Raw genomic sequence first — 143,598 nt, 5'->3', positions numbered from 1 at the left:
ACTGTAAAAGAACACAATCATTTTCCCTAAAAAAAAGAAAGAAAAAAAACTCAATAATTTATGTGTACGATTCATTTATCACATTATAGTTTGGTACTACGTCAGTAAACTATCCCTAGAGGAAAGTTCTATGTTTTTTTGTCAACTCTAAATTTTGAACCAGTGACTAAAGTTCAATGATTGTTCTATTTGTAATGGCCAAGCTAAGCTGCCAAGTCACTATCTTTGCTTCTTTTAGCTTTGTCACCTTGCATGATTTAAAGAACACCAATTTTTTGGTACGTAATTTAATTATTGCAATTATGATTAAGCCATGCACTGTATGCACGTAAGCTATTCGTCACATTTACGTAAAAAAAAAAAAAATTGTTTGACTTTGCACATAACAATATTGTGTGTATGAATGAAAACGCAGTTTTTGTTACAAAAAAGGTTTACTGTGGACGTATTAGAGCTAAGTCGTATTTGACTTGCATCTATGTGACAATTTCGCTTTCTGTCTCTCAACCGACCAAAGAAAAAAACTGTTTCCAAAAGTTCAAAGTTTTTGAATTAGTAAACACAATAACACATGATAAAGTTGGTTCATGTCTCATTTGTCTTCGCTACACTTTGAGTTCACTTTTCATTCGTCCATTAGACTCTCTATAGTTACTATCAATATTTTGTTTCTTTATTGTGAAGCTCTTTGAGTTAGACTTTGCGGGCCAATTGACTTCTGTAATAGTATTGCGGCCAGATATTGAATAATTATAAATATGGTTAAGATTTTCGCACATTTGAATCTTTGTAATTATTTTTTACAAAAAAATTGTACAAAATTTATGGGATACTACAACTTAAACGATGAATGTTGCTTTCACTCTAAGTTTGGAGCTATGATATTTAGACACACAAATCCAACATCATATAAAATATATCAAGATTGTTTGTGGGTTGATTTTAAGACGAGATAAAAAGAAACGGAAACGTTATAATGTACTCCCTCCATTCAAAAATGAGTCAATATAATTTAATATATTTGATATAAATTTTGAACCAAATACATTAATTTTTGTTGACAAATTTTTACTTATATTTTAGGACGGATGGAGTATGGTGTAACGTGTCAAATTTTAATGTCTAAAAAATATTTACCCAAATTTAATCGGACCTACATGTTAAAAATACACAATGTTTATTTTAATGGTGAGATTATTATTAATATAATCTTCTAAGAGCATCTTTAATGGATGATGTTTTTTCTAATATCCTATGTAGAGTTTATTAGTTACTTCTATTTGAGAAGAAATAAGAGGGATTTGTATTAGGATGTAATGCTTCTATAAACATTATATCTCTCTCTTGCATACTTTATTAAGAAATTTGAAATAAAATGTTGTGTAAGCAAATTAATTATGTTTGAAGTGTAATAAGTGTTTATTAAACATTAAAAATGAAGTAAATAAATTATGTTGTGTAAACAAAATTTTTATGAGTTGTTGGGTTGAGGTGAATAAGTGTTTATTAAACATTAAAAATTAAGTAAATAAATTATGTGTACACCTATGTACTTAAAAAAAATGATGTGTAAGTGAAAGGTCACTTAAGTTACCTTTTAGTAAGACCGCTTAATTAAGAAGAATCGTTCATAAATTAAATAGCACTTAACTATGTGTGAAGAATAGTTCATAACTTAAATTATGTATGAAGAATAGTTTAACATGAGAGGATATAACTTCAATTATGTATGAAGAAGTAGTTCATAACTTAAATACCACTTAATTAAGAGCCGACATATACGCTTACTTTACATAGGGTTACTTTGTGTGAAATAGGTGAATTTTATATCAATGAGTTAGAGATCTTCATTCTCTCATGTCATATACCACTAATTTAAACTACATTTGCAAAAAAAAAAAAAAAAAAAAAAAAAAAAACTCCCTCTATTTCAAATTATAAGTCGTTTTAGAAGAGAAAAATTATCCTAAATTATAAGTCGTTTTATAATATTAACAAAACATTAATGACTTTTTACCTATTAATACCCTTGATTATTTAATACTACTTCTTCTTCAATTCGTTAAATTTATCTTCCCTGTACCGTTAATGAAAAAAAAAATTGTGAAGTTACTTATAATTTCATTTTCTCATACAACATTGATTACATTTCTTAATTTGTGTGAAATAGTTAAAACAATTTATAATTTGAGACGGAAAGAAAATTATATTAGACGATGGTGTAAAATTGACCTACGCTTACGATGCATATCATTTGAATCCATTTCTTAATTTTTGTAAAAAGGCAGATAAGAAAAAGAAAAAAATAATTTTTTTGAAGGGGTATATATTTAAAGAATGCTTACATTTCATATATGGGCCGCGTATGTACCATGGGCCGTCTGTGCTCACTGCTTTGGGTTGGTGACTTCTTTTTGAATGAATATGTATCTAGAGAATTCTATTTGGTATCCCCACCTACAGTGTATACCCCCAAACCTAATAAAACCAAGCTGTGGTTCTCTCTATTAAACTAAAGTTTCAACTCATTTTCATTATTTATGTTATAGGTCCAATAAAAGTGTGTTTTATTTCACTCATATTAATTCAAGACATTTGTATGACAAAATGATCCGTACACAAAACAAGTTTCGAACATTTATTTAAAAAATCTTTGATATTCCAAACATTTTACAAATGAAATGTTCGAAATCCGTTTTGTATTTCAAACAAGAGAACTAATCTCTCAAACTCACAAAGAGTATAATAAAAATTAAATTAATTAAAAGAGTGAAATAAGAAAGCAAGACTATTGCCTCTTCAAAAAAAAAAGCAAGATTATTTATAGGCATAATGATCGTTGATTCTCACTTCTCTTGTGATGGGGGACAGGACGGAGGCCAACCCTATCTCCCACAAGGAGCAAAAGTGGAACCTAATCAAGTTTCACCCCCTCTTTGTACAAGTCTCACTCCTCTTCAAGTGTGATTTGCATCTATTAGCACAAGCAAACCGACCTTTATTACAAGATTAAACCAACTTAAAATGAAACTAAATTCTTGATCAAATAAAATGCCAAAATCACATAATTTATAGCTCTTCAACAACTCTGAGAATTTGGATCCATTTAGTGTTTGGTTCTTCATGGTTGAGCTTAAGTGCAAGAGTTCATTTGTTTGATGTTTCTTTATACTCCTTCCTTCCCGAATTAACTGAGTTATTTGCTCATTTCATGTATATTAAGAAAAAATGTATAAATGAAAGAGATAGAAAAATGATTTTAAGTGCTCTTGTTAAGTATTGGTGCATTCTCCACTATCATAAATGCAAAGTGAAATATATTGTATTGAGAGGAGTGAAAATAGTATTCATTTGAGTTATAAAGGGAAAAAAATAATTAATACTAGTATAGTGACCCGTGCTAAGCACGGGAAATAAAATACTTTTTTGATCAAAGATTTTATATTGTGTTATCTTAAAGTTATAAGTGTGGTTATAATTTAAATTTGATATGGAAAAAAATATCATCTTAATTTTGTTAATTTTGTATATATTTTGAAATATCTAAACATTGCACATAACAATTAAAGTATTTGAATTTATACTTATACTAATTATTTGTAGTATAAAATGTACTCATTGTTAAACTTAGCATATGTAATATTTTTGCAAAAATACTCCGACATACTGTATATTATTATTTGTTGACATAATGTATTTTATTAATCATAAAAACTAAAAAATTTGTATTTTTTCATATAATAGTAAGTGTCAGATGTATACACCTAGTCTGTGAATGCAAACGTTAAATTTTTTACGGGTGTGTATAAATATAGTTTGGGCTACAGAAACGTCGATTGTTATTTGTTTTTATTTTTTACAAAACCAATGGTCTAATGTAAATATTGTATTTTGGGGTAACAATGATGTAAAAAAAAAAGTTTCGCTTACTGTTATACCTAAAAAGTGCATCAATTAAAAGTCAATGGCAGGAGGATCTGCTTATATAGAAATTGCATGTCTTGTAATGACCAATAAGTAGACATGGCAACGGGGCGGACCGGGGGCAGGTTTGAGTATCCCCGTCCCCGTCTCCGCTTCCATGCACCCGCCCCCGTCCCCAAACCACATCGGGGGTAAAAATTGAACATCCAACCCCGCCCTCAATGGGGACGGGTCTCCCGGCTCCACCACCACCCCCACCCGCGAAAACATTATTTTTTATAAAATATTTAAAAAATGCATATTTTTTCTTTTTTTCATAAAATTTAAGAAAGAACGTTTTCATTTTTTCTAATATATTAAAATAGGTTGGTGCTTATGGAAATAAGATTATAAAACTTAAAAAAGAAAGTTTTAAAAAGCGGGTGCGGGGCGGGGGTAAGCATCCCCCACACCCGCCCCCTGTACTAAAACTCCAAATTTCCCCCGCACCGTACCAATGATCATACTTTTTGAAAAACTTCAGGATACACAACATTTATGGTCTACTTGCAAACATTATTATTATCTTCATCCAAGATGAGCAGCTTCAAACCTTTTCTAGAAGTAACTCGAGAGACAGCGACATAGAGTTGTCCATGCGTGAACACGGGCTTAGGAAGATAAACTCCCACTTGAGATAAAGATTGACCCGAACTTTTTTTTATTGTCATTGCAAAACAAAGCGTCAATGGAAATTGACCCTAAATATCCTTCTTTGATTCCGTATTCACTATGATGTCTACCTCATTTCTCATTCTAACTTTGTTAGTGTACCAATTCTTAAACCTTGAACTATCTAATTCTTTCGCCCTTTCATCCACCCACTTAATTTCATGATATTAAAGATGTATTGTTCCACTACAATTTTTAGGAATATGATTGATCTCCTATCCTTTTCACATCTATAATATCCTTATTTCATTCCTCATCAACAATAATGTCTACCCTATTTGTCTGTCTAACTTATAACACTAAAGACGTATTGTTACACTATAAATTGTATAGATATGATATGATGTCCTATCCTTTTTACATATACAATATCCTTCTTTGATTTCGTATTCACTATAATGTCTACCTCATTTCTCAATCTAACTTTGTTAGTTTACCAATTCTTAAACCTTGAACTATCTAATTCTTTCACCCTTTAATCCACCCACTTAATTTCCTATAGGCACCTACAATAATCTTCCTTCTAGTATATCAACTATTTCAATATATTTTTCTATAAGAGTGCCTATATTCCATGATCCAAAATGGATCATACTCTCTTGTACTAACTTCTTTATCCACACATTATTTTTAGAGGTCCATATTACATCTCAAAATGAAGATGATACAAATAACATACATTTTGCCCAAACCAAGGGTCGTTTATGCGTATGATGGTTTACCGAAAATTATCATTGATAGTTGGAAGACCAATTTTAAACGGCTATATTGTGGTAGCAAAATATTTGCATTGATTTTGCTAGGCTGTATTTTTTTATACATTGTTTGAAAAATGAAATATGTTATTTAGTATATCAAGAATATTAATGGGATTTATACCGTCTTCAATAATTTTTATTTTTAAACCAAAAGTGGGCAATTAGAGTATCACCTCACCAAAATATATTAAATAAAAAATATATACAATAGAAAAAGAGGAGAGACCAAACCAAAACTCTCTCAGAAATTTAAGAATCTAAAGTTTGATAAACCAAACTTGTTTCCAACAAAATACTCACTAATTTGGGCAGAGATGCTATTGCAGTTAGTATAATCATTAAGAGTCAGACCTAAATTTGCTAAAGCATATAAGCAAAAATTTAATTCTCTATAAATATAAGAAACTATAACTTTCATAAGCATATATGTTCCAAATTTGATAAACACTCATACAAATTTCTATAAGTAGCTAGCAGTTCTCTTTATATATATATTCTAAAACTTTTTTATATATGTTTAAAATTATATTTGTATAAAATTTGTTAAACACTCGTACGAACTTCTTATGGATGTCAAATATCTCAAAATTAAATAATTTTTTATATACACTTAAAATTATATTGTATAAAATTTATTTAATAAAACACTAATAAAAATGTCTCAAGTAAGTCGATTATCCGTAAAGATTAAAACCAATTTATATGTGATTAATGCATTAAAATCACGTGATTCTCCTTTATTTCTCCATTAAATATCTAAGATATTTTATTTATGATATTAAATCAATTTAAACGAAATTAAATCATTTAAATAATGTGATTCTCATTACTTTATAGGAGTAAAGTATATATATATATATAGTATATATTATCTTGCAACACAGCCCTCTCATTAAGAAGAACATCTTCATTAAAACTAACATTCATTTAAAATATTAAAATGTGATTAATGATTTAGAAATTTTTTATTACATTAATATCATTAGTTTTTTTCATGGTCCTTTTGAATATTTGTATTTCTTCATCAGTTTGAAAACAAATCATTATTGTTTGATGGTGAACAACGAAGACCATATATAGAACTTGAGATTCTTAAAATGCTTTTCCAAAGAATAAATATTTACACCAACAACACAACACGATAAGAATGGTATACACCATATTATTGTGGCCAATATACATATGATTTACTAATAAATCCTTGAATGTCTACGCATGACAATTGTCCACAAGTTCATTATGAATATTTCTAAAAAAAAATAAAATCATTATGAGCAGTGGTAGATGTGAATCATTCTCAATAATTGGCGTAGATGATGGATGTGCAAGGTAACTTCTTACTGATCAAGTAGTATTGGAAAAGAAATGGACCTTTCAATGTTTCATGAATAATGACACCAAACAATAGCATAAAATTAGCATATATTTTGTTCCATGAATCCTAACTTTATCCCCTCAAATTAACTTACATGGGAATCTCTGAAAACCAAAGAAGCAAGAATAGAAATGAATGTACACATCGAAAATAAAACCAGCAATTGTTCTTATTCAAATTAAAAATTAAAAATCAGGGCCAACAATATGCTTTGAATGTATATCAACCTGACATTCAAATGATGAATTACACTAAAACATCAAGCCTTTATATAGGATGTTGGTCTATAAAATATGGTTCATAATGCAAGTACACTTGATCTGTATTTTAAATTGACTTGTTTAGTACGACGGAACAAATGAAGTACAGTTTGATTGCATTTTAAATAGATTGATCATGTTAATGATTTGCCTTTAAAACATGATTTGAACCCAACAAATATAATTAATGTGATACATGTGCTGTTTTGTAGAAATTGAATAAAGCATTGAAGTTAGTTAACCAAATTGAGAGAAGTTTTTGACAAAATTTTAAAATTATAAAATAGCATTTAGGAAACGGTGCTTTTTTCAAAAAAAGAAAAAAGAGAAGAAATGTGTATAAGAGTAATATATAGGGATGCTATGAACTGTGTATAAAATTGAAAATAAATTAAATATGTGTATGCTTTAGTTATTTCTGTTTTTTTATTAAAAAAATTGATAAAATTTGTCATTTATTATTCTTAATGATAAATGGAATCAAACAACCTTATTGTCCATTAAAACCATTTCCAAGGAGTAAGGAAGTTGATCCTTTTTCATATCCCTCACAAACCAAATGCGAACGACTCGAACCCTGATATTTCAATTTTCTTTGGAAGGGGATATATCAGAAATCAAGTCAATCTTTGGTGCCATTTCAGCTTAATCGAGAGATACGAAAATTACGCAAAGAAAAAGAAAGGAATATGAAAGACAACTGCAAAACAGAGTTGTGGTGTGAAGAAAGTGTTGGCCAATAGATCTACTTTATAATAGATTTTAGAGGACAATTAAGTAAAAATTTATTATCAATATGTTCGTAGCCTTTTTTTAAAAAAAAAATGTTTGTAGTCGAAAATAGAAAATCAATAGGTCATAAGGTTGTTTTTTTTTTTTGTTCGGATTGCAAAGAAAGTTGCTCAATAGGTTGTTTAGTTTAGAAAATTTTAATCTGATTTTAATACCAATAAATTTCAATAACCCGTATTTATTTGGGTCAAATTAAAAAGCTACAAATCAAGAGCAAATAATATCTCTTGCAATGTTTATTTGAGAAAGTTTCAATTTGATTTATAACTAACAACAAATTCCAAAACCTATTTATTTTCGGTCAAACAAAAAGAGGAACACATCTATGATAAACTAAAAAATCAACCTATTTATTTGGGTCAAATAAAAAAGCTGCACATCTATGACAAAAATATACAATTTGATAGGGTATCAATCGGTCAATGTTACAATAAAATTTTGTATTAGATAAACTATTATTAAATTTATAAAATATAGATTTTACTACTTAATAAAAAAAAAATCACGGATTGGCAAAAAAAAATCAATTTGGTAGGGTATCAATATGTCAATGTTGCAATAATATTTTGTATTAGAAAAACTATTATTAAATTTATAGATTTCATTGGTTCACAAAAAAAATCATCGATTGGCCAAAAAAATAACTTGTATAACATTATTTTTATTTTGTTTTGAATAAACACTATTATACGGTATTATTTTGAATAATAAGTGTTTTTTTTTCTAACATTATTAATAAAAAACAAATATTAAATTTTATATTAAAAGTGTAACTTTTGCAACTTTTAAGAGATTAAATGCACAATTTTTTTTAAATTAAATTTTATATTAAAAGTATAACTTTTCCATATTTGTTTTGCAATCATTAAAATTAAAAATATTATAATAGCTCACATTATTATTGTGAATATAAAAATGAAACAATTTTACATTTCATTAAATTCTTTCAATATCAATACTTTTAATCAAATCGTATTTTTATTATTTGACATATATCAATGATTTGATCTCTTTGACATTAAAATATTTAAATTTTATTATTTGTTTTATTATAATACCTGAAATTAAATATTTAAATTTAAATTGTTTGATTTAAATCCGTATTATTTGAATTCAAAATGTTGATTTTTAATTTGATATGAAATATTTGAATTAGAATTGAATTTGAATTTGAAAAACTTCCTTTTATTCATAAGCATTAAATACAAATTTGTGAGGTTGAATGTGGTGAGAGTATTTGTGAGGATGAATGTGGTGAGAGTATTTGTAAAAACTCATGAAAATGAATAGGTTGAGAGTGCCACATGTCATATGAATAGGTTGAGAAAAATATTTCCATAAAAAGCTATGAAATAGGTCCTAAATTTATATTATATAGATTGTATTGAAAAGTGAAATGGTTGAGTCATTATGGGACGGATGGAGTATTGATTTAGGTTGTTTTCTTGTATTTGTTTTCATTATTTTTGGCCCTTGGTATTAATTTTTTTTCCTCTTGGTATTAGCTACATTTTTTGCTATAAATGATTTTGATATAATTAGGGTTAAATACAACTTTGTCCTCCAAAGTTTCACAATTGCTTGATTTTGACCCCAAGTTTCAATTGCTCAAGTTTACCCTCTTTTGTATTTGTTAGTCCTTCATGTATATTTTAACTTTTTTGACAAATAATATTTTATAAAAATTATAACAATTATAAAAATAAAAAGTATGCAAAAATTGATTTAAAAAAAATCAAATAGTGTCATGTGGCTTATATTTCTTTATGTCATCTTCTTTATATCATATGTTTTTCTAAGTCGCGAAAAACATACGAAAACATTAAACCTTATTACTTTGGATTGGTTCAGATCGGTTTTTCAAAATTAATCATCCAACCAAACTAAATCGCATATAAGTTTATCTTTGGATTGGGTGAATTTTTGCCTCAAAATCGATCCAAACCGAACTGCAAACACCCCTATATATGGCCACCTCATGAAAATTTTGGTAGCTTCGCCGCTGTCCATGAGTATCTCTAATTGTTGTGAATTCGGACAAAAAAAATATACAAATAAAACTACTATGTTTGGAGCAAAGGAAGTAGTGATCAATGAGTAAAGTAGCATCAAACAACAACAACAACAACAAATAGACCTAAATCTAAGTGTAGAGCAACACCATAAGCATATTCAAAGCAACAAAGATAAGCAAATAAAGGAAGAGAACAAACACACCAATATTGTTTACCCAGTTCGGTCCAATATGACCTACTCTAGGGGAGAGAGTAGCTCTCCAATCCACTAAGATGAAAGTGATACAAAGGAGTTACAAGAAATTAGCTTAAAAGCTCACAAAGAACAAAAACCTAATTTCTACCCATTTTTCAAGTCACCCACACTCTCAATGAATCCTAAGAGAAAACACTAACGGAAGCTTTTTGATTCTTCCAATGGCGAAATCTCACTACCCAATGTGTTTACAATGTTTTCCAACTCAAGAGAACCTCACTACAAAGACACTCAACCGTAAAGTTATCTCCTTTGTATTTTCAAGTTTCTTTCTTTAAGCCACACATAACACATGAAGAATGAAACCTTGTATAGAGTCCAGAACCCGAGAAAATCGGGCCCCGATTATGTCAACAATACAATACTATCTGAACGTTATCCAAAAATCATGTCCCAATTTTTCCTCATTGTGCCCCGAAAATTGTCGAAACAAAAGCTCCAACACCCCGCCAATATCGTATCGTAATTTTACCAAATTGGACCATGATTTTGACACCACTTTATCCATAAAATTTTGAGTCAATTTCCAACACTGACAATGCTTTTGTTGACCTAAAAGCCATCTAACATATGGACTTTCCATTGCACGGCCAACCCTAGGTCATGAAGGAGCAAAAGTGCCATCCAATTAGGTTTGCAACCAGTGGCGTTGCCAGGAACCTGTGTCAGGGGTTCAAATTTTTTGAACTTTAATTAATAATTATATATATATATATATTAATAAATTGAAACATATTAAAAAATTAAATACATACTTTATAATTGTTTTTGTGGTTATATATATATATATATATATGTGTGTGTGTGTTTTGGTCAAGTGGTTTTATATTTTATATTTTGGAATCGTTGAATAATAAATTCATTATTAATTTTTTTTATTATTAAAGTTGTTGAATACATCTTTCTCAATACAAGTCATGAGACGATTGTCTATCCATTCATTTTATATTTGATTACACAATCTAATCTTCAAATATTATATATATATATATATATATATATATATATATATATATATATATATATGGGATAGGATCAAATGACACCATGGTGTCAAAATTAGTTTGACACTAAATCTTATCCATTCATTTCATTTAATCCAAAGGTTTAAAACTATCACCAAATTAATTAATATACACCAAATACTCTCTATCACCTAATTAAGAAACATATCTATCATTATTAATTTATAATCAAACATTCCATTTTTATTTCCCCAAATTTATTTGTTCATCTTTTTTATTTCCCCAAATTTATAAATTTTCCCAGATTTCTATAATCATACTCAAACTTTTTTTCTAAACTTTTTTATAAAATGAATGGTTGAACTCATATACCTATGGTTGTTTGAGTCATCATCACCATCAATGATATTTCTTTGTCTTTATCTCATATACTCATATTTTTTTAATAATTAATTAAATTGTATTAAAAAAAACCAACAAGCTCGACAAATGATTCTTGAATTGTTCATGCTAATTAGATTATTTTGTCACTCACAGGTCTAATGTTTTTTTAGAGGACTCGTTGTGTCTCATGTTTAACTGAATTAAGATTTATCATGATTTTATAAAAATTATAAAGTTTGAGTTTGTGCTTATGGCCAAAAGAAAAAAATTAGGGGAAAATAAAAAGGGTTTGAATCTACCAAAAACAAGAAGGTATTGTTTGATTATGAATTAATGATGATATATATGTTTCTTAATTAGGTGATAGAGAGTATTTGATGTATGTTAATTAATTTGGTGATAGTTTTAAGCCTTTGGATTAAATGAAATGAATGGATAAGATTTGGTGTCAAACTAATTTTGACACCATGGTGTCATTTGATCCTATCCCTATATATATATATATATATATATATATATATATATATATAAATAATTGAATAATCATGCAATATAGATATTAATTGTGCAAGAAATTTACATGACCATCACTTTGGCTTAGTGGTAGATAATTCTTATCTAACGTAAATATCAAAGAAAATAAAACGACACTTATCTAAAGAAAGGTTACATGAAATAGTTTTAAATTAAAGATGATGATGACAAAAAGATATAAGAAAGTACATAAAGTGGACATGTAAGAAAGAAAACGTAACAAGTGAAGGAAAGGAAAGGGCAAAACATGGGCTAATAAGCGCTGGCAAATGTTTGGTGGTTGAGTGGAGGGTGCAACATTAAATGGTCAGGGGTTCATACATAGGCAGTTTTCAAAGGATTTTTAGTATGATTTTTAAAATATACAAGCTGCACTGCACCCTCATAACATGTTATTTGAATCTACCAGCCAAGTATATTGACTCTTGTTACAAAATTGAACCAACTAAATATTAATATGAAGTCTTAAGCAAATAAAATGATAAGATTTAAAAGTTTATGCTCACAATGTACTCTTCAATAACTTCGAAGATTTATATCTGTTTAGAGGTTAGTTCTTCTTGGTTAAACTTGAGTCGATATATTTCTTTGTCCATATATTTTTAACCAATTTATTTATGCAATTATAAAAGAGACACGTTGTCTGATACACAACCATAGGTAGCTTTCATGAAACGGTGCCAAAGTGTGGCTATGAATTGTTCTTATTTGTGCACTCATTAATTGAATGATTCATAGAAACATCAAAGCTTTTTTCTACCAACAAATTAAAAGGGAAGCTATGCAGTGATTCACGTTTGTATATTTCTTTTGTACGTTTTGAGCTAGTAACTAGTAAATTGGTTAAATACTACAATTCAAAACAAAAAGCTTAAGCTTGCATGTTTATTTCAACTACATTGTTTTATAATTCTCTTAAAAATTATTTTTTAAACAAAATAAACTTGATTTTGATCGGTCCTCTATTTTTTTTAATTGCCTAATTTTGGTCCCTCACTTTTTTTTTATTAATCTAGTATTTTTATTAGACAAATATATCGAAAAATTTGAGTGTACCGGTACACAAAATCATCAAATTAACAATTAAATGAGTTGTTTTTTGAAAAAAAAATAATTATTTTCTATCATTAATAATTATAATAATTAAATCTTATTTACCAAAAACTTCGACGAAGTAAAATTTACTTTTTTTGAAATTTATTACTCATAATAAAGAATATTGATTATTTTTTATAAGAAAATGTTAAAAAATTTAATATGATTCTTACAAACAACGAAATGATGTTTTCTAAAACATAAATATTGACAAATAGCTTTTTATTTCATAAAATGACGTTAATTTATAAATTTATAGAACAAGAGTACCGGTACACCTCAATTTATGAGATGTACCGTAGAAGTTCCCTTTTTATTATCCAATTTGATGATGTGTTGATAAATTGTTCATCCTCAATCCCCTAATATCATTTCAATTGACCTTCTTTTAGTTTCATATGTTTTTTCTAATAAACTTTGTTTGCTGTTACTACTCAATTTAACACCATGTTTTCTTAGGGAATTAACACCATGTTTTTTTTAAGACTCTCATCAATTAGGCCTGTCAAAATAATAGTGAAAAAAAATTGTGGTTTTACTTAAATAGAGGATTAAAATTGTATGAGTCAATATTTTTTAAGTTTTTTGCAGTTTGGCCCACTAGTTTTAGAAATTAAAAGTTGTGTAAAGTTGATTTTATAACAATGCTTTTAATTTAAGAAAATTAATTAACATGCCGAGCTTGGTAACACAAACTTGTGATCTAAGTAGGGATATTGAGATGTTGGAAGGTATGTGACGTGTGCCAAAAAAAGAAAGAAAATTAATTAACATGCGCAATGACTTTTTTACCCCGTTGGTGAATTAAAATTTAAAATTAATCTCTAATTATAAGCTATGTATATTTAAAAATTTAATCAATTTTGTTTGAATTTAAGTTATAAGGTATGATTTCAGGTATAAATTGCATTGGTTAACTTGTACCAAAAGTTTTAGGTTAATGATTATTCCTTATTGATTTTTTCTGGTTAAAGGTAATATACTATATTTATGAAAGTATAAATCAGTTCATAAGTCTTAACTTACCGGACAATACCGATATTGGTAAATCGAAAACTTTCACCTAATTCACATTTGAGATCTCATAATATAGGAAAAAGTTTCAACATAAATTAAAAAGTCTAAAAGAATTAATACATTCTTTTTAATTATTTTTCTTTGAAACAGTCGTTCAAAATATATTATACATGCTTGACCCAAAAAATAAATATATATTATACACAATTTTGATTTATAGAATTGAAAAATTATACAAGTTTTTTTTTTTTGAAAGAGAAAAATAAATTAAACAAGTTATAGTTTTTTTTTTTTGACAAGAAGTTGTAGTTGACATACGTCTAAAAAAATGTTTTAGTTGACATATATGATTAAGACTTTCGTTCCAAGGAATTTAATTTTAAATCCGAAGTTTCTTCATAGTAAGAAGTTTCTTCATAATTTTTTGTTAAAATTTATAGTCATTTCATCTTGCATAAAAGCCTACCTCCTCTAATCTTTTAAAAAAAAAGTCTACCTCCTCTAATGTAACTTTTTATTTTAATCAATAAATAAATGAGATAAATTTCTATGCACTAACGACATAAAATTTTTCTATACATACATCTAACCAAATTACATTATATATATTTATACAGATAAATTGAATGCATGTTTTAAAAAAAATATTGTTGATTTATATGAATTAAGCTAAAAAGTATTATAATTTATTGATATTGATACAAAGAGATGACTTTTTTGTGTGACACCATAAACATGACATTTTTTTTTGAAAGGACCATAGGCATGACATATTATTACTAATGCAATATATATTTTTGTATTTATTTGACCATAGTTTTTATTTTTGTTTAATAGTAATAAATGAATTTCTTGAGCCTTAGGGTTTCTTATATGATTTATGACCGCCTCTAGAAGAACACAACAATCACAATATTCATTCATACATTCACCAATCGCACAAAACTGAGGCTCAGCTTCTTAATCGCTTCTTCCAAATTCTTCATCAAACTAGCATGTTCTCTTACTCCAAAGGTGAAATCTCTCCCCTTTCCCTTCCCTTCTCTTCTCTATTTTCATTTACGTTTTTTTGGGGGTAATTATGATTTTTTTGATTTTTTTTTTTTGATTTTTTTGCTTTTGTATTAGATTTTTATTATGGCTATTGAATATATTCGCTTATTTGATCATAGGAAGATAAAAATTTAGTCTTTTCTTTCTGGGGTTGAGTTTTAGTTTGATGTGTCTGTAGAAAAATGCATCATGAGTTAAATGCTTTGAATCGTTAAATTTACATGCTTTTTTTATTTATTTTTTTGGTACAAAAGAGGGCCAAAGGCCCAATTTACATGCTTTTTTAATTCTATGGTACAAAGAAATAGGTTTAATTGGTGATTCTTCAATGATTCATGTCACGTACATTTATTCAGAGTAATAAAAATGTTGTCTTTGACCTACTTTTTTGTGTGTGATGTTTGAATTGGTTATCGTTTTTACATTGGAGAGGTAGAGATCTGACATATTCTACAAAAAAAGTGCTATAGATACAATGTTTCTTAGCTTGTTGTAGCTGAAATATCTAACCTCATTAGTTTCTATGAATGGGGGTGAAGACTCCAAGATATTAGGAACAAATAGTTGAGGGATTTATTTATTTTTTGGTGAACTAAAGTTTAGGTGAGTTGGGTCCGGGGATTTATGAGGGTCAGAGAACACCTCAAGAGTTCGAGCATTGCCAGAAGAATTAGGCATTTATACTGCATCAACTTATTTTTCAACCCCCGAACTTAGTTTTCAACCTCCTGTCGCCTATTGGAGGATTGGACAATGTATCTAGTATACTCATCTACTATTTAGGCTGTGTTTGGGTAATTTGATAAAATTAAGGACTTATCAGTGCTTATTGAATAGAAGTTATTTCTACTATCAAAGAGGAAATATGGTTAAGTTGTTTATGTGTAAGCTGTCAGTTGTTTTTATGTTATCTTGGGGAGCTTATTGAGATAAGCTGGAGCAACATATGTAGGTGTTATAAGCTATTTTCATAAGCTTTAAATACGATATCCCATACACACCCTTGATGCAAATCTAATTTTATGCTTTTTGTGGTTCTGGTTTAAGTGATTGGAAATATAGCCGAATTATGTTATTAAAACATTCTTGATGTTGACATGATTATCCGTTTGCAGATTTTTGATGCTTAGAGCGATAAAGAGAGCTGCCCAGTCCGTTCATAAAATAAATAGAGGCAGATACGTGGAAGTGAGTAGAAATGGGCCAATTGTCCCGGTTGGACCAAATACCCATCACTGCCGGTTCTACATGCCGTATAAGCTTCATAGTGAAGCACATAGTTCATTTTGGGGGCTTGCGACAAGGGAAAGCTTTAACAAATGCGGTTCTTTTAGAAAATTTTCTGTAAGCTCAGCAAGTAATGAATTTACACACCATTCTCAGATTGCTTGGAAAAGGCTGTACAGAAAGTACTGTTCCAGTGGTGATAGTAGTAGATTTTCTCCCACCATAAATATGATTGCTCAGGCAGTGAGCTTGGCTTTGACTCGCTCTTATTTGCTGGTACCTGGTATTTTTGCATTTACATGTGGAGAGCTTGCATTGTCCCAGCGAAGTTGGGGAGATGCAGAACGTTACCAACCACAGGAAGGATTGTATATGCGTGCACAAGATGGGTATAATTACATGTTTACATTTACGTTCATGATAGTTGAAGGTTTTGTCTTATTAGCGAGGGCTCTATATCTAGCAATATTATTCACTCCAACCATTGTGATGGGACCGTTTGCAGATTATTTTGGACCAAATTTTAGGAAACTGTGGCTCCGCGTTGTTCATCGAACTCTAGAAAAAGCAGGTCCTGCTTTCATAAAATGGGGTCAGTGGGCAGCTACGCGACCTGATCTTTTTCCTCGAGATCTATGCACTCAGCTTTCTGAACTTCATAGTAAAGCTCCTGAGCATAGTTTCAGTTACACAAAGAAAACCATTGAAAAAGCATTTAACCGAAAACTTCCCGAAATTTTTGACAATTTTGAAGAGATTCCTGTTGCATCTGGAAGCATTGCCCAAGTGCACCGTGCTACATTAAAATATCGTTATCCTGGTAAACAAGCAAAACCGCTGGTGGTTGCCGTGAAGGTTAGACATCCCGGTGTGGGAGAATCAATCAGAAGGGATTTTGCTATTATCAATACGGCAGCAAAAATTTCCATGTTCATTCCCGCTCTTAAGTGGTTAAGATTAGATGAGAGTGTACAACAGTTTGCAGTTTTTATGATGTCCCAAGTTGACCTTGCTAGGGAAGCTGCTCATTTGAACCGCTTCATTTATAATTTCCGCAGCTGGAAGGACGTTTCTTTCCCTAAGCCTGTCTATCCACTTGTGCACCCTGCTGTATTGGTAGAAACATATGAAAAAGGAGAAAGTGTCTCACGTTATGTTGATGGTTTTCAAGGACAAGAACATTTTAAATCTGCTCTTGCTCATATCGGGACTCATGCACTTTTGAAGATGCTTCTGGTAAAATATCTTTCATTTGCAAATTTTGATAACATTGCTATCATATGGTTTTGGATAGAGTCCTTTTGGACATTGTTGATATGTTATGATATATAAAAGACGAAGTGTTATAAAGGACGGCCTCACAATGTAATTTTTTTTTTTGACAAAAGCTCACATTATCATTATACAGTCAGAATATTGATCTCAAGTAATTAGACAGAATATTAGAGAAATTGTTAGTCCATTTGGAAAAATGACAAGTGCGATATGAGATTGTTTAACTAACATGGATTGTTGAATCAATTTTTTGGAAAGAAAGATACGACAGATACATATGCATGATCGGGATCAATGTTAGATATACCAAAATAACTTGTTTATCTAATAAGCAAGTGTGAATCGGAAGTTTGACAAAATAGAGTGTATTACTTTAGAGTTTTCTAATTTCCCTTTTCTTTGTCAAGAAAAAGTGCAACAGAAATCCTTTTTAAAACAGACTCTGGCTGTTACTCTTTATTGGGATTAGAAAGGTCTCTGTATGCAACTGAAATAATAGGGTATAGGAAGTTCTAAAAACATTGTGTGTGATCATTAACAAAGACCTTAGTATGAGTAGTTTTACTGAAAAATTGGTTTTTATAAACATGGGTCTTGCTAACAAGTGCCCTAAGGGCATCGTTTAAGGAATCCACATAAAGAAATTTTGTCTTGAAAATACAAGTTAAACATATCTAAAAGTCATAACTACACAATTTCCAGATTTTAGAGAGTGAAATTTAAGTTGCAACTGCTAATGGGAATTTTTTTTATTCAAGCGGATTCTCCCAGATATCTGTTATTTGTTACAGTGCTAATATTTTTCCTCTAAATCTAAAACTTTTTTTTTTTTATCTACGGTTTATCAACCCTTTGTAAGCAGTAATTTTAAATTTGGATCATCATAAAGTTCTAGCTTAACCATGCAATGTTTTCTTTCAGGTGGACAACTTCATTCATGCAGATATGCATCCTGGGAATATCCTTGTTCGGGGCAAGTCTAGCAAACGACTTTTCAGATCAAAGCCTCATGTAATTTTCTTAGACGTAGGCATGACTGCTGAACTCTCTGGTAGTGATAGGGTAAATTTACTGGAATTTTTCAAATCTGTTGCCCGCCGGGATGGCCGTACCGCTGCAGAATGCGCACTCAGTTTATCAAAGAAACAGAATTGTCCTAATCCAAAGGCTTTCATTGAGGTAATTTTGTTTTTCCAATTTAGATTATCAATTTTTTTTTCCTGTAGGCTCACTGCTCATATTCATTACAGAATGTAATTCAGTGATTGTGGATGCTACATTTCGATACCCTTCTTCCCTCTGTTCCTCTGTTCACCTTGTTTCCTCGCTGAACCTTTTTGTGTGTTCCTCTCAAGTCAACAACTAGCATAATTAGGGTATTCTAACTGGGCCAACCAGGCCCAATTCCTCCTTTTTTTCCTTTTTTGTGAAAGGGGTTTACTGCTTCAACCCGCAGTTGAACTTTAGTTTTTTGACCTGTACCACAATCTCTTTTTATATATATGATTTATATATCTTGCGTCAACTCTCGATTTTTCGAACATTGATTGTGATTGCTGCGTTTAAATGTTAGTTTGGTACCTTGGAGGCTTCAGACTGATTCCTATATTTGACGCAGATTTAAACACAGATTTATATGCCTTATCGCAGATAAATGTGCAAATAAATCTGTCTCACATGGTTTTGTTTGATGGGACTGATTCCTATATTTATATGTGAAGAATTACTGTAATAGGTTTGATCTTCCTAATTGTAGATTTAAATGATTTATTGTGCATGGCTGTGGTTTTAATATTCATACCATTATTTCTTATTTTATATTCATATCATTTTGCTTAAATATTTTTTTTTTGTTTGTTATTCAATCAAGTAATGTTGGATTCCCTTCAGCAAACTTATTATGGTCTTTTTTGTGATATCTATTGTCAATACAGTATATGCACATGATGAATAAATCATATATGGACTAATTGGCATAGATTATTGAAACTGAATGTCAAATATCATTTTATTTTTCCGACGAATTTGCATCTGCTTGATGAACTCCTTGACTATTGTCTTGCACGATTTCATTCATTATTTCCTCTTGTTTTCTAACAGGAAGTGGAAGAGGCGTTTACTTTTTGGGGCACCCCAGAAGGTGACATAGTTCATCCTGCAGAGTGCATGGAGCAATTACTTGAGAAAGTCAGGCGTCATAGAGTTAATATTGATGGTAATGTTTGTACTGTCATGGTGACGACCTTGGTTCTTGAGGTAATTATTTTTCTTCTTTTTGCCATGTTCCTTAATATCATGTGACCACACCTACCAGTTACAAGTATTGGCTGACTGAAAACTGGGGAAACACTATAAACTTGATCGATGAAATCATATTAGAATTAGAAAATTTTGAACTTCTCTAAAACAATGATTTGTGCCAACATAGAAAAATTGGAACGTCTCTTACTGCATGCTCCCAATGATTAACTTTCCGTTGTACTAACCTAATATTTGTAACTTTATAATTTGTAGGGTTGGCAGCGAAAGCTTGATCCTGGGTACGATGTGATGCAGACGCTGCAGACTTTGCTGCTTAGAGCTGATTGGGCAAAGGACCTTTCTTACACAATTGATGGACTCATGGCTCCTTGATTAGAGGAGGTTTTTTTTATTCGTTGTTAAGGCTCTTGAGAAACAATTTTGACAACATAACCCCCAAAACATCTCAGTGTCCTAAGGGCTCCCTCAAGACTGCCGTTTCTTTGTTTTTTTTTTAAATATTCTTTGAAAAATCTATCCCTGTATTTGTTTAATTTCCAACAGAAATTTTATGAGAATCACAGTTTACGAGTAAAATAGATGTAGAAAGAATAAAGCAGCGACTAGTTCTCTCCCTCCTTTATCCCCTACTTTGTAGTTGTAGCTCCACGATGAACCAAGAAAGGTATTGGGAATTTGCCTATAAAACTGCTATATTATTGTTGGTGTCATGCAAAAAAAAACTTATATTATATTCTCTATATTTTTGATGTCATATGGTTTGTTAAAATTTGAAGGTCACATACATATATACTTACTAAAAATACCATTCATAATCTATATGCATTGGTGCAACAAAAAAGTTTAAGCCAAGGAAAAAAAAGAGGTAAAGTTAAAACTGAAAGCAAATATGCTGGAACTGAAACAAGCATTGGTATCTCCAACAATATTCCAATCCTTGTTTAAAACATGTTGGAACTGGAAGCAAATCTTGTGCTGATTAAAACACTAACAATGTTCAACGTTCTGCCTCGGTTAAACCTTATTCCAATAAGTGGGATCATCAAACGAATCTTTTGTTATTGTTGATAAAGCATCGGTATCAGTAAAATAATGCTTCACGCAAGCTATAAGCCCTTCTAAAGCACGCTAGAAGTGATGGAGAGAGGGTTTAAAAGCTAAAATGGATCCTCTACAACATTTGCAGCAGATGTTATTAAATCTTATAGTTGCATTATCAATTACACGTCATTTTAGCTGTAGCTCAAGCCTCAAAGAGCTAACACAATATAGTTAAACGTAAATGGATAACATAGTCTACTTCAGGGTCATTTAACACCTGTAGCTGCATTCCCATTTCCAGCAAGAGACAGATATATAGACCATGAAATTATTTATTTATTTCAGATTTAGGTAAGGCATAAATGTCACCGCAAAAAAAAAAGAATAGAATCTGAAAGTAACCAATTGAAGTATCTACAGTAAAAAAATCAATTGAAGTACCTTGCTAGATCTTTACGAGTTTTGATAATAATTCTATAAAAAAAAAAAAAAAAAAAGGAATACATGTTCTGGAGGTATCTAAGAATCTATTTTAGCTAAATCATGTTTTGGATTGGAAGTGAGCTCGCGTATTTCTTTTATCGCCATATCCATGCTATGAAGAGCCATTTTCTTCACCTGTTTTCATGTGCACGAAAGAAGTAAAAGAGTCATGTCAATTCATGCCTGTATTTCATAGAAGAATGCAGGAATTGGAAAATAATAATAATAAAAACATTATTATGCAGTTCACCTCAATCTTGTCTACTTTTGCTTTGTGGTTTTCTGGAAGCAGATGGATCTCATCAGTCAATTGGATACACTCAGCAACACTCTCAGAAGACATAAATTCCAATACCACTTGAACACAATACTGCAGGTCAAGAATGAATTACTTGTCATATATCCATTCAATTTAAAACTTAATATGAAGTTATGTGTTATCTAAATCAAATTGAGATAATATTTTTCTGTCTAAATTGACCAGAAGTCTATAATTTCGAAGTGTATATTCAAGAACAGTTGGAATATTTTGCTGTCTTAATTGACTAGAAGAGACAGATCAGGTGGGAAAATGTTAAATACTAAAGTTAGTTGAGACCTTAGAATTCCTAATCTGGTATGGACATCCAGCAGGAATGATGATAGCTTCTCCAACATTTTGCTCAAACGTCCATGGTTCAATTTCTGGAAACAATGAAAGGTGAGTCAATCTATTTATATTGTAGGAATATGATAGGTGATACAAACACATGGGTTATTGTGGATATACTTACCGAATTCCTCCTTCAGTCTCATTTTGTGAGTATTGTCTAGAAAGATTCTCTGATCTAGAATTGGGTGAACTATCTACATAAGAGATATAAAATCAATTATTTATAAACTCAAACAAGATCATGTTAAGGAATTGTCTTCTTTAATAATTTATAACTTGCCTTATTGCTGTCATATTCATTGGTATCACAAAATTCATCCCTGTGTCTTTTGACGTATTCTAAAAGCTTCGGTACATCCTGTCTCCGGAAGACATCCCACTGAGCAACAGAATACATTTCAGTGCTTTGATCTGTCTTGTGGAAGGGTAAAGAGCTTTCTGTTTTTTCAGCATCAGAACCAGAACCACATTCTCCATTGCTGGAAGTATTGTTCTCTAAACTTTGACTAGCTATTGCTTTCACTTCAGTAGAGATGTAAGATGTTCTATTGACTCTCCTGTAAAAGTCGGTTCCTTCGTTTACAATACTCTCTGGTTCCTTTTGTTCCGCGTCTTCTGCGTTTTCAGTAGTAATCTTCGGTGACCCCCTTTGACACAGAGTTCTGTGCTTCTTCAATAACTTAGTTATTTTAGTAAGATGTTCTGTAGAGACAGGAACATCTGTGGTATAAACCATAATATTAACCTGGAATCACAAATCATACATAGTAAATGACATTTGTTATCTGCATAAAATTATCTGACGAAGTACAATGGAGGCATGGAGTACTATTTGACAGGAAGCTGTTGCAATGATTCAACCATTGAATAATAGTACACGCCAGTTTGACAAAAAGAGACAAAACAATTAAGTTTTTATTGCACATATAATTTGTTGTGCAACTAAGTTTCAGTTGAAATATCAAGCTTTTGACACGGTTGATCACTTTTCACTGTAACTCTAAACCACATGGCTATGAAGACCAAAAACAAATGTTTTGAACAATGATAAGAATATAAGATGCAGCGGGCCTCATAAGTTATAATAAGGAAGCTTCGGATGTTTTTTCACAGAGCTTGCCAAAAATATGTACAAGGAACAGGGTTTACGCATTTATCCTGAGTAAGAAGCATTCCAAGAGGATGCTTTTTATTCCAAAAGATGAGATACCGAGTTATCACAAGATAAATGCGTAAAATATGATCATGGGAATTCGGTACACAAAGCAAATATCAGAAGAAGTGTATTCTGTTATATTTGAAATCACTATTCAATTCAAAGTTTCAACCAAGTAAAAAAAATTAAGGTTTAGGAAATTTGTATTCCAAAGCAGATATATTCAAGAAATAAAATACAACATAGAAAGTGAATGTACCACATCATATGAGTCATAAGAGAGATTTAGCACGGAATAAGCTTTGTCGTCAGCACAGCCATAAGAAATGTGCACATATGGGCCTTTATCATGTATTGCTCTCCCCTCTGGAATATTTGCAGCTAAATTCAGAAGACCGAACCTCGGATTCATGTATTCTTGAAGTGGAAGAGCACCAATAACTTCAGCAAAATGAGCTGGAAACTGTTCTTTGAATAGTTGGGAAGATAACCATCCATTCAGTTTCAGTGTCTCATGCCAATCATTTTTCCGAGGTTGATATTTAAGAGAGCCAGTAAAATGCTGTCTAATGTTAATTTCAACCTGCCAGAGTAAGTTCCAAAATAATATACTTTTAGCAATGGTTTTTTTGGTTCATGGATAGCTCCATTATAATTATTAAGAACATAAATAATAGAATTGAACAAACAAGGTCTATATATGCACCAAAGCATTCCAGTTATCAACAGCAATAACTATGGACATTCTACTCAAAAACAAAAAACTATGAACATTATAATGTAGTATATACTATAAAATAGTTTTCTAACTTATATAGTATCAATTTAAACTACACAATTAGTTTATACTGACCTCCCACCAATCCAAACAAGCTTCAAGTAAGTCTTTATTATTCTCGTATCTTGCAATGCTACTTTCAAGATAAGCACAGAACAAGACCAGAGGATCCCAACTTAGTTTTTTCGTACTTCGGAGCACGTCGTGGACTACTACAGGATGGCCTTTTCCCCAGTGTTTCTGAAAGTGTTCAAAATGATCGCAATTGATGTTGAAAACTGTAGGATAAAATAAGCAATTATCATTAGAATCTTCTCTTCGAGCAGCTTCTTCAAATTGCTTATGTCTGTTAGTTTTATGATCTGTGTCAATACAAAGTGAGCAACTTGAGTTTTTATCCAAAATTTCAGGAACGTCATAGCTGCAAACTATCTCTTCTGCCTTAGCTTCCATGTCTTCAATCCAGCTTATGGGAAAAACACATCTCAAATCAAGGTTGTCATTACCACAACCACCTAGCTCTGAAGGAGGGCATGATATACTGTCAGTTGTACCATTAAAACCAGTCGAATCCAGTAACATTGACGTATCAGTTTCATCGTCGCTAGAAATGCTCTTGTCTTCGAAAAGGCAACTTTCATCAGCAATGCAAGTGTCCATTTTGTCAGGTAACTCGGTCAATGGAGAATTTATATGCTCAAAGGGGCTTCCTTGACTTAATGTCTGACAACATCTTAAGCAAAGACTGTAGGAACAGTTAAGGCAGCTTCTGTGAAGATTCAGAATAGGTGTTTTGCAGTAGTTGCTGATACAAGTGTTGCATAAATACTTATTATGTTAGTAAGGAGCACAAGAAAAAAAATTCAAACTTCATACCAGTAGCAGAAAAAAGATTACCAGTCAATTATCTCATTGCAGTCAAATTCGATTTGCTTGATGATAATATCAGAAATACTTTCCCCTGTCAGACATAAAATCATATAAGATATCTGTAATAAACAAAATTTACTCAGAAACCGTCAAATCAGAAGAACGATAATTACTACCTTTATTTTTCGCTTCTGTTTCTAGCTCTGCATGCTGGTCTTCACTTATTTGTTTTATTACCGGAAGGAGCATACAGACCAAATAATGAAAATGCAATATCCTATCAACTCTGCTTGTACCAGCCAAACAATCCTGTTACAAAACAAGATAAAATTGAAGTGTCAATAAGTGCCGCTAAAGAAAAAAAAACTATCCTAACATAAGAGTTTCGATCTTTGATATCAGACCTTACTTTCACGGTCTTTACACTGACTTGCTCGGCAATCTTTACATGAACAAGTTCCTCGACAAACTGGACACGCCTTCTTAACCTCATTTTGAGTGTCGAAATACCTAAATTTGTTTCAACAACAAATTGGCAAGTGTTCAATATTTTGATTATCAGCATACAAGTACAGATGATAGAAATCATACTGTTCAAATATCAAACAGTACGGTACTACCATTCCCAAAACTAGTATAAAAGTTATCATGGAGTTTGGATGTACAAAACACATGGATAAAATATAAGCAGGACACAGACACAGGACAACACACGGACACGTCGACACAGATAATAATTTTTTCTGAAGTATAATGAATAAATATAAGCAGGACACAGACACGGACACAGATAATAATTTGTCTGTGTCTCTTTATTGTTATTAAGTATAATGAATAAATATAAGCAGGACACAGACACAGACACAGGACAACGCACGGACAAGTCGACACAGATAATAATTGGAGACAATGACATAATTCAATGTAATCATATGTACCGGTGTTGGACACCGACGCGTGTCCAACATCGGGGACACGCCTAATCCGAGAAGTTTCCGTGCATACAAATCAAAATACACTTAATAAATATTCAAGCATCACAGTTTTCCAAAATATACTATAGTCTAAACTCTACAATGTTGATAATAAAGCAACATGTACTCTTAAGCACAAAATCAAACAACCAATTAACCATATATGCACAACAGACACTAATGTCACAGAAAATCTAATTCATACTCAAAATTAAGAGTAAATAAACACAGCAAATTAAGTTCAAACCGTTGTTTAATGCAATCCATGCAGAAAAACTCTTTCTGGCAGTTGTTACACTTTATCAAATTCAAAGAATCACTACTCTGACACCAATGACACTTCTTCCTCCTACACTTCTTCAAAACCTTAAAAAAACACAAAAAAAAAAAAAACAACATAAGTACAGAACATCAAATTCAAAAAAGTCAAAATTGAAAGTAAAAGAAAAAAAACCCACTTGAAAATTATCAGAAAGGACCCTTCTATCAACATTCTTGGACCTGAAGTAAGGTGGTGTAACAACAGCTTTACCATTACAGTGAAAATCAACAACATCATCATCATCATCACGACGATGTGAAGTTGAAACAGGAGCAATTTCCATAACCCCATTAGGTAATTCTTTCCTCAATTCACCTTCACTATAATTCACTTTCACCAATTCCAATTCTTCATCAACATTCTTCACATTCTTCTTATTCGGATTCTTCTTCTTCTCAACCTCTCTCTGTAACACCATTCTTATCAAATCCAATTGCACATCAACAACATCGTTTTTCTTACTTTTCTTCTTTTTCTTGTTTGACCTAATTTCAACTTCAACGACGTCGTTTTGCTTCTTCTTCTTCTTCATCTTCATATTTCTCTGAAGCTTCAACGATTCTGGAACCTTCACTTTCTTCTGTCGATGTTGAAGTTGAAGATGATGAACTTCGCATAACTTCACGTTTTCCATCGCTCGACGTTTGCACCGCCATTGTCGGCCGTCGGTACGGCTGCACCGGAGATTGTCCGGTGGACATTCTTCCTTCGTTGAATTTTTCACCATGAGAAAAAAATTGAATTTTTATCAAATTTTCAGATGGGAATTAGGGTTTTTTTTTTCTGGGTAAATTATGCAGAGGAAAGTGAAGAGGAACTCTGAGATATAGAAAAGAAAAGGTTTTATTTTTTTAGGGCTAAAAGATGGGTTTTTGATATATATTTATATCGGATTTGGATCCTCTACGACTGTGGTATGCGATGAGATAATTTTATCGGATTTGGATCCTTTGCGACTGGGCTAAAGTTTTTGATATATTTATATCGGATTTAGATTATCTGCGACGACCACAATATATGATGATAGAATTATATCGGGTTTAGGTTATCTCTAAAGTAGTTTACGATGGATTTATATCAAATTTGGATTCTCTGCGGCTGCTGAACCCTAAAGGTCAATGTGGGAATAGAATGGGAAATTGTTGCAGTTATTATAGGGAGTTAGAGAGTCCTGTTTAGTCTCGTAATCCTCAATCCTCAATTTAGAAACAAATGTGATCATAATTTGATTAAGACTTCAAAATCTTTTCCATATCTTTTGGCTAGTAGTTAGCTGACATAGTGTAAAAGTTTTTCTGATAAAAAAAAATGCTATGGAATTGGATTTCAGTTTTTTTTTCTTCCTTTCCTTCTTCTTTTTATTGTTGATTTTAATTTGTTTTCTTTATGTATTGGATTTGGGCTTTGTTTGCAACTAATTATATAACCACTGCTAAATTCAGGTTGTTATAGTGTCGAAATTCAGGATTGTTTGAACAAGTTGCTATTCATATATAGTTTAGTTTTTGGCTTAAATCAATTTTGTCACTTAGAATTTTCAGCGTTTGACTTAACAATTGAGTTAGATAATTAAATAAATGAGATTCATGAATGAAGACTGATGTAGTACTAGTATGTCATGCTTAGGTAGCTAATCTAGATGTATATAATATTAGTAGTGTAAACTTTTCTTCTTTGCGTCTCAATTCTAAAGTGAATGTTTTTTATAGTGCAATCTCATGTCAAAACTGATGTAGTATAACAGTATACCAATGAATGAGTGATCTTTCGGTTTTTTAGATATTTGTTTAAAAATGAGCAGTTGCACCTAACACACTTCCACAAGAATTTTCAGCCGCAGTTCCAAGCACACACTCTTGGGATTTATGAGAAATGTTTGTGGAAGTGTATTAGGTGCAACTGCTGAATTGCAAACCGAAAGATCTATACCAATCTAATGCCTTTGGAAGCCTTTTGAGGAATCTTTGAAGTTGTTCTGCAGTTGCTGCAAAAATTAATTTAAACACTAGCAATTATTTTGTTATCTTTCACTTTTATTTTATTTTGTTGAATTTCACCTTTACTTTTAACACATCTACTAAAAGGCTCTCTAGCCTTGTCTAGTTTATTTTTTAAATAAATTATTTCCCCTCTAAGCCAAGGGACAGTTGATCCAATGGTGTCTAGTTGCACTTTTCATTTTATGTTCAATAATTGTATGAATCAAATAACCTACTCTTTACTATAGCCGTTTTTAGTTATGATTCTCAACATGATATTACCAAGTGGAAAAAGAGAGAAATTTTACCTAATGAGGAGGAACATAGTTCATACAAATCAAGTTTCTCTTTCTTTCTTTTTTTGCAAAAAGAATCATATAACCAAGTTGAAAATAAACATGCTGACAAATTTCCCCAAGAAGATACTAGACAAAAGAGAAAATTTAGATTAACGGTTGCAAATTCCTTGAGAGACTAAATTGAAGTGTACTTAGATATTACACCCAATACCTATGTATTTCATGTTTCAATGAATATTTATGTGGGTCATGCTAACTTGTGCTTCGAGCACTTGTTAAAAAAAATATATTGAAAAAACATTGTTTACACTTTTTTTTTGGTCAACATTATTTACACTTTTAAGAGGTTGATTACATAAATTTCAAGATAATTTAACCGTAGTTGATTCCTTATCGAGTGCCTTCGCGAACATTTGCTAACAATTTGCTATTTCCTACAATGGTTTGGCCTTTGGGCATGATTTGCCTTTTTTTAGGTTCCATCAGAAGAAAAATCTAAAATAAGTCGCATGGTTTGTTTCTTGATTGATCAATAAACATGTTGTCATGATGCTTTGGTTCTTGAATTTCTGGAACAACATCTTTCCCCTGAAATCATAAAATTGTACAATTTTTACACAAAACAATGAAGGAAAAGAGAGTGAGAGAGAAGATATACCTGCAACATTCATATGCAAATAATTAACTGCCAAAAATGAAAATGCAATTTCTTGATAGTAGAAGAAATTGAGAAGCATAAGCCATGACCATATTTTAAAAAAACATAATTGAGTGTAGCGTAGATGAAATTAAGCATGCAATATTTGATATCTATAAGATAGCTAGATGCTACATAAGATTTCATCAACGCTGCACTCAATGATGTTTCTCCAATATGGGGAATTAATTCACAATGTAAACATGTACAACTTTATAATGAGATCCACATTTCCTTCTAAAACTATTACATCTGGCTCTGCTATTATATGTATAAGAATGAAATTACTTGTAAAAGCAATGCAGTACATCAACTTCCATTGATTTTGTACTACATTTCAATTTCTGTACTTGACAAGTTTCTTTGCTTTGAGAAGCTGTACTTTTGTTAACGTTACTAGACTCTTCCTATATATACTTTTCAACTTCAAAACTGTACTTGTCAATTTAATTGTACTGGAATGAAATCTTGTTTGTACTACTACTATTCCTTTCTCATCTTTTCAAAGACACTTAAAGAAAAAATTGTATTTACTTTCTCAATTATAGATCATATCATATATTCCTATCATATTTGGAGTTGTTTATGTCGACATCCTTGAACATCATTCTGCATATGTATTTAATCTAAAGAGAAAAAATATTTGTACAACCATTTTGTAATAATTTTGGTGACAACTTTCTCTCTCATACTCACATATATTTTTATTTTATCTCTCTATTGCAATGATTTTTGTGCCAAAACCTACATTTTCTTTTTATTAAATTTATGGTTGTTAAATAAGTTGTCTATCAAATGGTTATTCAAATAACAAATCTCTAATCTAAAATACATTTTTTTAAGGAAAAAAAATAATATGTATTTTAGATTAGAGGTTTGTTAATGTTATTTTAATCCCCTCATTTTACCTAATACATGAAATTTAGGTCCTAGCTTGGATTTTTAATCCTAAAAATGATGAACTTTGGTCCCAAAATTGGTGATTTTTTTAGCATAAATAATAACTCTTATATTTTCTCTTCTAATTTAAAATTGAGGTTAAAATTCACCATTTTTAAGGTAAAAATCTGGGTTGAGAAAAAATCTCCAAAAATATTTAAAATTTGTTGTAAAAAAACTTGGATTTTCATTAACAATATTAATAATCCAAAAAGAGTTAAATAGAGATATATTTTATTGAATGTTATTTTTTTGACAAAAAAAGATACCCATTCATTAAAATTGATAAAAATTACATCGATTAAGAACTTCATAAATCTCAATGTCGCTAAATATCATAAAACGGTTTTTTTTTTTACCTAAAATGTAACAAAATAAATGTTTCCGGAGTACATATGTCTCTGAGTTGGTAATGTTGAAGACGCTAAAATCAATGTCGAACATGTAATGAACACTAAACAAAGAGATTTTTTTTTTGTATGGATCGAACGAACATACCAATAAGATGAAAAATTAAATAACCGCTCACCAAGACGATGAACAAAACAACACATTTGCACTTAGACGACGAAACCACGAAGAAAACACAAGAAAATCTAAAACTTTGTACAAATCACTTATTAAAATGAGGAGTGTTATTTGAACATCCTTTAATTGACAACTTATGGGAACAACCATAATTTATAAAGAAAGAATAGATATTTGCACGAAAATCAAAGCAACAGAGAGATAAAGTAAAAAATAATGTGAGTATGAGAAAGAAAGTTGTAACAAAAGTTGTCACAAAATGGATGATCAAATATCATTTCTCTTTTCATATTGACAATATACTTGCTCAATCCACAACTTCACTATCAAACAACTTAAATTGGTTGGCATCAAGAATTAATTTCCTTATGCACGAGAATGCAGCCACGATTCCAGCACCAATGAATACCACTATAATTGAGATGTTGATCCAATAAGTCAATGATGATTTTGGAGGCTTGTATGTTTTGTTGTATAAAATCATAGGCAGAACAAAATCCAGAGGAATGAAACCAACAGCACCAACCATGCCATTGATGTCTCCAAAAAAACGGCAACATGGCTGCCAGAAATCCACAGAAAAACATGTAAATTGTTCGAAGAGTCAAGCGAGGAAGAAGATTTCTTTTGGAAAACATCTCTGGCTTCACATCTGCCGATCTCTTCTTCTTACCTCACTCTCCTAATCAGAGCTGCACAAGCACAAGAGTTTGCAATATGGCTATTATTACCATGTTATTCTATTGTGTCCTTCCTTTCCATTCACTTTCCTTCATCCAGCGATTAAATGTATTGTTGGAATCAGATTTGTCCTTGTTGGAAGCTCAAATCACGCATCCTTTGCTTGGAAATTGGTCTTTGTTGGCCATGCCATGCGTACAAGAACAGGCGAGTCCCAAGTTATTGTTTAAGTTTAGTCCCACATCGGTTGTTGAAGAAAGCAAGTGAGTGGATGTGAGATATAAAAGCAGACGCGAGCCCCTTTTTAACTCTCATACCTTTCTCGGCCTTTTGGCTAAGATCAAGTGTAGTATCTGTTCTTATCAGTTTAATATCTGATATGTGGTTCAATGGATCACACGATATTAAATTACTTTTTTGAGGGGGAGGAGCCACCTCTGTAAATTGCTATTGAGTGGCTTCTTAAGTGTCGTTTATGCGTTGCACTATTGCATGGGCTGGTGCATCCCACAAATCAAGTTTAATTTTCCCACAAATCAAGTTTAATTTTATTTAATGTAAAGGTTGTTTGGGTTGATAATTCTTTATAAAACAAATACCTATTCTATCTTTTGCTCAATTATTCAATCATCTGGTTTAAGAGAAATCATATTTGAATAACTAATTTTTTAACAATTTTTGTGACAAATATTTAATTTAATTCTCTAAACCTATATAGAGTATTGAATATCATTTTAAACATGGCTTAACTGAAAATGAATATCCTTTAAACCTATCCAAAAAAAAAAATTATTAATATGAATCCTCTAAATTAATGTGAGTGAATGTCGTTTAAAAAAAAGGAAAAAAAAATAATGCAAGTGAATATGTACAATTAGATTTAATTTAGTGGTCAGACTAGTGCTCCCTTTAGCATGTCTAACAAATAATTTCGTTTATATATTCCAATATACATGTAAATATGAACAGACATAATGTTGCCAGAAAGCCTTTTCAAAAATATAATTGGTCAAAGAATCTAGAGAATTTGTATTTCCTATATATACACACAAACAAAAAATAAATTAAATAATAATGATAAATTATCCTTTCCTTCGAAGAACAATTTTACCTTGAGCATCTTCAAGCACAATAGCTAAGACTTCATCAGGAGGAACATCCCTCCAAATTCTAGGCTCATCTAAGAGATGCCCCATTTGAGCAAATTTATCAGCTGCCCTATTCCCTTCCCTATATATATGACTCACAAAGCAATTCTTAAATTCAGGTAGAAGAATTGAATTTATGTGACTCATATGTCTTTGTACTTCCATGCATCTAACTTTTTTCCTTTTCATAATAATTTCAACTAATGTTTTTGCATCCCCTTCAAGCCAAATATCATTCCAACCATTTTCAAGCACTAATTCAAGGCCTCTCCTAAGTGCAAGAAGTTCAGCAATTGTACTATTGGCTTGTCCAATTGATTCAGCATAACCAAGCAAAAATTCTGCATTGTGATTTCTAACAACACCTCCAATGCTTGCTTTTCCACTTATACCCTTGCATGACCCATCAAAATTTAATTTGGTACATCCAATTTTTGGTTTTTTCCACAAAACTGGAATTGGTTCCTTATGAAAATATCTATTAATCAACTTACAAACTGGATTTTGCACCAGTTTTTGGCACCTCAAAATATTTATAACATCTAACATTTTTATATACACTCCTAATTAATATATATTCTTTTTCTTGCAATTAACCACTCAAAAGTTGGAAAAGTGATAGGGATTATTAGAAAATCAGCTCACTAATTAATTTGTGGAAATAAAAGCTAACATTAAAAGACTATCTCAATTAATTTCTTATATTACATAAGAATAAGAAAAGATTTTGTGCAACTAAGGTTTTGATGTAATTTTTTCCACCAAAAACATAAATAAAGAAGGTAAAATACATACCAATTTTGACAACAAATTTTGAAAATGAAAACAATGTAGACCTATAAGGTTGGTACCAGAAACATAAACCTTCGAACTTGAATGAAATTAAGGAATGTTATGAAGAAATGTTGATCAATAGAGGGGTGACCTAGTACTTATTATGGAAGCAATGGAACATGCTTCACGGAAGTTCAAATTTAATTTATGTAGTTGGAGTGAAAGAAAAGCAATAAAGATTCAGAATTCTACTCAACATTTTTGATATGCCGGAATAATGGAAAATGGCCAGAGAGGTTTTCTTCGGAAACTATCAACTTAAGCATATTCTTTAAACGTTCCCTAACTTTACGTGCATCATTAACATGAACTCTACTCCATTAAAAATAAAAAATAGCATGAACTCTACCATATAAAGGCTGCACGAGAATAAAAATGACATTGTTAATTGTTTCTACAAACGTTATCCAATGAAAATTGCATAGTTATTTAGTAATAACTTAAAAACGTACTTATCCAAAAATAAGGGAATCAAAATATGGCTATATTTATATGCTGCACACCATCGACCATACAACAACGTGTGCATGTTATAAATAACTTTGAAATAATTTTAGCTTATTAAAATTTAAAGATGGACTATTCTTACTTGACTATTTTAAAAAATATACTTTTTTAGGAATTGAAATTATGTGATTTTTTTTAATAAAATGGATTAATTAAAGTAAAATATATTCTTATTATCCAAAAACACGCTTAAATGAAATGACATGAGAGTCTTTTATAACTTAATCAAAGTTTTATGTTCGAATCCGAAGTTTTACCGTTCATTTGGATTCTACAAACTTTAAACGATTATTTTTCGCAATTGCACATGAAAGATGTCGAACTTAGACCAAAAGGTAGATTCTTATTTTTCACCATGTCGATTATTATTTTAGTGATTGTTTGTTTTGGTCATTCCCTTGTGTTGACTTGACAATAATTGTAACTTGTTTGGCAACTAAAATTTTGGCTTAGGCTAATAAACAAATTGGACTATCTGAAAGGAAAAGCGTGCTGGGGACAAACGTTAGTTCAACTGTTTCGTAATCTTGTTTATGTAAGAAAATATATTGTTTATGTAAGAAAATAACAGCATGCAACAACAAGTCTACCAAATGATACTATTCATAATCTTGTTTATGCAAGAAAATATATTGTTGTGAGTTCGGACACAAAACTCACACCAATAATACTTTGATGTGTGGAGTAAAGGAAAGTAGTAACCACTATCAAAGTAAACACAAACAACAACAACAATAACAACACCTAGATATAATCTAGGAATCAAAGTGAAAAGCTCAAAACCACAAGCAAAAGATAAAGTGAGAAGAGAAACACCAAGAAATTGTTGACCCAGTTCGGTCCAATATGACCTACTCTGGGGGAGAGAGCACATCTCCAATCCACTAAAATGAAAGTGATACAAATGAGTTACAAGAAATTAGTACAAGAGCTCACAAAGAACACAACCTAATTTTTGCCCATTTTTCATGTCACCCACCTTCTCAATGAATCCTAAGAGAAAACACTAAAGGAATATTTTTTATCCTTCCAATGGTGAAATTCTCACTATCCAAGGTGTTTACAATGTTTCCCAACCCTCAAGAGAACCTCACTACAAAGACACTCAACCCTAAAGTTACCTCCTTTGTATTCTTAGGTTTCTCTCTTAAAGCCAATCCCAAAAACTTGAAGAATGAAGCCTTAAATAGTGTTCGGGATTTCGCAGCACCGTACTACGATGGAGCAGGTAACAGTACAGTACTATGCCTAATCCAACAACATCGTACTACGATTTTTCCAGTACCTACACAAACTTGAACCATCCAAAATCGTACTACGATGTCTTCCATCGTACTACGATTTTTCCATAACTTCAACATCCAAATTTTAAGTCAATTTTCAACACACACACACACATATATATATATATATATATATATATGATTCAAATTTCATAAAGTTTTAGTTGATTTATATCCATCTTGCAATCTGATTCATCAATTACTGCACAAGACCCATCAAAGTTGTTGTTTATGTCTTCAAATTGCAAAGTTGGGAAAACTTTGAATCGTGACACGATTTGCGATTTGTGAAGCGTGTCACGATTTTGCAATGTCAAGAGCGGTTTTGCAGGGTGTCCAATCGTGACACGATTTTGGGAAAACGTGACACGATTTTCACCTTGCTGGGTAAGTTTTCAGGATAAGGTTGGTCGTACCTTGGGTCGTACGCACCAAACGTGTCATGATTTGGGAAAACGTAACACGATTTTGACAGCTGAAGACTGCTATATAAGTGTTCTTTGTAAATTTTGAAGGAGAGTTTGAAGAGAGAGAAACTTGGGAAATCAAAGGAGGTAATTTTAAGGTTGAGGATCTTTAAGAGAGAGAAACTTGAAGAAAGATAAAAAATATTATTAGTAGCATAAAACGGAGAATACTTGAACAACAATAAATATTCTATGTGTAGCAAAAATAGGAAATAAATATTCTATGTGTAGCAAAAATAGGAAAATCAATTTATGCAGATAAAACTACTCCTGAAGTTGAGGATGAAGAGAGAAAAACGAAAACTGAGAAAAATAAACAATACTAGTACTCATGAAAAGTGAAAACAGAGGAGAGAGATAAGGATTTGGAAGAAAAAGGTAACAAAAATTGAACATATATCCGATGATTCTTGCACATCAAGAGAGAATGAGTTCTTTTAAGTGAAATTCTTTTAATTTTTGTCAGTTGTGGAGAGAAAAAGAGATATAAAATTATAAAGAAAGATATTGAGTATGTGGTTGAAATATAAAGGACAAACAAATTTAAAAATGAAAAGGCCACAATTTCACACAAGAATCCCTCAAGATACCGAATCCCCATTTTAAGTCTTTTAGCAATGAATGAATTCTACAATTACAAAGTATTTGAGCTCAGATTTTGTGTAGACGAATCACCTTTTGATCTATGAAACTGTTCAATCATATGGACGAAAATAGTTGCTTACCTTGCACAATCTACATGGTTTGTACACATTAGAACTAGCCTTGTTTAATACCATAAAAAATCTTTACAGGAAAAGTTTGTACTAATTAATTCTAGAGATTGTAATCATTCATACAAGTAAAAGTGTAGGGAACAAATGTTTAAAATTGTTCAATCGCAAAGGTCACTAATTGAACCAGTTTTAAACATTTCAGTTTCTCTTCTCTGACCTGTATGATCGAACAATTTAGAATGGATATTGGTGTATGTTTAGAATGAATCTTTGCCTATGATCCACAACCAGTCAAGAACAGCCCCAGTAAATATACCCGTCAAAAGACAAAGGACAAGAACATTTCCCAAAGCATTCTGCTCAGGACCCTGCAACAATACAAACTCCGAAATTAGTACAGAACTTAGAACCAATGCAACATTCACACATATCGTTAAATTCAATCACTTCAAAAAAAAAAAAAAAATTATTATCGGTGTCTATTTCTAGTGATAGTGTCATATTCGGTGATAGTGTCTGCTTTCGTGTTTCATAGGTTTATATCAACATTTTATGAGTTGTGGAAAGTATAAACTTGCCTTGTAACCTCTTGGTGCCACTGTCATAACACACACAGTGAGGTATCCATTGGTGAGTCCCAAGAATGAGGTGAGAAAGATCATCCATCCTTGGTCACCATATTTTGCAGTAAAGTAGAATGCTGGAACCAACAAGAATCTAGAAAGAGTTGCTATCATTAGACCCTTCCTTGATTCCAACTTCAACCATGGAACAAGTGGAATATATCTTGCTATGAAATCCACCACATTATACATAGCAATCAAAACAATTGGATACCTACAAAGATCACCGTTGCCAACATAAAAACTTGGTATCAAAATCAATTTCACTGTCGTATAAAGGATAAAATGACAAAACAAAATAGGTACATACCATGTGCCTAATTGATGTGTTCCGGTATTTTCATACAAAAATCCAGGGAAGATCGATAGTGTTACTACGTATATCAGAACTAAATCAGCTGCATAATCGATGTTATCAAGAAACAATTGTTTGGTGCTTAGCCGCTCCATTTGTTTGTTATCATATTCGGCCTACAAAAGTTTCAAAACCTTTCAGGACATAATCGAAAAACTAATTCTGCAAGATTAATGCACTATTATTTTAGCATAGTTATGTTACTTGATCATTAATAGTCTTTGTTTGGATGCCAGCAGCAGCTAGGTCAGCTGCAACAGTTTTCGATCCCTCTGAGGCTGCTTTCGAACGGTAGTATTTCACTATGGGCAATTTGGTGAAGTAGATTGCATATAGAAAAATACAAAGAAACTCGATGAATGCAGAGATCGCAAAGAATAGTACTGCAGAAAAAATACCAAATTAATACCAACTTCTAGAGCACTAGAAACCAATGTACTAACTAATAGCAGTGACTTAAAAGGATTAACAAAATCGATTGATCAAGTGAATGCGTGAGAGGATTATACAATAAGAATAACATACGTGCTCCCTTGCGAAGTCCATTGTGAGATTTTTCGAAAGCAAACTTGGTCAGCATTCTGAGTAATGAAATTAAAGCACCTGATGCTGACAAACCAGCAAGGTAAGACTGCAAAATGTTAACAATATTATTATGCATTATGTATAAGTTTTAATCAAACAAAAAAGAGACTATGTAATTTTAAAAAGTAACTTCAAAGTTTAAAAAGGAAAAAAGTAGTTGTGTGGAAGATCAACCTGCACAAACTCCGGGCACATAAAATACAAATCACCAACCATGCCACCTTCAATGTGTGCATCGGCAATTCCAAAACAAGCAACTAGCACGCATATACCAATGTAAGGTCCAATTCCACCTCGCCCTGATGTTGCTAAATCCAACTGTCACAACACAAAAAGATTGCGAAAGCTACTTAATAAGCTAAGGGAAATCGGTTATATGCATAAAAATCAGATACTGCAAATTAGATTATAGGATTGGAAAATGATTTGCTTACAATAAGAACCAAGAAAGTGGCAGCAAAGAAAAGTGTGAATCCAGCCAAATTTCGCAGTCTAGTATTGATCTTTGACTCATAGTATGTGAGTATTACTATTGTTCCAATTGCAACTGGTTGATAAACCAATGTAAGTACCCTTGAAGGATGATATTTCTTCAGAGTGAAACAAAGCATATAATCAATAATTCATCTCATATTTCATGAAGTCTCAAATAATTTAATCAGAAACAGAAACTTTCCAGTTGACATTCTTTGTAAGACGAGCATTTAACTATTGTTCTTAAGAAAAATTTGGTACAACCATGTTAAGCTGAGACGCTAGTTACTTACCGGGAACAAATTGTAATAGTAATCTCCTATGGTCAACATGCTGTTCCATGCAACAAGGGAACCTAGTCCGAGAAAAAAACAGACCGCCATTGCTTTGTATTTTCCCTGTTTGCATTAGTTAATACATTCAAATTCAAATCACAATAAATGGAAGATCGATACGTTAAGCTCTTTGTCGGAAATATTTACATCATATACTATACTATAGTAAGCTGTTTTGTTTTCATCGGAAAGAAAAAAAAGATGGAGCCCTTACCCCTGGCTTTCTTGGTTCTCCAGTGCCATTGCTAGTAGTTATTATAGTGTCCATGACCACTCCACCCCAGTTGTTCAGTTTATAGCCAAATTCAAGCTGGATAATGCAACAGACAAATTTCACTAGAGTTTTTTCAAGAGAAAAAAAAGAACTAAAGAGTTCAGATTTTTGCAGTCAAAATCCAAACCTCAAATACATCCAAAATATCTCACACAAAGATGTATACATTGTTACAAGAAGCTCATAGCTTACACTTGAAGCAGAGCTACTCTCTGCTCTACACCTCACTACAACTTCATTTGGTTACATAATATGGTAAAAAAAAATGCATCAATCCTCTAATTATATGGTTGCCGCCTCTCTTAGGGAGAAAAATTACATCCACATTTAATTTTCATGACCCCTAAGTCAGCCAAATATGTCCACAAGGATTTGGACAAACCCCGTTTGTTGATCAAAAACCACATCATTGACTTTTTTAATATTAAATAAAGAAGTTTAGATGAGTTGGATTTCGGAGCTCACTAGGGTTAGAGCAGACTTTACATAACATTCACTAAAGAAGTATCAAGACTTATTTTTTTAATAAAAATAAAATACAAAAAATGAATAAGATCAAGAAAATACTAGTAAGATTTGCAAAATGAAATAAGAATCATAGTATGATACCAAGAATATAGAAGAACAATGGAAACAAATAAAGGGTAGAAGAGAAGTATTGATATATTCACCTAAATAGAGTTAGAGAGAATGAAAGGCAAGTCTGGTTTGAAGAATTAATCATTTGATGTCGTTTCATATGAAAATGAGTGTTTATTTTATAGTATTGTTGATGATGTCGGTTATGTATGTAGTATATGTATGTATTTTATTGCTACTTCTGGTAAAATACTAACAACATAGTGAGGCAACAGATCTGGTTTCTGGAATATACATCTTCCTATCATTATCTATCAATCAATAATAAAATAACGTAACATCTTTGTTATCATAACCCTGACTGACATACGTGCATTTTCTTCTGTTTCCATTCACATTGGCGGCTCAATCATTTTGCTTTTGTTTTTATTTATTTATTTATTTATTATATACTTAAATTAAATGTTACATAAAATGGGGTGAGTTGACCGATTAAATAATTTGTTACCTACCCAATGATGTATTTGTTTTCTTGATAAAAATAAGATGCAACAACTTGTTTTTTTCCTAAAGAAGCCAAAATTCAACAACTTTTTTCTGAAGAAGCCTATTCATTCAGCCCTAAAACAATTCAATTAATTAACGAAATATAAATATAACCAGAACGCTACAACATAGAATCAGAGTTTGGCAAAGGTTGTTTGAAGAAAGTGGAGATTTTTCATGTTATAGACAAAATAAAAGAAAAAAAATATTATGTGAAAAGTAACAATTATATTAACCACGTACAAAAACGTATATTAAGCAACCCTTAGATTGATAATAATTATGTAGCAAAGAATACTAACCAGCTTTTGTTTTCTTGTAACTGAGCAGATTTTAGTCCACCTTCTAAGTGCTCATGTGTTTCCTTGCAAAGAGAGAATTGGTTGAAAACATAACGTAGACGATCTTTATCTTAATAAATTATTCACTTCCAAAATCCCAATATTATTTGTCAAAAACAAAATCCCAATATTTATACCAAATCAATTGTGATTTGATTCTCAATAATACACTTATTAAATAAATCAATTTTCCTTCTTGTAAAAAACTAATAATCAATTTTCCTTTTATAAATAAATATTCCATCACGTGGAATATTTTTTATTTAATGGATCCATTACCTTTTTTTCTTATATTTTTTTTGAATGGACCTTTCTTTCTTATATACTTTCCAATTTTGTTTCCTCTTTTACATGTGTTGAAACAAGTCTTTCAAACTTCCACACCTCGTTTTTTTATAGTATTCTCTCCGTCCCATAATACTTGACACAGTTGACCTTATTACGCATGTTAATGCATAATTTTGAGCTTAAATATCTTGAATAATATATTAGAAATTTTTTATAAAAATGTGATATTTTGAAAATACTCATCTGGACAAATCTAACGACATCTTACATGATATTATTTATATTTGTATATTAGTAGAAAAATATGGTCAAAGTAAGTTAGGTCAAAATTACACATTTTTAAATGGATCATTTATCGCGGTACGGTGGGAGTAGCGTGTTTGGATTTGCATTTCAAATTCACTTGGTTATATTAGTGTTTACAATGAATGAGTTAGATTGAGTGGTGTGTCTTTTAGCCGGTCTAAACATCAGACCGGACCAAAAGTTTAGGAATTCAGCTCTTTACCCAAAATAAATTTCTCGCTCCCGAGTGAAATTCCAAAACTGCCCCTGCTTAAGTTAACTTACGCAACTTATGTTTCTGCGTGATTTAAATCACGTTGAAAAAATCACATTGAATCCCAACGTGAGTTAACTCACGTTGATTTTGGCTTGAATTTTGTCATGTTTTGTTTCAATTGGCACTTTAATTTTTGTCAGATCGCTGGTCCATATCTTTTCACATTTTACTATTCCCCTAGCTACGTTCGGCACTTCTTCCCATAAGTTTGTAAGGCTTCATGAAAACAATTTGATTGTGCTGATTTTTTTTTTTTTTTTTGTGGTGATTGAAGTTTGAACCTCGAACCTTGCATATATTATGCTGATTAATTCCCCTTGATTATTTTTATTACGATTTATATATTAAACCAGTTCAATTGTGTTGCCAAGGGTTTATTACCAAGGGGAATTATAAAAATGTGATGATAAGTGCCAAAGCATAGCAATTGTTTTCTGACAAAAATTAAAGTGCCACAACTTTTGTATGATATTAAAACAACATGACAAAATGCAAGCTAAAACCAACGTGATTTTTTCAGCGTGACTTAAGTCACACGACGTGAGTTAAGTCCCGCTGCGTGAGTTAAATTGCGCAAATTTAAAATTAGCGTGACTTAACTTATAAAGGGGTATTTTGGTATTTTAAGTTGATAATGAGCAAAAAATGTTGGGTAAAGAGCAGAAGTCAAAGTTTAGACCCAAATCCAATTTTTGATTCGATTAAATTGGATAAGATACGTCTTCACGAGATAATACAAAGATAAAACTGAGTTGGTCTCAAGACAAGTCATCAATATATATTCATTGTTTATGGGTTGGTTCTATCCGTAAATAATCCGTTTTTTTATTCTTATTTGATTATAATCCTAAAAAGAGATTTCGGTGCATTTTGGCACCTTCTTTTTTCTTTCTATAAATTTCTTGTGCGCTCTAGGCAGTTTGTATTATATAATTTGAACAATATAAACACCATTTAAAATCATCCAAAATACGTTAAACATTTCAGATTTTAGAATGTGAATAGATTGCACGAGAATAAAATAGGGTGGGAAAATGAATTCCTTTATTTTTTTGGTCATAGTATACAGTCATTGTTTATGTTACCCTTTTTAGATAATAAATTTAACACATTTTCTCGTAAGATTTTATGTAAATATAATACAAGTAATTGAGTCTGTCAAAGTCTGAGGTTCGATTTTCGCTGGTGTCAATTTTAGTGGACTAATTTAACTTATTAGAAAAAATGATCAAGTGATTGAGATCAAGTAGTTAATGAGCTCCACCAAATAATGAATTTGGAGAGTTTGATTTCTGGTAGGAACAATTTTTGGTCAGACCATATTTACCTCAAAATCGAATTTCAAATTATCACGGTCCATTCCCTTAAAAACCGAAGAATTAACATAAAAAACAAAAAAAAAGTTTATGCAAATACTCATTATCAAATGTTGCACTTTAAGTGTGTTCATTGTTTGGGTTGAGTCGGTTTTGGCCAAACCTGCTACTCGACCCAACCAAATTTTATCGGTTTAGGTCAAAACTTGTATTTTTATTGTACAGGTCGAGTTGCGGGTTCACAAATTTGAAACTATAAATCGGCTACCCAAATCAAACCACTTTGGATTTGTAATGTAACGATTGGTTTGGATTGAACCCAAACTTGAATATAAGGCGGGTTTGGATCATGAGAATGATAATCCAAACACCAAACTCCCTTACTTCACTTTAACCTAGCCTCCATCTCAAGCTTATACCAATTTGAGTGTCTTTTGCCTCTCACATTGATCCCCTTTTTCACTACGTTTTCTATTCAGAACAATGAATTTGTTGGGTCTGCTCGGAATTCATGTTGAAAGAGGAGTCAATCTTGCTATCAGGGATGTAATTAGCAGTGATCCTTATGTTATCATCAAAATGGGAAAACAGAAGCTGAAAACTAGGGTAGTGAAGAAGAATCTAAATCCTAAGTGGAATGACGACTTGACATTAACCATTTCAGATCCTCATACTCCAATTCATCTACATGTGTACGATAAGGACAGATTTAGCATGGATGACAAAATGGGGGATGCTGAGTTTGACATCAGTCCATTTGTGGAAGCAGTAAAGATGCGGTTGCAAGGTCTCCCAAATGATACTATAATTACAAGGGTGCAACCTAGCAGACAAAATTGTTTAGCAGGAGAGAGTCACATTGTTTTGAAAAATGGTAAAGTTGTCCAAAAGTTGGTTCTTAGATTAAGAAATGTTGAATGTGGGGAAGTGGAGATTCAATTGCATTGGATTGACATTCCTGGTTCAAAGGCTCTTTAGGTTACAAAATATTTCTTCTTGGCATTTATGTTGTCATTAGCGCGCTATAGCGGTGCTATGGTGGAATGGCATAGAGGTGGTCGGATTGATGACGCGATACTTTTGGCCTGCGAGCCACCGCCAACAATAGTGGTTGTTGTGGAGAATTTGTGTCTTCAGACCCCTATCCACTATTAGGGTTTCACGGTAAAATTCCTCGAATCCATTTTTTTTAAACAATTGTTTTTTAAGAGTATAAATGTCAATTCGAACCAGTTTAAGGGTGATGTTCTGTTCTTCATTATGTTATGTTATTGCTCACAAACAATTGTTATGTCAATCCTCATACTTTTAGTTCAGTTCTATTTTTGTTTTCTACTTTTTTTAAGTTTTATTGCTTTGTACTCTAGGTTCTTTAGTTATTAAGTAGGATGGTCTCTTTAATGTTATGTATTTTTCTATTTTTGAGTATTTATGTTTACTCGGTACACCGGTTTTTAGTCATTGCAATAGCGGCTATCCCGCTATCTGCTAGTGTGACAGAGTTGGGTGACATTGGCCAATCACAATGTCACAATGCTTCTGAAAGAGAGAGAAACACAAGCATTTTGACATTGTGATTGGCCAATGTCACCCAACTCTATGTCACAGAAGTGCTACCCGCATTTTAGAGGGTCGGTGCTACGCAACGCTATCTCAGATTAACAACATGGCTTGGCATGTTGTAGTATGAGAGTTACAACCTCTTTCTACTTTGATCATTTAGTTTTTCACATAACTTACAAATAGTTCCTGTTGAGATGTCCTTTACTAAAAAAAAATTGATTTAGGAGACTCTTAAGCCGTTTAAGCCGTTATCCCATATGCTGCAACATGTATTTCATATAGATTTAAGTTCCAAATTTTCAAACGGTTACATACTTTTCTTATGATATCTCTATTTATAGTTAGATAGAAATATTGGAAGCACAGAATTATTCCGATACATGCTTAAATTAAAATCTTACATTTACATACACCGATTATTTGTTTCATTTCAGAATCCTTGTGATTTTCCTATGAGCCACAACCAGTCAAGAGCATCCCCAACAAATATGCCACACATAAGAAACAACACAAGAATATTACCTAGTGCATTCTGTTCAGGAGCCTACAAAAGTAACAAAAGCATAATAAACCTTTGACTAATAATCAAACATTAAAACCAATTGATGTACACAGTTTATACTACACAAATAATTCATGAATATATAGATTAAAAATGATTGATAACATGTTTTACCTTGTAACCTTTTGGTGCAACTGTTAGCACACAAACAGTGAGATAGCCATTTGTTAGTCCTAAGAAAGAAACAAGCATAATCATCCATCCTTGGTCACCATATTTTGCTGTGAAGTAAAATGCAGGGATCAATAGTAATCTAGAAAGAATTGCAGCGAGTAAGCACTTTCTTGACTCCAACTTCAGGAATTTGAGGAGGGGAATATATCTGGATATTAAATCCGAGACATTAAACACCGCGATCAAAACCAGCGCGTACCTAAAAAGAACTACCAAATGTGTCATCATGTAATAAAACCACATGGATTATTAAAACAAAAGATTAGGGAAATGATAATGAATTAACCATTTTCCTAGCTGATGTGATCCAGTATTTTCATACAAGAATCCGGGGACAATTGACAGGGTTAGCATGTATATCAGAAATAATCCGGTTGAATAATCAATGTTCTGAAGTAATAGTTGCTTATTGTTTATCCGTTCGTGTTGTTTATGATCGAATCCAACCTGAAATAGTTCCAAAATCTTTTAGGTTATTGGCAAGTACTTCATGAAGTTTACTAAGCGTATAATAAGTTTGGCACAAGTTACATTACTTGTTGGCTTATCTCATTTTGAATCCCAGCAGCTGTCAAATCAGCTGAAACGGTTTTCGATCCTTCTGAGGCTGCCTTTGAACGATAATATTTTACAATGGTCAACTTAGGGAAGTAGATTGCATAGAGAATAATGCACAAAAACTCAAAGAAGGTAGATATTCCAAAGAATAGCACTGCAAAAAAAAAATTATTAGTGAATATTAAGTCTATGATATATTCAGCATAGAACTTTTAGAATGGAAAATATGTTTTTGTGACTAAAACTGATTTTGATTTATATGTTCGCAAGTGCAAAAGGGTAGCATACATGCCCCTCTTCGAAGTCCGTCCTCCGATTTCTCAAAAACCACTTTGGTGAGAAATCTCAAACAAGATGTTAGAACTCCTGAGGCGGCTAAACCGGCTAGGAATGACTGCAAAAAATAAAAATGGCATGATATTGTCAACAATACTATTATTTCAAGGAAAAAAATGAAATAAAAAGAACTACAGTAAGATGTTTCACACTTTATTATTGAGACAATATAAAAAGTTAGGGGAAGACCAACCTGCATGAACTCAGGACACATGAGAGACATGTCTCCAACCATGCCTCCTTGGACAAGAGCATCTGCAACTCCAAAACTAGCAGAAATTGAACATAAACCAATATAGTGTCTGATTCCCCCTTTGCCAGATGTTGCTAGGTCTAACTGTCACACAAAATTTATGTTAATAACTATTTTAGCAATAGAAATAAATTACTGAATTGAAGAATTTGTACTTACAACAAGAACCAACAAAGTGCAAACAAAGAAAAGAGTGTATCCAACTAAGATTCGCATCCTAGTGTTGATCCTTGACTCATTGTGCGTCAATATTATCAAAGTCACAAGTGTGAATGGTAGATAAATGATGGTGAGCACTCGCGAAGGATGGTATCTCTATATGAAAAACATGTTAGACCAACATCTTCATAATGAATCTTGCAATTAAAAAGTAAATGAGATTCATAATAAATCTCAATGAAGAATGCTTAGAGGTTCTAAAATCATATTTGGTTTCTCTTAAAACTGAACAAGTTGTGATATACTTACAGGAAACAGTTTGTAGTAGTAATCTCCAGTTGTTAACATACTATTCCAAGCTATAAGGGACCCGAGTCCAAGAATGAAACAAACTACTCCTGCATGGAATTTTCCCTGCTCGTGCTCGGAATAAATTCGTTTGAATTATAGATCAGTAGGCAGAACAACATTGAGTAAATGAAAAATAAAATAATATAGTTAAGGGTCTTGTTAACGAGTGTCCCTGTGGTACTCTTTAAGCATACTAAAATAAGAAATTATTTTTTAAAAAAGTAAAATATTTCGATTTCCAATGCATTGATTACACACATTTTTATAAATACTTACTACTTATAGCTCTTAAAGAGTACCCCGGGGGCACTCGTTAACATTTCCTTATAGTTAATAGTAATATTGAAATAATAATTATATACCTTCAAACTTCTTGGTGCTCCATTTTGGTCTAAAGTAATAGTCATGACTAATTCTCTGTAAGAAGCAATTGATTATAGTAAGGACTAATCAATGTTGAGTAACAAGTTTATAGTTTTTATGAAATGTGGAGTCCTTCATAAACAATTTTCAATGTCGAGGACATGCTTCAAACAACATATGGAATTGAACAAAAATAAAGAAAAAAGAAGCAACATACATGAAATTGAAGGAATGCAAATTAAACCAGATGTGCCTGTTAAACTCAACTATTAATGTTACTCTTGAAAAAGGATCTATAAAGCAATTTTCTAAACCCAAGTAGACTCATCATATGTTTGCTTCATGATATTAGTGCACTAATGAAGAAATGTAATTATTGTATTTAAATGATAGACGTGACATACAACCATAGTGGGGCTATTGGCTTTGACTCCACTCTCATCTTTATAGCAATGCCGGCCAAAAACATTGCCTTATATGTCTTGATTATCTAATAATATATAGATAAAGTTGCATGTGCATGTTTGCATGTTCTGTTTGGCCCTTTCATTTATTTAAACTGAAGCATCTAATATGAAGTATAAAAGAACAGTTCCTATTTAGAGGTCAAGTTGAATAAGAAACAAAGAAGAAAACGTAATTTGTGTATATATACATATCGATTATAAAACCTTTGTTTCCTATCTCTTTTTTATTTCCATATTTTGGATGTATAATGATAAAAAAGTATTATCTAAGCTAGGAAGTGTAGATTCAAGTTGATTTGTGAATCGTAATGAGAATAGTACTAGCTGTACAAGTCAAACAAAGATAGTTTGTCCAATTTTTTTTTTTTTTTTTACATAAACGAAATAACAAATAATTATTGAAGGACTTGCAATTGTGGTATTTTTACCGGTTGAAGGATTTATAGATATCGAATGATAGTAAGAGATCTTTAGTTTCATCTGTCATAAAAAAATATATTAAAAAAGTTAAATATATTGTCAGTCCCCTATTTTATATAAAACTGAATTATTTTCCATTTTAAAATTTAATTTTTTGGTTCCAAATTTCACACATTATTGCAATTTTAATAATAGCTCATATTTTTGACCAAAAACATGTGATTTTCAGGCCAAAAAGTGGTGATTTTTTTATCCCAAAGTGATAAGTTTTAGAATTTTCCATTCAAATTCAAAATAAGGGCAAAAAATATACCATTTCTGAAGAAAAAACCCAATTTTGGGTAAAATAACTAGATTAGGACCAAATTGCAATAATGTATAAAACAGAAAGACAAAAATTAAATTTAGAAGAAGAGGGACAAAAATTATGTTTCAATTAAATAGGAAGATAAAAAAATGCATTTAAACAAAAATAAATACCCAATTTGGGTAAAATAACTAGATTAGGACCAAATTGCGATAATGTATAAAACAGAAAGATAAAAATTAAATTTAGAAGAAGAGGGACTAAAATTATGTTTCAATTAAATAGGAAGATAAAAAATGCATCTAAACAAAAATAAATAAATCATATATATAAGAGAGGTTTGCCCTTGTACCAAAAAAATAAAAATAAAAGAAGAGAGAGGCTCTTTTAATTTTTTTATTTTTTATGAATCCTTATTCTTCTATTGACTTTGCTGAAGATTGACTGAGAAAACTGATCAGTCATCACAGCCTCTCTTCTTCTTTTTTGAATAATAACCTCCTCATTTAATTCTTCCTATGCATTAAACTGGTATGATTAGGTTTACAATACTATTATTTCAAGACAATATATAATTATGTAAGTAAAACAATTTTCACACTTTTTTATTATGATAATATAAAAATTTTGGGGAAGAGAAACCAACCTGAATGAACTCACGCCACATAAGAGACATGTCTTCAACCATACCGTATTGGACAAGAGCATCTACAACTCCAAAACTAGCAAAAAGTACGCATATACCAATATATTTTCCAATTCCCAGGTTGCTAAATCCACATGTCACACAAAAGAAAGTTGTACTTACAACAATTCCTTTAGCGTTGACCCGTGACTCATTGTGCGTAAATATTATCAATGTCACGTGCGAAAATGGTAGATAATCGATGGTGAGTAATCGTTGATGAGGTATCTCTCTATAGAAAAAACATGTTAGACCGATATCTCCGTTTATGTTTCATAATCAATTTCAAATTACAATACATAAGTATGTATGATATTTCTATTAAGTATGCAAAAGGGTAACATACATGCCTCTTTTCGAAGTCCGTCATCCGATTCCTCAAAAGCCACTTTGGTGAGAAATCTCAAACAAGACGTTAGAACTCCTGAGGCGACTAAACCAGCTAGGAATGACTGCAGAAAATAAAAATGGCATGATATTGTCAACAATACTATTATTTCAAGAGAGAAAAAAAATGAAACAAAAAGAACTACAGTAGGATGTTTCACATATTATTATTGAGACAATATAAAAAGTTAGGGGAAGACCAACCTGGATGAACTCAGGACACATGAGAGACATGTCTCAGACCATGCCTCTTTGGACAAGATCATCTGCAACTCCAAAACTAGCAGAAATTGCGCATAAACCAATATAGTGTTAAGAAGTAGTGATAAGGTGGTGCTTAAGAGTGGACCAAATGATATTATTTTCATTTACTATGCAAACCATGGTTCTGAAGGCACTGTTGATTAGTAACACATTAAGTTGTTCTTTTTTCGAGATTTATTGTTCATTAGATTTTTTTATTTAATTCCAAACACAATAGATTTATTAATATATATATATATATATATATATATATATAGACAAGCGCTCGTGCACGCGCACGCTCTCGCAGCTTATTTTAATAACACACTCCCACACTTTTTAATGACGCTAAAAAAAGCCAATGGTACACAAGTTTGCACTTGTCCTTTTTTGTTAGTTCCATATTGAAACATCTAGTTGTTTTTAAAGTGCATCAATTCCCAGTCCTCCTTGTAGTTATGAGGAAGACATAAATTATGGGGATGTCACCGAGATAGACCGCAAATGCACGGTTTCTACTGCGTAATAAAAAGAATCAATCCAACATAGATTTTTGTTGATTACGAAATCCTTTTTCTAAATTCATTAGCTAAAAAGAATAGGTTTTTGATTGGTTGATTTTGGTAGAGATTTTCTAAATGCTTTTTTGGTCCCTTAACTATTTAATTGGTATCGCTTTGGTCCCTTAACTAAAAAAAAGATTGTTTGAGGATTTTAAGTTTTTTTTTAGTCTCGTTTTGGTCCCTTCGGTTAGGTTTCCGTTAGTTTTAATAAAAAAACGTTAAGTGTGGACACGTGTCACCTTGTCATTGGCTCTGAGATTTTTTTTTATACAAAAAAAATTAAAAAATAATAATTTTTTTGTAAAAAAAAAAAAAAAAAAACTCAGAGCCAATGGCAAGGTGACACGTGTCCAGAAGTTAACTTTTTTTTAAAACCCTAACGGAAACCTGGGACCAAAATGAGACTAAAAAAAAACTTAAAATCCTCAAACAATCTTTTTTTTAGTTAAGGGACCAAAGCGATACCAATTAAATAGTTAAGGGACCAAAAAAACATTTAAGCCTAAAAACATCTAGGATTGTGACTTCCAACACAATGGTAGAAGCTCCCATCCCAATTATCTTTGTTTGCTATGAAAATCATAGTTCTAAAGACGAGGCAAACTAATGTGATTATTTGCTCATATTTTGATTGTATCAAATGTCACATTTTAATAACTAAGATCAAATGATCATATCTACAATTCTTACTTAAAACGATAGGATAAAAATATGAATTGTTTGAAGATCATAGCAACAAGAAAGAATTAGGATTTATGAAAAGTCTAACATTGTGATTCTTTCCACAACGCCAGGATAAAGGATGCCTACTCACAAGAGGTCATTGTAGACAAAGCAACATAAAACTAAATAATAGGAGAAAATATTACTTTATTGATGAAAAACAAGGTCCAAGAACATAAAAACTCTAACTCTGCTTGAAGAGAGAGGTATATATAATTCATAGGTAGACAATAGTGTTATACAATTGAGGTGATTTTGATTCCACTAAATTTTCATAAAAGATCGTGTTCTATTATAAGCTTAACTATAGACCAATACCTCTACTGCATTTCTTGTGAAAACAAGCATGACTCAAAAGACACTTTTTTCAAGGGTTGTAACCGAACCATGGGAATTTTTTGCAAGGTAGGATAAGTCAAACAAATCATAATTTTTCATAAAAAGTGTAGGCCAAAGAGCAACTAATGTGTGTTATCCCACCTTAACATTCACAACAAAAAGTGTAGTACACAGCATTTTTTTTTTTTGCCTATAAAAGGATATAGAATATCTAATTAGCTTAGCTTATTATTTCTAGTACATAACCAAACATGGCCTATATATTTTCTCTACCTAGTTCAGATTCTTCTTGGATATTTTCTTCATTCTTTATCTCATCCTCGATCATTTTCTTTGATGTTTTCTTCATTCTTTATCTCTTCCTTCATCGTTTCTTGGCTTGGAGGAATTTGATAAGGTCTTGTAGGCATTTTGTAGCATCACAATCCTTTGTTAGCTCTTCTGCAATTTCAGCTGGAGTAACTTGAACTTCTCCTAGAAGAACTTCAATCTTTTCAAAGAGTTCATGTTGAGTAATGCAAAGGTAGTTAATAACCAATTGCTTAAAAGCAGAAAAGTTGCAATATGACAAGTGAATTTGCTTGTCCAATAAGACCAATCGTTTTTGGCAAAATATTATGCCCCCGTGTGGGGTATAAGTCTCATTCTTAACAACAGAACCAAAATTCGTCAGCTAAATCATCCATACAATTATATATATCTAAACTAGATTCATGTATATCAAATTATTCTAAATCATTTCTAGTTTTATGCATACCTTTGGCATTTTGGTATGAAAGAAAATCAAACAAGATTCGTAATTTTGTAAGAGAGAAAATCAAACATGAATCATAGTTTCATAGAGAAATACATACCTTATTGTATGAAGATACTGGACTACACAAGCTAGGAACATGGTAAGTACTTATCAATTCCATATCTTTTGATGCATCCAACTTCCAAAATGGATTTTGACAAAAACATTTGGTGAATATGTTTAGGTATCCACTTGTTTTGATGACAGTGTACAATGTTATGGATCTAATAGCATCATATATTCTGCTCATCAAATTCCTGAAGTTGGAATCCAGAAAGGGCTTATTGGTTGCCACTCTTTCTAGATTCTTGTTGATCCCAACATTACTTCACAGCAAAATATGGTGACCAAGGTTGGAAGATCCATTTGTTAGTCCTAAGAACGAAACGAGCATGATCATCCATCCTTGGTCACCATATTTTGCTGTGAAGTAAAATGCTGGGATCAGTAGTAATCTAGAAAGAATTGCTGCGAGTAAGCACTTTCTTGATTCCAACTTCAGGAATTTGAGGAGGGGAATATGATCTGGATATTAAATCCGAGACATTAAACACTGCGATCAAAACCAGCGTGTACCTAAAAAGAACTACCAAATGTGTCATCATTCAATAAAACCACATGGATTATCAAAACAAAAGATTAGGGGAATGATAATGAATTAACCATTTTCTTAGCTGATGTGATCCACTATTTTCATACAAGAATCTGGGGATGACAGGGTTAGCAATAAGTTTAGCACAAGTTACATTACTTGTTGGCTTATCTCATCTTGAATCCCATCAACGGTCAAATCAGCTGAAACGGTTTTCAATCCCTCCGGGGCTGCCTTTGAACAATAATACTCTACAATGGACAACTTAGGAAAGTAGATTGCATAGAGAATAATGCACAACAACTCAAAGAAGATAGAGATTCCAAAGAATAGCACTGCAGTTAAGCCAACAAGAATACAAAAGCAGCTTAAATATTTCTCCAAAACAAATTATTTATTAACATTTTGTGAAGAATAGGCATGGGTATAAGTTATATTATGAAATTGAAATAAAAACTTACGATGTGAAATTGAAGTATAGATAAGGAAGACAGAGAAACATGTTGACAATTTGACTTACCTTGACTTAGAGTGAGAACTGAGAGAAATACTAGGTTTGAAGAAGAAGTGGAAGAGAGAGTCATTGACTGAGTTTGTTTGTTTGTTGTGAGAAGAGGAGAGCATAAGCTTGCAATTTGACTGAGTTTATTTGTTTCTTCATATACGTTATGCGTGAAAGATAAATATTAGGTTGTAATCTGCATGGTGTGGCAGCTGCAATCCTATGAAATCATTGTCTAAAAAGACTGAAATTTTCCATATATCAAAAACATGTTGATCACCAAAACTTAAAGAAGGCACATAAAACATCTTTAACATGACCATCTATTATTATATCAAATCGTATAAGAACCTAAAAATGACCTTGAGGTACTTTACTGTGAACACTCGGTAATAGTAATCTGTTATGGTCAACAATATGCATGCAATGCAAGTCCAAGAATGAAACAAACTACTATTGCTTTGCGTTTTCCCTTCTTCTGCTTGTATTAATACACTGAGATGGTGAGATTAAATTACAATTACAATTACATCAGCGGAAAACACAAAGCAATATGATGTTTTCTGATTGGTCTTTTAATAAGTTTTTTTTTTTATTTTTAGAATTGGTTTTTAAGTTACTTTCGTCCTTAATTAAATATCATTTGCAAACAAAGGTTTTATACCTAAATATATACAAGATACTTCGCAAATTTCTAAATGCATCTCTCCGATCCTTTTTATAAGAAACAAAAGTGGTAATTTTTTTGTCCTTTTTATAAGAAATATTGACAAAAAAAATTGAATTAAGATTATATATCATCATATCGATTATTATTTGGTTTAGTTTTGCCTGTAAATTAAACAAATAGATAGATAGATAAAATTATTTCACTGCTCCAAATCAAATGAAAGATCAAAGTAGTGTATTTCTTCTAGTTAACAATTTTATGCTTAGTTCAAGATATCCAACCAAATCAAAAGAAAAAATATGTATTATAGTTAAATAAATTATAGTAAATTCATGGTTAGAAAATTGGAGAAAACTTAGGTACAATTCTTTAGGTGTTTTTCGTATGGTTCTTAACTAAATTCACCATGATTTCCTCAAATCCATAATTTTCTCAAAGTTTGATATATCCAAAAAATATGTATTTTTAGTTAAGAATCATACGAAAAGCACCTAAGGAATTGTACCTAAGTTTCTTAATCTAAAAGTAATTAAAAGTATAAAGGAATAACTAAATATACCTTATCAAAAATTTGAAATAATACATAAAAACAACAAAATCAAATAATTTTCAAAACAATAAAAAACAATTTTTTATTTAAACAACATATGATAAGCTTCGCCTCTCAAATAGATGAAAAAATATTTTGAAATCATAAATGATACACACACATATATACGTATGAATTAAAGAAACTTAAAAAAAAAAAAAAAAATGTAATACATTCAAATGCGTCAAAGTTTTTCATGCAATACATTGTGAATAGATCAAAGTCGAAATTCATGGATGAATTAAGCAATACCTAATCAACATAAAGTATATAAATCCCAACACATTGATTCTATCAAACACAAATTTTTCCCCGACTCTAAAACTATATTGCTAAAATGGAAACCTTGAACTGAAGTCATAGAACACATGCTCTCCAATGGAACTTTAAGAAAGTAGCTTCAAAAGTTAGATACAAATAAAAAAAATAAAATAAAAAATAAAAAAAAATCATCTTCATACTCCACCATCAAAGGATTAAACTGTCATGCTTTTAAAAACACACAAATACATTTTTTTATAAGAGGAAGAGGAAGATGAATATGATGAAAAACTAATTGTCTATATATAGGAAATAAAAATCTTACATTAATTAACAAATGAGTTATGATCATTTTTTGATTGGTAGAGTATATGATGATCTTTATAAATCATTTCCAAGATCCCAATATTTATTGGTTTGACCAACTTGTAAAAACTATTAATGTTCTGATAAGTTATTTAGTAACGGTTCCCTTTATTTATGCAACGAGTTTGATTGCATCTCCTTTCACTTCGGTATAGTCGGATAACAACCTCCATAGTACTGACTTTCCCTACTCTGAGGTCTGAAAAGATAGAAGGAATATCTAACCTAATTTTTGATCCATTACCATCAACACAGAATCATCCCACAAGTCTCTCTATCCCTTCACTACTTCTTACGGTTCAAGCCTTTTCTCCATTGTTATTTTTTATTATCATCATTTCTTTCTTGCTTTTACTAATTTCATGTTCATGGATTCTACATTTTTGTATACAATTTCACACACACACATATAGTGTGGCGACGAGCCGAATTGATAGAGTTTTCCTATCGGAAGAGTGGGTGAATATGTGGGGAAGTCTGTCTCTTTGGATACTTCCCAGAGATGTTACGGACCACTGCCCTTTGATCCTAAAGGTTGGCGAAGCGGATTGGAGTCCTAAACATTTTTGCTTCAACAATCATTGGATTGAATTGAAAATTGGAAATCTAAAAAGGTGGTGTAGGATGTTTGATGTTTATTAAATCTTGCTGGTGCTTTTCTTTTTCCATCTTATGAGATAATTGATATGGAATAGTAGGTTTAAGTTTATATGCATTGTTTCCTTGCTTGTTCAATGACAATCCTTATGTTTTGTTTTGTTCTAATTATTTCCTCCAATCTTTTCTATTTATATACAATTTGTTAGTTCTCCCACCCTTCTAAAATAAAACATTATGGCTTTATTTTTTAATTCATTCTTGTTGTGACAGGTCATTAATGAAAGTGTGGCACCAGAAAAAATAGAGGTATAGTATGAATCATTTTCCTTTTCATCATTAGATTTTCTTTTGCATAAAATAACTGCAAGCATTTTGCTACTAGCAGGGGAAATTCCGAGCAAAGTTTATATGTTTCATTCTTGGAGTTGGATCCCTCATTGCCCTAAACAACATGTGGACAATATATGGGAGATTACTACTACCTAGTGTTCCCTGTAAGAATCTCTTGATTTCAAAAACTATGAACCATCTTTCATTCATCTACTTCTCATTTGTGAAAACAAAATTTACGTTTTGTATGATTTAGAGTTAATTGTGTTCAGAAATTTATTTAGCAATAAATACGATCACAATATCTTTGAAAGAGAGTGTCATCCAAGTAGTTAAATCATACACTTTTGCTTCCAGAGGATTTGAATTGTTGCTATGAATTCTTCTTCACTGTATGAGCATTACAATAATTAGAATCTCAAGTATTGAATATGCAAAACTTGGACCAACAAAGATCAAAGCTCCATTTTTGTACATATGAAATTAAATTATATATCATGTGATTATGTATGAGGTTATTTTTCTAATAAAATACTCCATTTTTGAAGAAATACCATCCTATATATGCGAGCATTCACAATCAGTTATCAGCCATTTGCACTTATAACAACATTGATATTGGCTCACTATGAGTCATGGATCGATACAAGGTTGCGGAACTTATGGGGATATACACTTTTCTTTGCTTTCTCTTTGTCGGTCATTGTTTTGGATCTAGCAACATCAGGGAAAGGGGGGATTGGAACTTTCATTGGATTATGCACAATTTTTGCTTGTTTTGGAATCGCGCATGTTGTTGTTCAAGGTGGCGTTTTTGGAGAACTTGCTTTTTTATGTGTCCTGAGTTCATTCAGGTTGGTCATCCTAATAAAGTATATATTTTTTCTCGTTTCTATTGTTGAAATTATTTTATAAGGTAAGCGAAACCTCCACAAAATATTGATCTAATGAGTTGAAATACCACTTGTTTCCCTTTTTTAAAATTTTGCATATGAAAAACTTCACATATTTGTTTTTCACCATTGGAGTCGAGGGAATACTAATAGTCTTCTTTTTTATTTTGATAATAATTGTGAAGTAATAAAGAAAAGAAAAAATGATGTTGTGCAGGCCTTTATTGGTGGTATCACTGCCTCTGGAGTTGTAGCTTGTGGATTGAGACTTTTCACAAAATATTATTTTGAGAAATCTGGCAACGCCCTTCGCAAAAGGGGCTTGTATGTTATTCTTTATTTACTCACTTATGCGCAAATATTTGTTTAATCACAGTAAAGCATACACCAATTTTTGAGTTTTGTAAAGTTTTTGACTTATGAAATATAAACTTTATTGCCTCATTTTACTTTGCAGTGTTAAGCTTAGGCATCTCTACACTCTTTGAGCTATTGAGCATTAACTTGTACGCAATTTACTTTTCAAAGTTGTCCATTGTAAAATACTACCGTTCATAGGCAGCATTAGAAGGAGCAAAAACAATTTCAGATGGTCCTATTGCAACCAACATATTTCAAAATGTTGAGACAAACCAGGAAGTAATTTATTGTAACTTTAACTTACGTTAAATTTATTATATACATTAATGGATATAATTGAGACGCGTCGATTTAAATATTATTTACACGATCAAGTATTCATATTTTGACAAATATTTATTTGACTGCAATCATAACTACCCTAAAAGTTGATCACACATAATAAAATGATTATCAATGTTTAGTTGATAATATGAATTTTTTTATGCTCATATGTTAATCCAAATATGTACTTTTAATATGCTAAAAGCTTCTAGACTGTTGAATATATAGGTTGGAGTTGTTGCTAACCAACGAGAATTGTTAAGCCATAGAATACTATTTCTTCAGAACATTGATTATGTTTTTGACGTAGTTATGATATATGTATTAACCCTATCTATAATGCCTGGATTCTTGTATGAAGATACTGGACAACACAAGCTAGGAACATGGTAAGTATTTATCAATTCCATATACTTTTAATGCATACAACTTCAAAGTGGATTTTGACAAAAACATTTGGTGAATATGTTTAGGTATCCACTTGTTTTGATGACAGTGTACAATAATGTTATGGATCTAATAGCATCATATATTCTGCTCATAACATTCCTGAAGTTGGAATCTAGAAAGGGATTATTGGTTGCTACTCTTTCTAGATTCTTGTTGATCCCAGCATTTTACTTTGCAGCAAAATATGGTGACCAAGGTTGGATGATCCTACTTTTATCTTACTTGGGACTAAGCAATGGTTATCTTGCTGTTTGAGTATACACACTAGTAGTACCTAAAGGATACAAGGTTAATGTATTTTTTAACACTCATATTCAATATAGAGGCTCAAGTACATTATTTGGGCTAGATAAATATTTTCAAAAAATATATGCATTTTTCCGTTAGATTCGGTTTGTAGGACTAGGGGAGGAATTGGATGGATGTTAATTTTGTCTTAATTGATACTCGATATAATAAAACTAATATGTTGTTAAATTTTCAAAGAAACAATAATGGAAAATGTTACATAACTAAATAATGTAGTTTTTTTTTCTTTCAAAAAAAAAAAGTGATTTTTTTGTAAGGACTAAAAAATGAATTCTAGTTTAACCCTTTAATTAATTTACACTAACATTCAGTTAAAATTCTTTAATTTGTCACATCGCATTATACATTTTTAAAATAAAAATAGAAAAAGTTTTTACCCACCAATTGTTTAATGTCTTTGATAAGTTGTTATTGCTTTAGGAATGGTGTTCGGTTTTGGGACTACGGTGGAAATATGTTGGATCATCCGACAAAAGTCTATGGTCTGATCTACATAAAGTCTAACTTTTGGTCCAACTAATTTAATAAAAAGACTATGCTCAAGTCTATAAAAACGATATTTATTTAAATAGTTCAGGCTCAAGCTTTCTAAAAATAAGATCATTTTATTAAGAATCTCATATTACCCTGAGCAATTCATGATTAGTTTAGGTAAGTAACTGCAGAGCCCTCCTGCTTACTTGGGTAACTGAAATTTTTCGTTTTCTAAATCGGTCACTAAAAGAACAGTGCCTAATTATAGGTCAAGTTGAACAAGAAACAAAGAAGACATCGCATGGTTAATACTTTTTTCGTTATCATGCAACCTTTGTTTCCCATATCTTTCTGGTTTTCATATTTTGATGTTATTGATTAATATGATACATAAATATACAACAGTAATAATTATACTTAAACTTTATATTGCTTGCGTATATATGGTTTATTAATTATATCACTACTGTAAATAAATTATATACATAGCACAAATGACCACTATAATATATGATTTGAAATTTAAAATAATCATGGATATATTATGTTCCTGTTATTACAAACTGCAAAATAATAAAACGTTTTGCAGATGTAAGACTACTATGAAAATATAACTAAATAATCAAAATAATATTATAAAAATATTTAATAATATAAGAACTACTAGTTTATAAAAATTCGGATGAATAAGTATCTGTCTCCATTGGCATTGCTGCATATCTTCCCCTATGTTTTTGTCTCAAGGAATTAAAATTATCACTTGATTGCCAAGGTCTTTCACATACAAAAAGATCCTCTCCTTCTGGACCTTGTCCAACATATTGATGCATAACAAGCACTGAAGCACTTGTTTCAAAGTCTGAAGAAGCTAACAAATCTCCAATGGCTCCTAACTCGGGACATTCACTCCAATCCGTCAAACCTTCCGTTAGTGGCGAAGAATCTCCCTGACCTCTCCCAACTATGAATAAGTCATTAGCATTGTTTGTTTCTCTTATCGCCGAAACTGTTTGCTCTCCATTACTCACAATTTTCTCTATGTATTTAATTGATACATCACATGTAGCTAGCATCTTTATCTCATTTATACATTCCTCATCTATTTTGTTTGAAATTGTACTTCTTTGGTTGTCTAGTAGTTCATCGTCGATTAACGATTCAGTTACATCTTTTCCTGAAATGAAATGCATCACAGTGAGATGAACTCTTGGATGCCTTGACATTCTCCATCCATAGGATAATGCTTCCCTATCATCCGGTCCACCGAAGAATAGCACAGCCACCTGATGAGATGCTTGACTTGCAGTTAACCGGCTGGATCCGTTTAGGCCTCTATCGACTAGAATCCCAACCGAACAAGGAGAGCTTTGTAATAAGTTGTGGTTCACCATTCTCAATGCAGGGTTTGTTTCTTGCATTTCTCCATCAACTGTTTGTTGCTTATGGAAGGGAATGATGATGGTGGATACCCTCTTTTCCTCTGCCAAATTGCATATGTCTTCATGCATGGTAGAGTAAGGGGAAACAGCCGTCAAAGGTTGAGTCGAGACGTAACCAACGTGATCCTCTAAATTCTGAAATGCGGTGATGATGTGTTCGGTTTGTGCTTGTGTTTTGTTGAGTGCTGGACCTCCTGATTGTCCACTGGCATGGACAACAAGCATGGCCGAAGCTCTACCGGTGAGTTCGACTAAGTGGAGAACATAAGCACATATTGGAGACCTTTTATTTGGGTGTGTTGCTTCAAGAAGATTGACTATTGTAGGGACATTTCTAGGGGCATGAATGCAAACCAGCACCCTTAACTCAGCATCAACTCTTGAACTTTGCACTGTTCTTTTTCTGTAGGGTATGAGTCTTTTCCTTGGCCTATAGATTAATGCCACAATCGGTGAAATTATTGCTGTCATTATAAGCGTTACAATAACCATAATTGAGAATATTTCATCCCCCAAGACCTGCAAGCATATCAAAATCAGAATATGTGATACACCAACTTCATACAAGGAAAAAGGAAACATATTGATTAAATTCATATGCACCACTGCATAAAGATTTTTTACACTTTCAATCAATCATAACTGTTCAATGATTAAAAAGGTTTGAATTTAATCATATCTAGTTTAAAAGTCGTACAAATGATGAATTGTGGTCGATTGACAGTATAAAAAGTTTTACACTGATAGTGTTCACTGAAATTATTCTCAATATATATATTGTGATACTAAAAGTGAGTTTGTGTACCTTTTGTTCCCTCCCAATATTGAGCACAATCATTTCAATAAGACCTTTGGTGTTCATAAGTAAACCAAGAACAATACCATCGCGAGCTGGTAAGTCGAAAAGGATTGATACAATAACAGTCCCGATGATCTTGCCCAAACAAGTTAAAGGAACGATTGTCAATACAAATGCCCACGAACCACCTTTATTGAATAAGTTAATATTAGTCTTAAGTCCACTAATAGCATAAAAAAGAGGGAGTAAAAGCCCCGAAACAAAGTCTTCTAGCTTTTCAATTATTGCAGCTCCAAGTGGTCCATTTGGAATCACTAATCCATAAACAAAAGCACCAAAAATAGAATGTGTTCCAATAACATCTGTAATGAGAGCTGAGATCATAACACCGACAAGTACAGCGCATATTTGGAAATCACTAAAGGGTTTTCCTTCTGGAGTTTTCTTGATCAACCAAGTTATTGCTGGCCTAACAACAAGAAAACAGAAACCAACAAAGAAAAGGTTTGATATTACAACATAAACAGAAGCCCAAGTTGTTGAATTATTCTCTGATAAAGCAATAGCTAGAGCTAATAAAAGCCAAGCACACACATCATTGATGAGGGAAGTTGAAAGTGAAAGCTTTCCTAGTTCTGTGTTGATGAGTTTGAGCTCGGCAAGCATTCGAGCGAGCACAGGAAATGAGGTGACAGATAGAACAATACCAAGATAGAGAACAAAGCTGAAGTCATTTACACTTTCATCTCTACCAGTGAAAGCAAAGGAGACTCCCAAACCAACAATAAAGGGCAATATCATACCAGCAACTGCAATGGACACCGCCTTTGCACCGGTGCGTTTCACAATAGATATGTCCATCTCTAAACCAATTAGGAACAGAAAGTATATCAGACCTATGTTTGCCATTGTTTCTAAAACCATTGCACTTTTTAGTGGAAATACAATATTTGCAAAATTTTCATGTCTACCAAGCACTGATGGCCCCAAGAACAATCCACCCTGCAAATATCATCCAACCATTCTAGTCAATTACCAAATTATAACAAAATATTTGAAATAAACAAGTCAAATAGTACATGCAGTACTTTTGTGACCAATTGATCATATTTTTGTTCTACTTCTACATGGTATCACAATAAAAAAAGAACCTAACGCAGCAGACAGCTTGGTCGGTGAGTTAAGGGACACCAAAATGAGTACGGAGGTTCAAAGTTCAAACCCTGAAAATTAACATAATCCACTAATTTTCTAACATACTAACTAACATTTTCTTATCAAAAACAAAAACCTAATGCATATAAATATATTTAGTACTTTATGATAATATGTAATAATAATAATAAAATAAATTAAAAATCATATGTAATAATTGGAATAAGAGAAAAACAGGTTGAAGAGGAAAGAAATTACCATGATTTCAGCAATGACACGAGGTTGGTGAAAGGGTTTGAGGATGAAAACAAAGAAACGTGTGGTAAAAACAACTAAGGTTATTTGCAAAATGAAGAGAGGTATAGAATAGTTTAAAGGGTTTTCTCCTGCCCATACACCATTTGTTGTTGTCATTGTTGGTGTATAACATATTAACGATACGTCTGAAACATTAGACGGTGCTAACATTGTTGTGTTTTCCATTTTGCACCAAATTAATAAATTAACTACAATAATAATATCAAATTAAGAACACAAGCATTAAAGGTTGTCACAAAACTTTTTGTTATGATGATCAAGGGGTATTATTTGATTAATTTGTTTCCTTCCCTTCCTTTATAAATATGTTTTATGAAAAAACTAGGTACAAATTAAAGGAAGGTGAAGGGTACCCCTTGCTTGTGTTCTTAATTCTGAAAAAAGATGAACAAAATCAAAGGGAAGAAGGCAGGTTAACTTTGATGCCCAGAAATCCCAAATGAATGAGATAATATTCTAATGTCACAATGCCTTATTTGTATCTTTCTATTTTTGGAAATTCAATCTACCTCGTTACATGGGTAAAAAAATATTGCTTTTCTTTAATATTATGATGCTTTTTGGATCAAGTTTTTTTTTTAGGGAATGGATCAAGTTTCTATATTTTTTGAAGGGTTAATAGGTCTTTAACTCCATGTAATATAGGTCATTTTCAATTTTTTCCCTTGTAATTTTATTTATTTATTTACCACCCTATAAAAAAAAATTGTTTTGTTTCCCCTAATAGGCCAAATAAAAACGAAAATTTTTTGAAAAAAATAAAATAAAATTAGTTTTTGTTTTGCCTATTAAGGGGTAAATCAAAAAAAAAATACAGGGTAAATCAAAAAAAAAAAATTACAGGAAGGAAAACCGGAAATGACATATATTACAGAGGGTAAAGACCTATTAACTTTTTTTTAACTCATTAAAGTTTTTTCCATAATGCATATTTTAAAGGTTTCAGACTCCGATGCTCAAGTTTATGTTCGACTGAAGAAAATAGTATTGCATAGAAGTTTTTGATTAGTATATTGCATAAAATTAATTAAATTAATTTAGCTCTAATTGAAGATATAATTGGGACTAGGGTGGAAAGATGTTAGATGGTCTGACAAAAGTTTATGGTTTTTTTTGAAGGAAAAAGTTTAAGGTTTTCTCTAAGTCTAGCTCTTGGTCCGACTAGTTTAATAAAAAGACTATGCTCAGGTTTATAAAAACGATATTTATTTATTTAAATAGTTCAGGATTAAACTCTCTAAAAAAACCTAGTATGCGCGTCAGACTTTGGTTCATGCCTTACTTGGTTTTATGTACGATATTTATTTATTTAAGTAGTTCAGGATTAAACTCTCTAAAAAAAATCTAATATGCGCTTCAGACTTTGGTCCATGCCGTACTTGGTTTTATGTTTTGTATGCTTTGGTTTGACAAAAATAAGATAATTTTCTCAAAAATTTCATATTACCCCGAGTAATTCATGATTAGTTTAGGTAATTAAGTGGATGTTATTCATACTCAACTTTGCAGTGCCCTCCTGCTTACTTGAGTGACACTCAAATTGAAATTCTCATCAAGTGGAAACCTCCTAAGTTATTTCAAAATTAATATTGATGGATCCAATTACATTTCTTTCGGTAACTCCTATTGTGGTGACCTTTTTCGCGACTTAATAGTATGTTTATTACATATGTGTTTTCTCCCTCTCCATCAAGTCGGCCCTAATTTTCTTTTTCTAGGTTTTTTCTTTCATTTTCTTCATTGAGGGGTGGTTTTGGGTCAATTCTTGACCTGAAATCACCCCTCTTCATCTATTTCTCTCTATTTCAGTCTAAATAAGTGATTTTCACATAGATCTAGGTTTTTCTTTGTGATTTCATCATCTAAGTGTGGTGGTTTGTTGTTCGTCGTCTTGTGCGGCGTTGTTTGATTTTCCGTATTCTTGCGATGTTCATCTGATTCATATTGAAAGATCGATTATTCAATCAAAGATTTTGGCGTCAACGTTGCAGATCCGGAAGCCATGGATATTCCGATCACTTTAATTTTATCATATATTTTTGTAGGCATTATGCCGTTATATGCTATTAACTTGGATGATGTGAGTTGTTCACAGATTCATCCTTTACGTTTTTAGCGATGTTGAATGATACAATCTCTCGATTTGAATGAATGAATATCATTTTGTTTTTGTCAAAAAACAAATGTTTATTGCATGTTTCCTGTGTAACCTTGGTAGTGGAACTTCTGTTTTGGCTGAACTCTTGTGGTCTCTTCCTTCTGTGACAGTGGAACTTGATTCCTTGGTGGTAGTGAACAAGGTGAAAATGCATTATTACTTTGAAGTTATGTCTAAAGTTCTTCCTTAATGCAGCCTTGCTCCATCAATCATATAATTTATAGAGAAGTCAATTGCAGCAGTGATTGCCTAGCAAACCTTTATCATAAATTATTTTCTTAGTTATTCCAAAGATATACATAATGAGATTTCTTTGTCTCCAATCTTTGAGAAAAAGACTATTTCAACCAAAATTTAAATTTCGAGTTCTTTCAAACGACATGTCTTCATCAATCATTTGATTATATTTAGGGGTTAAATAAGTTTTTACCTCTTATAAAAATTTTAATTTGTTTTTAGTCCATCTAAAAAATTTCAATAAGTTTTGATCCCTCAAATATTTATGGTCACTATCTTTGGTTAAGTCAACTCATTTATACAAAAACAATCAAATTTTATCGAACTAAGTGGCTCTGGTTACATAAATCAAACGATGTCATAGTGTTCTATCAAATCATGTATTTCTCGAATTCATTAATCTCTGGATCCTTCTTGATAATTTCTCTTATAATTTTTCTAGATCTTTCTCTATCTCTAGTTGCTGCCCATACTCAACACAACCCTCTCCTTTTATATCATGTGCTTGGGATCGGCCATGCATAGCAAAGCTGATCAACTTATGTGTATCATTCATATTTTTTAAAGAGTTTATACAAAGATGTTTAGAAGACTATAACAATCTTTCCCCAAAAGGTTAGATTTTTTTATCAAAATATTGATTAAAGATGAATTTTTAAACACTAAAAGTAAAAACTTGAAAATTCATAAATAGCTCATACCTTGTTAAAAAAAAAAAATTAACTTTTGCAAGAGATGTTTCTATAAAGTATTAAACGTGAGTGCAAAAAATAATTTAAATTTCAAAAGATAACATAAGTTTGCTTAAAAGTATAGATCAAGAGTTGTAACGAAAAACAATTGGAGGACCAAAATTTGCTGAAAATTTTTTAAAGGGATTAAAAATAAAATATAAGATATTTGTAGGGAAGAAAAAATATATTTAACACTTATTTTCATGATGAATTAAGATCATTCAAATACAACACCACATGAATACTAAATGGTCTATCAACCAATATATATAACTAGAAGGGTCTCGGATTGTTTTTTTTTTTTTTTTTTAAGAAATCAGGGTCTCGGATTGTTATCGGTGGGTATGTGATCATCAGTTAGGTAACGTGGATTTTGAAATGAACTCTAAGGTGATGGTAGATAGTATATACAATCGTGCTTTCGAAGTTTTGGATTTTACGTCAATTATTAATGATTGTCGGCGCTTACTTTCTTCTGATTTAGCAACTTATAATGTAAGGTTTATTAAGAAACAAACTAATAAAGTTGTTCATAGTTACTAAGGAAACTTCATGTTATGCTAATAACCGTATTTTCATTTAAATTTCATTTTATATCTCTATAATTTTAAATAAAATGCAATAAATTTTCTCTTGTGAAAAAAACTACTAGGGTATTTTTACTTACATCCATCGTTCTATATGTTTTATCTATAATAATAATAATTCGTGACATTTATTCCCGTGAGCTTAGCTCAGTTGGTAGGGATATTGTATATTATATGTAGGGGTCGGGTTCGAACCCCAGACACCCCGATTTTCCACAATTAAATTGTGTGAGCTCTAACCACGGCTACTTGACAAAAAAAAAAAAATTTGTGACATTTTCACAATATTTGACAGTGAGCAAGAAGCACCAAGTTAGATCATTGTCTCACGAGTCACATGTAATGAATATGGGATTCCTTGTTGGTAAAGACAATTGAATGTCCCTCAGGCCCCCCAATCACCTAAACGTTGCAGATCGATCATAGTCAATTCTAAGTAGGGCAATTCTGCACATAGTCTTAATCTTCATCATCATGTGAATGTGAACAACTCTACATAAATGTCTTGAATACATATGCCGAATCAATGACGGTCGGCCCAACACATCTTGAGGCTTAAGACGAAATCTAAAATGAGGTCTTTTAAGTTATTATTAGTTTTTTCTCAAAAAAAAAGAAGTTATTATTAGTTTGTGCAACAAAAAAAAAGTTATTATATTAATAGTATTTGTTTTACGAAAGTAATATTTTTATTCAAAATTTCATTTTTCAAACTTTTTTGGATGCAAAATCATTCATTAAAATTATTGTCAATGGTTTCGTTTAACAACATTTTTTCAATCGACGATAAAATAAATCTATTTAATCTTTGTTGACGCATTGTTGATCTTAAATAGGATATTATTAACTTTAATTTTGAATTTTTTTTACAGACGCGACAGTTATATGAATTGTTAACATTATTTTATAAGTAATATACGCATTTGGAAAAAGTTAAGTCTTTTTATGTAATTAAGTCATTTTTCACTTGTAATATTTCTCTTAAAAAATTTAGCTCCATAAATAAATATGAGGTATTGAGTATAATAGATTAAAAAAATTAAAAAATCTAAGGCCTTAGGCAAATATCGAAATTCAAACATTGGTGTGTGATGAAACTTACATTATGAAACACACACCAATGTTTGAATTTTGATATTATGCGATATGAGAAAGGTAGTAGCAACATTATTCATCATTATTATTATTAGGGAAATGTTAAAGAGTGTCCTGAAGACATTGGTTAAGAGGATAAAAATATAAGTATTGTATTGAAAAATAATTAAAAGTGATGAATTTAACTTTTTTTAAAAGTCAAAATATTGTTGAATCTAATACAAACATACTACTTTTTTTAGAGTCAAAATCTTCTCCATTTATTAGTCTCTCCATTTCTTCCATTTAAAGAAATAAAGACACAAAGAAATTAAAAATAATTAATAGTAGTAGAACCCACTTAATGGTAGAACTCACTACATACTTTTTTGTATCTATCTAAATGGCATTGTCCACTTATTTTCAGCAAATGAAGAAAATCTTAACTCTTTTCTAAGGGTCTGTAAGTGTCCTTAACCCTTATTATTATTATTATTATCTCAAGGTGGGGGCGAGTGACCCGGATGAAAATTATTATCATTGTCACTCAAACAATAATACTAGTAAGAAACATCAAAACTACTCAAAGTTAAAATTAAGCTTAATGTTCTTTTGGTCCTTTAACTATTTAATTGGTATCGCTTTGATCCTTTAACTAAAAAAGATTCTTTGAGTACTTTAAGTTTTTTTTAGTCTCGTTTTGGTCCCTTCTGTTAGATTTTCGTTAGGGTTAAGAAAAAAAAGTTAACTCCTGGACGGTGTCACCTTGTCATTGGCTTTGAGTTTTTTTTTTCAGAAAAAAAAAATCCCAAAGCCAATGACAAAGTGACACGTGTCACATTGTCATTGGTTCTGAGATTTTTTTACAAAAAAATAAAATATATATATTATTATTTTTTTTAAAAAAATTAATAAAAAAATAATATATGTTTTTTTGTAAAAAAAATTCTCAGAGCAATGACAAGGTTCACGTGTCCACACTTAACGTTTTTTATTAAACCTGACAGAAGAGACCAAAACGAGACTAAAAAAAAACTTAAATACTCAAACAATCTTTTTTTTTAGTTAAGGATTAAAGCGATACCAATTAAATACTTAAGGGATCAAAAGAGCATTTAAGCCTTAAAATTATTGAGGATGTTATAGTAAAAGTGGATTCCTTTTTGCTCTTGTTGGGATTCATATAGTAGACGGGTCAAAGGGAATAAGGTAAAGATAATTTCATAGCTATCATTGAAGGGAATATAAGGGGGTTTCTTGCTTTTTCCTTTTCTTTTTCAACCAAAAGGGATGTGCTTAATATCAAAAGCTGATAGTAGAAAAAGGGTTAGCATAACAACAAAATTAGAATGTCTTAAAACAATGTGATCATATACATAAAAAATCTTATATTGTTTGAAATTGAAACTAGAACTATTTTATAAATATAACCCTCTTCAACCAAGATAAAACTCTGAGAATTCACACATAATGTATAACGAAAGGTCATTAAAGCTTCAATCTTAAGCCCCATAAATTTGCAATTTTTTTTATAACTACTAGGTTTAATTACAAGTTTTGAACCTCTATTTTGACAATATTTGATTTTAGTCCCTACATTTTTAATTTGGCAACTTTGGTCCTCCTAAATTTAAAATTTCTAAAATTAGACTCAACACTAAAAGATTTGATGATATGACAATATATAATTTTACATGTAGAAGCAACTCATTATACTAATAAAATATATTGAATTCTTTATTTTTAAGACTTAATTGATTTGAGGTTGGAACATGAACGTTAGAATGAAAGTCTAAGTCATGCACAAAAATTGACAAAGACAGACGATTTAACTCTTTAGCGTTGATGAGAGACTGCTGTTCCGGTACATCAAAAAGCCAGAGCCATGAATTCCTAATGCATAGTTAAGCTGACAATTAGCTAAAAAAAATCACCAAAATACATATAGAAGGAGCTGGTTAATTTTATCAAAATATTAATGTTTATGTTAATGTTAATGTTAATGTTAAAGAGGTTCAATAGGACAAGCTGGTTTTCGAGATGCTACTTGATTGTACTTTGTGATGGATTCAACATCATGCCTCAATGTTTAGCAGCGGTTTTCTCGGTAAAGAGGATGAATACATACCACAACTGTCACTGCCATGCTCTGATTACACATTCAAAGCAAAGGACCACCCCCACTCGGTTACTTACTATAGTGTTGATATTCATATTGGACATGTTTTTCAAATAAGAAATAACCCTTAAATATACTTTGTTTCTTACCTAAGGCAATGAAAAAATGTGATACCAACACCAACGGCAACAATTGTAGGTTAAAAGTCTCACATTGTTTAAAGAAGTGGAGGTTGAACATTCTATAAAAGAGATGACCCATAAACTTAATGTCTTAACGTTTTGGGTAAAAGTGTGATGTCCAACTCACTTGTCTTGTGGCTCTGGGCCAAATGTGGGTGAATGGTGATCCCCCGGGCTCTCCTCGTGGCCCAACAGTGGTATCAGAGTCGTGGTTCGACGAAGAGTTCAAGGGTGATCCTGACCAAAGGTTTTGGATTAAAGTTTGGTGTTCAACTCACTTATATGGTTGTTCTGGGACCAATGTGGATGATTGACTTCCCTCGTGATCCAACAGGTAGAAATGTGTCGAAAAGATTTAAGTTAATTACGATTTATTATTTGTCACACTCTATACTATATCATTTATATAACATGTATACTTTCTAAATTTAGTCCAAATCTTGTTGAAATCTTTAGACTCTCCTTTTCTCAAATCTCTTGTGCTTTCCTTTACTCTTCAATATGCCAATAGCTGAGGAAAAGAATCCAAAATATGTACTGTGAATAGTTATTTCTTCCAGCACAATTCAAATCACTTTATCAGCACAGAAAGCGAGGCTTATCTTTCTTTTTTCATCATTACAGTTACCATCTTGAGACTTTTTGTCTCCATGTCTTTCTCACACTATTCTTGAACCATCAAACTAAATATAACAATTACAATACAAAGTAGAACACACAAGTCTAGGGAGAGAAAAGGGAAAATGGACTTTGATCTTGACAACCCTTTAGCCAGCTTCAAAGAACAGCAAAACTGTACTATAACAGAACTCTTTGCCTCAGAAACTGATCATATGCCCTCACCAAACTGCTTGAACTCAATACATTGTGAAGCCATTTCTCTCATACTTCAGGTAAAAATTAGGCCTACATAATACATTTTTTCAATTCCTCTTCTTTCATTTCACATATGCTACGTTTTATCATGTTTCTTCAGGTCCAGCATTCTTGCAATTTGGATCCATTTATAGCTTATCTTGCTATAAATTACTTGCACCGTTTCATGTCGAAACAAGAATTTCCGGTAAGCACATATCTAATGATTCCACTATATGCTTATTTCTACTTCATAGCAAAATGATGAAAACTTTGAACAATTGCACATTAATAGGATTCAAAGATTTCTAGTTTTTGTTCTACTAAGTTATTCCTCTCAATCTGCAGCAGGGAAAGCCCTGGTTAATCAGGCTCATTGTCATATCATGTCTTTCTCTAGCTTCAAAAATGAAGAACACACATTTACCATTTTCTAAGTTGCAGGTAAATCTTCAAATACATTTACATCTACTTAAAATCATGGTTCTAAATTGCAGTTGCAGTCGCAGTTGCTATTACACTGCAAACCTTTATACTAGGGTAAAATGCAGACAGATACGTCCGCAATTTCAATTGCGGAGACCTCAAAACCTTTATATTGCAGCCGCAATTCCGATTGTTGACTGCAATTTAGAACTATGCTTAAAATCACTAGTAATGGAAAGAGAACATGTACAATGTGGCATAGTAGTTTGAAAAACTGATGTTTATGAAATTACAATTACCAATGAAATAGAAAGAGGGTTGTAATTTCAATGGTGAAACTATACAAAAAATGGAACTAGTTATTCTTGGAGCTCTGGATTGGCGTATGAGGTCAATTACACCGTTTCCTTTCTTGAATTTCTTCATCTCCTTAGCTCAAATTAAGGATCGATCACTTAAAGATAGAGCTGCAGAGATAATCTTCAATGTTCATAATGGTACTTCTTAATCATAACTCCATTTTAATCTTCAGTTCCAATCCTCACAAACTGAATTACATTTTATCTTATATTTTATGAATGCAGACATTAAGTTTTTAGAGTATAAACCCTCAACTGTTGCAGCAGCTTCCCTTATCTACGCATCTTATGAACTATTTCCACAGCAATATTATATTCTGAGAGCTACAATTACAACTTCTGAGTATATAGACCAGGTGAGTTTATACTTTATACTTATACTAAACCACTACTTAATATTTATTTATTATTTTTTGGTGTTGGCATTAAATATTGGTGGTAATTGTTTTAGGATACATTGGCCAAGTGCATTGATATGATGCAGGATATATGGAGAAATGAAGTAAAAGGGTCAATGAAAGATACAAGCTTTTTAAGCACTGAAACTCCAGTGAGTGTGCTGGAAAGAAGCACCAAAAGGCAGAGAATTTGATCAGCTGAGGGAAATAGTCATATTCACTACATATGTTATGTCACTGTTTCCACTCAATCCTAAAAGTAGAGGACACAACCACACCACAAGACCTTGATTTGGTGGAATATGGAGTTGAACTATTCATTCACCTATGTGTCCTTTGTCAATAGTTATAAAAAGAAAAAGTGCATGTGATATGGCATCAAATGACATTCATAAATTAATAGAACAAATACCACATATGGTGTGGGCAGGGATTGAAGTGGAAGATGTAATGTAGGGGCTTAATTTGACTATGATGCAAAATAAATAAATTTTAATATAAATCTGGAGTCATTGTCACATTAACTAATTTATTCCAACTCACAATTTGTCGCATCAACAACTTTTAATTATTAAGTTTATTAATAACTTGACTTCTCAACTTTCCTGACTTCAAATTTCTTTTATGTGGAAACAACAACAACTTGAAACCAAATACTTAAGCAACTAGGAGAGGAAATTCCATTTTAAGGACATTACCCAAAGTTTAGATGTGACAACAACTTCCTCAAGGTAGAAACTATAATATTAGATTTTAGTGGAAACTAACATCATTCATAAATTCATAGTTCTATTTTAGAATTCCTAACCATCTTCAAGTGGAAACTAATATTCTCTTGTTAATACAAGTGCAAAGGAAATAGGTTGTATTTCCAATAATAGAGCCAAGCATGATTCATCTTAACTCTCTTGTAGGCCTACTTGAGAATACAAGGATTAATACAACACTTGTAATTTTTGTTACAATCATTAAGAAGGGATTCTTTCAACACTATGACACTAATCAAACTATATACTACAGGGGCTGGTAAAAATAATACCCCATTAGTTTAGAATGACATCACTCTATATGCACATTTTGCAAACTAACATCATGGGGTAATTTTAAAAGTAACATTTTTTCTCCATCCAAAAATTAAGCTATCCCATAGTGAGAATAAGTCTGCTTGGAACAAAGAAAACCAAAGTGTATGTAAGTTTGGAATACTTGAGTCTTAAATTGTCTACACACTTTGAACTAAAACATTCTCAACGTATAAACATTTTGATTCTCTTTGTTCCAAACAATGTAGACTTATTTTCCAACACAAACATTAGTTGTTTCCCGTGATTTCCACTACCTCTTAGTCCCGGTGCAATCGGTGTTGTTAGAGCCTTCATTACATTCTCTTTTGAAATCAAATATACCGGGCAGACACCAGGGATACAATCCAGATGAAAAACCATTGTTTTAAAACTTCCTCACAACCTTGATTCAAGATTCATTGATGATACTATGTTCTAATTCTTCTATAAGGTGTAATTTTCATCCGTAAGCTTGATCGACTCGATAGGAGGAGGAATCATCTCAGGGAGTGCTTTACTCCCATTCCTAATGCCACCTATGCATATGGTGTCACCCCGACCGTGCCAAGTGCCGTCTTGAACGTTGTTAATCTCCAATGTTCTCGACTCCTGCATCATGATACAAAGATACAAAATTCAATACAATAAAGTCGGCATTGATAAATATGTTCTCACTCTGGTTATAGTCACCACTAAATTTGAAAGATGTTCTGTCATCAATAGTTTTATCTCACATAATACGGTGTACAACAAGTCAAGAAAGGAGAGAATTTTGAATTACCTGACACAATGTACAACAAGGACAGACAAAATGGTAAACGCAATCGTCCACCATACTATCGCTACCCTGAAAAAGGATACCAACAAATACTGCATTAGATATACGAATGCTGCCAAAATCAACATCAAAGTTAGTCAGCATGTATCAAACAAAAAAATACAAGCAGTCAATAGTAACCAACCATACTCCAAAACATACGCATGCAAGCAAAAATGCTAAGAAAATGACACCCATCCTCCATCATGTTAGTCCAAAGTGCGACTTGCGACTTTGGACTAATCCTTTAAAATCCTCTGAAGTGAGATTATCTCTAACGCGAGCAAGTTAGGATTGTCGAAAATTAAATTCTAGTTGCTAAGATCATAATGTGCTTTAAATTAAACCAAGGGTGGACAGACCCTAATATGCTCTCTTTAGGCTAGCTTTGTCTGAACAAGACAAGTTATTTTCAGAGAACAAACCATGTGCATACAGCATACCTCAGTGAAAACCTGTCTATCAGTAACTAAGTGTCAATAAACAATATAAAAGCAAACACGCCCACCTTGATGTTGAATTTCTTTCGCATACGAGTTCGGTAGAATCCTAAATATGCTCCACCAGTAATGATGAAGGTGACTGTCAGGTATAGAAAGTAGTGATGTCTCGTGACAATAAAGGCTATGAAGTTGAAAAGAGCACAGATGGCAAGAAGAAAATATACAAATGCCTGCAATATAAAACAAGGACATTCAAGCTTCAAAGAATTATATTACGAAAAATCAGAGAAGTTGAACATGGAAATTGTCAATTTGAAGTAGGATTCCTTTTGTTAAAGTTTTAAGTTAGTATTAGATCATTTTAAAACAGCAAAGAAGCTCTAAAAAAATTCAAACAATGTGAATATACCTGAATATAGCAAGAACCAAGACCAGCTCGTTTCATGTTCTTCCCAAATCGGTAGCAGGGACAACTGCAATCAAATGAGCTACTTTTAACATACAAGATAAATCATATAAAACCCTTGTAAGTAACAGCAAACCACAGTGTGTTTTTATGCCATTTTAGACTTTCATTGGCCAGAAAGAAAGGTCATTGCAATCACGTGTATGATTAAGAAATACGTTAAACTGAATAAGCTTCATCATTCAAAACCATACCAGGCATCTTGGTAACTCAAATAAATCTCAATGTCACAAACCCCTCGCACCACGATGAGAAAATAAACATATTGTTTCCCTTGGGGTTGTATACAATAAACTAATAGTGAAAACAGAAAGTCAGGAACAGAACCGGTCACCACAAAACACATTCCTCATAGATTCAGGGCATGTGACGTATATCAGGATGGAGAGTTTCAAAGTAAAGAAAAGGAAGGTAAACATTTCAATTTTAAATTCAGAGTTATAATTTTTAAAAACAATCAAGATATATTAGGACATTAATTTAAGGATTGGTTTGATTTGAGAGAATATTTGATTTGTAAAAATAATTTTCAAAGTCTCTCGTACAAATATTTAAAAGCTGGAATAGTTTTGAAACTAAAATTAAAAACATAAAAAGTTGTCCTAAGTTTGATGATGATAGGTCATTTTTCCATTCATTCTAAAACTTATTAAATTAGAAAATCTATTTTTGAGATAGAATTTTGGCTTATCCTCCATAGCCCCCATCCAAAGTCTAAACATAGGATTAAGGATCTAATGATCAGAAAAGAATATCTTAAAGATAAAATCTTCTTCTCTGCAAACTGAAACCATAAGCTGAAAGGGATTTGTCAATCCAGAAATGAAACATAACAAGCAAACAATTTGAAAAAATAAACAAGATCAACCAATCATCACCAATTCCTTACAAAATCAGCTAAACATCTCACAACAACTAATGTTATTATAAAAACAAAAACAAAACAAAAAACCTCAAAATGAACAAAAACAAAACTTCAAAACATACAGAATATCAAACAAACAAAATCAACAATCACAAAACAAAAAACATATGTTTAAAAAAAGCAAAAAAGGCACATGAAAAAGAAATTCACCATGAAGATTCAAGAGCAATTCGACGATGCTCGAAACAATCAAGAACTTCACCTTCCCACATCCTCAAAACACCACCAAACTCCTCACCACGCTGTTCATCATCTCCACCTCCTCCAAGCTTCCCCCAAGTTCCATTTGCAGTTTGCAAAGCAACAGATGAACAAAGCATATCAAAATCCAAAACAGCCATACCCTCCAAAAGCCTCTCATTTTCTTCACCTTCTCTTCCTTCTCCTTCATCCATCACCATCACCTTCTCTTGCTGCTTCTCCAAATCACCCATTACCTCAAAACAAAAAACCTCAAAACCCAACAAAAAAAATTACCAACTTTTTTTTCTCTTTCTCAAAAATTCTGCTTTTTTCTTTGACCCTTTTGAAATCTAAGACAACCCTTTTGGTTTTGCTTAATGGGTTTCAGAAAATAGAAGAAAGATGGTTTTTTTACGTTGTTGTTGTTGTTGGTGGGGTGTAGGTTATCTATTGAAAGCAAGCACAAGTGGGAAGATGTTGGTTTTGGTTTTGGTTACATTATTTAAATTATAAATTATTATTAGCACTAATTAGTGATTAATTCTTATGTTGGTGGGTAATGATGGTGTGTGGGACCCACATAGGTTTATGTTTGGTTTTTGGATGGTGTTTCTGTTACCACATGGTCACTAGAATATAGCAAAATGATTTTGTTGTTTTAATTATCAACCAATGGCATAGTACTAATTTGGATTTTATGTTTTTATGAAATGGAAGAGATTTTTACTATTAATAACAAGGATCTTGTTAACGAGTACTCCAGATGCTCTTTAAGCATACTAAATAAAGTAATTATTTTTTAAAATTTTCAATTTTCAATATACTGATTACACAAACTTTTATAAAAAATTACTATTTTATATCCTTAATTAGTGCCTCGAGAATGATAGTTAATATTTCCCAAATAATAAATGTGATTAATTTCTCTATATTGATAAGTTGAGAATGGGAAAATTAGTTTAATAAGATGTTAAACTTGCCTCTAAAAATAACACACCCTTCTTAACTGTTGCATGTTTGTTTTTTTACTCTTCATTTTGTTTTGATAACAAGATGATTGGTTGAAACATGAAAAATAAGAGATTTTAATAAATTATTATTATTATTATTATTATTATTATTATTATTATTATTATTATTATTATTATTATTATTATATTAGTTGTGACATTATAGAAATATATGTTTTTGTCCAACACCAATCAATGGTTTTAATGTGGAGCCAAATTTAATGTCAATGTATCAAGTTGCGTTTTCTTTTCTTCTTTGAATATAAAAGCTACGTTTTTTAATATGTGACTTTTATGGGTTTGAATTGGTTGTTGGAAATATAGTAATGTTGGAGATCTGTTTCTTTACTAAGTTGAAATCTTTTATTATAAAGATTTAGGTGAAGTTAATAAAATAAAAAAAAGTGATGCAATCCTCTAACTTGGCAATCATATTCTACAAAAAGTTTATAGAACTAGTGAAGAAGTATGAGTGTTTTTATTTTTTGTGGTGATGAAGTATTAGTGAAGAAGTATTAGTGTTTAACATTAGTCTCAAATCATGAGTATTTATGACTATAACTATAGGTATTATTGGGAGTATTATGGTAGGGTAAGTGTTGTCATTATAAAGTGGTCCTACTAAGAGTGTAGCTCCCTCCCTTATCATATTATGGGAAGTAGAAGAAAATATTTGGAATAACACCTTCATATTTTGGATAAAGTCAAATCATGTTTTATGTACATTTAAAAAAGGGGAAAATGTTGTACCAAAAAAAAAAAAAAAAAAAAAAAGGGGGAAATGTGTACCCAAAGAAAGGGGGTCAAACTAACTTTGATCCCGATCAGTCAAATAAATAAGCTGGTAAATACTACATTTATTATGTATTTATGGATAAATGAATTTTCAATTTGTTTTAGTAAACTTGGGTATTTTTTAAGAGATATTCTCTCCGTTTTAAAATATAAGCAAATTTTACTTTTTAGGTTCATTCAATTAATGATGTATGTGGTCCATAATATGAACCACATACATCATTAATTAAATGAATTTAAAAAGTCATATTTACTTATATTTAGAAATGGAGGGAGTACAATATTGCACACATTATTGATTTTCAAATATAGTTAATATGGTCGTTATGTTGGTTAAATGTGACTAATGTTACTCACTATGTTTCCTAGAAAATGTTACTTATTGGTCAAAAAAAAATTAAACGGAACAAATTTTAGTAGTAGTACTTATAATCATGTTTGAAAGTTTTTTTTAGAGGGTGTTTGAATGAAATGTTTTTGGCAAATGTTTGAATGAATTAATCTTTAAAAAAAATGTTTTCAGTGAATTAAGAACTTCTAATTACATCATCTGAGCTTAACTAAATTAATAAAAAATGAAAGCTCTAATTACAAATATGGTAATGCTAAATAATTGAATTATCATGGTTTGTATTCCGTGGGGAAAAGTAGCTACATACTACATGGACTCAACGCTTCGAAGCAAAGAAATTTTGTTTCCCTTACCTATAAATAAAGTTTTCATAACACAGTTAATTTTGATTTTCGAAAAATTGGACACTGACCAATGGATAAGTTATTTTGGTTGAATTAAAACATGGAAAGTAGGAAACTTGTCCCCATATCCGTATCATCCTAATCTGCATATAAAAGAAAGGGATAGAACCACAATATAAAAATGGGTGATAAATGTATACGTGAGCTTATATCAGTTGATAAGGACAATGCATAATATATGCATAATAAAAGGATGATAAATATATGTGGATATGGATTAAAATTAAATAAAAACCCTGTCACCATGCACCATTGGATGGCCAACCACTCGGGCAAATCTTGAGCCGTATTTTATGTGATTTAATTTTTCAAAAATTTATTAATTTCTTTAAACTTTCCTCTAAAAAAATCTTTAAAATATAAATAGATTTATTTTATATTCTTGACTTTGCATTAACCTAGCCTCCTTTATTCTTTATCTTCTATCTTATGTTGTATTGTATGAATTCATTCATTCGTAATAGAGGACAGCTCTGATAAGAAGTAGGAAGGAGCAAGTAGAACTTTCGGTTGAAAATGAAAGAATCCCGCTGTCTATAGGAGTTGTCTTTTAGTTGAATTCGTGGATATTGGATAAGTGCTTAAACCCGTGTATCCTGAAGCAGCCCACGTGCATACAGTTATCCACATGGAATATTTGACCACAAAAACATCTTTCATAGAATAATAGAAACATCATAATTCACTAGAGCCAGATCATTATATGCAATCACACATAATAAAATGGTACATTTACTATTCACTTAGTATTGGGACCATTTATCCTCGCATGATCATCAGCATACCACCAAGATGTCAATTATCCTCAGATGGGGAAAAAAACATTTATGTATGTAACTCTGTTTCAATAAAAATTATTTTATGTAGCCGAACAAAGATTCATTCTACATTTTTTATAGCTGTCAATATACATAACCAGAAACACCATCCAAACATAAACTTATAGTATAGCTGAAATTGCATACACTACATTTAAAATTATCGAACTGACTTTTCAAATTATCAAGGTGTGATTTAGCTAGACAGAAAGAGATAATCAAATTTAAAATACATTATTAGACAAAACAGATGATGAGGGTAACAAGATAACTTCATAATCAAGAGAAGTTTATTGCACATTTTTTCTTCTTCTGAATCAAGTCTTCATCGCAGGTCTAACCAGCCCCAAACCAGAACCACTTCCCAAATGCTTGAAATCTTTGGCTTCAAGATTATCATCATGACCAGCAAAACCTGTCCCTCCCTTCTTCAAATTAACCAAATGTCTCTCTTTACATGCCTTGTTACAAACAAGACAAACCTTATCCACAGCCATAAACCTGTCCGAACATTTTTTGCAAAATACATGCCCACATGAACTGAGGGCCACAAGTGACATTGTGTTGGTGAGAGTGGTTTTGCAGCTAGGACAAATGTAGCTCCGATCAAGAGCATTCGATTTTTTCTGCTCACTAGTATCTTCAGTGAACTGGACAGGAAAAAGTGTCTTTAACTTTAGATTCTCCTTGCCTTCCGGACAGATAGTACTTGTAGAAGGAGCTTCTACTTTAACAGAAGCTTCTGGTGTAGCAGAAGGCAGCCAAAAGGCCTTCATTGTCCTAAGGGCTTCTTCCTCATAGGAAGTGACCTTCACACTGTTTGCCCCATGGAAACCATTCTTGTCACGGTTATAATTTCTATCACTGTATTGTGGTACAGCACCATGATTTTGCTGATCAAACGCATCAAGCTCTTTAGCCTTCTGCAACATTAATTTTTCTTCTTCCTCTTCTTTTTCTTGCTTCTGCTGAGCAGAATGTGCAACAAGCCTCCTATTTTATTGAAAATGGTAATATCACAAACAACATTGTTAATATTCACAACTTAACACTGGTTGTATTTTATTTTATTTGAGAGGGACTTAACACTGGTTGTATTCATAGCAATGAAAATGTAACATACATAAAGGCGACATATACTTGAAGGGGATTGCTATAATCCACCCACTACAATTTGTGAAGGAGTGCTTTAGAATTGTACACCATGGACCCCCCCCCCCCCCCCCCCCCCAATGTAAAGCGAAGGGTAATCATGTAACTTTAAAATTAATTTTTTTTTTATGTTCATGTATGTCTCCCTATTCAAGCTAATAGTGATCCAAGCCGCAACTGGGTTGACCATGCTCTCTATTTAAGAAATCTGAGTGAAAGTAGATAGTGTCAACTGTCGAGCAAACTATTGACACTAACTTTGAACTCATCAAACTCACAAATCGCCTGTCTACAATCCTTGACAAAGTTTAGCTGCACTGTGTTTTTGCAGGATCTCTTTGCTATGTTTCCAATTCCAACATAAGGGAACCCATACATCAGCAAAGCTGGAAGCTTTAGACATTGCCTCAATAGTTAGAAGTGCCCCTCTACTCCGCTCCTGACTTCTCTGATACCAATTGATGGAAATTTAACAGAGATAGCCCAAAATCATAGATACAAAATTATGACATATTATCAAATATGTAAACGTGTACCATCTGATCAAGGTACACATTTACATATTTTATAATATGTCATAATTTTGTATCTATGATTTTGGGCTATCTCTGTTAAATTTCCTTCAATTCCATCATCATAAACATAGCATGAGCGCCTTCCAATGTGACTAGTAGCTAAAATAGACAAAATACTGTTTGCAGCGTAAAGAGGTGGTTCTTTCATAGGATCAGCAGTGGAGACAAATATATCTATGCTTGACTTCCCAATAGCATTATATTCAGTTGGAGTTTCAAATTTCTCTTTAAGAACATTAAGAATCGTGGAACAATTTACTGGACACAGTTGGCGCAACTGGTCCAACAAACAAGAGAAAGCAAAACATATCTCCCATACATCAAAATACTGATGCAGTTTGGCTATGGGGCATTCGGCATTTTTGTAGTTTGTGAGATAGTTTGCTTTTTCTTGATTGTTCAAACAGTTTCCCAAATTATGTGCACTAAACCATTCCACTTTAATGTTCTTAAAAGAAAAATTTGAAACTCAAACTCAATATAAGGCTACTCGGAAGTCTAATATTCCATGCATAGATATATCTGTCTCCACCACTGACCCTAAGAAGGAATCACCTTTTTATGTTAGCTATTGATTAACCCTTTGAAAAGCATTAATGTTGTTTTTTGATGATGGTGGGGCACTGACTTCTAACATTTGAGGAAAAGTCTAATATTCCATGCATAGATATATTTGTCTCCACCACTGACCCTAAGAAGGAATCACCTTTTTATGTTAGCTATTGATTAACCCTTTGAAAAGCATTAATGTTATTTTTTTATGATGGTGGGGCACTGTCTTCTATTTAACATTTGAGGAAATGTCTAAAGTTGCCAGCTTTGTTGATGTATAGGTTCCCTTCTACCGGAAACATGGTCTAGAGCCCTGGAATCCTGAATCATACTTCAACTTAAAAAGAGACCAATGCAAAGACAGTGTGGCCAAACTTTGTCAAGGATCGCAGACAGGTGAAGCGTGACATATGATATGAGTTCAGAGTGAGGACCAGCAGTGATCCAATCCAAATCAAAGGTGGGTTGACCATGCTCCCACTGGATGCTAACCCACATGCGGTTGATGTGGTCACATTACTAGCAGAGCAACTCTTTAGCAAGTGGGCTCAATCAGGTACCGTTACCAATCCACCGCCACCCCCAAAGCCACCACGTGTTAAAATGGCCAATCCTAGATTAAAATGAAATCAAGAGGTAGAAATTTCTTCATTCAAGCCAGAAATATTCTTGGACAATAGTTTGAGAGTATCAGCCAACAGCCCAGCACTCTTTGAGAATCTTCCTTTTATGGTTTCCATGTTCTGGTTTCGGAGTTTGAGGAAGGCTCTATTTCTATGAACAGTCATTCTATTTTCGTTGTTCTAGTTTCTAGTTTACAAGTCAGGGACACCTTTTCTAATTCAATAGAGTTTATGTTTTGTGACAATGTATTGACCATGCAAACAATGGAGATTTGAGCTCCAACAGATTGATTGTCTCAAACCAAGATTCATTTCAGGATTTCAAATTAATTAATCTGATGTTTCGACTTTCGAGATGGAGAAACTATTGGGTGGATAATACAGGTCTGTTTGGATTCGCTTATTTGAACTTATCTGCTAGCATAAGTACTTGTGACCCTGTTCGAGAGAAGGGTATTTATATTATCATTTTTCTATTTTCCTTCTAGTTCTAGATACTAAGCCTGCTGCCAGCTTTTCCAATTCATCATCATTTTATGTTTTGTCAGAGCAAAGTATTGCTCATGCCAATTATTGAGATTGGAGCTCCAACGGATAGACTGTCACAGACTCATTTCGAAATTTCAAATCAATGAATTTCATGTTTCTGGGTGGAGAAACTATTGGAGGAATACTAAGGGCCTGTTTGGATTGGCTTATTTGAACTTATCTACTAGTATAAGTACTTGTCAGACTCTTCAAGAGATCTTACAGAAACAACAAATGACATGTCCATAAGTTGTTTTCACTTTTCAGCTTTTCAATCATCTCTCCAACTTATAGCTTATCTGAAACATGTTGACTATATACATAAGCAGTTTTGTTATAAGTACTTGGGGTCTGTTTGGGTTGGCTTATTTTTGAGCTTATGCAAAACAGCTTATGCAAATAAATAAAGCTTTTATGCATTATTGATAAGCTTGTCAAGGTATTTTATGAATAAACAGCTTATGAAGATACAATTTCCAGTAGTGGGTACTGTGTACTTATGAATTAACATAAAGCTAAAAAACAAGCCAAATCAAACAGGCCCTTAATTAAATTGAATGTCCAAACAAGCCCTAAGTAACAAACAAAACATTGATTCATCTTCAAATAATAGTCTTTTGCATCTAGTAGCCAACAAGTTAAAAAATTGAATCCCAACAAAACAAGTTATAATATAAATTATAAACAGAATACACAGATTTATGAAACAAATTAAACAACCCATGTCATAATTTCAATTAAACAGTGTCAAGTTCAAAACTCTTCATCTTAACTCTTTCGTTGATTATAATTAGCATTGAAATTAAGAGAGTACCTTTGAATGTCTTTCTTCTGAGACAAGAGACACTCGAGAATGCACTCTTTGCAGAAAAGGTGACCTTTTTGGCAGCTCATAGGATCGATTAACGATTTGAGACAGAGAGAACAAGCATCGAAGGGTTTGATAGAATCTTTCCCCAACCTCTCCTTCTGCGTTCCATAACCGAGTTTACGCTTCTCGTCGTATGTGAAGAACGCGAGATCGTTGTTGTTCTTCGAATGTCTCTGAGGCATTTCTGTGACAAATCGGTGATTTTGCAGAAAGAGGGGTTAGGGTTTTGAATCTTCGAAGATTTTCGATTTTGATTGATGATTGATTTGAGTTCTAGGTCTTCGCGGTAAACCGCTACAGAGGATGACTTGGTTTGGTGTTTATGGGCTTTTTACAGCTATAGGTCATGCCTCTAAAATAAATCAATTTTTTTGAGTTACTTTTCCCACCCTATGATTCAATATATTTTAACGTGTTTTGGAAGATTTTATTGGATGTTGTTTATGTCTTTCAAATTTTATAATCTAAATTGTGTTAAGTGTGCGAGAAACTCAATAGAGTTAAAAAAGAAGGTGCCTTAATTTTAATGACAAAGTTAGTATCTATGAAGTTCGGATATGTGATACATGAGCGAGTACAATACGATACGGATATACGGATATGCAAAATTTTATAATTTAGGATATGAAATTGAATCATATACATGGAGTATAATTTTAAATGGTTTTTCCAGAAACAATTTTACTAATGCATATTTAAAATTGAATGATATACATTTCCATTAAACTTTCACAATATTGTCTCACTTTTTTAACATTCATCTTTTCTATGATATGTATGTGTGAAGTATCATATAAGTATAATTTCGTAAGTACGTATTCGCGAGTATCCATAGAGTATCGGTATCTAATACATATTCGTGTTTAAAGTATGTGAACATCATAGTATATTAAGTGTGTGTTATTTACTTTCGTAAGTACTTAAATTGTATTTATAAGACAACATTTCGTTTTATAAATTCATTCAATAATGTTCTTAAGGACCTAGATCTGGATGCATTATATGATGTCATTGTATATATGCCTTTATTTCTCTCATCATCTTCCTCTCTCGACATTCCTCTTCATTTTTTATTTTTTATTGGATCATACTAACTTGTGTCTTAAGGGCATATGTTAAGCTGTCTAAAAGTAGAAACATTCTATTAAAGTTTGTGCATTCAATTAATTAAAAATAAAAATATTAAATTTAAATGCATTAGTTACAATAAAATATTTTCACTTTTGACTCACATTAACTTGTGTCTTAAAGACACATGTTAGCATCTTCCTTTTTATTTTATTTTTCTCCACTTAGACTTATTACCTCGTCCATAATTATAAAACTCTTTTGAAAAAATAATTTGTCCCTTTTTATAAGACCACTTTGGTATTTCCAAGTACATTACTTATTTCTTTGCCAACATACCCTTATTTATTTTACATTTTTTCCTCAATCAACAATAAATATTATATTGAAAACATAAATTAACTCTCTCTCTTAAGGATAAAATTGTAAAAACAATAGTAATTATATACAAATTTAATACTACAACCAACTTTTTTAATCTCTGCAATTTTGACAAAAGGTTTCTATATTTAAGAACGGAGTAGTATAAAACACACAATAACAGTCTACCAAAAAAACACACACACAATATCAGTCATGTTGAGTAGCATGTGATCCAAATCCTGCTGTTAAGGAACTTATTAGTTATTACCATGATTTATTATTTATTTATGATAATTTTGGAAGCTCATTCCATAGGAAATAAATGTGTATTCTTGTATGGGAGAGGATTGTATCATCAGGTTAGAATGTTGGCTTCTTAGCGACCAAAAAAAAGAAGAATGTTGGCTTCCAAAAAAAAGTAGGATCCAATTTTTAAGAGAGACAAATTTAATTTTTTTTCTTTAAATTTTATCTTCTTCATTCATAAAAAATAGGGTGGTTTTTGGTCTTTCTTTTGATCTAAACAACTCGGGTGTATGTATGTGTTTTTCTTTCTTTCAAGAAAAATGATAACTTGTTCATAAGGCCAAAAAATCAAATATAAAAAATATAATTTTGAAACTGTATATTCAATACCTTAAATTTAAACCTTTATCTTTTCAATACAAAATTTATCCTTTAATTCATTTTTAAGCAATTTAATTTGTACTTAAAAGATGAGCAAAGTGTGCAATTGTGTTTTATTTCTAGAAATATAAAATTCTTACTCTCTAAACAAAATCAGGCTTTGATACCACTTGATGTGAATCTAGTAAGGATTCACCACACAATAATCTTTAACCTAAGTGTAAATTGCTTAAATTGAGATAGAAAATGAAGGAAAATCTAAAAAAAATGGCCAAACTAAGAATAGAAAGAAAACATACAAAATGGAATTAGATGACAAGTGGGAAGAACGATCGCCACATTCAAGATGAACAATAAGATCGAATCGCAGATCCGTCACAAGAATAAGATGCTCTTGATAAGGATCTAGATTTGGTTCATCCAAGAACCTAGAAGAGCAATTCTAACTCTCCCTTTAATCAAAGATTTAAAATATCAAATTGTATTAACCTTTTAGAGTACTTAACAACATTACATAGAACCCACTCAGATTATGTTGTGAAGTACTCAAATCATGCAGTATGTCCTTACAGAAAAGTAACCGAAGGGAACAGTACAAGGCAAGCCTCTTAACAAATGAACTTATAAACCCCAGCAAAATAGAATATAAACATAACCTAACAAAGTGAAGGAAATGATTTGCAAGAGAAAAATTAGAGAGTTGCAAACAGAGAGTTAAACAAGAGATTTGCTTTGAAAATCACTTTTTTGCATGTCAGGAAATGCTAAGGGGGCTTCATTGTGTACAATATCACATAACTCCAAATGAGGCTCCATTTACCCTAAACATCTTGTAGAAGGAAACACCATCTACAAATTCATTGAAGAGACAAACAATAGAACTAGGCAAAACATTAGATTCAATAGTCACACGCAAATCATCAGAAGAAACATATGGAGATTTACCAATAAATAATGTTTTCCTAACCAAATGATCTCTAATAAACAAGCTTTCAACTCTAGGTATGGAGTCATGGCTACTTGATTCATTAGAATGCATGATGGATTTGCATCTTTGTTCTTTAGTCTTTTTTTCCCTTTTTAGTTTCAAAGCCATTTAATCATGACAAATTTCTTTCGAACTAGAGGTAAAAGAGTTACTTTATGCTTTTCATGTACAAAAGTGAAAGTGTTGGCTTTTCTATCATGAAAAACATTTTTATCAAATTGCCAAGGCCGCCCCCAACAAGATGTGGCCGACTTTCATAGGCACTACATCACATAATATTTGCCAATATAATGCTAAAACTTGTTTATCTACTAAAAGTTCCACATTTTCCTTTAACCATTGAAGCTAATAAGGTTGTGGATGTGGGGTTGTTTTCAAACCAAGTTTTATGACTAATCTAGTGCTAGTCACATTTGTACAACTACCACTATCAATTATCAAACATCAGACTTTTTCACTAACTAGGCATCTAGTATGAAAAATATTTTCCCTTTGAGAATTATCATTATCTTTAATCTGGACTCCAATGAGTCTTCTAACCATAAGAAGATACCCTTCAACAGGAGTTACTTCCCATTCAATTTCATTGTCACTTGAAGATGAATGTGAAGAAGAATGAGATGAAGAGGAAACAGTTTCATACAAATCTTTGCCTAATGAAATCATAGACCTTTTATTAGGGCAATTTGATGTTATGTGACCTCTTCCTAAACATTTGAAATATTTAATTGAGGAATGAGAATAACTAGGAGGGGGGTCCTTATATTTAGAAGACTTAACATTTTGGCATTCCTATTTGAGTGTGCTTTTTCTTATTCTTTTTTTGTTTCTTGTTTGTCTTTAAATTTCCATTGGTTTTGTCTTAAAGTTTCTTGAGCTCATTTTTGGCCTCTTGAATGATACTTTCTTATTATTGCTCTTCCACACTTGAAAGAACAATTTTTTATAACTTTTTTTAAGGAACATTTTTTTTAAAAATTTTATTGAACATAAGAAAATAACTAAGCTCACTTTCCCAGAAATGATTGTAGTAACTTTAAAACAAGCACACCCTAAACATTATCTTTTCTCAACGTGAGGACGTTGATTTAATGTCTCAGGTGTTTATGGTTAATTGTTTTCATATCAAATCCTCTTTATCTTTTGTAATTCCACACCTTTTTTTGGTTGATAAAAGTAAATCCACTCTTTTGTCATGTTTCCTTCATCTCTTTATTATTCGTACACATTTCTTATTAGTTTTTTACATTTTGTTTTTGTTTTCAATTTAGATTCATGTCTTTGCCCAATACTCCAATGCGCACATGTGAAATAGTCTTGCACCATAGTCTATAAACAAGTTTATTTTCTAGCATTAGATTAATAATAATCACATTATATTTCATTTGATCTAATAATGTAATTTGCTGATTCAATGATATAAACAAATTTATCTATGATACAAGATTTATCCCACTTGACACTTGTACATCATAAAATGATGTTATATCTCATAAAAGATTTATCCCACATTATATTTCATTTGATTGTTATATTTTTGATGTAATTTACTATTATTTGTTTACATTTTGTTTTTATTATTTTTAGTTTTCGCACCGGTTTCCGACTCATCAATGATGGACGACTAATCTGACTCATGCGTAGAGGCATGCGCACTGACCAAATCTTGTTTCCCTGAAAATCGAACTCGGTATTCCTCGGATACGTCCTTGAAAGGAGCTCATTGCAATGCCATCGGAGCCCAAGCAACTTGATTTGTATTTAATTACTTTATTGTTTTCTTTATCTTCGTTGCAGAGTTATTTTTCTATCAATTCACTTGATGACGGCATTATTTTCTTTTCCACTTTATATTGTAGTACTTGCTAATTTATATTTCATCTTAATTTCTTGTCAACCTTGTGAACTTATAGTTTACCTAATGAAAGACTTTAACTCAATATTTCATATGATTAAACTCAAACTTGATAAATATCATCACGCTCGTAGTAGTTTGTCCCTATCAAATTTAATTTAATTTAGGAGTACAATTTAATCAAATTCTATCACCTACGTTGAGTGCAGCCAATGATTACCATCTTTGAAACTATATACGTGGTTGAAAATATCTAAAGAAGCACCTAAAGTAAATAATGAGATAGCCAAGCAATGTAACGTCATATATATTTATTCGTTTTTGAATTTTTGGTCTACACAAAGAACTTTATTCGTTGCTTCTTTCTTCTTCTTCCATGAATCTAAAAAATGTGTTGAATTTGATAGAGACTCCATATGATTTACATCGTTGCTTAAAGCATGCATGCACTTGTATTATCATCTTTGATGAGAAATGACTTTGACATGTCACGTGTCCATGCCAAAGAGAATGTAATGGCTATAATTTCAACAAGCAGAATATTTTTTTTCTTTTGTGGTTCACACATTGAGATAGTAAAGTACAATCACGGACAAATTAGATAAACCAATGGATTTGGAGCAGATCAAAATCCAAGGAATAAGAACATACTTCTCAAAAAGTATCTCTTGTATCCGTGGTGGTAAATTTTGGCAAAAGGATACATACATACACTTACAGCCACATGTATATCCTTCGTACTCTCATAGCATTAAATCACCAATAAATGTACATTTTTCCTACCTTAATTTTGCGTAAAAAAATAAAAATTTCCCACCTTTTAAGTTATAATGTGATAAGAAAAAACAAATATGAAATGTGCATTTTTATTTTTTCATGTCTTTAGCTAAATTGATACCGATTATGCCACCTTCTTCGACAATGCAATAAAAACGACCATAAATTTGTAGTTGTATAGATGTGACAATGACGGTCATCATTGAAGTTTTAGACAATTTATAAATGATGAATCAATTATCAAGATGGTTTCTTGTAGAAGTATGATCTCCAAATAAATCATACCACATAGTTATTGCAAATTTAATTTCCACCCCCACCCTCTTGATTCCTTCAAATCTCGATAACAAATTTGATACTAATTAAGTTTAACATATGCTTATGGAAGGCACGTGGTGCTGTCTAATTTGTTGGCCCTACCTCCCCATTCTCAGGTTCAAAAGCTTATTCTATAATTGGTGAATCACATTAACTAAGAAGTGTTTGTCCTTTAATCTATTATTATATAATATTCCTACCAATCTACTATGTGATATGATCAATTTTATATGTTACCAGGTGATTATCGACTACATACTATAAACTTAGGCAATATCTAAGATCAGACAAAATCCTCAATCAGTGTAAAGAGGCCATGTTATCATCACATCAAATAGAAATTTAACACATGGTGTCAATTTAAGTACTATAATTAATGCAAGTGGGGCAATCTTCAATTTAGAACCGCAAGATTATATGTTCTACTATAATAGTTGTGGCCCTTCATAATTTACAAATCAAGTAGTAAATCAAAATCATCAATAGTAGAGTCTGTTTGTCATTGAGAAAACACAAACTGTGTTAGGATTTAACTTTTTCTCAAATCAAGCAGTCATATAAAACATGCAGTGCCATATGAAAAGGACTTGATTTTTTTTTTGTGGTCGAGGATTAAACTTCAGATCTTGCATATATTATACATTATCTCTACCAACTGAACTAAGCTCACGAGGACAAAATGACTTGATTTGGTAATACTTTAATAGTCCCTAGCTTTTGTTATGCAATTAGCATTATACTTTTGATAAGCATGTGATTGCTAAGGTGCATGTAACAAAGCACATACATATTAACTAGATTATTTCACATGAAGAAGGAAATGAAAAACACCAATGTATGAATGAAAGCATTTACTACAAGAGAGAGTGGATATATTGATTATTACATCACATAAACTAGAAACTAATTTTGTTACTTACCAATCTATGAATCTAAAACAAAAATCCTCAAATTAATTTAGCACACAAGAAAAATGAAGAGAGGAAGAAAAATTACAGGAAATATATTTATACTAGTTGGTAGCATTAGTTTGCACTATTTGAAGAACAAGAAGAAACTGGTGGTGGAGTTGTAGATTTCCATGGAACCACTTGATTTTCTTCATCATCATCCTCAGTATCATCATCATCATCATCTTGATCATTATCTTCATCATTGTTGTTGGTAACAGCAACACAGTGGTTACAAAGGGAGATAGTGGGTACAAACTTGGGTCCAGTGCCATGCCAAGGTGTTAAAGATTGACAAATATGGCAGAGAAGAAACCTGTGATGCTTTGTGACTATGAAGTTTGCAGTGTGAACCTTAGCATCACATTCCCAACAAAGGCTTGCTTGATCTGATTCACAGAACAACTTTGCTGGACTTTTGCACAACTCACATTTCTTCTTCATCTCATCAACCTTGAAAATGTTATGTTTTATATTGTCTTACACAAAGGCTCGCAATTATTTATATAACCAAATTTTGAGGCCAAAATAAAAAGAAATGAAATATAGTGGGGCAACTTGCTACTATTGAAACCACCTGTTTTTCTTTTTTAATCAATGGATTTGTTTTCTCACTCCTACGTGGATAAAGTTGACCAAGTGAGGGAAGAAAACTACGTAGTTGTTTATGACTTGGAGTCAAACAAGTTGGTTACTATGTCTTGGTTTGTTTGATGACCGTCATTTCCTGATCATGAGTTAAATAGGATATAAGTTTTTATAACTAATTGTAGTAGTGATAATTACAGCTAGACCAAAACTAGTGACAAATGATTATGACATCAACTAGGTTGCAGTTTAGTAAAAGTGGAAGTGTGTTGGGGAGGCCGTGGGAGAGTCAAGAGCAACAACGAGTTTTGTTGGGGTATGATCAAGTGTCAAGAATAATAATAAATCAATGCTTCAAAAGATAGAGAGGGACATTACATATCTACCGAAAATATTAAGATATTTAGTATAAGCCGCTTATATATTCAACATTTTATTCATTTATAATTGATGTGAAACTCAATCACTCAAACTTATATCCACATTTAATGTCTGAATATTTTAAATATGATTAACTCCGATATCCGATAAAAGAAACACGTTAAAAATAATATAATTATGTCATCATAAATTTGGTACCAAGCTTTAATTTTGAGATTTTCCTTCTAGATTGAGAATTGGGTGTAGAGGATAATTGTTGAAGTGGCTTGCTTGCTAAGCACACAGAGCTTATCACATCAAATAAGACTATACTATATTTTTTGAATATATTATCCTCTTTGCTGACATTCTAAAGGTTAGGCGTTACCCTTTCTCATGCACTTAATTCTCTCACTATGCATTTGAAAAGAAAAATTAGTACATTCACCAAAATTTGCTAAATATTGGACTTGAATTTTATTTATGGAAAATGTCAATGAGTGTTTGATAGCATCTAAAATAGTAAGATTTTATTAAAATATGTGTATTTATAGTATTAAAAATCAAAATATTTAACTTTTTAAAATAATAATTTTATCATTAGAAATTTATGTTTGAAGACATTTGTTAACAAGACTCATCTTTAATGGAAGCAATTTGGTAAAGGGTAGCTAGCCTCACATAAGGACACGCGTTCACAAAGCCAGTGATCAATGAATTCTGTGGGTACGTAATTGTGGCTCTTGAGGTTTGCTCGATTTACTCTCTCTGACTAAGTAGGTGGATTTATTTTAGAGGTTGGTATTTTCTCCTTGGGGCATTGAACAGTGAAAGACAAAATTTGTGAGCTTTTTATATTTCTTTTGTATTCTTTTTGCTACTTGTGGTCTTGTGGACCCGTCGATACATCAATGTGGAAAGATCAAGCAAATTGGACCATCCAATGATTTTCTCTTTCAACGCCCTTCTACGTCCACTTTTTCAATTCCTAACATTCTACATCATTTTCTCTCTCTTATTCAACACCTATTTAACTTTTACTCTCTCTAATAATTTTTCATTCAACCCCACCACTTTTTATTTCTTATTCTTATTTAATTTTTGTTTTTATAATTACATAAAATTATCGATTATAATTAAATTAAAATAATACAATTAACTATTTATTTTTTAGTATTTTTGGAAAAACAAAATTTTATAAAATAATTTATTTTTATTTTCTTAACTTAAAATGCAATACAACAAACTAAGCATACAACACACAAGTAATTTATTTAGTACGATACAAATCATCTTCAATCACGATACATTTCAAACTTTGTCCATATGTGTTTCACTAGATCTACTTGCAATTCGTGATGAACATCTGGATCACGCAACTCAAATCTAGCACGCACATGATTTGCAAAAGCTGGTAACACCTCGGTCGAGTATGGTTGCATTGTACTAGATCCAATTCCCCTAGGTTGCTCAAAATCGGTCCAACGTTGAGCATATGTATCTCGTTCATCCTCAACAATCATATTTTGTAATATGATGCATGACCTCATGATGATACCCAAATCGGCTATGTCCCACAAGCGAGCCGGTTCACAGATGATTTTAAATCGAGCTTGAAGCACTCCAAAAGCATGTTCGATGTCCTTCCGACATCCCTCCTGATGTTTTGTAAATAACTTATCGAGTTCACTTTGAGGAAGTCTAATTGATTTGACGAAAGTTGGATAAGAATGGTAGATACCATCAGCTAGATAGTATGTCATATTATAGGGACGTTGATTCACAAAGTAATTCACTCTTGGAGCCTTTCCCTGTTCCACATCATCAAACACTGGTGGCCGGTCTAGAACGTTTATATCGTTCAACGTTCCCGGGCATCTAAGAAAGACATGCCAGATCCATAAATCATGAGATGCAACTGCTTCAAGAATAACTGTGGTGGTTCCCTTATCCCCCTTGGTAAATTGACCTTCCCATGCTTTAGGACAATTTTTCCACTTCCAGTGCATGCAGTCAATACTCCTGATCATCCCTAGGAATCCCCGCATTTCACTAACATGTAGTATTATTTGCAGGTCATCTTGGATTAGTGCTCTCAAGTACACTTGCTCATACAATCGTATGTCTCCTTTGCATAATCTAAGTGAGCACTCCAATGTTGTACTACTTCCTATTTTGATGTATTCATCAACCGTATCTGCTGCCACACCATATGCTAACATTCGCATTGTTGTGGTACATTTTGCTAACGGTGATATACCTTCTTTATCTATTTATTTATTACTTTGCTCATATAATTAAAACGGTTTCGGCATGCAACTAGATCGCGGGGAGAATCGAATGAGCAATACTCAGCAATTTACCCCAATATGTTTCTTCTCTCTGGTTTCTCCCGACAACACTGCTTGTTCCATATTTAATCCATGCACTAATTAGCACCAAATTTTGTTGAGTGTTCCATGCAGGTTCCTTACTTTTCTTACTCTTAGGAGTTGAATCTTCTAGATTTGGAGTGATTTCATTAGCAACTGCCATGCCACCAGGAGTTATTTGTGTTGAAAATTCAGGATATTGAGATGCACCAACACTGGGAAAATTTTCATTCTCCATTGGCATATAACCATTAAACGGAGGTGTTTGAGATGGATATCTCATCATAGATCCATAATATGCATGAAAGTTTGGAACAGAGGATGGCTGGTTGAAATTTGGTGTAAAATCAAAATTAGGTATGTTTTGAAGACGTTGGTTGAAAAATTGATTTCGATTTGGATAATTGTTGGGATTTTCGTAGTTAAATGGATAATTAGAATAATTTTGGGTGTTGAAATGATTATTATTGAGATCCATTTCACTAAAAATAAGATTAAAACTTCACTTAGTTTGGTAATAGAAAAATAATAATAAGATGGAGATAGTGAAAAACTTTTTTTTTTTTTTTTCCGTGTCCAAATCAAATAAACCAAGTCTCTATTTATAGAGAAAAAAAATCATGAATTTTGGTAAAAAAATAAAAATAAAAATTTCGAGTATAATTGAGTTGAAATTATTAAGATGATAAAAATCCAGACAACCAATCAAAATCAGCCACGTGTCATCCATTATCCACAAAGAATTTTCTCTCTCCGCCTCTCCTGCAGCACACTCGCGCCATGCTTGGCCAACGGTTTGCTTCCGCGTGTCCCTGTGGCAGGTGGTTAAACAATGTTGAATGTGTTCAACACTTCTCTCTTCCATGTCATCTCTCAACACCATTCAACATCCCATTGGAGCTTCATCACATGTTGAAAGTCCCATTCAACACAACCATTGGACATGGTCTTAGATAATTGCTTGGAGGGGGCTCCTCAGTTGTTCAATCCATATCTGAACATTTTTTTTAGAAGAATATTATTTGAAGCATATTTAATTTATAGGGTTCGACTATACTAACTTATTAAGTAACTAATTTTAACTAATAATATAACTAACCAACTAATACTAATAAACTCTTATTATCTTAAGTGATATTTTAAGGGGATTTTATGGGAATGCAGGGGGCATATGTAAAACAATCATCAACATATTATAAGGGAAGAGGAAGACTCAATGGACCAATGTTGACAAAAAAAAGAGGGTCCTCTCCTCACTAGTGTTTCGCCATATTACTTGAACAAATAAAACAATTTTTAGCGAATACAAACAAACCCCCAAATGACCAATGATCTGAAAAAATAAAATCACGGTTCTGAGATGTTGACCGCATCTTGATTGCGCCTGTCCCGACTGCACCTAATCCAATGATCTTAATTTTGATGTTGTTTTTGAATTGTGCTTCGAACTGACCAAGAGATGTGATCATGCTACAAAGCTTGAAGCATTTACTCTCATTTTCATTTCAAAGCTTTCATGTGGAATGTGGATTCTTTAAGATGCAAATTAATATGATTACGCATAGCCAATTTAAAATGACCATATGCCATACTAGTTCTTAATTTGCGTGTGAGAAAGGGATACAAACCACAACAAAATCACGAGAGAAATTGATTTGGAGAGATGTGTGTCAAAACATAAAAATGATGATGTTCGTAAGAAACTTTCACTAAAAGTGTATGACTGCAAAATGAGCTACTAAAAGAACAAGATAGTTAAATGGTTGGAAACTACCGCTAGGACATGCGCCGGCAGTTAACAACCGTTAGGACATGCGCCGACAGTTAATTGCCGCTGGCTTCCGGCGGTTGTTAACTACCGCTACGTGTCTGGATCATTTTCCAGTTTCCTAACCAAATTCTTTGGTACCTAAACAAATTCATCTAAGATTTTCATCCAATAATCAATTGAAAATTCATCTAAAATTTTCATCTAATAACCAATTGATACCTAAACATATTCATCCAATATTTAACAGGAAAATGGTAAAATTAAAACGCAAAAAATAATATAAAACGTACGTACGTATATGTCATAGAAATACGAAAATGTCATAATAATACATCATCATCATAGTAAAAAAATACATAAAAAAAGTCTAATAATAATCAGCCATGCTGCCTACCCTGCCTCTGCCCCCTGCGCCGCCTGGAAATCTGATAAGTAAGGGGAGGGCCACTAGTACTAGCTATCCGCATCACCTCCTGGACAATCTCCTCTTTAGTCATCTCGGCTTGCCTGGCCACAATATCGTCAACAATATGCATCACATCCCGGATGATCGTCAATGTGTCAGGCATCTCCCTGACATGCTCCTCCTCTATGATCTGCTCCACGTTCGCCGCCCTGGGAGGAGATCCTTCATCAGGTGGGAGAATACGAGGGTGAGAGACTTTGTCATACCAAGCCATGTAGCCAGGAGCATGATGCCATGGTCTCTCACACGCATCTCCCTAAGCAGTGAAGAACCACGCCTGAGCGTTTTGCAGCACGGTGGTGAGATTATGTGTAGGCACCTGAGCGACAGATGACGGATGTCTGGGAACATCCTGTACATAGAAAAGATGTCTCTTTACCCGCTCAGGTAAATGACGATACACCCTTTCCTTCCCGCACATCAGCCATCCCGAGTAAGTGACAATAAGCTGGAATGAGTACCTCTTTAAGATGCAAGCCCAATTGAATCACAATTTAGCTTCATCCAACCAAGGGAAATAAGGCACAAAAATACAGGGGTTGAGCTTAGCAGATGGGATAAATGCGAATCATATCCACCAACTAGCGTGCTTGAATGCAATACCTTCCACCATTTTATGCAAACTTGATGTAACCTCTCAACCGAACTGGTGACATAATTAAAATAATATCATTTAAATCAAATCATGGGTGCACCAATGTAACACTAAAACACAACTTTCAATTGATTAACATATTAGAGTTAGGAGAATTCATATTTAACTCCAACCAAGGAATAAGGACTAATTGGAAAAAGTTTGGGTCTAAAGGGTAACCGATATAGTTAAAATTTGTTAGTATTGATTAAGATACTAGTTACTAATTAATTATATTCGTTACGATATAATGACTATATAAAGTGCATTCCACACACATTGTAATCAATTAGTTAATGATATCAATTCCAAAATTTCTTATTTCTCTCATTTTATTATTCTTTGTTAGACTCCTCAACATGGTACAGAGTCATGGCATCCGACATAAAGACTTTGCATTTGCATTAAAAAGATTGTCCTCTTCATTCTTTCTTTGATCAACATATTAGAGATAGGGGCTCACTGAAGTTCAACACTAGCCAAATAATGAGGTCTAAATTAAAAAAGTTTCGATCCCAAAGGTAATCCAATAGCTTTTTCCAAGTTCTTTTTTTGAGAAAAATGCAATAACAAAACACATGATGAGAGGTCTCAACACTAGCGCCATACCTAGATTTCAAATCAAAAGCAACAATACCCTGAAAACAAAGTACTCCCTTCTAGAATATAAATAAAAATGAGTTAATATAAGTTGATATATCTGATACAAATTTTAACTAATTTTTATTTACATTTTGGGACACAGGGAATACGTACATTTGAAACGAAAGAGCTCTTGAAAACTTTTATAGTTTTAATATCAACTTTTTTCTTTTTTAATCTATATTAATTTTTTTTTGACAAAGTTTTATTTTTATTTTGGCACAATAAAGTTTTATTATTATAAACTAAAATTAAAATACAAATGCTATATTTAATCATATTCTCCATGACAAACTATGTGTTTATTTATCTCCAACTAAACTCCAAACAATCAAAAAAAATTTCTCTGAAAAAGAATTAACATAAAAAAAAAGAGAATATATGTTGAATGTAAACAAAAAAAGTTAAACAAAATTGATTGATATATATATATATATATATATATATATATATATATATATATATATATATATATATATATTTATTTATTTATTTTATTTAAAATTGATTGATTTATATTCTAAATCAAATTTTTAGTTAGATACATCATTTTGTTCTATTTAACACATTTTGAAACGAAGACTTAAAAAAAAAAGAAAAACACATTTTGAACCCTAGTGTGAAGCACTATAAAACGCTGACACCAGTGCGTTTAGCTTTTTGCATAATTAAAAAATCTGTCGAGAATTTAGGGATTCGAGTTCACTCTTGCTCCTTCACTCTCACCGGTAGCTTGCGATTTCGATCTTCACCGTCCGAAGGTAAATTTCCCTTCTTTGCATCGTTTTCTTTCTCAATGCGCCAATCATCGATGCTTAAATCAATCAATTTCATCTCAATTTTGTTGTTGATTTTTTTCACTATATTTCTCTTGAAATGCTATTATGTGTTGAAAATATTCTTTATCAAGAATCTCTAATTGATTTTGTTTATTCTCGTATACCGTAGTTTCAACGCAATTTTATGATTCTGTCAATTATAATGAAAATTATTATTATCTTTGCAGGGTTGTTAAGTTCTTGAATAGATTTGTATTGTTCTAAGAAAAAAGTGAAATTTGAATTGGTTTAAGAGGAAAAATGCGGAATAAAGAATTGGTTTTGGATGATGGGGAAGTAGAGTATGAGGCTGGTCCAGAATCTGCGTGGGGTAATTTTGAGGATGATGATGTAATGCAGCAGCAATCTTCTATTCAGGATGATGAAGCCAAGAAATTTCCATTTGTGGGTGATAAGGTACGGTCCTAAATCGTATGAACATACTCTTTGCAACTGTTTCCTTCATTATCTAGTCATTTAGGGTTAGTTGATTTACTGAATTTGATGAAAAAACTATTTGAAGGAAGTGATAATAGGGGCAAAATTAAGGGAATTTTTTTTTTACCTATAAGTAACTTGAATTAGCTTCTAAATAAACGCTATAAGCTAGTAAAAATAAGCTATAATATAAGCTTGTGAGAAAATCATGGTGAGTAAATGGGTCTTTTTTAGTCATATGAGCTTATAAGCTAGCTTATTGTGCTTGCCAAATAGACCCTAAGTCATTAAACCATTGCCTTTGATGCATGATGCCCATGCAACCTTATATTAAATGTATGTTTTGTATTTTAACGTACACTTATAAGTGGATTTGGTGAAAATAGAATAGGAATCATTTGATTTTTTTTATAAATGAGTCAAGATTGCTTGACTATGTTATTACCCCTTTTCAACTGAATCACACACACACTAAATATTGATTCCTAAAGACTGATAGGTGTATTTAATTATTATCTTATTATTCCATTAACTTTTTGGTATATCATATATTGTATGTATGCGCGAGGATGTTTGTTGTTATGGTTATCTCTTTCAACAAGGGTATGGCCTCAAAACCAATACACTAAGCACAGCTCTGTTCAACAATGGCTATATATGTTGCTTATTTTGGGATACTAGTCGTGCATATTTTGAGATACTTGTCAATGATCTCCAATGGAGATCAAGTGTGTCAACAAATTTTACCTCCCAATTACTCAAAACCTGATGGCAATTGGTGTGGTTCTCCACAAAAATACTTTGACTTGAGCATGAAGATGTTCACAACTATTACCATTTACCAAGCATGGTCATCCTAGTACAATATTGACATAAAAAGGCTGTGGTGCTAGGTTTGAGCTTAGTCTTAGAATAGTAAATATATTTTGTATTTAACTGCAGTTTCATATTCTTAGGTAATCAACATATTTTTAGGAACACGGCTACATTTGTTTGGTCAAATCATATGTAACCGCGTTCTTAAGAATATCCTGCTTACCTAAGAATATTAACTGCAATTCATATTAAATACAAAAGATACATTTTAAATACAAAAGATATTTACTATTCTAATACTTACAGGAAACCCTTACTTTTGATGGTTTTGCTGTACAATGTTGCAAACGTTGGTGATGTTTTATAGGTTTAAAACTGATTGGGCTCTAGAGACACATAATTGGGGACAATTTTGGCATACTGGAATAAATTAATCTAAAGTTACTGCCAATTGTCCCCTATTATGTGTCATTGGAGCCCAATCACTTTTAGACCCTTTGATATATACATATAAAACATCACTCGCATTGACAACATTGTACGCCAAAATCATCAACAAGCAAGGGTTTTCTCTAAGTTTAAACCTAACTCCACCACCTTTAACGTCAATATTGAACTGGGATGATCCCTATTTGGTAAATGGCAATAGGTTTGAACATTTTCATGCTCAAGTCTAAGTGTTTTTCTGGAGGATTACATCAATTGCCACCCAGTTTGTAGTAATTGGGAGGACAATAATTTGTTGCAGTCACGGTGATTGAGTTCACATCCTTCTTGCACCATTACAGATTGTTGACAGAATATGAACCACAACGGTAACAACCATTGTTGAATATAGCTGTGGTTTCAAGGCTATATACCCTTTCTCAAAGAGATCACCATAACCACAAACACCTTCTGCGCATACATACAATATATTATATGCCAAAAAACATTAATGAAATAATTAACTACATCTATCTTTATCAACATTTAATTTGGTCAAAAAAAAATAAGAATCAACATTTCATATGTGTGTTTGTGATCTGAAGGAAAAGAGGTAATAGAGTAGTCTATTTTATAATAATCAGATGATTCGTATTCTATTTTCACCAAATCCACATACAAGTATACCTTAAAATACTAGTCACCTGATCTTGAAAATACCCACAACAGCCTTACTGCTAAGAATCCAAATCTATTTATGTACGTGTATAATCAATCCAAAAGTGAGTCACATAGTTGAATGATCTTGACTATTTGATGAAGATCAATGACTTGCATTCTTAAATCGACTTCAAAATACATTTCAAAGTAAGAATCATTTGATCTTCATCTAACATTGAGAACCACTTCCTTAGTTGCTGACCATCCTAATTTATGTATGTACAATCAATCATAAAAAAACTAGACTTTGGTGAGAATGATGCTAAATTTATTTGAAGAGAGAAAAAGGGGAGTTTAGTTTGATACTTATGCATGGTTAAACCACCTTGCATCACTCTTTGAAACCTGTTTACTTGCTTATCTAGTCATCAAGGTTTGTTTTGTTTACTGTACACAGTGCTAACATGTTTAACTTGAGAAAAGTGACAAAATTTGTTAAACTAAAATGGTATTACTTTGCGTGCTTATTGTTATTCTTTGGGATTTTTTCACCGGGGGGATGGAGAGGATGGAATTTGATTTTAGAAATGATTGAAAGAACAAAGTTTAAGGTTTCATGTGGTAAATTGGCAGGAACCACTATCTAGCTTGGCTGCTGAATATCAGTCAGGCAGTCCTATATTACTGGAGAAAATCAAGGTTTGATTGATCAACCTTTTATCTCTATTTCCTTTTGTGCCATGTCGTATTGTTTCATTCCATATTTTCATGTTTCTTGAATTTTTCTGTTATTCCCTTTAATGCAGGTGCTTGATGGGCAATATGCTGCCATTCGGCGTACTCGTGGAGATGGAAACTGCTTCTTTCGAGGCTTTATGTTTTCATACCTTGTATGTTTTATTGTTATGTTTTCACACCTTAAATGTGTTTTATTGTTACATTTTCATACCTTGTATGTTTTATTGTTTCCAGTTTAATTGCATATTCTCTACTTTAACCTTCGATGGATATATTCTGGCTTGGGTAGGGAGCATGGAATGAAACCTTCCAATTCCAATAATTTCAGTTTATAAATTAACTCTATCTCATTCTCTAGGAGCATATTTTGGAAGCTCAAGACAGTGCAGAAATTGATCGCATCAAAGCCAATGTTGAGAGAAGCAGAAAAGCACTTCAGACCTTGGGTTATGCAGAATTGACTTTTGAAGATTTTTTTACGGTAACTTATCAACTGCGTTCTTCGTTCCTTGTGTTTCTGGGCTTAATATTTTTTCTTATTAAGTATCTCAAAAATTTACCAGTCAAAATGAATGTACCCACTAATCTTATGAAAAATTCTCCAAACATAGGCATATTGTGTTTGGGTATACATAGTAATCTCTGCGGGCCTTTAGGTTAGGCTAGTTGAAAATAGCTACTATGAATTTGCATATGTGCTATCTGTCTATCAAGCCTTGAACTATGGGAACTATTTGAATAGATTTTCCAGCTATGGAATTTTGATTTGTTAACGATTTTGCAAGCCTTGAACTATGGTGAATTTATTGATATCAGAATTTGAATTCATTTTTGTAACTTCTGTTTTCTGAAGTTTAAAGAAATAAATACACTGTCGTACTCGTAATTATCAAGTCATGATATGCCCTGTATCATCTCCAATTTCATGTCACTTTCTTTACATACTTTTCTCCCTTTCAAGTTTTAATAGAGGATATTCATTTTGATGCGGATTTATTGTCATATCATATGCTGAAAACCAAGAACTACAGTAGTAAAAAAATGAAGGCCTGTTAATGTTACGATATGGAGCTATTGAAGTACTTTGCATTAGAAATCAGCAGACCAGAGCTATGTTATAGGGTGTATTTTGTAGTGGAAGCTATTCATAAACTTGTTTTTATCTCTTCTAACTTTTCCCGGGAGAACTGACCAGAAATGGAAATAAAAACTGTTGATTGTTCAAAAAAGTTGGAAAATCATACAACAGAACAATTTAGGTTTAACAAAGGTTTCTATTTAATGGAACAATGTGGAAATTTTTCTGGGATATAGTTCTTCAATTAGTGTTGATGAAAGTATAAACAAAGCCACAAACACGTTGCTTTATTTTTTTATTTTTAAAATGCTGTGAATTGGACATCTGAACCCCAGGCAGATGTACTAATTCTATATCTGTAGAAGTACTTGTTTTCCTCATTTAAGAATATTATAATTTACTATCTCACTGTAAAAATTTCAGTTATTCCTTGAGCAGCTGGAAGACGTTATTCAAGGGAAAGAGACGTCCATAAGGTGATAACCGACTCCTTCACTATTAATTTTTATTGACAATTTTGAACTGGAAGCATGATATATTCTCAGAATATTGAATCGTCCCAATTTTCTGTTCATCTAGCTCTAATTATCATATTTGAATGAACTTATATATTATATGATCACAGTCATGAAGAGCTTGTTCTTAGAAGTCGAGATCAGTCAGTTTCAGATTATGGTGAGTGACTTAGACCTGTCCCAATGCCCAAATGTCTTGATCTTATTTCTTCCATTTTTCTTGACAAACCGTTTCTCTTAGTTGTTATGTTCTTCAGATTTGTTACGTCTGCTGAAATACAAAAGCGCTCAGAATTTTTCGAACCTTTCATCATGGGCTTAACCAATACAACAGTTGAGCAGGTTAGTTTCAATGCTAAATTATTTTTGCATCCCTCCAAAAGTTGAGTTTAAAGTTAGGATCTTAGTAGAAATAAAGAATATAGCCATTGTGTTATTGCAGAAAACCTTGTATATGGATATAGTCATCTGATTTTGATATAATATTCCCCATCTCTTTCATGTTGCTGTTTAGTTCTGCAAATCAGCTGTTGAGCCAATGGGTGAAGAGAGCGACCATGTTCACATTACCGCCCTTTCAGATGCATTGGGCATTCCAATCCGTGTTGTGTATCTTGACCGTAGCTCATGTGATACTGGTGGTGTCAGTGTAAATCATCATGATTTCACTCCGGTTGCTGGTGATCTCCCAAGTGCTAGTGGTAGCTCTGAAAAGAAGAATCCCTTCATCACATTACTATATCGTCCTGGTCACTATGATATCCTCTATCCAAAGTGAGGATGATCTATTGGAGAGACCTTTTATTTGATGCTTTTTCGGCTCCACACTGAGCTTGGTTGTTAATGAGGGCACATGTACTCTGTAACTTGTCTTGTTAATGTTGAAAAGGTCAAATATGTCTAGAATGTTATACGTATTTCGAAAGTTTGATCAACAAAGTACGCCGACATTAGTGCATTAAGAATCAAAACTCACCCAGTTTATGTTGCTTTGTTATTTGTTGGCTATAATTAATTTATGGGTCTTGTTAACGAGTGCCCCGGGGCACTCTTTAAGCATTCAAAAAGGAGAAATTATTCCATAAAAAATGTCAAATGAATCAATTTCTAATGCATTGATTACAAAAAATTTCAAAAAAAGTTACATTTTAAAGGTCTTAAAGAGTGCCCCGTTAACTTTTCCCTTAATTTAATGCTTCCTAATATCTTTGCATTTGGAGTTGGTGAGTTCTGTGAGGTCATGGGCTTTGTATCCTGGGTAGATTCTGCAGAATGAAGTGGATGTATTGTCTCATTCTTGCAGTTTCTGCATTGCATGTCTGCGCATTTGTTGCAACAATAATAGTAATGCAGAGCTGTCGCAAGGATCTATGTGATAGATAATGGCCAATGCAACTGGCAACACTAATATTTTTATACCGTAATGTAGTTAAAACCTAGTGTTAATGATTAAATACCAGCAAGTCTGCCAATGGGAGTTGATAAAGATGACCGGATTTAAAATTGCATGTCATATCTTTGCATGTAGAGTTCATTCTCTAATCTATATTTTAGCTTATATAATAACTCCAGTTCAAAGTGAAAAATATTTAGGTGGTCTGAATGGGAGTTTAGGGGAGGATTTTGGGAAAAGGAAAGGGGGAATGTAAATAGTAAGGAATGATTGGTCTCCAACTTGAATGGAGAGATCTTTTTTCTGAATACAAACAGTAAAATTTTGGATTGTTTTTACACATTAAAAAAATTAGAAAAAATCAATTATTATGTCTTACGAATAAAATAGATACTCAAATTAATTTACATTGTCATATTGCTTTCATGTTTAAATGGACGAAATTGTTGTGCTTCTGTCTTCTTTTGTACAAAAAGAATGGACGAAATTATAATGTCAATGTTCTTCCCCAATTTAAATAATTTAAAGCCCTAATTTTTTTGATTCAATTCGAAATTCAAAAATCAGTGGTCATTGTTGAAGATTCAGTGTTCAGAAATGATGAGTGGTGGACGTATGGGCAAAAACAACTACAACAGTCGGTCTTCATCTTCAAGCTCTATGTACAATGATGAGGTGAGAGAGCTTCAATGTTGGTGTCCTAGAATTTGTGTTGTAAAAAAAGCCAACACTATCAACAATGGTTATGTGATGTGTGAATGATTTGTTTAAATAGTACTGGTTTTGTCTTTTGATTATATAGGATGATGGTGAAAATTGTAAATTTTTTGTGTGGGTTGATGAAGCTGAAGAACTAGGCTATTTTAAAAACAATGGTGCTGGTCATGGAAGAAATGCAAGGTTGATGGAGAAGCCAAAGGATAGGGGGAGAGAAGAGGTTTGGAGGGCAAGGTTGATGGATAAAGTTGATTGTGTAGGAAGTAAGCTTAGGTTGATTAAGATATTGATAGGAGTATTTTGTTTGATTAAGTTGTTTAAAATGCTATTGTATTGTGCCAAACCCATGTAATGTTGTAATGAAAAGAGGTTGTCAATGAATGAATAAAACCTTTATGTCAAAAAAATTCAATCAAATTGGTCCTTGAATTATATACATATCCATCATATCGATCCTCAATTTAGTGAAAATACCATCAAATTGGTCCTTGAATTTTCACAATAGATATCACTGTGATCCTTGGTGCATACATTTTCTGAACAAAGTAAAAAGTAAAAGACAAACTCTTTGATTATAAAAAGACAGACATTTGCATACCATCATAAGTCATTACATAGCAAAAAAAATATAACATTACATAGTCATCAAGTCATCAAATCATTTGATGTTCTTAAGTGATTACATATCCAAAAAAACATAAACTAAACAAGTCCAAAAAACATTAATTAAACTAGTCCAAAAGCATAATTTAAACATGCATCAATGCTTTGGAAATCCTGGAGTTGGAATAAACTCCATGTATTGGGGTTGAGTAGAAGCATATGACCCGTAATTTGAATTGGAACTCTAATAACTCTAGGAGCAGTTGGATTTTGCGGAGTAGGACCCCTCAGTGGTGTTTGTTTATGCATGTCATTTGAAATCACTGGTCCTCTCATGCCATATCTTCTTGTACTCATTCTCTGCAAATAAAATCAATCATTTCAGCCCATAAATTATAACAAAATCCATCAAATTAGTCCTCAAATTATGATAGTAAGTCTCAAATCGATCTAGGACAACACATGTAATAGAGGGGTATAATTGGAAACACAGGAAAAATTATACTGAAAAGTTAAATCTCGAATTTTTACTATTTCCATCAATTTAATCCATGTACACGTGACTGCCTTGTTAACACGTGTACAGGACAACACAACATACAAGAGGACACATCATCACCACTAACGGAGCTTTTGGACAGAGGGACCATTTTGATAGACGTCTGTAAAATTCAGGGACTAAATAGATATTTCGCAAAATTCAAGGACGAGTTTGACCGATTTTTAAAAATTCAAGGACGAATTTGAGCTATTAGTCATTTTAAGTATTTTGTAAATGGTTTTTGAACTTTGAGGTATTCTCTCTTTGACTTGGATGATTTTTAATTTCAACTTTATTGAATTAGAGGGACTAAGTTGATTCCACCTTTAGGAATTTTTTAAAGTTGTTACTTTTCGGTCATCCCTAAAAAAAAGTTATTTTTCAGTCATGTAAACGCTTCTAGTCATCACTATGTGTAGCAGCCATATCAACAAATAAATGCTGCCTAGTACACGATCTGTCACATAATATTCTTTTAACAAATTTTAAATTAGAATTTGATGCAGTGGACTAAAATAGTGGAACATTTGTAACGTTATGAATCAAAGTGAAATCTTTAATACATAAAGGATCAAAATGAAACCTAGAATAAATACTAGGAATTATAATATATTTTTTTTCTGATTCAACTGAAGCCTAAATCAACAATTTTTCTTCTTAGATTTTGATGATGATGCCTACTAGTTAGCATGGCATACTCACCAACATACTGAAAACAAACAAAAAGAAGAGTTCATTGTTGAATAAGATTTTCAGCAACCAAGTAGAAACACGCAAACACACACTAAAGCATGCTTAGAGGGTAATCAAGATCAAGGACATTAACAAAAGGAGAAAAAACATCAATGGCCAGTGAAAATAGCTTCTTCCAAAAGTTGCTTAGAGTCACTCATCAAAGCAGGACTCAACCTAAACATGAGGGTGCAAAACTCCATCTCATTAAGAGCTCCATCCCCATCAATATCACCTTCTCTTAGCATGCAAGTAATTTCATCGTCGTTCATACCTTCCAATCCAAGCAATGCAGAGTTTTTCTTTAAGCTCTCAAATGTTATCACTTTCTTCTCCCTGTCCATCAACACATTAAAACCATTTGCCAACTCCTTCATAAACCCTTCACTTCCTAATTTCTCCATCATTGAAGGGAAGTAGTCCTCAAAAACAACCGATCCACCATTCTTCCTCGAACTCGATGCCATTTTTGCTCAATTTTGTGAAGTTGTAATATAAACAAAATAAAAAAAATAAAACAAAATAGCTTTGCCTACTGTTATATAGCGAGGAACAATGTTTGTTGTTGGAAATATGTATGTGGGACGAGCATTTATATATATAGTTAGATGAGGAAAAAACAAATTAACATGAAGGAAATTTGTGGAAGGAGTAAATTTTAAGGTTGTTGGTATGCTAGGCACAATTGTAATATTTCGTGGCCTTCTTGGAAGGTGCGTGGGAAGTTCTATAATGTGAGTGTGACTTACCATTTACCTAAGTACAAAATGGTCATAATCAATAATCACTTATGTAGCTAGCATTTTCCTTTTGCATACATCAATTTTTGTCACTTACCATAAGTAACAAATTAGCAATTTCAATTTTTTTGTGTTGCTTTTCAATTTCAAATTACGGAGTACTTTTTTTTGGTTGTATAAATTTGTTATCGAGGTAAATGACCATATGAGCGGTAAATGACCGCCAAAAAACTTTTTGAAGCAAGAAAGTTCAAGTGAGCTGGTTCCGGAGCTCACCAAAATCTGGTCAGAGCTCAAGGCTCAAAGGCTTATAGAGGTGCATACAAATCACCCATCAAAGAAGTCTTCACGTTAATAACTAGTGGTGAAAATAGACTTGGTCAAATTTAGTTTCACATAGCCTAAGTCTGACATGTCAAAATTTTTAAGGCTTAAGTCTGATATGGAGTTGTCATATGCTTATTTTTTGACTATTACATTTTCCACCTTATAACCTTCTCACGCGGTTTTTATTTTTTTATTTTTTATTTTTATACAAAAAATCCCATGAGTTTTAGATTATATAATCTGAACATAGTTTGGATGTGTTCTGATTATATAATCCGAAATATGCTTATATATAAGCCACAATCAGAATCTCTCTCATTTCAGCAGTTGCGAATTTCGCTTTTAAAAACAACAAAAAACAGTAAAAAAATGATAGAACATGTCAAATAAAATAAAATAAAAATATATATAAAAATACCACCAAATTTTTTTAAAAAATCAAATAAAACTAATGCAAATTTTTTCGGATTTTTATGAGAATATGAAAAATAAAAAATGAGTCTAAACGATGAAATTTTAGACTTTGAGAGGCGGAGTCCCATTAGAAGTTGGGAATCTTGATCCTTGATTTTTGTTTTCTTCTGATTTTCTAGGGAAGTTTTGGAGCAGATCAAGTAGCCCAAAAATCATTTTTTTTTTTATTGAAAACAGCTAACAATGACCTAAAATAGAAGGATGAGAGCTATCCATGTTACAAACAGGTTCAAAATTTATGCCGACACAGTTCAGATTATCTAATCCAAACTGCTATTTCCCTAAATAATAGTGTTTATGGGGTTTCCGTATTCTATAATACGAAAAAAAAGGAACGCTCCCTATTTTTTGAGGTTTTCGGATTATAAAATCTAAATTGGTGAAAAACACATTTTTCAACCCCATAACAAAGGAAAAATTGAATTCGGATTACAAAATTTGAAAATCATATGGACATTTTCGTAAAAATAATATGGCGCGTGAGAAATAGGTAGGTGGAAAAAGTAATAGTCTTATATTTTAGCCTTGAGCTAGCCTGATCTTTTGAAAGTCTGATATGACATGCTAACCTGTTTAAAAGCCTATTTAATATAAAAATATTTAAATTAATAATGTTTTCTAAGTTTAAATATAAGGGTCATGCTAAGTTGTGCCTGATGACACAAGTTAAGAAGTTTAAAACGGAATTAAAAATAAGTTTGATATTGAAAAGATAACTTTTGAAACTTTTAAGACATTGAATGTACAAAGTTTAAGGAAAAACTTCTAAATTAAATTAGATTTTCCCTGTAAATATACTAGCAAGCTAATATATAAATGAGATTAACACCCTTTTGATATTTAACATATATATTTAGAGAATTTAATTATACGTTATATCGTATTTTAATTTTAATTTATAGTAATACATTTAAATATACGGAGAACGAATATATATACTATTAAGTTTACATTACTCAAAAAAGTTAACAAATGTATAATTTATTTTAAAGGGGAATTTATTGATGGTTGAGAACATGATCATTCAACACATGATGTGGGTTTATCAATAATGCGTGTCAAATAAATAATAGTTCTTAAAAGAGAACAAAATGTGAAATACTTAATTGTTAGAGGCTACTGCTAACTATAAATAGACACAAGCTTTTAAGAACATAAAGTATTCTCTATTCTTGTTAAATCTTAACCGTCATCATTTTTCTTCTTCTTTGATCTACCTAAGAGGGATAAATTAGACTTAATTTTGGCCTGAAATCACCATTTCAAAGTTTTTTTTTTTTTTTTTTCTTCTCTTTAAATAAGTAATTTTCACATATTTTCAGTCTTCTTTCACATGCTTTTGTGATTTCGCCATTGTTTGTGTTGATTTTCTGTCTTCGTGCGGTATTGTTTTGATTTTTCGTCTAAGTAAGATGTTTCTTCGGTTCAGATTGTCCTATCAACTTCGATTAAGCGATGATCGAATCAATGACTTTGTTGTTGTCAACGTTGCAGATCCGAAGACATGAGTATTTTAGAGATTTGAATATAATCATATTTATAGGCATATGTACATTGTTATTTTATACTATTAACATAAATGATGTGCGTTTGTTTCATCATTTCTGTCTGAGTTTGAACTTGTATTATATCAACCTACTCTATAAACTTAAATGATTAAACACCGCTTACGTTTGTAAACACAAAAAAAGAAAATCAGAAGTATGCCCTCCACTGTCTTTAAATTCTTTTCAATAACCGTAATTTAACTTTGAAGCAAATTACTTTTTTGTCAAACATTTCATTTCAAAGTCTGTTTTTACATTCATTTACTTATTTGCAACTTGCAAATTTACTTTAAATATTTTTACAATTCCGTCTTTTCGATTTCATACAATTTTACCTTCAAGTCTTTTTAATTTGATTGTTTTTACCTTTGATTTCAAATCGCCTTAACCTTTAAAACTTTTTTGAACCAATTTTACCCTTAAACCCGAATCTAATTCAGAAATATGTTCAAAACAATCCTACACAAAACATGGGTTTATCAATTAAGTCAAACTGATTAAATATTTATTTGTATTATATATTTAGTTAACTTTCTTTGAACAAAAATACCCGTAAACACCCGTATATATTCATAAGAAAATGCTAAAAAGTGCCTTTTAAAATTTATGTATTTAACATATTAAAATATTAAAAAGTAATTTTTTTTTAAAAGAACATTATTAATTGTTTACAATTTTAAATCCTTAACAAGAATGAGACCCATATTCCTAAGAGTCGAACCTTGCATGATTTAACATGATAGACAACTTCCTTCGTTCAAAATTATCGATTTGGAATTTAGTGTTTAAAGATATCGATGAACCATCATACAGTACGCACTAATTTGGATCTAATGTATTTTAGTGGTTACTGGTTGGTCATTTGCAATATTTTGAGGTGTCATTTACTAATATGCTAGACAGCTAGAGGACAATGGTAATGTACCAAAAAAGACAATGGTAACTCGTACAAGCGCAATTCTTACAATATTTTGTCTTAAAAAGACCACACAGGTATTACAAAAAAAGAGACTATATAGATTTGTTGTATATCCATAAAAGATTGAATAAAACAAGCAAATAGGTTTATATAGTATCAACTTCATGTCTTTCACCTTTTAAATAGATCATGACATATCAACGGGTTGAGTTTAATGATAATAAGTTATAAGTATTAGATAGAAAAGTAGAAAATTAAACAACATATAAATGAGCTGACTCATGTATCTAATGTCTTAAAGCTTTTGGTGAAGATGTGGTATGAAAATTTATTTGTCTGGTTAGTCATAGTTCAATATGATGATTCAACTCAATGTTTCTATTTCAGAAGTCCCAACAATAATATGAGTGTATGAAGATAATATATTGATGTGTCAAAGTGAATTATAAATCTCACATTGAATAGGAAAATGGAGGTTAGACAATATGTAAAGATAATCCATGTCGTAGATGCCTTAAAATTTTAGATGAAAATGTGATGCTCAAACTCAATTTTGTTGTTGCTCACACTCCAATATGATAATCAAAGTCCAATCTAACGTTGCTTTCTAGAAGGTCCAAACACACCTCAAATAATCAACTCAAGTGAGAAGAATATATGAAAAACTCATACTTCACATGATCCTTATTATAAGAAACAAAACCAAAAAAACATTAAAACCGATGCAATCATTAATTAGTGTAACTTTTTGAATATTTTTATAAATATATATCCTCATAAAAAATTGTGAAACATAAATAATGATGGATAAAAAAGTATTTTAAACAATAATTACACTTTAAAAGTTGTGATATTTTTATTTATAAATAGGACCAATTTTTTTGAAATTTTTTCTTATAATAAGGACCGGAAGGAGAAAATAAAATATATCATCACATTAGTTAATATTTAATATAAAATACTAGTTAGCTAGTATAATTCATTACAAACTTGGTTAAGAATTAGTTGAATTTCTTTTATCTTTGATAGATGTCTGTTCCATCAATTGGGAAGTTCTCTTATTTTCATGGCCATAACATAGTACTTAAGGAAGCTGCCGAAATCTTGTGCCTTTTTGGATCATACAAAGAAAAGCAACAAAGAGGTCAGATAATAGAAATTTCACGTAGTTTTCAGAAGTTTGGACTTAGCTTTGTGGTTACACAGATTCTGACTTCAATGCTTTGGATTTCTGCAGATATGTGGCTTCTATGAAAGAAGGCATGACCAAAAGTATGCACATAATGCACTCTGTACTGATTTTACGTGATAGCATGTACTTTGGATGTTGGGCCTACTATGTTTTCTTGATAACCGTATTATCCAATAAAATTTAAGAGTTTAAAGACTAATTTAAAGTAATACTAATAAAGCAAAATGGATAACTTAAGAGAGTTTTTTTTGAACAAACTAAAATGATATATTATAAACAACGATGAATCGTCCCATATAAGATGTGCAAAAGATGATACAACCAAAAATATTTACAAAGGAAGATGCCCCAACATTAGAAGCACCAACAACAAAACAAGAAACTAGTGGACGCCCATACACAAAAGAGATTTTTTCCACCAATCATGATAACTGTAACTAAAAGCTGTCTGTTTTGATTTCAACCAAAGGTAAGAATTGAACTTAATTTTTTCTAGGAGAGAAGAAGGATTACAGGCTGCATTGTTAAATATGCGGTTGTTCCCCTCCTTCCAAATCACCCAAACAGAAGCAAACGAAATTATCTTTAGGTGAATATGTGTAAATCTAGGTAAGCCAGCCATATGAATAAACTGATTCAGGTGATGTCGAAGCTCACCAGGCAGAACTGCTGAACTGCCTAACCAATGTAACACTGAAGGCCAAATAGAACTAAGAACATTACATTCCAAAAACAGATGTCTAGCCGTTTCCAAATTATCACAAATTGCCGAACATGTCGTGTTAGCTGCTGGAATAACCCGACGTCTTGCCAAATTATCTTTAGTAGGCAATCGATCACGAAGAAGACGCCACACGAACAATGACACCTTTGATGGAATTAACTTGTGCCAAACATCATCAACCAAGTACCTATCGACAGGCACCACTGGAGTAGTAAGAAAGTGATATGCTCCACTAGCCGAGTAACCATGTACAAGATCAAGTAACCACCGCCAGGTATCATGAACCGTAACCTGCAAAACAACATTGCGTAACAGAACATAACACTCCTCCACACACTCCTCCTCCCACACCAACAACCGACGTCTCCACTCCCACCCCTCCCCCCAACCTCCCAACCTAACCTTCCCATCTCCTCCACAGTACTCTCTTTATATACAACCAAGTCAAATAAACGGGGGAATTTACTTCTCAAAGGAATATCCGCCACCCAATTATCATGCGAGAATAATGTATCCCTACCATCAAATATTAGAATTCGGAATTCTATAGAAGACATTCTTACTATCATCACTTGACACGATTTGATTCACTCCGAAATTGTTATCCGCTTTCAAGGTAAGCAAGGGTAAGTTTCCATATATTTTTAACTATAACTTTTGTGTGAGGATCTACTTTATTCAATATTGGCTATCACATGGTTACTTTTATGAAATCTAATATTTTTGATATCGGTAATATCCTTATCCTAGCTAATAAAACCGTCTTAAAGAAAAAGGGGAATGAAAAATCATTATTGATAATAGTGGCATTAGTAGTGACCTTTTCGTTATGTTTGGTAAAAATAGCGGATAACTGATGACTTATAGCTGATAACTCTATAACTTACAGCTGATAGTTGATACTTATGACTGACAGTTGATAAGATACTTGAAATGTTTGGTAAAATTAGCGGTTCAACTAGCTGATAAATGTAAAATGACATAAAAAGACATTTTTAATTCATAATAAAGTTTATATCAACTAATGTTTAATTAAAATTTAATAATTTAAATTTATTAATTTAATATTATTATTAAATTAATTTTAAATCCCTAAATTTTAATTTATATTTATTTTCATTTGTCTAGAAAATTTACATTAAAAGTGTTAAAAAATATATTAACAATAAATAAAATTACATCCCTTCAATTTTTTATTTTTACATATTTTAAACGTAACACTAGTTTGTACCTTCTTTAAAAAAAAGAAGTAGTTTGTACTAAAAAAAAAAGTAAAGCGTAAAAATAATGTTCTGCCGTAACAATATAGTGACAGTAAATACTGAAATAGTTATAAAAAAAATAACAATTGTAAAAAAAAAAACATAAACATAACAGAAAAAATATCTTTCATTAATTTCTTTTTATTCATATATGCATGTTTAAACCATATGTATTTTAATTTATAATATAATGAATGCTAAAAGGTGAAAAATGGAATTTAGTTAAACTAATAAGGGTAAAAATGGAATAAAAGATGATAAATTATAAGCTCAAACGCTACTTGGAATAGCGTCTAAAAAATAGCTTATAAGCTCATGAAATAAGTTATAAGCTCGTTGTAAAAAACTGTCACCAAACAAAGCTTTTTTTGTTAGACGAGCTTATAAACTATCCGCTATAAGCTATAAGCTATAAGCTTATATTTTGGCCTTGCCAAACAGAGCCAAAAATAACAATTTTAGGTGAGAATTGAACCATGTCAAATGAGGACACAAAACATTATTTGGAAAAAATAGAGGATAACTAATAAGCTAACTGATAGCTTATAACTGATGACTAATAACTTATAAATTATGATCGATGACTGATAGCTTATAAGCTAGTTGAAGTGTTTGGTAAAATTAACGCTTTAACTAGCTGATAAATGCAAAATGACAAAGAATATTCTTGATTCATAATAAAATTTAGGAAAAATTACACTCACCTCCCTTAAGGTCTTCTTAAATAACACTAACATCCCCTCTAATTTTAAACTAAACACTAACCTCCCTTCTCATGTAACACGGTTAGCTTTCCGTTAGATATATGACAAATTTTTTAGAGATTAGCTACCAATTTTGCTACCACTACCTGGGGTGGTTAACTCACTGATAATTAAAACACTACAAGAATGTTATTAGAGATTGATAACGTTTCCCTCAATCATCACACTATAACCTAATTTTATTTTGTATATATCCTTTATTAAACAGTGTTGAAACGTTTCGATTGAAATCAATTCACACACCTTCCTTCAATTCACACCCTCTTCTTCTTCTTCTTCTTCTAAGATTTCCAATTAACAAATTTCTCTTGATTTTACATATGCAGCATTGATTTCAACAATATATGCTGCTAATGAGTTCATATTTTCAATCGATTTCTGCACTTACTTATTCTTCATCCTCTTGAATTTGGTTTATCTAGTTTTTCAACTTAGAATTTCAGTTTCTATCAATTCACTTCCTTCTCCAATTCTACAAAAGCAACATTAAGCAATTCATCCAACTTTATTATGTTGATGTGAATTAAAATCACTTGCTTCATCCAAATATTGAATATTTATTATGTTTAGACATCAAACTTCACGCTTCAAGGGAAAGAAGCTAACGGTGTTACATGATAGGGGAGGTGCTTGTAAATTTAAATAAAAATTAATGGATGTAAGTGTTTAATTAAAAATTAGAGGGGATGTTAGTGTTATTTAAGAAGACCTCAAGGGAGGTGAGTGTAATTATTCTTGAAAAAAATTACTGAATAATATATTAAATACATTTTTTTTAATAAGAATTATTATATGCATTGTTAACTAGAGAAGGGATAACAGACAAAACAATTTTTTTTTAGGGGAATAGACAAAACAATTTATTTAGTTGAAAACAAGGGAGGTGTAATATCATTAAAAAAAACACGTATATTCTTTTTTTTTTGGTAGAGAAAAACACGTATAATCTACTATATTAAAAAAGTGGAAGGCAAATAGATCATATATATCAACAAGGTGTGCATATTCGGTCAAAAAAGAAAAACGAGGCATGCATGTTTATTATGGAACTGTAAGAGGTTATTTTTTTTAAAATTATAATAAATTATAATGGGTATAAGTGAATTTTAGATAAAATAATAAGGGTAAAAATGAAAGAAAAAATGATAAGTTATAAGTTATAAGCTCATGAAATAAGCTATAAACTCGTGGTAAAATGATGTTTATCAATCAAGGTTTAAGCATATGAGCTTATCCGCTATAAGCTATAAACTATAAACTAGCTTATAGCTTGAGGGCCAGTTTGGATTGACTTATTTTAGAGCTTATATAAAACAGCTTATGCAAATAAATAAGTTTTATGTATTATTTATAAGTTTTTAAAGTAGTTTATGAAAAAACAGTTTTCGTTAGTGAGAGCTTATAAAATAAAATAAAAACTTATTTATTTACATAAGCTATTTTTCATGCTCAAACCAAACGGGAGTAAGTAAAAAGCTTGCTTATAGCTTTTTACCACTACAATGGCCTTTTTTTTTATCGTAAAAAAAAAAAAAAGACCTTTCTTAGAGAACTATTAAACTTAAAATTTGATTATTTTTTTATAGAGAAATTACATGTTTTATTTTCCTTCAAAAATAAAATAACTTGTTCCGTTTAATCATTTCACACTTATTAAGAAAAATGTATTAATGAAGAAGAGAGAAAAATTATTTTAAGTGCTCTTGTCAAGTATTAGTGCATTTACCATTATCATAAATGTAAAGTAGAATATATTAAATTGGAAGTGATGTAAATAGTATTAATTAGAGTTATAATTGAGAAAAATAATTAATATTGCATTAATAAGTAAAATGAATGTTATTTTAGGATAATATATTTTACAAAAGCTCACTTATTAAGAGATGGAGGGAGTAGTAAATGACAACTAATTTAATTGTTGCATACGTGGAATAAAATAAAAAGGACTGGTTTTCTTATGATTACTCGAAGATGAGAAATATCAAGTGAGTTAAATTTTGCTTAGACTCTTGTGTTTCATCTTGATTGAACCCTTATTTATAAGCAGTATCCATCTGGTCACTCAAAACATCAAAGCTTTCCAACTCATTTGAAGAGTTCTTCTTGTTATGCATTTCAATACAAAACAATAAAAAACATTATTTTCACGATAAATATGGGTTCTTACTATTTTAAGTAAATTATTAGTCACTCATTTCTGTTTATAAATTCTCTTTCTCCTATTTTTATAACCAATACTCTAATTCTAGGCATACGCTTCTATCATTCGTAATCAACACGTATATGAAAACAAATATTTTAGTTCATCATAATATTGCCTCTTTTTTCATGCCTAAACTTTCCTTCTCAAATTCAACCCCACATTTCCAAATAATTTGTGCATCACAATATCCTTATACATATTTTGAAACTCATCGATCAATCAAGTTTCTGCACCTCCATTTTGATTCAATTTAGGTGGGAATGGAATTCTTTCAAAGGGCTAAAGTGGTTCGTTTGAGAAGCCACCATAACAAATATTTGTTGGCAGATGATGACAAAGAAGGTGTTTACCAAGATCGTCTTGGTTGCTACAACAATGCTAAATGGACGGTGGAGTTTGTAGATGGTGGAAACTTGATTAGATTGAAGAGTCATTATGGTAAATACTTAACGGCATCTAATATGCCATTCTTGTTAGGTAGAACGGGGAAAAAAGTTTTGCAAACACTTCCATCAAGGTTGAATTCATCTTTGGAATGGGAACCTATAAGAGAAGGTAATCAAATCAGACTTAGGACTCGTTATGGCCAATTTTTACGCGCCAATGGAGGGTTACCACCATGGAGAAACTCCGTCACGCATGATATTCCATATCGTACAAAAACGACAAATTGGGTTCTATGGGACATTGATCTTGTCGAGCTTCGACCACCACCACCGAAGCAAATACAAGACGTCCCACCTATTGATGTTAAAGATCTATCTTGTCCCGTTAACTCTTTGTCCAATCGTTCTCGTTCTCCTTCTCCTCAATCTCCTACTCTTTCAAATAATGATGATCCCTTTGGCGCAATTGACCTAAGGTTCTCGTCTTCCATATCAAATGAGGTTTGCTTCCTTTAATTTGCTAAAAACTTAATTTAATATTTATCTCGATTACTTTTATAACAATTACAATCCGTCGATGTGTAGCAATTAAAAATTGGGATTATAGTTTTTTTAAGGCTTAATTGCACTTTTGGCCCCCTATCTTTTCAAAAGTTGCGATTTTGGCCCCCTAACTAATTAAAATACAAAAACAGTCCCTATGTATTGGATCTTTGGCAATTTTGACTTGGTCAACGTACACGGACGCCACATGTATTTTTTATTATTTAAAAAATTAATTTTTTTTTATTTTTTAATTATCTAAAAAAGTATATTTTTTAGTAAAAAAGATTATTTTTTTAAATTTAAAAAAATTATTTTTAATTTTTTTAAAAAATATTTATTTATTTTAAATTGGCACATCAGCGAAGACCAAGTCAAAATTGGCCTTGGGAGCCAAAACTGCCAAAGATCCAATACATAGGGGCTGCTTTGTATTTTAATTAGTTATGAGACCAAAATTACAACTTTTAAAAAGATAGGGGGCCCAAAAGTGCAATTAAATATTTTTTTTAATTATTGATTGTACGCATTATCATCACATCATGCATGTTTGTCTACATAATGGTTTGGTTTCTTTTAGACAATGCATGTGATTCAAGTTTCTAATTGTAGAACATACATCTTAAAACAATGGTTGAAAAGATGCCATGTGTGTGTGTTTCTATGATTAATGAGATATTGTTTATTTTTCATGCACAATGTGTATATCCATATTATATTGTCATCCGTGGAATGAAATGTGTTAATTACGAGTATCATATTGAATAAAATAATAAAATTTAATCACACATTTAAGCTATGAAATTCTTTTACCTAGTACATTAATCTTTTGGGTTGGGTTCTCTTTACAAGTTTAAATCATAACGTCAAACACTTTTATTGAGAGTTGAATAACAAAAATTGATAGATGGGTGAAGCCGAAGAGAAAAAGGCTTCCACGAGTCAGTTGTAATAAAGTAAAAGTCGTGTGTATGCTGACTATTAAAAAAGATGACAATGTTTGAGTCTCATATGATTGATAAGAAAACTCAATGTGATAAAACTCTTCCATTTAATGAGACATTCTTTTGGGTTGGATTCTCTCATGTGCTCAAGTTATAACAAAATATAACTTCAAAGGCTTGGTTTAGTGGTAAAATGACAGGTCTTGAATCCGAGAGAACCCGGATTCGAGTCCCACTAATGCCTTTGGAGGGAGGTAAATGTAAATACCTTTGTAAGTGCTCTTTGAGCTCGAAGGTCTTCCCTGCCTTGGACTGGGGCACCATCCCCTCACCCTAAAATTTTTGTAACAAAAAAAAAGAAGTCATAACAAAATATAATAAATTAAAATAGCTAAATTAATAATGTACGGAATTTTTGTAATCATTTTTTTTCTTTTCTTTTTCATTCATGTGAAATGCTAATATATGAAAGTTTAGAGCTAAGGATGCATAAATTAAATTATATCTTAACATATTTGTCTTAAATGCCCTTTTCAAATGCAGGGCAGTAGAGATTTTGAAGATCATAGTGACTCACCAATGAAAGAAGGGAGGATTATATTTTATAATGTGGGTGATCAAAATGGAGATGTTCATGAAGGAAGGGAAGAAAAATTCTTTACATTCAAAGGAAGTTGTGTGGATGAGTTAAAGGAGAAGTTACAAGAAGAGACAGGTCTTGATGATATTGTTGTTTGTTCTCGCAACCCTTTGAATGCAAAAATCTATCCTCTTCGTTTACAATTACCACCCAACAACATTGATATGCATGTAGTTGTGGTTCCTTCATTAGAAAGTAAGCACTCCCAAGTTTTAGTAGTATAGTTGAAAATTAATTATACAACTTCCCTTTTAATTTAGAGATTAATTTTGATGCACCGTTTAAATCATTCCCATGATTATTATTTTACTTCAAATGTTTCTTGTTTTTTATATCAATAAATTTCTGGATTTCAGAATAAACAAAAGAAGATGATGGCAATCAAATGACTAGCTCATATTGGTGGAAAACTGGAAATGTAAATTATATTCAGCAGGGTGAACTTTATGTACCTATATTTTGACATAAGGAAGAAAAAGAATGCATAGGAGGGAAAACTATGTTGAAAGAGGATCAAAAAGAAAAACAACCGAAGCAATGTAAAGCTCCAACGTACCGTCAAGTTTCTCATTGTATATACAGTTACACACTACTTTTTGTAATGTATTTCATTTTAAGAGAGTAATATAAAGGATTTCGTTTCTATTAATTATTATTATTATTATTATTATTATTATTATTATTATTTATTGGTTTTTTTATTTTGATACTTCTTAAGAGTTTATTGATATGGTCTAACCAAAATGATTGACAAAGAGAAGCTACAAAACAAACATCAGCAAATCAAGACACCTATTAAAAAAAGCCTATACTTGAAAGATACAAAAAAGAAACTCCTAAAAAGGATACATCCGGAGACTAACTCTGGTTTGATGTAGGTTAGATCGTAACTCGGAAGTCGATCTGACTTATTTTCATCCGAGCAATGATATATTTCTAGAAAAATAACATTAAGAATTCTTCAAGAAAAAATAGCAGCCAATCACAATGCACTATTTGCCACAATTCAAGGAGATCTGACTGAAAAATAAGAAGTGAATAAATAAATCATACAATTAAAATTAAAATTTACTGACTGTATCTTGAAAAATTCCTTGAAAAATTCTTGATGCTATTTTTCTAGAGAAATAGCAATTTCCATTTTCATCCCTATCTCCTTGTTTGTACAAAACTTTGTTAATTGTATATTTTATTTTTTGTCAAAATGGTTTTGCTAATTGCAAACCCGTGAGTAAGACTTTTTCAAATTGCTCTTTAGATATCTAGCAATTGCTCACAACCAAACTATTAAATTGAATGACAATTAACCACCGTTTGCTGCAAAATAGTTAACTAGAGTTAACACTTTTTTAAGTTGGTTTAATCACTTTTCCACGAATGGTAGTTAATTGACATTGAAAGTATTTTGAGTAATTTAAGTTGTATGTGAACAATTGCTAAGTGATTAAAGAACAATGTTCTTAGATTATTTTCTTCTCACGATTATGGTGATAATGAGTATCTCACTTTACAGGTAATGGGTACCAACAAAATTGTTGTGCTAAAGAAACTAACCATTGCCGACTTAAGAATATTAACTCTTTTTTTATACCCCTTTTCCTAAACAAGAAGATATCATGCCATAATCTCGAAATGCTTAAAACCTATCGTAATGAATAAAAAAGAAAAAACAATACAAACAATGTTCCAAAATTTGACAGTAATTTACGTAATTAAATGTAAATATGTACTAAGCCAGCCTCTCTTTATTTAGGCATGTCACCTTCACAATCATAAAATTTTGCATGCTAAAGAAGCTTAATTACCAGCATGCCATATTACTTTTTCCTAGCTAGCCATTTCAATTTAATTGGACACTTTATACCGACAGCTATATTACTTGCGATTGTATGTATGTTACCAAATATATTGTGACACTTGAATCTCAAGTAAAGAACAATTACTTAGCATATAGAATCTCAAGTAAAGAACAATGTTTTAGCATATATATAGAATCTCATAGATCTCTTGAGTTTCATGCACGAAATTCTGACAGCAAAAAAGTGAATATTTATTAAAAAATATTTCAAAGAATATTATCTTGAATTGATGGTTCATACATAGCAATATATAAACATCATTTGATTTGGTTCTTCAATCAAATTAAAACTACACAACCCTAAACTGAATTAGCCTTTCAAAAAATGGCTCAACCTCTCACACAATCAAATCCTCAAGCAACCAAACCAAAAAGTTCAATGCTGCTACGTTACATTGCCATAATAATTTTAGCTTTAATAATCATTGTTGGCTTAGCTGTACTCATAAGTTGGCTAGTTGTAAGGCCAAAAAACTTGCAATATAGTGTTGAAGATGCTTCAATCCACAACTTCAATTTAACTGATGCAAATCACCTCTATGCAAACTTTGATTTCACAATAAGATCAAAGAATCCAAATTCCAAAGTGTCACTATACTATGATTCTATTGAAGTGTCGGTGCGTTACGAGGATCAAACCCTAGCAACAAATGCAGTTCAACCATTTTTTCAACCACATAAGAATGTTACTAGGATGCATGCAAGACTCACTGCTCAAACTGTGGCTTTGTATGATTCTGTGCCAAAAGATCTTAAGCTTGAGAGATCTTCTGGGGATATTGCATTAGATGTGTTCATCAGAGCAAGGATAAGGTTTAAGGTTGGATTGTTGAAAACAAGACACCGTACTCTAAGGATATCTTGTTCACCCGTGCTGGTGAATTTTTCTAAAGCTAAGAGTTTTGAAAGGGCCTATTGTGATGTTGAAATGTAAACAAGTATGCCAAATGAAGGAAGACTCTCAGGAAGACTCTCTATTTTTCCGAATGTTATTAATATTTGTTCTTTTTGGTTTTTATTTTGTGTTAATTTTCTGATTTTTTCTTCTTCTGTTTTTCTTGTGTTTGTTAGATTGATGTTATGATTCTTTTGTCGGTCAGTATATTATTGTAATTCATCTTACGGGTTTTGGGTTTCTTATGTTGAAAATTGAAATAAAAAGTAAAACTTGCTATTAATATTCACCCAAATGAACCCACTTCTGTTGGCGTAGTGGTATAAGCTTGGAATCCGGTAGTGTGCTCTTCCTCAAGGTCTCATGTTCGATTCTCTCTAGTGCCAATTTGAGGGGGTTAGTTTAGCTTCTTCAAAAAAAAAAAAAAAATTCACGCAAATGGTGTTTTGTATGCATAATTATCTGTAAAATCCTTTGTATCTTTCAAAGTTATTTTTATTTATATTATAATTTATGCAATAGAGAAAATCAAGTCAGAGTTGTGTAGAGCAAATTTGGAGTCAGAACGGTCTAATCAAGTCAGAACCGTCTCAAATAGAGAAAATCATGACTTGTTTACGATGGTCCACAAAGATAGTTGTCTAATGAATAATTTTGGGTCACAAATTTTGGGTATAAGCCTTATTTCAACACTTTTCATGACATGCTTCATTCTAAGCTTAGCCACCACCTCAAGCACATATTAACTCAAACATGTAGAGTGTTTGACGATACACCCTCTCCTACAAGGCCGAACATTTGAAGGAGCCTTCTTCACCATTTGAAGTTCTTGACAAGAACGGTTTTCAAAGTAATATCCAACTCTTATTGATTGTTAGTTGGAGTATTGTATAAAAACGAAAAGAAAAGGAAAAGACACTAGTTAGGGAATCATATATAATAATTATGTTTTGAAATGTGTGTAGTCAATGTTCTAAATATTTAAATTTTTTTATTTTTTTTCACTATACACACACATACTTTGCTTCCTTTACAAGCATTCTCAACATGACAAAGAAAAAGTATTAAAAATGGCTAAAACTTTTTAAAAAAATGACTAATTTTATAAAAGAAATTGTTTATTAGTTTTTTTTACTATTAACAAGGAACATTTTGTAAAAAAAAAATGTTTATTAAATTTTTTTTTTCTTCGGAAAAACTTAAACTGAGAGAGTGTAGAGAAAAAGAAAAAGGACAAAATTAATTAGATGCTGTTCTAGTATTGTTTTTGCTATTCCTTTCAGAAAGAGAGACGATTCTTTTATTTTTTATTTAAAAAAGTATAAGAACTGCATTTAATCTAAATTCTGTCATAGTTGTGAAAAAATGACGTGGTTGGATCTATTCAAAATTTCCAACTACAAGTTAAGTCAAATGGTACTATTGTGAAGTCGTGAATGAATCCAAACATGTGGTGGGACACATTATCCAAGGAAACATGTTATATGGTCATCAAATGTCTCACTCTCAAGTAATTTGGCATCCTCAAATTTTAATGTCATTGTTCAATTTCAAAATTTTAATGGAAAATCTTTGTCACGATATGTTACACAGGTGAAACAACACAGAAACTTTACAGCAGGAAACCTAGTCTGTAAAATTATCACGAACCTTAATATTATCATAAAACTCTCTAAAAACTTTAATTCGAATATGATATATCGAAATTTTTAAGTTTAAAAATCTGAAAGAGGAATTAAAAATGAATGATTTTAAAATAGGAGGACAAATTTTGTGACTAAATGAAAATAGAAGGAATGATCAAAACTGTAATTAATCCTTCCATATATTTAACAACAATTATATTCACAGTAAATTGAAAAAGTAATATTTAAAAGTGATTTTAAAAGACAAGTTTTAGACTAAATACCATTTGACGTTTGAAATATTTTTACTTATATTTCAGAGGGAATACGTTTGAATGATACTTTGAATATTCATCAGCTGCTAAGAAATTCACCAGCCCTAAAGTTGATTTTTGCCTTCAAATTTTGAGAAAATTCAATACAAATTGACCGCAATTGTCTTTGCCACACGTCAGTTTCTTCAATGGTGACTTGTATCCCACATATATGCCAAGACACAGTCCAATATACGCCTAAAGGATACCATAAAATGCACCCACATTAAGCAAATGATATGTATTTTTAACTTGACCACAACCACTCAAACAAAGATATAAAGTTTAGAGAATGATTTCACGATGAATCAGGTTATCTTTCGTAGAAATAACCGTCAAACAAATAAAAAGATCTTCAGATATGTTTCTTTATGACAAACCATGTCATACTATCCCGACCTACCAGTTTTCACCATAGAAGACATCAAATGATAGGCTCCTCATACGGAGTACTCTTTGCCTGGATTGAGACTCCAGTCCCACTTGTCTCGACATTATCCTCCAAGAAAATATTAGACAACAACATACTACACTATACATCATTTTAGTTCTTTATATTATTTTGGTTAAACCTTTTTTTAGAGGCATTTTTAGTCAAACCTGAACTGGGAATTAAATTCAAAACACGGTAAGAAAAAGAAAAAGAGGTGTGGAAAAATGATGTATCTATCTGGTGTTATTCCAACTTCTGACTTGAAAAGTTCAACTAAATAGGTAACTACAGTCCCCTCCCTATGTGCATATAATAACCAGACCATGAAATATATAGTGAATTAATCTAAACATGTTGGTACTCCTTGTGCAAGTAAACATGTTACATATTTTATTCTTCCTTTCAACTCTTTACATGATGATCGAAATTGGTAGTGCTTCTATGTACACAATTACATCTTCTCAATTGATCAAAGATTCTGAAACTATAAGCTCAAATGATGATGCATTCAAGCTTGGATTCTTCAGCCCCATGAACACAACAAATCGCTACGTAGGAATCTGGTATCTCAATCAATCCAACATAATATGGGTAGCCAATAGAGAAAAACCACTACAAGATTCTTCTGGGGTTATCACCATGTCTGATGACAACACAAACCTTGTAGTACTGAATGGACAAAAACATGTTATATGGTCCTCAAATGTCTCCAACTTTGCATCAAATTTTAATGTCACAGCTCATCTTCAAACTACTGGAAACCTCGTCTTGCAGGAAGACACTACAGGTATTAGAGATATAAATAGTTATTGGTTAATTTATACTTTGATATTAGTTAACTTTATATGGAAGTCTTTAATAAGAGATTCGTGTAGAAAGTAAAATCGAAATCATATTGTTTTAATGAAAATGCGTGTTTATATAGAGAATTCGTTGTTAAACTTAATAATCGGTTAAACAATTAATTAACTATTAACTAATTATATCTCTAATAACAGGCAATATAATATGGGAGAGTTTCAAACATCCATCTGATGCATTCCTTCCAAATATGAGCATTAGCACAAACCAAAGAACAGGGGAAAAAGTAAAACTCACTTCATGGAAAACTCCTTCTGATCCAGCTATTGGGGAATTCTCTTTTAGCCTGGAGCGTCTCAATGCTCCTGAAATTTTTGTATGGAACCAAACAAAACCTTACTGGCGCTCAGGTCCATTTAATGGTCAAGTGTTTATTGGATTACCAAGCCGTTTGTTGTACATTTCTGCATATCTGAATGGATTCAGCATTTCAAGGAAAGATAATGGAAGTCTTGTTGAGACTACGTATACACTGCTAAATAGTTCTTTTTTTGCAACTGCTGTGGTGAATTCTGAAGGCAAGCTGATTTACACTTCATGGATGAATAAGCATCAAGTTGGAACAACTGTTGCTCAACAAAATGAATGTGATATTTATGGTTTTTGTGGTCTTAATGGAAACTGTGATTCGACAAACTCACCAATATGCACATGTTTGACAGGTTTTGAGCCGCGAAATGTGGATGAATGGAATAGACAAAATTGGATAAGTGGGTGTGTGAGAAGGACATCACTGCAGTGTGAGAGGGTGAAATACAATGGAAGTGAATTAGGCGGCAAAGAAGATGGTTTTGTGAAGCTAGAGATGACAAAAATACCAGATTTTGTACAACAATCATATCTTTTTGTTGATGAATGTAAAACTCAGTGCTTGAATAATTGTAATTGCACTGCTTATGCATTTGATAATGGAATTCGTTGCTTAACTTGGAGTGGTAATTTAATTGATATAGTCAGGTTTTCAAGTGGAGGCATTGATCTTTACATACGCCAAGCGTATTCAGAACTCCGTGAGTATTCATAGTTCATAGCTATTTTTGGGTGTAGTGAATTTATTAATTATTATAGAAATATATTTCTAGTCAAATTACAATATTGTGATCTAAATTATGTTAACAGCTACAGATAGAGATGGGAAAAAAAATGTTACAAAAATCATCATATCAATGGGGGTAGTGGGAGCAATTATTTTTGCTACTGCAGCCTATTTCTTATGGTCATGGACTTCTAAATATGCAGGTATCTCTAGAATTTTCACGTTTTCTTAATTATTTGCTTACTTATAATCATTAATTAAACTAATAGGTAACAATGTAACATGTGTAAAGCTATTTTTCTAATTTAAGAAATAAAGAAACATCCTTCAAAATGTTTGTGTTTCTGTTTATTTATTCTTTTGATTATGTATTTGGGATTATAATTGAAATCAGCAAGAAGGAAAATAGAAAAGATGTTGGTGTCGAGCACAAGGCAAATCCATCCAGAAAACCGAAATGCAAGTCTTATTGGAAATGTGAAACAATTGCAACAAATAGAGGACCTTCCTTTATTTGAGTTTCAGAAAATTTCAAGTGCAACAAATAATTTTTGTTCACCTAATAAGATTGGCCAGGGTGGTTTTGGTTCAGTGTACAAGGTAAACTAAGTCATGTGAAGTTTTTATCTTTGATTAATATTTTGTATTATATGTTCTCATATTTCTGAAAAAAATATCAGGGAGAATTACAAGATGGACTGGCAATAGCAGTGAAAAGACTTTCAAAGGCATCAGGACAGGGGTTAGAAGAATTTATGAATGAAGTGATTGTGATTTCCAAGCTTCAACATCGCAATCTTGTTAGACTTCTAGGCTGTTGCATCGAAGGCGAAGAAAAGATGTTGGTCTATGAGTACATGCCTAATAACAGTTTAGATTTCTATCTATTTGGTTAGCACATCTTAACTTGTTCTTTCCTGAAGTGGTTTTAATACTGAAGGAAAGAAGTTGCATTTTGCTAGTTATGATTACTTAGTTACTTACCGATGTCTCTACAGATCCAATAAAAAATAAGATTTTAGATTGGCAAAAACGCTTATACATAATTGAGGGAATCTCTCGCGGACTGCTTTATCTTCATAGAGATTCGAGATTAAGAATAATACATAGAGACCTAAAGCCGAGTAATATTTTGTTGGATGGAGAACTGAATCCAAAAATATCCAACTTTGGCATGGCTAGAATCTTCGGAGGTAGCGAAAACGAGGGAAATACAAGAAGGATTGTGGGAACATAGTAAGCATGTTTTATCTTTATATACACGTCCTTATAACATTGCAATTAAAGAGCCATAATATATATTTAATTTGATAATGAAATTTAAATGCAGTGGATACATGTCTCCGGAATATGCAATGGAAGGGCTGTTTTCAGAGAAATCAGATGTATTTAGTTTTGGGGTTTTGCTCTTGGAGATAATAAGTGGTAGGAAAAATACAAGTTTCTATAATCATCAAGCACTCACTCTCTTAGGATATGTAAGTCTTTTTAAATTTTCGCCCATAGATTCATATTACAGCTCAATATTATGTAAGTCTTAATTTTTCTTGTTTTTTTTTTTGGTTTTTTAAAGACATGGAAACTATGGAATGAAGATGAGGTTGTAGCTTTGATAGATCAAGAAATATGTAATGCTGATTATGTGGGTAACATTTTGAGATGCATACACATTGGACTTCTTTGTGTGCAAGAAATTGCAAAGGAGAGACCTACTATGGCCACAGTTGTTTCAATGCTTAATAGTGAGATTGTTAAACTTCCTCATCCATCTCAACCTGCATTCCTTCTAAGTCAGACTGAGCATAGAGCAGACTCAGGTCAACAAAATAACGACTCGAATAACAGTGTCACTGTCACAAGCTTGCAAGGCTAGAATACATATGATGGAATGAAGCATGACTCTCAAGAATTTAATGATATATACCTCTATATAGTAAAAATATTAAGTTGTACAGCTGTCATGGACAAATCTTGTCCATCATAAAATTGATGGAGCATAATCCATCATTTTTCCGAAAGCATGCTACATCTAGCAAAAATGTTGAAAATATGAGTTCTGTGCCGGACGAGAGGAGGAAGAAAAGAGGGTTGTTTGTATATAAGGTGAGTGACAGAGTACAAATATTGGACCTGATCTTCAAATGGTTATGTGCTAAGAGTCCTTGTAGGGATAGCTGTATTGATGATTTTGCTATCTGTGAAGCCAAAACACTTGTAATATTGCGTAGAAGATGCTGCAATTTACAAATCACCAATATGTAAACTTTGATTACACCACAAGAGTATATGTCACGACCCAATTTCAGGTCATGACCGGCGCACAGGCTAACACTAACTCATGATATATTTAGCCTGGCAAGCCTAATAAACTATAACACTTACACCTTTCTAAAATACTAAAATTTTGGTAATGACTCATAAGCTTTCACGACATTTAAAGATACAAGTTTATTATCACAAAGTATATCTCATTATTAATCTCATTATTATCTCAATAGTTACATCATAAGTAAATCACAAAAAAATGGTCAAGACAGAGATCTACCACAAAGAATATATGTTTTTGGTAAACCTGAAAACTCCATGAGATTAATCTTTTGCAATCTTTGAATTCAAAAAATGAAACCAAAGAAATGGTGAGTCACAAGAATTCAATGGGAGCATGACAAACAAAGTAAAAATAATGGGTATGGGTAAGTGACGGTCTTTACCCAAACAATTTTTAAACTAAAAGTTTCATCATTTGAAAACTCATTCATGCTAAAAAAAAGAATACTTCCAATATCAAAGTCAATACTATTCCACAAAAATTCTTAGCATGATTCAACTGTTAGTCATACATAAAATTCTACAACCCCATCTTCAAATAAATATATAAAAATAACCATTTCAACTTGACTAATATCATTGATCTCTTTTCACTATTTGTACATAAACCACAATTTCTCTTCGTTGTGGCGAACGGTGATATACCACATTTCTCTTCGTTGTGGCGAACGGAGATATACCACATTTCTCTTCGTTGTGGCGAACGGTGATATACCACATTTCTCTTCGTTGTGGCGAACGGTGATATACCACATTTCTCTTCGTTGTGGTGAACGGAGATATACCACATTTCTCTTCGTTGTGGCGAACGGTAACTATTTCATTATTGTTACTATGAGCCGTACCTCATAGGCTACATTATCTCTTCGTTGTAGCAAACGGAGTTTCACATTCGTTACTATGAGCCGTTCCTCATAGGCTACATTATCTCTTCGTTGTAGCAAACGGAGTTTCACATTCGTTACTATGAGCCGTTCCTCATAGGCTACATTATCTCTTCGTTGTAGCAAACGGAGTTTCACATTCGTTACTATGAGCCGTTCCTCATAGGCTACATTATCTCTTCGTTGTAGCAAACGGAGATTTTATCAAATTTATTATTTATTTATTTATTTATTTTTCTATGATCATGTTACTCATTTCAAGTTTTTCTACTCATTTCCATTTTTCTGTGACTTTCTATAATTCACTGTGAGCATATTACTCAGACTGTATTTCAAATCATTACCATAATTATACATATCAATTGTCTTGATAAAATTTCCCTCCAACAATTATGCTAACATAAACATACTTATTAACATAAAAGAGATTTTAGAATAACTAATAATTGTACCTAGTTCAGAAATAATCATTCTACTATCTCATATCTATTCTGTTTCAAAAGTATCATTCATATGGCATAGTAGTCATGCTTGCACAAAAGACAAGAAATCATAAAAATGGTCTAATTATTCATGTTATCTCATTAAACTAACATAATCATGATCCATTCCCAAAGGTGGGTTCTAAGCTAAAGGAACTCACCTTGGCATTAGTCCCGAAATTTCAAGCAGCTTATCCACAATTTGCAGCTTTTGCTAGCTCCAAAAATCCATAATCCATTTTCCAAAATAGCTTATGTCTTGGCTTATAGATCTTGCTCTTCCCAAAACAAAACTCATCTGTAACGTACTCTCACTTCATCAACCAGCATACACGAAAATTTCCATTTCAGTCCTTGCACCAGAAGTACGCCGTTTGACTATTTAAGCACTTCCAAAAAGCTTAATTAGCAGCTTATGGCTTCTATCAAATTAGTTTCGACCCAGCCTTTAACAAAGATGTTCCAACATATATACTCAGAGCCACGAACCACTTATACAGCAGCTTAAACCACAACTTAGTCATTTAAGACATTTTGCTCAAAACAACTTAACTGACAGCTTATGCCCTCTAAACAATTCAATTTCTATTCTAATTTTCCAGAATCAAAGAAAACATGTATACATATCTCCTAACCCATTTCTACGAAATTTCATCATGTTATGCTTAATAATCACTTGTAATAGTTATAGAAACAACTTACACGTTTTAAGTCCTAAATTCTCACACCAATGCTCCTAGCTTATAATCATTCTTCACACCATGTTTCTAAATACCTTTACTACACATAATCATCTTCAATTACACATTCAACATACAACAAAGCTTACACTAAATAAATTTCCATGAAAAGGTGATCATACCATTCACCTTATGATTGATCCATTCTTTAATGCTCTAAGGCAAGCTTATAAGTTATTTTCCATGAGATTACAGTGAGATTGAAGACATCATGGAGGAAGGGGCTGTTGAGACTAAACATAAAGGGAGGAAGAAATTTGAAGTTTGTTTCTTGCTTATCCCACTCCTAGAAGCACATATACATGATTTCTAAAAAAAATTTATGAAAAATTGAGTGGGTGAGGGTGAGAAGAGGAGGCCGATTGAAAAGGTGGAAGAAGGGGAAAGAAAATTCTAGAGTTGGAGAGTAAAAGAGGTAGGTAGATTAAGTGGAAAAAAAAAAATCTCCAACTTTAAAAAAAAAAAAATCTTAAGTGCCAAATGACCACAATGCCCCTCAAGTGAAAAGACACAATCACCCTCCGTTAATATGTAACCATTAGATTCTTCGAGTTCATTGGAATAATGAGCGAGATGTTTACAGACTAATGTCTCATTTCTCAATAAATAATTAAGCCCTTTAACAATTATTTATGTTCTGACATGTAACTGATACGACAATTTATTACAAATTCAGCGAGATATTACAGTATACATTCCTAATTCAAGTATTACTATACTATGACTCTATGTTGGTATCAATGGGTTATGAGGATCAACCACCAGCAAGAAATGTGGTTTAACCAGTCTTTTCACCACATAAGAATGTGACTATGATGCATGTTAGGTTCACTGCTCAAAGTGCGGTTTTGTATCAGTCTGTGCCAACAGATCTTAAGATTGAGAAATCTTCAGGGGATATTGAGTTAGATGTATTGATTGTTAAATGATTCACATGATCAAGCTGGATCCACCGATGCAAAACAAGATGATAATCAGAGATTGCTTGCAGAAGAAGATATCGGTATGTGAAGTAGTCTAGCTGTAGGTATATGTGTTGAGAAAACCACACCAATAAAACTTGATGCGTAGAGCAAATTAATACCAAGTAATCAAATCAAGCGGGTAGCAAATAATCCAAACAAAAAAACAGCAAGAGATAAAAGGAAGAGAGAGAGAAAGAACACAAGATATTTGTTTACCTAGTTCGGTCTAATGATGACCTAGTCTGGGGGAGAGAGCAGCTCTCCGATCCACTATAATGAATGAGTTTCTTTACAAAGAGATAATGAGTTTCAAGAATCAGTCTTTAAACCTAATTCTACCCAAGTCCCAACCTCTTCCCGTGACCAAGAGACTCAATCCTAATAGTGTTTTGTTCAATGTGAATCAAAACAATCCCAACCCTAGAGTTGTTGCCAAGAGAGATTCTCTATAAACCCTAGTTTGTTTGTTGGTCTAAACCTTGTTTTTCTACACACTTTTATCATCTGATACAAGGCTGTATTTATAGTGGAAAGTAAACCCTTAAAAAACTGAAACAAATCTAACTGAAAATACGTTTTATTTTTATCTTCAGCGCGACCATCGTGACGCGATGAGGCTTCATCGTGGCACAAAAAATCCAGTGTCTTCCCAAGAATCTTGCTTCAACCATCGTGGCGCGATGCTTCTCCATCGTGGCACGATACTCCAGATTTCTGATTTTAAGTTAACTCTCACAATTCTCCACCTTGACTTCAAATCAGTGATGATGCCAGTTTAACCATCAATCACTTTGCTACTCTCTCCAATCATTCATCTATGCTTCAGTGAAGTTTATCAAGTCCAAGCAATGCTTGAACTTTGCTCTTGGTAATGATTTGGTGAACATGTCTGCTGGATTGTCTTCCGATGCCACTTTCTCTACCATGATCTCCTTTGTCTCAATCATGTCTCTGACGAAGTGCAAACGAATGTCAATGTGCTTTGTCCTTTCATGATACACTTGATGGTTTGCCAAATGAATGGCACTTTGGCTATCACAATGTATCTTCACACATCCTTGACTAATCCCCATTTCTCCAATCATACCTTTCAACCATATGGCTTCCTTGACCCCTTCAACAAGGGCTGTGTACTCTGCTTGAGTTGTTGAAAGAGCTACAACTGATTGTTGATTTGCCTTCCAAGTTACCGCTGTACAGAACAATGTAAACACAAAACCTGACAAAGATTTTCTAGTGTCTACGTTACCTGCATAGTCCGCATCCACATATCCTTCCAAAGCATCCCTACCTGGTTATGACCTTGTATACCTTAGGCCACCTTTCAAAGATCCATTCAAATATCTCAGAACCCACTTCAAAGCTTGCCAGTGCACTTGATCCGGATTTGCCATAAACCGACTTATCACACTGATTGCGTAGGATAAGTCTGGTCTACTACAAACCATACCATACATGATGCTTCCAACCCCACTTGCATAGGGAGTACCCTCCATCTTGCTTTTCTCTTCATCGGATTGAGGACACTGCTTTATATATAGCTTAGTGTGGTGACCAAGAGGAGTGCTAACGACTTTAGAATCTTTCATTCTGAACCGCTCCACCACTTTCCTCAAGTACCCCTGCTGAGATAAGAATAACTCACCTTTGTTCCGGTCCCTTATGATATCCATACCAAGTATCTTCTTTGCATTACCAAGATCCTTCATCTCAAATTCATCATTCAATCTTTCCTTGAGCTTCTGAATCTCTTGCATGTCAGAACTTGCCATAAGAATATCATCTACATAAAGGAGAAGGTAGAGAATGACTTTCTCATTCCTTCTCATCATGTAAACACAACTATCATAGTTGCTTCTCACAAAACCAGCCTTTACTAGGAACTCATCATACCGACGATACCACTGCCTTGGACTTTGCTTCAACCCATACAAAGATTTCTATTACAAACACACTTTTGTATTGTCTTCTACAAAACCTTCTGGTTGTTGCATATAGATAGTTTCTTCCAACTCTCCATGTAGAAATGTGGTCTTCACATCCATTTGTTCTAACTCAAGATCATACATGTTAACAATCGCCATAAGTACCCTTATAGAACAATGTTTTACCAGCGGTGAAAAGATTTCATTGTAATCAATCCCTTCCACCTGAGTAAAACCCTTAGCTACAAGTCTTGCCTTATACCTTGGTGCTTCGACCCCTGGTATACCTTCTTTCTTCTTAAACACCCACTTGCTTCCCACTACCCTTTGATTCTCAGGAAATGAAACAAGTTTCCAAGTCTGGTTCTTCTCCAATGAAAGCATTTCCTCATTCATTGCCTTCAGCCAGTCCTTATTTTCATTGCTTTCTAATGCTTCCCTGAAGTTCTTTGGTTCCGAGTCTTGCAATTCTTCAGCCGCATTCAAAGCATAATAAATAAGGCCAGCATAACCGTATCTCTTAGATGGATTAATATGTCTCCTCTCCCTATCTCTTGCTAGCTGATAGTCAGGATTCACTATCTCTTGGCCTTCACCCTCATCAGGTACTGGAGTCTGATCATCCTCTTCCCTTTCATCAGTGATAGGCTCCACCTCAAACTGAAGTTTCTCTGTCCCCGTTTCCGAGCTTGCATCCAGGTCTTTGCACTTCATCCCCATGCGGGTCTCATCAAAAGTAACATCCCTGCTTATAATAAATTTTGATCCTCCAGGTTCCATCTTCCACAGTCTATAACCTTTCTCACCTTCAGGATAACCCATGAAAATACACTTCACAGCTCTAGCATCAAGTTTGTCTTGCCTGACATGGGCAAACGCTAAAGCTCCGAAGACTTTCAAGTTAGAGTAGTCTGCCGATCTCCCACTCCAAACCTCCATAGGTGTCTTGAGATCTATCCCTGTTGATGGACATCTGTTAATCAAATATGCTGCAGTACTAACAGCCTCTTCCCAGAAAATCTTGGACAATCCTGCTTCCAACAGCATACACCTCACACGCTCCAACAGAGTCCTGTTCATTCTTTCAGCAAGATCATTCTGTTGAGGTGTGTATGCCACGGTTCTATGCCTCTTTATACCTTTCTTCCTGCAAAACTCATTAAACTGTTCTGAAACAAACTCCAAGCCATTGTCAGTTCTCAACACTTTCAGTTTGGTACCAATCTGATTTTCTATAAGTATATTCCATTCTTTGAATTTTTCAAAGGCATCACTTTTATTCTTCAGAATGTAAACCCATACTCTTCTAGAATAATCATCAATGATAGACATGAAATATGAACCTCCCCCATGAGTCTTCGTCGATGCTGGACCCCAAAGATCCGAATGAACATACTCAAAAGGCCTACTAGATTTATGCACCCCCACTCCAAACTTCACCTTGTGTTGTTTGCCTAATGTGCAGTTATCACAGAAATCTAGCTTGTTCAATTTTTCATTCCCTAGCAAACCTTGTTTAGCTAGCTCCACCAAACCTCTCTCACTGACATGACCTAACCTCAAATGCCAAAGTTTAGTTATGTCCAGAGTGTCAACACTAGCAACCGATGCATTTGCTATTACGGTAGAACCTTCTAAAATATATAAACCATGTATTTTAGACCCTTTAGCCATAACCAATGCACCATGAGAAATTCTCATCACACCACGTTCAATTCTAGTGCAATAGCCTAGACCATCAAACATGCTTACGGATATTAAATTTCTCCTAAGTTTAGGAATATACCTCACATTCTTCAAAAGGAAATCACGATCATCAAACATTTTGAGTCGGATAGTACCCATACCTTGAATTTTACAAGCCTTATTATTACCAAGGCGAACTACTCCACCTTCTTTCAGCTCTAACGTTTCAAAGTACTCCTTTCTTGGACAAATGTGATAAGAGCACCCAGAGTCCAAGACCCAGCTCTTTTCAGGTTCCCAACTTGTCACAGTTAGTGCTCCAGCACTCTCATAACCTTCATCTTTGCTTGCAATCTGAACGGATGAATTTCCACCTCCATTGTCCTTTCTCTCCGGACAATCCTTCTTGAAGTGACCTGGATTATGACAAATAAAACATTTGTACTGTGTTTTATTGCCATCACCCTTCGACCTAGACTTTGACCTGGAATTCTTGCCTTTCCCTTTTCCTCTGTTTTGACTTCTCCCCCTTGAGACATTCAAGCCTTCTCCACTATCATCAACCTTCAACTCTTTGAACTTGGTTAACTCTTTGGTTCTCAAAGCTGCTTAAACTTCCTCCAAAGTGATAGTGCCCTCTTTGCCATAAAGCATAGTATCCTTGAAATTCTCAAAGGACCTGGGTAAAGCACACAGTAGGTGTAAGGCTTTATCCTCGTCTTCCAGATTAACATCTATGTTCGCCAAATCATCAATAATCTTATTGAACTCCGTCAGTTGCTCCATTATAGGTTTTGACTCCACCATACGATAAAAGTAGAGTTGTTGTTTCAGAAATTGCCTATGTGCCAAAGACTTGGTCATGTATAATGAATCAAGCTTATTCCACATAGACACAGCAGTAGCCTCCCTTGATACTTCTTTCAACACCTTATCCCCAAGACACAGAATGATAGCGCTGACCGCCTTATCATTCATCTCCGTCTTCTCAGCAGGTGTCAGATGTGCAGACATCTGTGCTTCTCCCTTCAAAGCTTCAACACACTTTTGTTGAATTAAAATTGCCATCATCTTCACCTTCCACAACCCGAAGTCGTTACTACCGGTGAACTTTTCAATATCCCACTTCGAACCCATGATACCTGGTTATTGACTTGACCTTTGCCCCACGGTGGGCGCCAATTGTTGTGAATTCGTTGAGAAAACCACACCAATAAAACTTGATGCGTAGAGCAAATTAATACCAAGTAATCAAATCAAGCGGGTAGCAAATAATCCAAACAAAAAAACAGCAAGAGATAAAAGGAAGAGAGAGAGAAAGAACACAAGATATTTGTTTACCCAGTTCGGTCTAATGATGACCTAGTCTGGGGGAGAGAGCAGCTCTCCGATCCACTATAATGAATGAGTTTCTTTACAAAGAGATAATGAGTTTCAAGAATCAGTCTTCAAACCTAATTCTACCAAAGTCCCAGCCTCTTCCCGTGACCAAGAGACTCAATCCTAATAGTGTTTTGTTCAATGTGAATCAAAACAATCCCAACCCTAGAGTTGTTGCCAAGAGAGATTCTCTATAAACCCTAGTTTGTTTGTTGGTCTAAACCTTGTTTTTCTACACACTTTTATCATCTGATACAAGGCTGTATTTATAGTGGAAAGTAAACCCAAAAAAAACTGAAACAAATCTAACTGAAAATACGTTTTATTTTTATCTTCAGCGCGACCATCGTGGCGCGATGAGGCTTCATCGTGGCACGAAAAATCCAGTGTCTTCCCAGGAATCTTGCTTCAACCATCGTGGCGCGATGCTTCTCCATCGTGGCACGATACTCCAGATTTCTGATTTTAAGTTAACTCTCACAATATGGTTAGTATGTTGTGTATATTAGGGTAGTTTAGCTTTCATCTAATCCAATTTTGTTATGCTTAGTCAGCATACCAAATTGGAGTTAGTTAGAGAAGTTCAAAAGTTAGTTAGCTAGCTTTAGAGGTATAAACACCTTCCCTTGTACATTTTTTCATTATCATCAAATATATGAGATTTTTTTGTTGGATATTTTAACAGTTCTGAAAGGGTTTATTGTTATGTAGAAATGTAAACAGACATGCCACAAGCAAGACAATCTCAGATTATCTTTCCATTTTTCTAATTGTTATTATTATTATTTGTTCTTTTTTTGTTAAATTTTGACATATTTTTCATGTCTTTTGCGAGTTTGCCATATTTGAAATGATGTGATTCTGTTATCGGTCCCAATATTATTGTTGATTGTTGTTAAGGCGACTTCCACGGCACGTCTACAAAAGGACGAGTTTATTCAAGTTTTTCTTAAAAAATAATTGAAAAAATTTGTTTTTACTTATTTTTTTTGAGCAAAACTAAAAATATATTAAAATCTTCTAAAAAAATGAGAATATACTAAGAAATTACATATAGGTTTTGGAAATTACATATAGTTCTCTAGAGGGAACATGTCTGAATATTCAGATGCTAAGAAATTCACCAGCAGTTGATTAGTGCTGCCTACCAATTCGAGAAAAAATAGTTTCTTCCACCTGTGAGTTTATTCATTCACTTGTTTTTTTTACTAATAAAACTTAAATTCCTCTTCAAATTGTCATGTTTACTCTTGACGAATTTTTTTTGTCATGTGTATGTAATGACGTTTAGAACTTCAAATCCGTTGAATTATTAGTTTTCCATTTATAATAATGGAAGGGTCAGGAGGCATTTATGGAGCTACCAATTGAGAGAAACTTCGTACCTTATGTAGGGTGATGAACATTTTGAATTATATAATCCGAAAAGTTTAAAACATGATTTTTTTTTCCTGATCCACATTGCACCGACAGTTCAGTTTCTGTGGTCCAGGACGCCCATAAACCTCTATAAATAGGTGTCCCTGTTTTCATAATCAATAAACCACACATAAAAAAACTATGGAAAACTCGGTCTTTGATCCGAAAACCAAGGTAGCTGCAGTTTACTACAATGGGTGGAAAACATACCATCTGTTCAGGATTCGTACTGATGTCACCCTCTCCAGGTTGAAGGGTCAGCTGGATCAAATCAACCGTCAACTCAACTACAGAGACACATAGAGGGTGGATGGTGTTGAGTATCGACCTCCATCGACTGACTCAGCCGGGAGTGCGCGGTCCAGCCAGATAAATATTAATTAGCTGAAAGAGAGAGTAAAGAAAAAGGACAAAATTAATTAGCTGCAGTTGGTATTGTTTTTGGGGAAAAATTTAGGTACAATTCTTTAGGTGCAATGTTTTTAGACACTTTAACTGCAATTGCTAAGAACCATACGGAAAATACCTAAAAAATTATACCTAAGTTTTGTCCTTGTTTTCGCTATTCCTTTCACAAAGAGAGACTATTCTTTTATTTTTGATTTAAAAAAGTATAAGAACTGCATTTAATCTAAATTATGTCAAAAGAGAAATAGTTGTGAAAAAATGACGTGGTTGGATCTATTCAAAATGTCTCAACTCACAAGTAACTTGGAATCGTCAAATTCTATTGTCACTCTTCAATTTCAAAATAAAGGAAATCTTGTTTTGCTTAAAGACACTACACTACAAATAGATAAATTAATATGCAGGGGCAAATTAAAGTGAAAACTTAAGCAACTACAAAGAAGCTTATTTAACAATAAAAATTGTCAAAACAACAATAATTTTTTTTTTTTAACCATTGTGGTGAGTTTTGAAGGCAAGTTGGTGGTCACTACATGCATCAATAGGTATCAAGTTGAGAAACAAGCTATTCAGCAAAATATAATTGTGATGTTTATGGTTTTTGTGGTCCTAATGAAAGCTATGATTTGTAAACTCCGGTAATATGTTTGAAAGGTTTTTGTACTCAGAAATGTGATGCGAAATATTTTAAATGATGTGTGGTACGACATGTAAAATTACGGTTTGGATTTCTAGCTGTAACTGTAACTGCGTCTTCCCGCCGTTTGATCTAAATGAATGTTTGAGATTGTTTTATCATATGAACTGAATTTAAAATCTGAATCGTTCGATCTTAAATCAACGACCACGATATGTTACAAGCGTGAAACAACATAGAAACTTTGCAGCAGGAAACTTGGTTCGTAAAATTATCACCAACATTAAAATTATCATAAAATTCTCTAAAAACATTAATTCAAATATGATATGATCGATATTTCTAAGTTTAAAAACCTGAAAGAGGAATTAAAGCTGAATGATCTTAAAATGGGAGGACCAATTTTGTGATTAAGTGAATATAGAACGAAGGAGTAGAACCATAATTAATCCTTCTATATATTTAACAACAATTTTATTCACAATAAATTAAAAAAGTAATATTTAAAAGTGATTTTAAAAGACAAATTTTAGACTAAATACCATTGACGTTTTAAATATGGGAAATGCTAACTTGTGCCTTTGAGGATCAAGTTAATAAGTTAAATGCAGAAACTTTTTGTTGGAATTCGTGCATTGCATTTAATTTTTTATATTTTATTTAGTTAAATGCACAAATATTAATGAAATATTTCTATTTTGGGATTGATTAACCTGTGCCGTTAAGAAAAAAAGACCATTGGAGTTAATTTGAATATGAAAAATAACTTGATTCATCGTCATGGAGTTGCTATGAAAAATGACGATGAATCAAGTTATTTTTCATAGCAATAACCACCAAGCAATTAAAAAGACCTTCAGATGTGTTTCTTTATGCCACATCGTGTCATAGTATTCCGACCTACCAATTTGCACCATAGAAAACATCAAATGATAGGCTCCTCGGACGGAGTACCCTATACCTAGATCGAGACTCCAGTCCCACTTGTCTTCAACACCATCCTCCAAGAAAATATTAGTCAACATACTATACACTCCCTAATTTGCTTCTCCTTCCATGCCAAAAGCCTATGCTGCCTCTTCGAACCATCCTCACCATCATTCAACCCTAATGTATACATCTCAACTATCGTCACTTCTCTGTAACCACTGGTCCGACCAAAATAATGACTTGGTCCCATCACCGACAACACGCGCGTGCGCGCACACACACAAAGACACCTGTTATCATGGTTTTGGGGTGCCAAGCCATTAATTGGACTTGAACCTTTTGACCGTTGATATTCTCTATTTTTTTCTTGGGAAGGGCAAAATTGAGAAAAACCCTTAGATTCTAAGTTCGGGGGTCGTTTTCGCTACGGGAAGGTGTTAGGCATCCGGAGCGATTATGGTATTCCATAAGAACCGCTCTCCTGAGTTTATTTCTACGCTTTAGTTTTATTGCTTATTTGTAAAAAGGAAGGTATGATTAGTGAAGAGTGGGGGTGAGAAGAAGTAGAATTTGATTTTTTTGTTTCGGCTTGGATGAGTTTTGACTCATTGCCTACGTACCCTTTTAAGGGATCAAAACCGATCGTAGTTCATTCTCAAAAAAATGGTTTTTGTTTTTGTTGGTTGATTTTAAGTTTGAAAAGAGATTTTGAAGAATAGAGATGAGAGGCCTCAAGGGCATTAGATTTAGCAAAAAAAAGTGAGGTTTGATTAGTGATTAAAAAGAAAGTCTAAATGATTAAGATGAATTGAATTTTTCTTAAGAAAAAAGAAAGAAGAAAAATGAAGTGTTGACTTCATATTTATTATGAAAATTTTTGAAGTGAAGTTCAATTGTTTTTTTTTTTGAAAAAAGATGGATTTTCTCTAAGTGTTTAAAACCTAAACGCTTATTTAACAATACAATCCTATGCATACATCTAAAGTGAGTGTGTGCGTGTCGGTGCGCCATAGTGTCCATAGTCCATATTACAACATTGCCTAAATACATTCTATGGCCCCTTTGCCAAGCTACAAACCAAATGGTAAAATATTACATCACCGAATGAATTACAATTTGTAAAAAGGGAAAACTAAACTAACGGATACAATAGTGAAGATAATGAAGTGCTATGAAGTGATCAACATGAAAGGAAACGTTAGTAGCAAAATAGTAAAAAAGAATATGGCATGAAGCGATAGAAGAAAGTATGGCATAAGACGGTAAAGTGACGATGAAAATAAGCCGGAAACATGTGATGAATAATGCGCATGAAGCTAAAATAAGACCCAACACATCAAAACAGTGACATACACATAGCAAACAGTAGCAAAGTTCACATGGAATGGTATGCAAATCAAACATGACGAACACGAACATTATGCACATGAAGTAACGGGTAGAAATGCGAGAAAAATGACTTAAAGTGGTAAAAACCCTAACAAAACAACACATATGTTTTTACCAGTCTTTTCCAAGCGAAATACCACTAAAAATTATCAAGAAAGTAGTAAAAATTACGTGGTAATTTCCTCGGATTTCATGGTAAAAATTTGGAGCAAGCAGGGGTGCAGGAAGCACAGTGAAGTGGTGCAAGTAGCAGATAACACACAGAAACGTAAAGAAACAAAAGCCCAAACCAAAGCCCAATCACTAAGAGATCCGGATGCACAGGGAGCGTTGGATTGATCCAGGGAAGGAAACCCTAGATCCAACGCTCAGGATCGAAGGGATTGGACCGGTCTTGAACCGGTCCGGTTTAGTTGTCTATAAAAGGGAACTAGCACCGGTTTAATTCATTTTCACTCCCCTTTCTCTCTCTACACTCAGAGCTTCTCTCTCATCTCTCACCTCTCATCAGACTTCCTCACCGGAGTTGATGAAGCCACGGCGGAAACCTAGGTGGTTCGCCGGAAGCTTCATCTTCTCCGGTGAACCAGCGCCCAGAAACCAACCAAACTTGCACCAAATCCTTCGCCTCCTTCTTCTAAACACGAATCCGTAATCTGTTTTCATATTTGAAACGTGAATCAACGCAGATCTGATATTTTCTTTTACGGTTTCAGAAAGTTGAGTTTTCGTTTTTTTTTGATAAGATTCTATGGATTTGGCACAGATCTTCGTTGATTCACTTGGATTGATGTTTTTCGAAAGAGATGAAGTGAACAAAGGCTTTAAGCGATGTGGATCTAGAACTTTGACGCGACGTGAAACTGTTTTGAGGTTTTTTTATCTTTTTTGAATTGAAACATTTTGATTCGTACAAATCCACATCACGTTGGTCTCGCCACTGTTCTTGATGAAGAAAAACTGAGAGGAAACGTTTTTTGTTTACGATGTAGATCTTATTGATTTCAGTTTCGGTTTCAAAGGTGTTTTTTGGTTTTCGAATTTTCTTAAACCAAAACGTTTTTTATCACTAAGTTCTACATCGTTTTCCAGTGATTGAACTTCTTTATGAGAAAAACGAGGTGTTTGAAGTTATACCTGAGGTTTTAATGGAGATTCTGGTTGATTTTCTTCAGAAAACCGTGATCTGCTTGCTGCGTTTTTGATGATTTTGTTATTGAGCTACTGAAAATAAATCAGTATTTTTGTACGTGAATCTTCATCTTCATCACCGGTTTAAACCTAGCTTCTTCCCTCTTCTTTCTCTTCACTGTTTCCTCGTGATCAGTGCTTGAGTTCGTCGCGTTTCAGTGATGAACTCGCACTTTGAATTGCGAGGAAATTGATTCTGTGATGATGATTCCGTGTTGAATCTCTGAGAACCAACGAGTAATCAAAGAAACTTTGTTGAATTCTGTTGAATTTGGTGTTTTTGTGTTGATTTGGTGGAAATCAATGGTGGATTGAGGTGGTTAGGGTTTCTGCCATTGATGAATCTTTGAAGCTTTTTGTTGATTCTGTTTTGATCTAACAGAAAAGAGAGAGAAAGTTGAATTCTGTTTTGGTGAGTTGGCGTGTGATCATTGCTTCTGATTCTGACTCAATGCTTTTATAGCTGACATGTGTGCATTGGAACCAATAAGAAAAGGACACCTGGACTTGTAAAAAAAATGGCACGGCTTGGACCTGAAAAATGAACTTTGGACCTTTCTGCAAAAAAATAAAACTTCAAGGACTAAACTGCAAATAATCCAAAAAGGACTGAAATGTAAAAAAAAGAAAATTCTGGACTGACACGCAATTTTGGACCTCTTTGGGGACCAAAATGTAAAATAAAAATAAAATTGGAATAAAATTGACAACCTGACAAAACGTAAAGTGAAACTAAAATAAAATTGACAAAATGGACTAAAACGAACCAATGGCTTAAATGAGGTACTTCAAAGTAACCTCTCTATGCCAAAATTTTGTGTGAAATGACCAAAATGCCCCTAGGGCTAAAATTGACCTAAACAGACTCAAATTGACTTGACACTGACTCAGATGCAAGTTTGAAATGAACTTAACAAGGTTTACTGATGAAATGTAAAAAACAATCTGAAAAGACTCAGAGACAGTCACAGAGATGAAAATGGGTCCCACTGCAGGAAATGACCAAAATACCCTTCTGTATGACTTTTTGCAAATTTTGAAATAAACTGTAGAAAAAGCAATGTAATGATTCAGAGACACTTTTGAAATGACTTACAAGACAAGTAAAGACATTTTGAAAAGTTTTATGCATGAAAAACATAGGTAAAAATGTGATTGAAAACACTGCGTAGCAGAGACAATTTGAACTGTGCAGTTGAAATTCGATTTTTGACAAAGTTTGAAATGAAATTGGGCCCAGTATTTTTAGGTCAAAAAACAGGGTATAACAACACCAAACTCTCATCAAACCAACTCCCGACACCCAACCTTACACCTCTGCGAATGACGATGATATCCCTCAACCACCTAGATCATGATCGACGCCCTCCT

At 32.3% G+C, this 143,598-nt stretch overlaps 16 protein-coding genes, 1 non-coding gene and 1 pseudogene across 23 annotated transcripts; 9 read left to right on the top strand and 9 right to left on the bottom strand.

Annotated features, from left to right (window-relative positions):
* The first annotated feature begins 14,939 nt into the window (after window positions 1–14,939).
* LOC25485915 (ABC1 family protein YPL109C, mitochondrial) lies at window positions 14,940–20,601 on the top strand. The gene is made up of 5 exons (XM_024777458.2): window positions 14,940–15,100; window positions 16,255–17,602; window positions 18,563–18,820; window positions 19,742–19,897; window positions 20,156–20,601. Exons 2-5 carry the CDS (start codon window positions 16,262–16,264, stop codon window positions 20,273–20,275), a joined length of 1,875 nt encoding a protein of 624 aa, XP_024633226.1. The 5' UTR covers window positions 14,940–15,100; window positions 16,255–16,261; the 3' UTR covers window positions 20,276–20,601.
* A 715-nt stretch (window positions 20,602–21,316) lies between these two features.
* LOC25485914 (lysine-specific demethylase JMJ25) lies at window positions 21,317–27,294 on the bottom strand. Its single transcript, XM_013607012.3, has 12 exons — window positions 26,316–27,294; window positions 26,105–26,223; window positions 25,288–25,393; window positions 25,060–25,192; window positions 24,911–24,974; window positions 24,089–24,818; window positions 23,495–23,818; window positions 22,360–22,824; window positions 22,201–22,273; window positions 22,026–22,111; window positions 21,678–21,797; window positions 21,317–21,562 (listed from the first exon to the last, which is right to left on the bottom strand). The coding sequence occupies exons 1-12, from the start codon at window positions 26,904–26,906 to the stop codon at window positions 21,464–21,466; spliced, it is 2,910 nt and encodes a 969-aa protein (XP_013462466.1). The 5' UTR covers window positions 26,907–27,294; the 3' UTR covers window positions 21,317–21,463.
* A 4,321-nt stretch (window positions 27,295–31,615) lies between these two features.
* Window positions 31,616–31,813, top strand: LOC112419547 (U2 spliceosomal RNA). The gene has a single exon (XR_003009681.1). It is a non-coding gene; the product is annotated as a U2 spliceosomal RNA (small nuclear RNA).
* A 4,292-nt stretch (window positions 31,814–36,105) lies between these two features.
* LOC25485913 (equilibrative nucleotide transporter 3) lies at window positions 36,106–40,490 on the bottom strand. 5 transcript variants are annotated; one of them, XM_013607010.3, is made up of 10 exons: window positions 40,331–40,490; window positions 38,844–38,939; window positions 38,588–38,692; window positions 38,255–38,410; window positions 37,995–38,138; window positions 37,761–37,866; window positions 37,440–37,618; window positions 37,191–37,351; window positions 36,836–37,094; window positions 36,106–36,625 (listed from the first exon to the last, which is right to left on the bottom strand). In XM_013607010.3, exons 2-10 carry the CDS (start codon window positions 38,895–38,897, stop codon window positions 36,515–36,517), a joined length of 1,275 nt encoding a protein of 424 aa, XP_013462464.1. In that variant the 5' UTR covers window positions 38,898–38,939; window positions 40,331–40,490; the 3' UTR covers window positions 36,106–36,514. The 5 variants fall into 5 exon arrangements, with proteins under 5 accessions (XP_013462464.1, XP_024631596.1, XP_024631599.1 ...); XM_024775828.2 differs by lacking the exon at window positions 40,331–40,490 and adding an exon at window positions 39,575–39,743; XM_024775831.1 differs by lacking the exon at window positions 40,331–40,490 and adding an exon at window positions 39,513–39,531.
* Window positions 40,491–42,597: 2,107 nt separating this feature from the next.
* LOC25485912 (protein C2-DOMAIN ABA-RELATED 4) lies at window positions 42,598–44,310 on the top strand. The gene has a single exon (XM_024776133.2). The coding sequence runs from the start codon at window positions 43,019–43,021 to the stop codon at window positions 43,511–43,513; it is 495 nt and encodes a 164-aa protein (XP_024631901.1). The 5' UTR covers window positions 42,598–43,018; the 3' UTR covers window positions 43,514–44,310.
* Window positions 44,311–44,450: 140 nt separating this feature from the next.
* LOC25485911 (equilibrative nucleotide transporter 3) lies at window positions 44,451–48,969 on the bottom strand. 2 transcript variants are annotated; one of them, XM_024776132.2, is made up of 10 exons: window positions 48,695–48,969; window positions 46,854–46,908; window positions 46,450–46,554; window positions 46,141–46,296; window positions 45,922–46,065; window positions 45,681–45,786; window positions 45,371–45,546; window positions 45,121–45,281; window positions 44,775–45,033; window positions 44,451–44,642 (listed from the first exon to the last, which is right to left on the bottom strand). In XM_024776132.2, exons 1-10 carry the CDS (start codon window positions 48,754–48,756, stop codon window positions 44,529–44,531), a joined length of 1,338 nt encoding a protein of 445 aa, XP_024631900.1. In that variant the 5' UTR covers window positions 48,757–48,969; the 3' UTR covers window positions 44,451–44,528. The 2 variants fall into 2 exon arrangements, with proteins under 2 accessions (XP_024631900.1, XP_013462461.2); XM_013607007.3 differs by lacking the exon at window positions 48,695–48,969 and adding an exon at window positions 47,072–47,208.
* A 6,260-nt stretch (window positions 48,970–55,229) lies between these two features.
* LOC25485908 (equilibrative nucleotide transporter 3-like) lies at window positions 55,230–57,976 on the top strand (annotated as a pseudogene).
* Window positions 57,977–59,172: 1,196 nt separating this feature from the next.
* On the bottom strand, window positions 59,173–62,372 carry LOC25485906 (cation/H(+) antiporter 15). Its single transcript, XM_013607002.3, has 3 exons — window positions 62,156–62,372; window positions 60,749–61,744; window positions 59,173–60,462 (listed from the first exon to the last, which is right to left on the bottom strand). Exons 1-3 carry the CDS (start codon window positions 62,363–62,365, stop codon window positions 59,173–59,175), a joined length of 2,496 nt encoding a protein of 831 aa, XP_013462456.2. The 5' UTR covers window positions 62,366–62,372.
* A 7,390-nt stretch (window positions 62,373–69,762) lies between these two features.
* Window positions 69,763–71,788, top strand: LOC25485904 (putative cyclin-D6-1). 2 transcript variants are annotated; one of them, XM_039830235.1, is made up of 6 exons: window positions 69,763–70,199; window positions 70,283–70,369; window positions 70,513–70,605; window positions 70,898–71,084; window positions 71,172–71,302; window positions 71,398–71,788. In XM_039830235.1, the coding sequence occupies exons 1-6, from the start codon at window positions 70,050–70,052 to the stop codon at window positions 71,536–71,538; spliced, it is 789 nt and encodes a 262-aa protein (XP_039686169.1). In that variant the 5' UTR covers window positions 69,763–70,049; the 3' UTR covers window positions 71,539–71,788. The 2 variants fall into 2 exon arrangements, with proteins under 2 accessions (XP_039686169.1, XP_024632433.1); XM_024776665.2 differs by having other exon boundaries at window positions 70,510–70,605.
* A 386-nt stretch (window positions 71,789–72,174) lies between these two features.
* On the bottom strand, window positions 72,175–75,738 carry LOC25485903 (cell number regulator 5). The gene is made up of 5 exons (XM_013606999.3): window positions 75,210–75,738; window positions 74,078–74,141; window positions 73,734–73,898; window positions 73,190–73,255; window positions 72,175–73,017 (listed from the first exon to the last, which is right to left on the bottom strand). The coding sequence occupies exons 1-5, from the start codon at window positions 75,491–75,493 to the stop codon at window positions 72,853–72,855; spliced, it is 744 nt and encodes a 247-aa protein (XP_013462453.1). The 5' UTR covers window positions 75,494–75,738; the 3' UTR covers window positions 72,175–72,852.
* Window positions 75,739–78,645: 2,907 nt separating this feature from the next.
* LOC25485902 (E3 ubiquitin-protein ligase CSU1) lies at window positions 78,646–83,248 on the bottom strand. Its single transcript, XM_013606997.3, has 2 exons — window positions 82,866–83,248; window positions 78,646–79,614 (listed from the first exon to the last, which is right to left on the bottom strand). Exons 1-2 carry the CDS (start codon window positions 83,102–83,104, stop codon window positions 78,939–78,941), a joined length of 915 nt encoding a protein of 304 aa, XP_013462451.1. The 5' UTR covers window positions 83,105–83,248; the 3' UTR covers window positions 78,646–78,938.
* A 6,695-nt stretch (window positions 83,249–89,943) lies between these two features.
* On the bottom strand, window positions 89,944–93,044 carry LOC120578134 (uncharacterized). Its single transcript, XM_039830327.1, has 2 exons — window positions 92,163–93,044; window positions 89,944–90,321 (listed from the first exon to the last, which is right to left on the bottom strand). Exons 1-2 carry the CDS (start codon window positions 93,042–93,044, stop codon window positions 89,944–89,946), a joined length of 1,260 nt encoding a protein of 419 aa, XP_039686261.1.
* Window positions 93,045–97,301: 4,257 nt separating this feature from the next.
* LOC11434837 (OVARIAN TUMOR DOMAIN-containing deubiquitinating enzyme 1) lies at window positions 97,302–103,187 on the top strand. The gene is made up of 9 exons (XM_003593383.3): window positions 97,302–97,462; window positions 97,708–97,936; window positions 100,493–100,558; window positions 100,666–100,749; window positions 100,956–101,078; window positions 102,099–102,151; window positions 102,301–102,350; window positions 102,432–102,532; window positions 102,705–103,187. Exons 2-9 carry the CDS (start codon window positions 97,781–97,783, stop codon window positions 102,966–102,968), a joined length of 897 nt encoding a protein of 298 aa, XP_003593431.2. The 5' UTR covers window positions 97,302–97,462; window positions 97,708–97,780; the 3' UTR covers window positions 102,969–103,187.
* Window positions 103,188–105,982: 2,795 nt separating this feature from the next.
* Window positions 105,983–106,752, bottom strand: LOC11418847 (calcium-binding protein KRP1). Its single transcript, XM_003593381.3, has one exon. It carries the CDS (start codon window positions 106,641–106,643, stop codon window positions 106,287–106,289), a length of 357 nt encoding a protein of 118 aa, XP_003593429.1. The 5' UTR covers window positions 106,644–106,752; the 3' UTR covers window positions 105,983–106,286.
* Window positions 106,753–111,757: 5,005 nt separating this feature from the next.
* On the bottom strand, window positions 111,758–112,656 carry LOC112419242 (uncharacterized). The gene is made up of 2 exons (XM_024776430.1): window positions 112,489–112,656; window positions 111,758–112,390 (listed from the first exon to the last, which is right to left on the bottom strand). Exons 1-2 carry the CDS (start codon window positions 112,654–112,656, stop codon window positions 111,758–111,760), a joined length of 801 nt encoding a protein of 266 aa, XP_024632198.1.
* A 3,706-nt stretch (window positions 112,657–116,362) lies between these two features.
* Window positions 116,363–119,453, top strand: LOC11419810 (uncharacterized). Its single transcript, XM_039830234.1, has 3 exons — window positions 116,363–117,215; window positions 118,745–119,036; window positions 119,198–119,453. Exons 1-3 carry the CDS (start codon window positions 116,589–116,591, stop codon window positions 119,200–119,202), a joined length of 924 nt encoding a protein of 307 aa, XP_039686168.1. The 5' UTR covers window positions 116,363–116,588; the 3' UTR covers window positions 119,203–119,453.
* Window positions 119,454–120,968: 1,515 nt separating this feature from the next.
* Window positions 120,969–121,877, top strand: LOC11421614 (uncharacterized protein At1g08160). Its single transcript, XM_003593377.4, has one exon. The coding sequence runs from the start codon at window positions 121,025–121,027 to the stop codon at window positions 121,631–121,633; it is 609 nt and encodes a 202-aa protein (XP_003593425.1). The 5' UTR covers window positions 120,969–121,024; the 3' UTR covers window positions 121,634–121,877.
* A 2,299-nt stretch (window positions 121,878–124,176) lies between these two features.
* On the top strand, window positions 124,177–127,853 carry LOC11430764 (G-type lectin S-receptor-like serine/threonine-protein kinase At1g11300). Its single transcript, XM_039830323.1, has 8 exons — window positions 124,177–124,753; window positions 124,965–125,837; window positions 125,947–126,066; window positions 126,258–126,463; window positions 126,538–126,754; window positions 126,862–127,099; window positions 127,194–127,341; window positions 127,437–127,853. Exons 1-8 carry the CDS (start codon window positions 124,318–124,320, stop codon window positions 127,734–127,736), a joined length of 2,538 nt encoding a protein of 845 aa, XP_039686257.1. The 5' UTR covers window positions 124,177–124,317; the 3' UTR covers window positions 127,737–127,853.
* The last annotated feature ends 15,745 nt before the right edge of the window (window positions 127,854–143,598 follow it).

The sequence above is a fragment of the Medicago truncatula genome, chromosome 2 (assembly GCF_003473485.1).
Source record: "Medicago truncatula cultivar Jemalong A17 chromosome 2, MtrunA17r5.0-ANR, whole genome shotgun sequence".
Classification (NCBI taxonomy): Eukaryota; Viridiplantae; Streptophyta; class Magnoliopsida; order Fabales; family Fabaceae; genus Medicago; species Medicago truncatula.
This window is presented reverse-complemented; position numbering and strand designations above follow the sequence as displayed.

Coding starts and splice junctions, on each gene's coding strand:
- LOC11434837 (XM_003593383.3), top strand. CDS start 97,781: ATGCGGAATAAAGAATTGGTTTTGGATGATGGGGAAGTAGAGTATGAG. Junction 97,937..100,492: donor TTCCATTTGTGGGTGATAAG/GTACGGTCCTAA, acceptor GTAAATTGGCAG/GAACCACTATCTAGCTTGGC. Junction 101,079..102,098: donor CTTTTGAAGATTTTTTTACG/GTAACTTATCAA, acceptor TAAAAATTTCAG/TTATTCCTTGAGCAGCTGGA.
- LOC25485913 (XM_013607010.3), bottom strand. CDS start 38,897: ATGGACACTATAATAACTACTAGCAATGGCACTGGAGAACCAAGAAAG. Junction 38,411..38,587: donor ACTATTACAATTTGTTCCCG/GTAAGTAACTAG, acceptor TTCACTCTGAAG/AAATATCATCCTTCAAGGGT. Junction 37,352..37,439: donor CAAAGACTATTAATGATCAA/GTAACATAACTA, acceptor AAACTTTTGTAG/GCCGAATATGATAACAAACA.
- LOC25485911 (XM_024776132.2), bottom strand. CDS start 48,756: ATGCTCTTGTCCAATACGGTATGGTTGAAGACATGTCTCTTATGTGGC. Junction 45,547..45,680: donor CGGACTTCGAAGAGGGGCAT/GTATGCTACCCT, acceptor TTTTTTTTGCAG/TGCTATTCTTTGGAATATCT. Junction 44,643..44,774: donor TTGCACCAAAAGGTTACAAG/GTAAAACATGTT, acceptor TTACTTTTGTAG/GCTCCTGAACAGAATGCACT.
- LOC25485902 (XM_013606997.3), bottom strand. CDS start 83,104: ATGCCTCAGAGACATTCGAAGAACAACAACGATCTCGCGTTCTTCACA. Junction 79,615..82,865: donor CAGAAGAAAGACATTCAAAG/GTACTCTCTTAA, acceptor TCAATAAAATAG/GAGGCTTGTTGCACATTCTG.
- LOC25485915 (XM_024777458.2), top strand. CDS start 16,262: ATGCTTAGAGCGATAAAGAGAGCTGCCCAGTCCGTTCATAAAATAAAT. Junction 18,821..19,741: donor ATCCAAAGGCTTTCATTGAG/GTAATTTTGTTT, acceptor GTTTTCTAACAG/GAAGTGGAAGAGGCGTTTAC. Junction 19,898..20,155: donor TGACGACCTTGGTTCTTGAG/GTAATTATTTTT, acceptor TATAATTTGTAG/GGTTGGCAGCGAAAGCTTGA.
- LOC11421614 (XM_003593377.4), top strand. CDS start 121,025: ATGGCTCAACCTCTCACACAATCAAATCCTCAAGCAACCAAACCAAAA.
- LOC112419242 (XM_024776430.1), bottom strand. CDS start 112,656: ATGTCTTCTATAGAATTCCGAATTCTAATATTTGATGGTAGGGATACA. Junction 112,391..112,488: donor TGGGAAGGTTAGGTTGGGAG/GTTGGGGGGAGG, acceptor GTTGTTTTGCAG/GTTACGGTTCATGATACCTG.
- LOC120578134 (XM_039830327.1), bottom strand. CDS start 93,044: ATGCGAATGTTAGCATATGGTGTGGCAGCAGATACGGTTGATGAATAC. Junction 90,322..92,162: donor ATGTTCATCACGAATTGCAA/GTAGATCTAGTG, acceptor AACATTTTCAAG/GTTGATGAGATGAAGAAGAA.
- LOC11430764 (XM_039830323.1), top strand. CDS start 124,318: ATGTTGGTACTCCTTGTGCAAGTAAACATGTTACATATTTTATTCTTC. Junction 126,067..126,257: donor ATGGACTTCTAAATATGCAG/GTATCTCTAGAA, acceptor AATTGAAATCAG/CAAGAAGGAAAATAGAAAAG. Junction 127,100..127,193: donor AGAAGGATTGTGGGAACATA/GTAAGCATGTTT, acceptor ATTTAAATGCAG/TGGATACATGTCTCCGGAAT.
- LOC25485903 (XM_013606999.3), bottom strand. CDS start 75,493: ATGGGTGATTTGGAGAAGCAGCAAGAGAAGGTGATGGTGATGGATGAA. Junction 74,142..75,209: donor ATTGCTCTTGAATCTTCATG/GTGAATTTCTTT, acceptor ATTTGATTGCAG/TTGTCCCTGCTACCGATTTG. Junction 73,018..73,189: donor CTTGTTGTACATTGTGTCAG/GTAATTCAAAAT, acceptor ATCATGATGCAG/GAGTCGAGAACATTGGAGAT.
- LOC25485904 (XM_024776665.2), top strand. CDS start 70,050: ATGGACTTTGATCTTGACAACCCTTTAGCCAGCTTCAAAGAACAGCAA. Junction 70,200..70,282: donor CCATTTCTCTCATACTTCAG/GTAAAAATTAGG, acceptor ATGTTTCTTCAG/GTCCAGCATTCTTGCAATTT. Junction 70,370..70,509: donor TGTCGAAACAAGAATTTCCG/GTAAGCACATAT, acceptor CTCAATCTGCAG/CAGGGAAAGCCCTGGTTAAT.
- LOC25485912 (XM_024776133.2), top strand. CDS start 43,019: ATGAATTTGTTGGGTCTGCTCGGAATTCATGTTGAAAGAGGAGTCAAT.
- LOC11418847 (XM_003593381.3), bottom strand. CDS start 106,643: ATGGCATCGAGTTCGAGGAAGAATGGTGGATCGGTTGTTTTTGAGGAC.
- LOC11419810 (XM_039830234.1), top strand. CDS start 116,589: ATGGAATTCTTTCAAAGGGCTAAAGTGGTTCGTTTGAGAAGCCACCAT. Junction 117,216..118,744: donor CGTCTTCCATATCAAATGAG/GTTTGCTTCCTT, acceptor TTTCAAATGCAG/GGCAGTAGAGATTTTGAAGA.
- LOC25485914 (XM_013607012.3), bottom strand. CDS start 26,906: ATGGTGAAAAATTCAACGAAGGAAGAATGTCCACCGGACAATCTCCGG. Junction 25,394..26,104: donor ATGGATTGCATTAAACAACG/GTTTGAACTTAA, acceptor AAACAAATTTAG/GTATTTCGACACTCAAAATG. Junction 23,819..24,088: donor CTTGTTTGGATTGGTGGGAG/GTCAGTATAAAC, acceptor TTACTCTGGCAG/GTTGAAATTAACATTAGACA.
- LOC25485906 (XM_013607002.3), bottom strand. CDS start 62,365: ATGTTAGCACCGTCTAATGTTTCAGACGTATCGTTAATATGTTATACA. Junction 61,745..62,155: donor GTGTCATTGCTGAAATCATG/GTAATTTCTTTC, acceptor TGATATTTGCAG/GGTGGATTGTTCTTGGGGCC. Junction 60,463..60,748: donor ATATTGGGAGGGAACAAAAG/GTACACAAACTC, acceptor ATATGCTTGCAG/GTCTTGGGGGATGAAATATT.